The sequence below is a fragment of the Solanum verrucosum genome, unplaced genomic scaffold, assembly GCF_900185275.1.
Source record: "Solanum verrucosum unplaced genomic scaffold, falcon-dt-bn FXZP01000079.1, whole genome shotgun sequence".
Classification (NCBI taxonomy): Eukaryota; Viridiplantae; Streptophyta; class Magnoliopsida; order Solanales; family Solanaceae; genus Solanum; species Solanum verrucosum.
In genome coordinates, this window is record NW_026020368.1 from 2,977,216 (window position 1) to 3,085,329 (window position 108,114).

The 108,114-nt window shown below is 33.5% G+C and overlaps 7 protein-coding genes and 2 long non-coding RNA genes across 10 annotated transcripts; 4 read left to right on the forward strand and 5 right to left on the reverse strand.

Moving 5' to 3' along the window:
* The first annotated feature begins 1,385 nt into the window (after positions 1 to 1,385).
* On the forward strand, positions 1,386 to 4,705 carry LOC125838215 (IAA-amino acid hydrolase ILR1-like 3). Its single transcript, XM_049517290.1, has 5 exons — positions 1,386 to 1,961; positions 3,211 to 3,336; positions 3,428 to 3,742; positions 3,851 to 3,976; positions 4,220 to 4,705. The coding sequence occupies exons 1-5, from the start codon at positions 1,590 to 1,592 to the stop codon at positions 4,592 to 4,594; spliced, it is 1,314 nt and encodes a 437-aa protein (XP_049373247.1). The 5' UTR covers positions 1,386 to 1,589; the 3' UTR covers positions 4,595 to 4,705.
* Positions 4,706 to 5,442: 737 nt separating this feature from the next.
* LOC125838259 (eukaryotic translation initiation factor 5B-like) lies at positions 5,443 to 13,842 on the reverse strand. Its single transcript, XM_049517342.1, is given in 14 exon segments — positions 5,443 to 6,006; positions 6,125 to 6,244; positions 6,427 to 6,546; positions 7,045 to 7,602; positions 8,606 to 8,665; positions 9,806 to 9,871; positions 9,969 to 10,079; positions 10,162 to 10,252; positions 10,343 to 10,446; positions 10,533 to 10,640; positions 10,728 to 11,531; positions 11,534 to 11,928; positions 11,931 to 13,419; positions 13,741 to 13,842. Coding segments are annotated over 13 exon segments (4,014 nt in total). The 5' UTR covers positions 13,342 to 13,419; positions 13,741 to 13,842; the 3' UTR covers positions 5,443 to 5,940.
* Positions 13,843 to 26,493: 12,651 nt separating this feature from the next.
* Positions 26,494 to 30,819, reverse strand: LOC125838209 (DUF21 domain-containing protein At4g14240-like). The gene is made up of 12 exons (XM_049517285.1): positions 30,570 to 30,819; positions 30,268 to 30,428; positions 30,066 to 30,179; positions 29,664 to 29,747; positions 29,491 to 29,562; positions 29,043 to 29,110; positions 27,982 to 28,069; positions 27,828 to 27,901; positions 27,373 to 27,739; positions 27,241 to 27,287; positions 27,073 to 27,154; positions 26,494 to 26,738 (listed from the first exon to the last, which is right to left on the reverse strand). The coding sequence occupies exons 1-12, from the start codon at positions 30,817 to 30,819 to the stop codon at positions 26,628 to 26,630; spliced, it is 1,518 nt and encodes a 505-aa protein (XP_049373242.1). The 3' UTR covers positions 26,494 to 26,627.
* Positions 30,820 to 32,068: 1,249 nt separating this feature from the next.
* Positions 32,069 to 34,378, reverse strand: LOC125838248 (uncharacterized). 2 transcript variants are annotated; one of them, XM_049517330.1, is made up of 4 exons: positions 34,050 to 34,378; positions 32,784 to 32,852; positions 32,463 to 32,569; positions 32,069 to 32,386 (listed from the first exon to the last, which is right to left on the reverse strand). In XM_049517330.1, the coding sequence occupies exons 1-4, from the start codon at positions 34,291 to 34,293 to the stop codon at positions 32,300 to 32,302; spliced, it is 507 nt and encodes a 168-aa protein (XP_049373287.1). In that variant the 5' UTR covers positions 34,294 to 34,378; the 3' UTR covers positions 32,069 to 32,299. The 2 variants fall into 2 exon arrangements, with proteins under 2 accessions (XP_049373287.1, XP_049373286.1); XM_049517329.1 differs by having other exon boundaries at positions 32,088 to 32,379; positions 34,050 to 34,293.
* A 15,635-nt stretch (positions 34,379 to 50,013) lies between these two features.
* On the forward strand, positions 50,014 to 55,066 carry LOC125838265 (uncharacterized). The gene is made up of 3 exons (XR_007443553.1): positions 50,014 to 50,119; positions 52,067 to 52,140; positions 54,506 to 55,066. It is a non-coding gene; the product is annotated as an uncharacterized LOC125838265 (long non-coding RNA).
* A 2,164-nt stretch (positions 55,067 to 57,230) lies between these two features.
* LOC125838225 (3-dehydrosphinganine reductase TSC10A-like) lies at positions 57,231 to 65,802 on the forward strand. The gene is made up of 3 exons (XM_049517300.1): positions 57,231 to 57,814; positions 64,119 to 64,266; positions 65,295 to 65,802. Exons 1-3 carry the CDS (start codon positions 57,278 to 57,280, stop codon positions 65,585 to 65,587), a joined length of 978 nt encoding a protein of 325 aa, XP_049373257.1. The 5' UTR covers positions 57,231 to 57,277; the 3' UTR covers positions 65,588 to 65,802.
* A 106-nt stretch (positions 65,803 to 65,908) lies between these two features.
* LOC125838246 (dirigent protein 22-like) lies at positions 65,909 to 66,640 on the reverse strand. Its single transcript, XM_049517327.1, has one exon. The coding sequence runs from the start codon at positions 66,617 to 66,619 to the stop codon at positions 66,056 to 66,058; it is 564 nt and encodes a 187-aa protein (XP_049373284.1). The 5' UTR covers positions 66,620 to 66,640; the 3' UTR covers positions 65,909 to 66,055.
* Positions 66,641 to 73,453: 6,813 nt separating this feature from the next.
* LOC125838266 (uncharacterized) lies at positions 73,454 to 92,903 on the forward strand. Its single transcript, XR_007443554.1, has 3 exons — positions 73,454 to 73,507; positions 75,092 to 75,173; positions 92,773 to 92,903. It is a non-coding gene; the product is annotated as an uncharacterized LOC125838266 (long non-coding RNA).
* A 7,517-nt stretch (positions 92,904 to 100,420) lies between these two features.
* On the reverse strand, positions 100,421 to 101,296 carry LOC125838232 (protein FANTASTIC FOUR 3-like). Its single transcript, XM_049517308.1, has one exon. It carries the CDS (start codon positions 101,294 to 101,296, stop codon positions 100,454 to 100,456), a length of 843 nt encoding a protein of 280 aa, XP_049373265.1. The 3' UTR covers positions 100,421 to 100,453.
* Between the last annotated feature and the right edge of the window lie 6,818 nt (positions 101,297 to 108,114).

The window sequence follows — 108,114 nt, forward strand, 5'->3', positions numbered from 1 at the left end:
CATTATACATTAATTACGCGGGCTGACTTCGAGTTTGTATAATTAGTCATGTTTGTATATGTATAATTCGTCAGAATATACAAATACATATGCATAATATACAATTATCTAACCTATATACATATACAATTCACCTCTCTCCCACTCTCTGCCCTCTCTCACTCGCCTCTCTCCTCTCTCTTCCAATCTCGCTCGCCTCTCTCCTTCCTCTCCCAATCTCGCTTGCTTTATATACAATTGCATATGTATAATACAATTATCTAACATATATACATATACAATTCACCTCCCTCCCCCTCTCTTCCCTCTCTCTCTCGCCTCTCTCCTCCCTCTCCCAATCTTTCTTGCCATATATACAAATATATATGTATAATATACAATTATCTAACCTATATACATATACAATTCACCTTTCTCCACTCTTTGCCCCCTCTCTCTCCCAGTCTCGCTCGCCTCTCTCCTCCATATAACATGTAACTACGAATTGTAATTATCAAACTATAGCTATGGAGAGTAATTAGACTATTTTTGAGTGGCTATATGTGAAAGTTCCCCTAAAAAATTGATTATAGAAGTATGTGGTCGTCTTTTAGTTCTCCAATTCAACTTAGAATTGATTTAAGAGTTCTCAAAAACTCAATCCTAGTTTAACTTGATTTACTTCTTTCTTTACGTATCTCGCTTCATCTTTCTCCTTATTTTCAAGCTATGTGCATAATTTATAGATTTTTCTTTGTCTTGATCTCCGGTTCATCCTAGAATCGAATTAAGGTCTATTACAATTCTCTAAAGTTTTTTCTAGTGCATATGTGAAATATCTTCTTCAAATTGTCTACAAAGTTCTTTGTTGCTAATTTCTTCGCTTTTTTTCTAGAGATCTGTTAAGGACTTGATTCTTGAATATAATATTTTATTTTTTCTTATACATAAATTATCACTGGTACAATATTTGCCAATTATCAAAACACCATATAATCTTAAAATATAGATTTAGAAATCAAAACATCTCAACAAATACTCTCTTTTTTTTTCGGGTCAGACATCTCAACAATTACATCAAACTTGAAATATAAACAAAGGGAAATAAAATAAAAATTAAGAATCTAGAATACAAACAATTGCAAATCCAACAATTATTGAAGTTGTGGGGACCTGTTATATCCGGTAAGATTATTTTTTTAATACAGTATGTCATGCCAAAGTTCCATCAGAATACAACAGCTTTTATTATCACTCCTTTTTAAAAAATTATTGAAATCCCACCACAAAAACATGGTTGGGTTTGTTCTATAAAACTGAAAATCACAATAATTGTAAACATGTTTAACTGAAAATCATAACTACAATAAAAAATCGCAACAACTGCAGCAAAACAAATATTGAAACAAATTTAAATTAAATCGACATCCCATGAAAAAAAATCATTGAGAGAAAAAGATACTGTCCGACAGTATCAAAATTAAAGTTCTTTTTTTAAAAAAAAATTGTAAAAATTCGATTTCGAAAGTGTGAGTTTTGAAGCCAAAATCTGATAAAAGAAGGAGAAGAAGAGCAATAAGCCTGATTACTTCATCCTCTTGTTTACAGATATGGGTTGGTTTTGCATAAACTTGACACTCATATTGGCTTTGCTATCCACTAGTTTTCCGTACAATTCATGGGCTGTAGATGTAGATACTAATTTGGGATCTGAAACTGAGTTACTAACTCGGGAGCTTATGGAATCGGCGAGGCAACCCGAGTTCTTGGATTGGTTGAGAAGGACAAGAAGGAGAATCCATGAGTACCCGGAATTGTCTTTTCAAGAATACCAAACGAGTCAATTTATCCGAAATGAGCTGGATTCACTTGGGATCAAGTATTTGTGGCCAGTGGCTAAAACTGGTGTGGTGGGAACTATTGGGTCTGGTGCTCAGCCTTGGTTTGGTTTGAGAGCTGACATGGATGCTCTCCCCATTCAGGTTTATTTCTTGCTTCTTCATAATTTATTCTTGCTTTTTGCCTCCATTAGCTAAAACTTAGGCTTATTGTTAGGTTGGGGGTGATAACTATTATGTAAATCATATTTGTAATGCTAGGAAAAGTTAAAAACTTATAGTTGAAGTGTGTTTGTGTTTCGATAAACATTTTGTGATAGTTCATGTAGGAAACTTACATCCCTGGTAGTTCAAGTATGAAACTCAAAAATTGAGATACTTTTCACTTGTCAGTCTTATAGTTATGTTGAAACTCAAAAACAATGAAATGATTACCATATTGTGCATTTCTGGCTGTCAAATCACTATCCAACAACAACATACCAGTATAATCTCACATGTGGGCTTTGCGAAGGGTAGGATGTATGCAGACCTTACTTTTACCTTTGTGGTGTATGTGAGCGAGATTTTCAGTTTTCTGTAGTTAGAATTTGGAATGTCTAGCTATTTACGAACTCTACTTAAAATTCTAAGGTTAAACTGTTTGAAAATGTTATGTGCTACATGACTCGAAGAACAGATCGAGTCCACCCCTAAAAGTTAAACCTGGTCTTCCTTAAAGAAGGTTACACTTATTCTTCATGGTGGAGACCAAAAACTTCAAGTATGTGTCTGATACTGTATACCTTCTATTGCTTGAATTACCATTAGTTTATCGTTTTGACTTCACTTGCTAACTTATTGATATGTTTTGTTGTCCTCACCTCCCTCATTTTGAAGCCAATTCCCCAGTCTAGAGCTGCTATGATGTTGACATTGTGGATCTTGTCTTGTTAAAATTGCAATTGAGGAAATTTTAGGACATCTGTATGATGACCTAGCTTCCATTGGAAAATTCCACCACAAATACACTATATATCAGTTATTTAATACTTATGTGTGAGGATAATAGGACATATCAGTGATATTAGGTTACAATCAAATCATAGATTTCTTTCACTAGCGGGTAACCAGAGATAGATTCAGATGAGAGGTTGATCGAAGAACTGCAAATTTGAGAGTTGAGAATATGTTTCTAAATTTAACTGTCATAGTTTGGTGAGCATAACTCGAAGTCACACTATTCTCTCCTATGACCCCCACCATCATTGGTGGGAGAATGGAAAAAGAATTGACCATAAAAGTCGCTCTTATTTTCATATTTGCTCAATCAATGCTTCGTCAACTGTCTGTGCTAAAAACAAGAGTTCCTGTACAATGAGCAGACTAGCTGATTCGAAGTGTGACTTTGAAGGAATTGGTAGATTGGGAGTGCAAAAGCAAGATTGATGGAAAAATGCATGCTTGTGGCCACGATGCTCATGTTACCATGTTACTTGGAGCGGCTAGACTGATTCAGAACAGAAGGGACAAGTTAAAGGTAGGGAAATATTATTATTTCTGATATATTAAACATGATATCTTAAATTCTCAATAAACTGATTCGGGTAATACTTCACTCTGAACTGAAGGGCACAATTAAGCTTGTCTTCCAACCTGCAGAAGAAGGATATGCTGGTGCCTCGTATATGTTAGAAGAAGGAGCTTTAGATGGGTTTCAAGCAATGTTTGGCTTGCATGTCTGGCCATTTATGCCCGTTGGCACTATTGGTTCAAAACCTGGTCCTATTATGGCTGGCTCTAGCAGGTTTACTGTAATAATGCAAGGGAAAGGGGGCCATGCAGCAACACCACAAAACACAAGGGACCCAATATTGGCTGTTTCTATGGCAGTTCTTGCACTCCAGCAACTTGTTTCTCGAGAAACTGATCCTTTAGAGCCTAGGGTAGTTGTCATTTTTCCAAACAGTTAAAATATGATTTTCTTTTTTGTTCAGAATCCTAAATTCAAGTAGCAGGATCTAAAGATTTCTGTTGATTTGTAATAAATGCAGGTGCTCACTGTTGCATTTGTAGATGGTCAAGCCGGTAATGTAATCCCTGAAAGTGTAAGGTTTGGTGGCACCTTCCGGTTCATGACATTAGAAGGATATTCCTATCTTAAGCAGAGGATCAAAGAGGTACTGTCAAAATTTTGTCTAGGGACTATGTCCCTCCTCAAGTTCTGGAGCTTCTCTAACTGCAGCTTTGATAATTTCATCTGAAATATCAGGCATAGAAGAGTCAACATATATATGTAAAACTAGTGCTTTACTTTTTCAGAATTTTCCACATTGTATACCATATACCAGTTTTCTAGTATTGTTTGCTATAATTAAACGTTATTGTCAACGAGTAACACCAGAAATGCTTCTTACTAACAGATCATCGAGACTCAAGCAGGCGTACATCACTGTTCTGCCACTGTCAGTTTCATGGAGGAAATGAGACCATATCCGCCAACTATAAATGATCCCAAGATCTATGATCATAGTAAAAGAGTTGGAGAAATCTTGCTTGGCAATAATAACGTGCAGCATTCCCCAGCTTTGATGGCTGCAGAGGACTTTGGGTTCTATTCCCAGAGGATGGCAACTGCATTCTTTTTCATTGGGACACAAAATAAAACAACCTCATCTTCTGTTAAAGGTTTGCACTCCCCGTACTTCACCATTGATGAAGAAGTTCTTCCAATAGGAGCAGCCCTCCATGCTGCTGTTGCCATATCTTACTTAGATACACATTTTAAGTCAGAGTAACACAAAAAAACATTGGTGATTATTATTGTTTGGCAATTGAACAATCATCCTGCTCATAAATGTTGAGATTTGACTTTATTTATAAGCAGACAAATCTGTATTATTTTTAATAAAGAGGGGTTACCCTCAGATGGTAAGCACCCTCCACATTCAATCTCTCAGCTCTCAGTGAGGGTAAATATGTGATCTTGAAAACCGCTAGGAATCGTATTAAAAGAATTCCACTCTCTACGACAATGAAAAAGCTTTAATCCCTAAATGATTTTTATCTTTTTGAATAATCCTAAAAACAGAAATCATGTTGCAATTTGGTGGAACTTATAAACGTGCTTTTCGTAATGGAAAAAATCGATTAGGAGTGGTGGCAAATGGGCCGGTTGGCAGGTCAAATTAGCATGAATCAATAGATGGATCTAGGGGTGCGCATCGGTCGGTTCGGTTCGGTTTTAGGTGTTATTGGTTCGGTTTATCGGTTTTCAGTTTGTAAATACTTCAAACCGATAACCAAACCAATAACATATTTCTTAGCGGTTTTTGGTTAATCGGTTTATGGTACCCAATAAAAGTGTGAAAGTAACAATCGTTTAACCATTAACAATAAGACTAGTAAATTTAGTATAGTCTTATTGGGTTATCGGTTTAACCATTAACAAAAATTATAAAACCGGAAACCAAACCAATAACCCAATAAAAAAATTTGCAAAACCATTTAAAACCCGTTAGCCCAATAACCCAATATCAATAAACCAATAGTGTTTTTTTTCGGTTCAGTTTATTGGTTAAATCGGTTTTTGCACACCCCTAGATGGATCTCCGGCCCAAGTACTGTTGAGTGGCTAACTATGAAATGCTTGTAATTTGAACTAGTAAAATTGCCATTTAATGGCTTTCATAGTCACTTTTTCCTGGGTGCTGCGATACACTTGTAATAGGACTAGTGATACAATTCTGAGAAAATTAAAAGAAATTTATTCAGAAAGCAATAGCAGGCCATTAACTCGCAGTTCTTTGACATACTCAGAAGCACAACAAAAAGAATTGTACGTAATATTCCGCCCCTATACAACACACTCACCTCTGAGATTGGCCTACAGTCCAACACTATAAAAATTCTCAGTGCTATGCTCTTTTTACCACTTCACTACTAAAAGAGCTGTACACAGAACCAACTGAAGGAAGGAAATTGCAACTGCCACCGATGCATACAGCCTTTCTAAGCATTTCCATCCTTTATGATTATGAGTCCCAACAAAAACACTGTTTTTTGCCACGATGAACTGTTGAGCACCAACGCAGGGCCACAAAATGCCAAGGCAGTAGCTACTTGAAAGGTTTGCAACAAAGTCTCACTGTATCTTGAATAAGTCCCTCAATGTTTTAACTAGCTTCCAATCTTCAATAGACAAGTCATTCTGTAGAATTTCATAGACTCATCAAGTAAATCTGAACATTAGCCCCAAAGAAAGGGGAGCAAGGTTCTAAGGTGCCTGTGTGAAAGGGAGGTTCACCATATAGCTATTTTTTACATACCCGGAAATTGGCCTTGAGAATGTCAATGGATCTTCTCGAGACTTTGCTAACAAGCTCATCTTCGATTTCAAAATGCCTGCCAAACATCTTTTGTTTCTCCTCAGAGTTAGACCCAACTATCTGCAATTTAAGGGACAAGGTGAGTGGTCATATGCATAGAAGAAAATATCCAAGTCAATTTGCTTAGAACTCCTGATGCTAGCAACCAACAAAACTACAAGTATCTCAAACAATACCACATTGTACAAACAAGGGTCATGACAGATGAAAATGCAGATAGATATCATCAACCAGCTTCATACCTTAATGGACACCCTCTGACCTTTCTTGGCAGAGTCAACAGGCCTATGGTTGTTCTCGATGGACGCAATCCGACCAATATCAATGAATTCCCTCTGTGGAATACATATTGGAGTCCCGACCTATTCAAATTAAGCTTATCACAACATGGACTAGAACATTAAGAAGCATCTACAAATGAAGATTGATCAAAGAGCACTACTACCGCCAACAAAGAAATGAAATACAGATGTGTGTGGGAGAACAGTATTGCATACTATTAAGAGGGGTGGAGGGGGAGAGAGGGAATTAAGAAAATGGCAACATTAGCACCAGTATTCAAAAGCACTAGCAACATAGAAGAAAATCTGGCAGTCCCCTCAAAATTAAAGTTCTCTTAGCCAAAATAAAGTGAACCATGGGTTTTGACATACAAAATAAAGGTATAAAAGGACCATTAGGATGTGCTCAAAACATTTTGAAAGAGAACACCATAACAATAAGAATAGATTATATTCACATAATTACCACATTTAATAGAAAAGGTAATTTTCCCAAATGCAATTTCAGAGAATGTGTTTTTTTGTGTGTTTGGTGAACAGATTCCATGAATCACGACATAAAGAAGCAATAGTTAATACCCTGGCAATGCCCTCAAGAACATCAACTCCTACGACAATTGGATCCTTCGTGTTGTACACATGATTAGGTACAATCTTAAGAGAACAGGGGAAGACTGCTTCTTCAGCAACTTCCTTCTTTTTTTCTTCCTTGAGATTATCAATATAGGCCTTAAACTGATTGAATAGGTGATAAATAATATCAGCAATAAAAATTTTGACACCAGCCTCATCTGCAAGTTCTCGAGCTTCTTGTGTCACTTTCACGTCAAAGGCCAAGATTGTTGCATACTCTTTCTTCTTCTCAAGCATGACACTAGCTTTCATGACATCTTTTTTGTGCACAGGGCCTATGCCAATTCCACTGACAGGTATTCTTACTTCGTCAGTCTTCAAGAACTCCAGCAAAGCTTCCAATGATCCAAGCGTAGAAGCTTGAACATAAACTCCCTCCCCACTTCTATCAATCCTGCTCATCACCGACCTCATATCTTCCATAGCTGCTTCTTTGATGTTCTCCACATCATCATCAGGCCCCACAACATATAAACTAGTGCCAGCAATTGCATGCTCAAGCCCCTGTACAAAATGAAACAACCAAGGGGCAGAAGGGGGTTATTCCTTCACCACGCAACTTCTAGGATAATGTACAGCAATAACAAAGTACCATGGTGGAAAATGATGGCATCATGCATCAAGACAAGAACTTATCAAAACACAACAAGAAGGCGGAAAAACAAAAGCAACAAGAATTCCTATTTAGTGGCACTAGTTGGTCTTCAATGTCAAATTTCACCTGACTAACATATCAGACACAAGAAACTGTCAGGAAATTAGTATATCATCATTTCAAGTACACTCTGATAATAATTTATCAGACATATTTCAAAAAATCCAACATAGAAAAAATGAACATCCAGGACAATAACGAAAAATAAAGGCAATCTCTGCCCTAACCAGGATAACTTTTTCATGGAAAAAAGAAACCCAACAGAAAGGAAAGAGGCTCCATCCATGATCCACCTACCAATTTAGTGCAATTTACAAAGCATGCTATGAATCCCTGTAAAGTTGCCTCAAAAGTAAGCAAGAATGTAAGATTGTGACAAATATCCAGAACAATCCCCTTACCTCCCTGATTGGATCCAAAGTGCCCTCAAACTCAAGTAAAAAATCATATTGGGGAACCTAGGTGTCCATGACGAGATTATGGACAAAAGAACTCCAAGATAAGCTGCCTGGACTACAATAGACAATCAAGAAATGCTTTCTTCCTAAGGATGAATTGAATGGAAATGTCGCACAAATAATTCAATGTACTCGTCACAGTCATTGAAGATGAGTTGGATGTTAAGGAAAGTGGATCTCTCAAATTGAAGGCAGAAGTAATGATGAGCGAGTAAACAGTACATATTCAGTTCCAAAATCACAGACATCGTTTAATGCAGCAAATCAGTCAACGTGCATGCCCCTGGACCAGTTTTCAACCCCCCCCCCCAAAAAAAAACCTTTCAAGGGTCTAAGCGTGACAAAAATGTGCATACCGTAAAACAGAAAGAAATGAAGAACACACAGACATTACCTGAGCATTAATCTTTATCCCCTGTGCAGCCTTGATTTCTTTATGATGCACATATGATCCCTGAATAAAGATATTACCAGAAAATAAAATCATTCATCACTTCATATGAAAATTAAACATCATGAGAATAACTTCATTCTTTAGAATTTTTTATGTTCTGTGCACTACAAAGTCATAAGTGCTGAAAAATAGCAATTCTGAAAGTTCAAACAAAATAAGTGGATCTGACAATTGAGGACAAAGAAGGGTAACAGGGGCAGTTGGAGTTGGGGAAATAAATCTGACACCGTAGGGAAGCTTTTGTCTACCCATTTTTTATGAGAAACTTTAAAGCGGCAACTCCAAGTTCTGAAAATATGGCAGCAATTTTGAGGCACTTTAGCTCAAACAACCAAACTCATGAAAGCATCCAGATGTATGAACACATTTCTACAACTCAAAATCAACAGACCGATAACCAGTACTTCGCAAGCCCTTCCACCACTTGGGGAGTAGAGAAAAAACAAGACTCGTTGAACTTTTTAATGATTAAAAGTTAAAACAGCGACTATGAAGTCAACATGCCAGACAGCCATATCTCTTACTTGAGCTAAACCATCTGCAAGTCAACTTTCTACTTTTCATTTGCCATATTTAGCAATAGAGGGTCATAATTAGTTTGGCACCAAGAAGATCTTGAGATACAAAGTCAAGATATTACTAGCATGAACTCTATATCAGGTATACCAAACAAAGAGACAAGCCGTGATGGAAATATCTATAGTTTTAAATATCTTCAAACCAATTTTCACAATTAAAGTACAAAATTCCCACCACCATTAACTATGTGGACGGAACACAATCTATAGTTTTAAACATCTTCAAACCAATTTTCACAATTAAAGCACAAAACTCCCACCACCATTACTATGTGGACGGAACACATAGGTCAAGCAAAACAAATAAAAAAATCATGTTGCTTAGAAAAGGGAAGGACCTGACTGTCTCCATCAAAAAAACCAGATCCCGATATTTTTTAAAACCCCCGTCCCCCAACTGCCACCATCCATTTTTTTCTCCCCTTTCTTTTAATAGTTAAAACATGACAAACTGCTTAATCATCTATTGATTGCATTATATAACGAGTTGAACTCTGGTAAAGAGGATCTTTACTCACAAGGTAATCAAATGAGAATGCATCAAGAACACATAGTTTCGTACCTTTATTCGAAGTTCCTTCATTGGGTGAGGCGTCAATAACGCACGGATTGACGTGACAATAGGGTCCTACACACAAAACAGGATAGAGAAAGAAAAAGTTGAACATCAGACATTCACATTACCCTAGGAACCTTACCACACCATAAGAATAATAAAAGCTTGCCTGCATGCCACAAACTATTATTTGGTCACCTTCATGGAGCATACCATTGATCAATACCACATCAATGGTTGTCCCATGACCTTCAATAGCCTTAACCTCCAACACAGTACACTGCCAGAGAGTAACAACAGTTAATCATAACATATTCCCCATCTACATGTAAGTAAAGTGACTATGGTATGTGAAATCATACTTGGACTTCACTGCTGTAGGTAAGTCTCTCAACCATTGTCTTTTGAGTCCATTGGACCAGTAATAGCAATAAATCAGGAATACCTTCACCGCTGTCAGAGTACACAGTAACGCTTAGCTAAAATAACTGCAGTAGAGCATAACCCAGCAAAAGAAAAATCGCAGAAAGAATACACACACACCTGATTGCACTAGTTGGTATAATGCTAGAAGTATCCTTCCCCATTTCTTTGTTTCTATAGTATAATTCTGTATTTATACCCTGCTCCTTGAACTGGGTCACGATCTGCAACAAATGAATAAACGATTGATGATATGAGGATGCACAAAGAGAGGAAATGCTAAATTGAGACATCAGAGGTTATAAGTGACCTGAGTAAGCCTGGTATTAAATTCAAACTGAACATCTTTGGACTGTTGCTTCATTGCCTTCACAATAGGTGCATTGCGGCACACTTTCCATCCATAAAGCCTATCTATCTGCATCAGGAAAAACAAAATAAGAACTATAAAGAAACGAATATAATCAAAGATCAAAATAAAATATCAAACCCTAATAAATCTCACCTTGTTCAAAGCAACAATAAATTCCGTATTCCTCATCTTTAGAAGATTAAGTGACTCGATAGTCTGCGGTTCTAACCCATGCATAATGTCCACAACTAAAATTGCAATATCACATAAACCTGAACCCCGAGAACGCAAATTAGTGAATGATTCATGTCCAGGTGTGTCAATGACCAACAATCCAGGCACCTTCAGCTTGGCATCAGCTTTTAGTTCCTTAGTTCTCTCCCTTATATTCTCAGCTGGAAAATAAGTTGCACCTATCTGCTGTGTAATCCCTCCAGCTTCACCTTCTTGAACATTAGTGCCTCGTATGCAGTCAAGAAGCTTGGTTTTACCAGTATCAACATGCCCCATGATACAGCAAATAGGAGACCGGAGGTTGACTTCACTCTTGCTTGAAGAAGCACCATGTTTTTCTATTCCTTGCCCTGAAACCACAACCACAGGCTCCCTCTTCTTACTTCCATCATTCTTAGTGACATCTGGTACACTTGCAACCGCTTTTTGAGTAGGAATTACAGACTTGGCAGCAACAGGCAGTGGCCCTGTATCACTCACAACGGACCTTGCAGCTTTCGTAATGATAGGTTGGGGATCTGAATCTAGCTCTTCATTTTCAAACGCACTCTTTCTTGGCAATTTAAGATCGGCATCATCCCAACTTCTCGCATCCCACTCCTCATCTTCCTCTTCTTCAACTCTGTTTTCTTCAGCATCAGCTACTTCTGACTTCTCCTCTACACTTACCAAATCGATATCCTCAGCCTTCTCAGTTTCCATGGAATCAACCTCAGAGACAATTCCTGCTGATTTTCTTGCACTTCTGTGCTTTCAACAGATTCTTCCTGGACTTTGCCATTAGCCCAAGCTTGTGCCTTTGATTTCTTTGATTGGTAAATAGGTCGTTTAGTTGCATCTTTTTTACTCTCCCCAGTTGAAAGTGGCAAAGCCCCGCCACTAGCAAGAAATTGCTTTCTCATTGCTTCTAATCTTCGAGCTTCTTCCTTTTGCTTTCCAGTAAGCAATTTCCCTTCTAGTTTCTTCTTCAAGAGCTTTTCCTTCTCCCTCTCTTTTTTCAAGTGTTTTTTCTCCTCTGCAAGTCTTTCTAGTTCTTCCAGTCGAAGGTGTTCTTCTTCTTCCTTTCTTAATCTTTCCTCTTCTTCCTTCTTCTTGCTTTCTTTAGCTTCCTTCATTTTTTAAGTCTCTCTTGCATCTCCCTAACCTGCTTCGACTGCTTTTTATCTGCCAATTTTGCTCTGGTATCATTCTTTGTTCCTTTCTGTTTTTCCTCCATCTCAGAGACAGCTGCTGCCGCTGCAGCTGCCTTTTTCTCTTTCTCCTTCTCCTTCTTTTTCTTCTTCTTTGCAGCAGCAGACTTCACAGCTTCCTCAACTGCTTCTCTTTCCCATGTATCATCTCCTAATTGAGACTGCTGTTGACTTTTCTCCTCTTGTGGAAGAGAAGCATGAGCAGGTTGAGCAGGAGTAGTGATTGTTGACCCTTCACCAAGATCTGCCAGAATCTTTGAAGCATGCCCACTCTTTTTTTTCTTGGTTTTGTTCTTTGAAGTTTCTAACACATCTGTTGTCTGCTTTTTGCCTCTATTATCATCAGCATCTTCCCGATTAACCCCTAGGCTACAATGGTCTTGATCAGCAACATTGGTTGAGTCATTTCTGAATGCAGTGTCTATTGTGCTAGATGCACTTTTGTTCTTTTTCTTAGATGACTTCTTTTTACCTGAAAAAATAATTCCTGGTGCATCATCTTCTTCAATTGCCTCTGTCTCCAATTTAAGAGAGGTATTTGCATCATTTTCTTCGTCAAGAAGGGCAGCACTAAAAGAAATGCCACTACTCCTACCTGTAAAGGCAACTGTGGACTCTTCATCTTCCTCAGATAGCTGCCCAGTTTCGTTATCCTGATCATCAATGGAGTGAAACGCAGATGTAACAGACAAACTTGCACTGCTCTTCCCCAGTCTTAAGTTCTTCGTTTTTCCAGTAACGGATGCAACACTTTCAGCCTCTCGATCACTATCACCAACCACTCCATCCCTATCCCTTGACAAACCTGACACGTCTTCATCGTCATCATCCTGTCCAAGACTTCCATAATCAGACGTACTCACCCCACCCTTCTTACCCTTTTTACTTTTTTTCTTGTCAAACGCCACTGCTGGTGCTAATTCCTCCTCCTGCGTCTCAGCAAATATTTCAGTCCCGATAGAGTACTCATCATCGTCAATGGCCACATTCTTCTTCTTTGACTTCCCTCCTCCACCAACCTGCTTAGCAAGATTCTTTTCACCGCCTCCCAACTTCTTTTTCTCATCATCCTCCTCTTTCCTAACAAGTTTGTCCTCTGTTTCTTCAATGTCCTCATCTCGAGCCCCGGACTTCTTACCCTTCTTACCTCTCTTCTTACTAATCTCTGGCACTAACTCAGCTTTGTCTTCCAGAACCACTGTATCTTCAGACAATTCTGTCCCAACAGAGTAATCATCATCATCTATCACCCAATTTTTCTTCTTCGACTTTCCTCCACCACCGCCACCCTGCTTGGAAGATTCAAGACTCTCGTTTTCGCGCACAGGCTTCTTTCTCCCCATTGAATTCTACTTGTAGTTTCAACTTATGTACTATCCAAGAACAATTCAAACAAGAACAAACCTCCAAATTCCTGATTCCTAATTAACAAAAAAATATATCCAACAACAGTTCATCAGAAGACTAGCCAATTTTACACCAATAATTACACCAAACAAAGTAGTTAAGTAGCAAATTATAAAATAAACTCCCCAATTGTAACAGACCAATATATCAACTCAATCAATAAACCTCCATTCCAACGATTGAGTTCAACACATCACAAAAACACATGATTATACATCAAATAAACATATATAATTATACACACATATAGCAAAATTTTCCAATAAAACCATAGAAAAATTGGAAAAAATATTTTTTTTTCTTAAAATAACAGCAACAAAAGCATATTGATTTACCTAAAATCGAGCGAATGGTGATAAAATACTGATATGAATATGTGTTTCAGTGATAGTTGTATGTGCATATTGAGATTATATTAAAACTGTGAAGATATTCGGCGAATTTGGTTCGTTTGGTTGAATTTCGGTAGAGAAGTAAGAGGAATACAGAACCAAAATTTGGATATATAGAAAGGAAAATTGATGGCGTTCTTGTGGGTGTTACAGCTCTTTACTGCACGTAATTTTCAGATCTAGCCTATTTTTGCACACTATTTTAATATTTTTGGAAAATAGCCGTTTCGAAACTCGTGAAAAAAGGGCTAAATTTTATTGCTCGAAAATACTTTCTTCTCATTTTTACTTATAACTTATTTCTATAAATAGATTTTCGTTTTTACTTGTTACTTTTAATATACCAAGAAAAAGTCAATTACTTATTTTCATATTTTAGCCTTAGCATTAAATATTTATTCTCTAGATCATTTTCTAAGACCTAATATTAAACATCATTTAATAGGAATAATATTGTAAAGTATTTGTAATCATTTAAAATTTATTAAATATAAATTTATAAAATGATTGGAATTATATTAAATTCATTAATATATTAGTCCAAATAAATATTATGGATTAATATAATTGAGTTAATTATTTAAATTCAATAAATATGAATTTAATTAAGGCCCGCTCCATAAAGCCCATATGCCATGTCACTTAAATCTAATTGGCCGAAAGGAGACCTCTTCTAATCACAAATCCTCTATTTTAAAACTATAAATAGGGGTCTTCATAAATCAGAAACGGGGACAGAAAATTCTAAACAAGAAGCTAAAGAAAATCCGTGGTACAAACGCCATAAAATTCTCTATAAAGCTACAAGTTTAAGAATTCAAGCATTTAAGTTCAAGAACGATCAAGATCAAGACTATCAGGTTCAAGAACAAGCTCGAAGCCCTTGAATTCAAGCAAAAGTCAAGATCAAGATAAAGTTCAAAGTTCAAATTCATCAAAGATTCAAGATCAAGCTTTAAAGCCCTTGAATCATATTTGAAAAGGCGAATTCAGAGGAATCATAGAGATTGTAACACTCGCACTTTGAAATAATAAATACGATTGTTGCTATAATTTTCCTTTCTTGATTATTGTTTTCTCGACGCGAATTTTATTGTCTACAAATTCTGGCACGCCCAGTGGGACAATCTCTACCTCTCATCTCAACTTTTCAAGCATCAAACAACATCGAGATGACTTCCATGAAGAACAACTCTCGATCAACTGCCTCTAAGGCCACTAGCTCCAAGTTCTCTACTGAAGTTGAAGGCATTCTTGATGTTACCTTTGGAAGTTTCGGAGTTGTTACGAGAAACAAAGCTGCTACGCTAGGACAACAAACACTACAAGTGTCGTTCGCATCAACTCCTGTTTTTGGGTCTTCAACTCCGAAAAGAAAGAGTTCCTCCACAAATGTTTTAGAAGGAGGAAATAGTATTGCTGAAAAGATCAAGAAGACATTGGCTTTACTTGAGCAATCTGGTTCCAAGAATTCTACCACAAGGGAGAACAATGATTCAACTAACGAATCACCTCCACGTGCATCGCATAATGTGAGTCCGCTGAAGATCAACTTACGCGACAATCCATGCTACTCTCCTACATCTCCAATGATCATGCAAACAATAGTGGCTGCTGCTTCTTCCTCTGAGGAACAACTCGCAAATCTGACGAAGTTAGTTGAAGGATTGACAAAACATGTGCAAAATCAAGAGTCTAGAATCGATAAATTGATGGATCGAATGGAAGGACTTTTAGATGGAGAAGCGAGTCATGCACCCGGAAAATGTGTTGAAGTTCAAGAGATCGGAGATCCTGCAAAGAAAACACCGATTGTTAATGAGATGCCAGTTTCTTCTGAAGGGATGATCCCACTCGATCGCTTGAAGGAGTTCATTGAAGGCACTATCAAAGATAAGTATGAAGTCTCCACCAAGTCTTCTCATATGTATGCCAAGCTAAACACTGCAAGAATTGATAACTTAAAAATGCCTGCTGGTTATTAACCTCCCAAATTTCAACAATTTGAGGGTAGAGGAAATCCGAAGCAACATGTTGCACACTTTGTGGAGACATGTAATAATGTTGGAACATATGGAGACTATCTTGTCAAGCAGTTTGTCCGGTCTCTAAAAGGAAATGCCTTTGATTGGTACACAGATCTTGAGCCCAATTCTATTGATAGTTGGGAGCAACTAGAGCACGAGTTTCTCAATCGATTCTATAGCACGAGGCGTACTGTGAGCATGGTAGAACTCACAAATACTCGCCAAAGGAAGGATGAACCGGTTATAGATTTCATAAATCGATGGAGGAACGCGAGCCTAAATTGCAAGGATAGGCTTAGTGAAGCTTCTGCAATTGAAATGTGTATTCAAGGAATGCACTGGGAGCTTCTTTACATCTTACAAGGAATAAAACCAAAATCCTTTGAAGATCTAGCTACTCGCGCTCATGATATGGAGTTAAGCATGTCCTCTGCTGGAAAAGATATGACTTATATCCGAGACCCTCACAAAGGAAGCGACAAGCAGGAACCCAAGAGATGGAGTAAATTTGTGCCTAGAAATGACAATAAAGAATCCATGAATGTTAATGTGTCGCCTGCGAAGATCACTACGAATGAGGGCATGAAGCAAAATGTGAGAACGGCTTTCCAAGCACGTTCAAATCAAAAGTCGACACTAAGGGAGATGCAAGGAAAAAAATATCTCTTCTTGGATTCTGACGTTTCTGAGATTTTTGATGAATTGCTCGAGTTAAAACTCATTGACTTGCCAGAGATGAAGCGACCTGATGAGGCGGGAAAAGCTGATGACTCAAATTATTGCAAGTATCATAGACTTGTAAGTCATCCTCTTGAAAATTATTTTGTCTTCAAGGATAGAGTGATGCGATTGGTTAACGAAAAGAAAATTGTCCTTGATGATGAGAAGGTTAGTTCTAACCAAATCTCTATCACATTTGGCTCGCTCGATCCAATCCAAATATATATCTCTGAAAAACATAAAGAAGAGTTATTGGAGCAAGATAAATCTCAAGATGATATAGATAGTGATGAAGGCTGGATTCTTGTGACTAGGCGAAGACGCAACAAGTCAAGCTTACGAAAAGAATCGTCCGAGCAACCAATTAGAGGGAAAATGGTGAAGATATTGGAGAAGCAGAAATCAATCCAACGCCCAAAGAGGGCAAAGGTAGAAGTGCATCACTACCAAAAACCCCGACGTCCTGTGACTCTAGAGGAATTCTTACCAAGTTCGTTCGACATAAAGTCTACTCAAGACAATGTCGAGGCATCATGTTTCAATGCTGATAAAGCAGAAACAACGAAGGTGCCTTCTACTGACAGAGAGGGAACAACGAGTGAATCCTCACCAAAAGTGTCTCCTAGTGATGATGAAAAGGCAACAAGGGAAATCTCGTCAATGATGACTCTCTCATCTTCTGAAAAATCTATTGAACCTTTTTCCCATGAAGTACATGCATGTGATACAAAAATCACATTTACAGATAATGATCTCCTGTTTGATGAAACACTACACAATCGTCCTTTGTATATGGTGGGTCATGTGCTAGAGAAGAAGATAAATAGAATCTTAATGGATGAAGGATCTGGAGTCAACATTTTGCCTATTCACACATTGAAGGAACTTGGCATCACGACTGGAGAACTTAGTGAAAGTCGTCTGTTGATACAAGGATTTAATCAAGGGGGGCAGAGGTCCATAGGCTCTATTAAATTAGAGATCCACATGGAAGATTTGCGATCAAGCGCATGGATGCATGTGATCGACCCAAAGACGTCGTACAATATATTACTTGGCAGGCCTTGGGTACATGAGAATAGAATTGTCTCATCTTCTTACTATCAATGTTTGAAATATCTTGAAGGCAGAATTGAAAGGAAGATAGTTGCAGATGATAACCCTTTCACCGAAGTTGAGACACACTTTGCCGATGCGAAATTCTATTTGAAAAGTTATGTTGTTAAAAGGTCCAAGTCTAATGATGTAAAACCAATCATGTCCGATAAGGTCATAAGCAAAAGAATCGATGTAGCTGTTGAAAAGGTAAAAATTGACCCTAAAGAACCTTGTCCCAATCTTAATGAAGGGAACATCATGTCTTCGAAGAAAAAGCTGACTTCTGGACTTCGCTATGTTCCAAAAGTAAAGAAAGAAGAAGATCAATCATCTAACCTTCAAGAAAATGCATTGAGAGGGTTAACTCTTCCTATAAGACGGATCGATGCAATAAACTTGCCTCCGAAGCTGCAAGGAAAGTCAATCGCTCAAAATCAAGTGCGAGATATGACACTCCCCACAATTCGCACAAGAGAAGGTTTTGATCTCAATGCTTACAAGTTATTTGTGAAGGCTGGGTACAACCCTAATGAGCCATCAATGTTAGGGAAACTTCCATCAGAAGATACAACTAGGCAAGCACGTGAAGGCCTAGGCTATAGCCAACCGCCGCCAATTCGCATTTCCATAAGAAGGGCAAGCAATAACCATATAACTTTTGAAGATGATGTCGCTACTCCCAACAAAAAGCCTTCCGTCTTTGATCGACTTGGAGAATCGCCTGCAAGAACCTCTGTGTTTGAGAGGTTAGGTCCATTGAAGAAAAACAAAAATATGAGAAGTTACTTAAAAGTTACAACGCCTGCTTCACATTTGATTCGAAAGGATTTCAAAAGTTTGATTCCTTCTAGAATGAGGCGGCGGGTGGAACTTGTGGTTTCGTGTAAAGAAGAGCTCAAGGCAAAGGCTCGCACTGTGGTTTACACCAAGGAGCGCGAGGAAGATGAAGAAAGTGTAGGCTCCTCAAATCATGTTACAATCCAGAATGAGTACGATTCTTTGCCTCAAATGAAGATTAATGAAAAGTTAGAAGATGTTGTCTGGTGTTGTCATATATCTGTCAATGACAATGATCCGTTAGAAGAGGAAGATGCTAGAGATGCTCCACCGGAACTTGAAGAAGGAGTAAAGACCACAATAGATCCTTTGAAAGAAGTTAACCTTGGCACTGATGAAGACCCAAGGCCGACTTACTTGAGTGCCTTTCTAGAAGTTGATGAAGAAGCCGCTTATATGAATATACTCAAAGAATACATGGATGTCTTCGCTTGGAGTTATAAAGAAATGCCTGGATTGAATCCTAAAGTAGCGGTCCATCAGTTGGCAGTCAAAAATGGTTCTCGTCCTGTTAAGCAAGCTCAAAGACGCTTTAGGCCAGACTTGGTTCCATTGATAGAAAATGAAGTTAACAAACTTTTTGAGGCAGGCTTTATTCGTGAGGTCAAATATCCTACATGGATTTCAAGTATTGTTCATGTGAGGAAGAAGAATGGTTAAATTCGAGTATGTGTTGACTTTAGAGATCTTAATAATGATGCCCTAAAGATGAGTTTCCTCTTCCCATTCCGGAGCTGATGATTGATGCCACCACTGGTTATTTGGCGATGTCGTTCATGGACGGTTCTTCTGGCTATAACCAAATCTGCATGGCTCCAAAGGATGAAGAACTCACCGCATTTCGCACACCTAAGGATATTTATTGCTACAAAGTGATGCCATTTGGTTTAAAGAATGCTGGTGCCACATATCAAAGGGCTATGCAAAATATATTTGATGACTTACTCCATAAAAATGTTGAATGTTATGTTGATGACTTGGTGGTGAAGTCGAGAAGGAGGGGTGATAATTTGAAAGACTTAAGAATGGTGTTTGAGTTGCTCCGAAGATATCAACTAAGGATGAATCCATTGAAATGTGCCTTCGGAGTTACTTCTGGCAAGTTTCTTGGCTTTATTGTGAGACATCGAGGAATTGAAATTGATCAAGCCAAAGTTGATGCAATATCGAAGATGTCTAAGCCTCGAAATATTCATGAGTTAAAAAGTCTCCAAGGAAAGTTAGCCTACTTGAGGAGATTCATCTCAAATCTAGCAGGAAGATGCCAACCATTCGGTCATCTCATGAAGAAAGGTGCTCCTTTTAATTGGGATCAAACATGTAGCGATGCCTTTAAAAGTATCAAATCGTATCTAGCGAAACCTCCAGTTTTGGCAGCCCCTATACCTGGAAAGCCATTGATACTCTACATTGCGGCACAAGAAAGGTCTGTAGGAGCCTTACTAGCTCAAGAGAATAGTGAAGGTAAGGAAAATGCTCTTTATTACTTAAGTAGAACGATGACACCGAATGAGTTGAACTATTCGCCAATTGAAAAGTTGTGCTTGGCACTTGTCTTCTCAATTCAAAAGATGAAACATTATTTTCAAGCGCATGTTGTCCGCCTCATTTCTAGAGCAAATCCCATCAAGTTTGTTATGTCAAAACCTGTCCTTAGTGACCGACTAGCAAGATGGTACCTCCAATTCCAACAGTTTGAGATTGTGTACATCCCTCAGAAAGCTATGAAGGGACAACATTAGCGGATTTCTTGGCAGACCATCTGATACCCGATGATTGGGAGTTAACTGATGATCTTCCTGATGAAGATGCGATGTCTATTGAAATTCAACCTCCTTGGAAAATGTACTTTGATGGGGCTGCACATCGTGGCGGAGCTGGCGCTGGCGTAGTGTTCATCACATCGCAAGAAGAGATTCTACCATTCTCCTTTACTTTGAAGCAATGTTGCTCTAATAATGTCGCTGAATACCAAGCATTGATACTTGGACTTGAGATGGCCGTCGATATGAAGCAATTACACTTACAAGTCTTTGGTGACTCTCAATTGGTGATAAACCAACTCTTGGGGAGTTATGAGGTGAAGAAGCCCGAATTGCGTCCTTATCATGGCTATGCCCAAAAGTTGATAGGATGGCTTGGAGATGTAACCCTTCAACATGTGCGTAGAACGGAAAATAAGAAAGCTGATGCATTGGCTGCCCTGACTTCAACTCTAACCCTTCCTGATCAAACAAAAGTTACTATATGTCAAAGATGGATAGTACCACCGCCAAATGAGGAAGAATATATAGAAAATGAGCTTGAGCATCTCGTTGCTGTTTCTGAAGCCGTAAAGGAAGATTGGAGACAACCCATTATTGACTACATGTGTTATGGGATACTTCCAGAAAATCCAAGGAGAAGGACTGATATTCGTCGTCGTGCACCTCGTTTCCTTTACTACAAGGACACATTATATAGAAGATCATTTGAGGGTGTACTATTACGATGTTTGGGAGAGGAAGAGGCAATCCAAGCTCTGCAAGAAGCACACTCAGGAGTATGTGGATCACACCAATCTGGACCGAAACTCCACTTTCACATAAAAAGGATGGGGTATTATTGGCCAACCATGGTGAAGGATTGCTTAGATTATGCTAGGAGGTGCGATGCTTGTCAATTTCATGCAAATTTCATACATCAACCGCCTGAAGTATTGCACCCAACTATCGCATCTTGGCTATTTGACGCTTGGGGATTGGATGTTGTGGGACCACTACCAAAATCTTCTGGTGGACACTTGTACATCTTGGCTGCAACAGATTACTTCTCAAAATGGGCTGAAGCTGTCGCTCTTAAAGAATTGAAGAAAGAGAATGTTGCAAATTTTATCCGAGTGAATATCATCTATCGCTTTGGCATCCCTCGCTACATAATAACAGACAATGGCAAGCCATTTGATAACAAGTTAATGAACAAAATTTGTGATCTCTTTGGTTTCAAGCAGCGTAAATCTTCTATGTATCATGCTGCCGCCAATGGTCTTGCTGAAACGTTCAATAAGACTCTATGCAACCTCCTGAAGAAAGTTGTCTCCAAGTCCAAAAGGGATTGGCATGAAAGAATGGAAGAAGCTTTGTGGGCATATAGGACAACATATCGCACACCAACTCAAGCAACACCATATTCACTTGCTTTCGGAGTTGAAGCAGTCCTGCCACTCGAGCGTCAAATACCTTCTTTAAGACTTGCTATTCAAGAAGGGCTCACTGAAGAAGAAAATGCTCGACTGCGTCTTGCTGAGTTAGAAGCACTTGACGAAAAGAGGCTAGAAGCCCAACAAAACCTTGAATGTTATCAAGCTCGTCTATCTCGTTCTTTCGATAAGAAAGTTCGCTTGAGGTGTTTCCAAGTTGGAGACCAAGTTCTTGCTGTAAGAAGACCCATCATTACTTCGCACAAGTCTGGGGTCAAATTTACCTCAAAATAAGATGGACCGTATGTTGTACAAGAAGCATATTCACATGGTGCTTACAAGCTTGTTGATGCAGATGGCGTAAGGATTGGTCCTATTAATGCAAAATTCCTAAAGAGGTACTACCCTTGAAGTAAGATGATGCTCCTTAAGGTACGAGCTTAAACTGCATATCACTCCTGGCCCGCAAGAGTATAAACTGTGTACGGCACAAAAATAAGATAAAAAAATTCTCTCAATCCCCCAGAACTACGTTGTGACTTGATCCTCTTCACTGAGGTACGTAGGCGCTTAGAATATATCCTAAGTTCAGTTGCATGAGTGTCAAAAAACCACATGTTCCCACTTGATCTGTAACATGACAATCAAAGTGGTAAGTATTTTGTTTTATCTTTTGTCCCATCAAACCTTAGACTTGTACGAAGTATTCATTGGTCAATAGATGGGGGCAAACCTTTAAAAAAAAATGAGTTCGGTTAACAACATGCTTGAAGTTTCTTTAAAATTGAAGTCTTTAAGTCTTCTAAGTATGCAAGTTGAAGTCTTCAAATCCTCCAAGTATACAGGCTGAAGATCTTCAAGTCTTCCAAGTATGCAAGTTGAAGTCTTCAAATCTTCCAAGTATACAGGCTGAAGGTCTTCAAGTCTTCCAAGTATGCAAGTAGAAGTCTTCAAATCCTCTAAGTATACAGGCTGAAGGTCTTCAAGTCTTCCAAGTATTCAAGTTAAAGTCTTCAAATTCTTCAAAGTCTGCAAGTTGATGTCTTCAAATTCTTCAAGTCTGCAAGTTGATGTCTTCAAAGTCTTCTAAGTATGCAAGTTGAAGTCTTCAAATCCTCCAAGTATACAGGCTGAAGGTCTTCAAGTCTTCCAAGTATGCAAGTTGAAGTCTTCAAATTCTTCAAAGTCTGCAAGTTGATGTCTTCAAATTCTTCAAGTCTGCAAGTTGAGGTCTTCAAATTCTTTAAGTCTGCAAGTTGAGGTCTTCAAATTCTTTAAGTCTGCAAGTTGAAGTCTTCAAATTATTTGAAGTTTGAAAGTTGAAGTTTTCAAGTCTTGACCTTTAGATTACCTTTCTTAGGGCGGGGATGCGTATTCATCCTCTTTTCGCCTTAAAGAATACATTTAGATTACCTTTCTTAGGGTGGGGATGAGTATCCATCCTCTTTTCACCTTAAAGAATACATTTAGATTACCTTTCTTAGGGTGGGGATGAGTATCCATCCTCTTTTCACCTTAAAGAATACATTTAGATTACCTTTCTTAGGGCGGGGATGCGTATCCATCCTCTTTTCGCCTTAAAGAATACCTTTAGACTACCTTTCTTAGGGTGGGGATGAGTATCCATCCTCTTTTCACCTTAAAGAATACATTTAAGATTACCTTTCTTAGGGCGGGGATGCGTATCCATTCTCTTTTCGCCTTAAAGAATACCTTTAAATTACCTTTCTTAGGGCGGGGATGTGATCCATCCTCTTTTCGCCTTAAAGAACACCTTTAGGGCGGGGATGCGTATCCATCCTCTTTTCGCCTTAAAGAATACATTTAGATTACCTTTCTTAGGGCGGGGATGCGTATCTATCCTCTTTCGCCTTGAGAATATCAGCTGCATGACAGAATTTAAAGTTAACTTCAACAAATCACCTAGAAAAATTCTGAAGGTATTAAGCCCTGAATTTCGGATATGTTGTAGACCTTTGTGTATAGATTCTAAATAATCAAGCGGCTTGTGATTTCGTCGTTCCTACATCAAGACACAAGAGTTTTAGTAAAGCCACACAAGTCTGCAATTTTCAGCATGACAGAATTTAAAGCTAACTTCAAAAAATCATCTAGAAATATTCTGAAGGTATTAAATTCCGAATTCTGGATATGTTAGAGATCGAGAAGTCTAGTTTCTGGAAAATCAAACCGTTCTTGATTTCGATTTTTCTACAATGAGATATGAATTTTCTACGACAAACATGTCAAGCTGTAAAAAGGGTGACGAAAATCAGAAAAAGGGAAGAAAACTACCTTGAATTATGCCCCTTCGTCACAGGCTCGTAGCTCACAATCTGTAATTGAAGACAAAATTGTGGATATAATGTGTCTGTTTATAGATGTCATGTGGTGGGAATAAAATTATTCTCCTAGTTCAATTACAATTCCTTTTTGGCTAGGACAATAGAAAGGATATATGAATATGAAATTGAGTGGGATTACAATTCCTAGTTTAATTACAATTCATTTTCGTCTAAAACAATAGAAAAGATATATGAATATGAAATTGAGTGGAATTACAATTCCTAATTCAATTACAAATCCTTTTCGGCTAAGACAATAAAACATATATATGAATATGAAATTGAGTAGAATTACAATTCATTTTTAAGGCGATTGGTCACTTCGACTAAAACAAGGAACGGTTTGTGGCGTTGAAATAATTTGTAGCCTAATCCTTGACAAATTTGGAGACATGAAACGGTGGCAGTACAATGTGGGCCCTTAAATTAGCTTCCTCCGTTCAAAAGACCATCTGAAGTATATACTTTATGTTGGAAATTTTGAAAGTATATGTATAATATTGATCTTCCAAGTAATTGATGAAATGTTAAATAAATAAATTGCGTTGATTAGTTTATTTTATTTGACTCAAGATCAATTTAGTAACTGGTTAATGCTTCAAGCCTAGTCTTTAAAAGATAAAATATCTCGACAAGACTTGAAGCAGGGGGCATTTGTAATCATTTAAAATTTATTAAATATAAATTTATAAAATGATTGGAATTATATTAAATTCATTAATATATTAGTCCAAATAAATATTATGGATTAATATAATTGAGTTAATTATTTAAATTCAATAAATATGAATTTAATTAAGGCCCGCTCCATAAAGCCCATATGCCATGTCACTTAAATCTAATTGGCCGAAAGGAGACCTCTTCTAATCACAAATCCTCTATTTTAAAACTATAAATAAGGGTCTTCATAAATCAGAAACGGGGACAGAAAATTCTAAACAAGAAGCTAAAGAAAATCCGTGGTACAAACGCCATAAAATTCTCTATAAAGCTACAAGTTTAAGAATTCAAGCATTTAAGTTCAAGAACGATCAAGATCAAGACTATCAGGTTCAAGAACAAGCTCGAAGCCCTTGAATTCAAGCAAAAGTCAAGATCAAGATAAAGTTCAAAGTTCAAATTCATCAAAGATTCAAAATCAAGCTTTAAAGCCCTTGAATCATATTTGAAAAGGCGAATTCAGAGGAATCATAGAGATTGTAACACTCGCACTTTGAAATAATAAATACGATTGTTGCTATAATTTTCCGTTCTTGATTATTGTTTTCTCGACGCGAATTTTATTGTCTACAGTATTTATATTAATAATTAATTTTTTAATGGATTTGTCAAAATAGTGACAAGTAAAAATGAAATCATTAAAGCTATCTGGGACAAAAAAAAACATCTTGTATTTCAGTTTTTCTAGCATAAGAGCCATCAAACTCTTTGTGATTTTGAAATTCAGAAATATTTGCTACTTCCTCCGCCCATATTACTTGATTATTTTTCTAAAAATAGTTGTCTCACATTAGTTTTTTATTTTACTAAATCAAGAAAGCATTAATTAATTATTTCCTATATTACCCATACAATTAATTGTTTTTGAAAGTGTTCATATTTGTTTGTAAAATTCCCAAGAAGTTCTTTAAAGTGCGAATTCAGTAAAATTATTTTTTTAGTATAATTTCTTAACATGCGTGTAAAAAGAAAAATGATCAGCTAATATGGGACAAACGGAGTAATTTTCCCCGTTGAAAATTCCTGAAATTCACTGAATTTTTTCCTTCCTGAAAAAAAAGAAGTTAAAGATTTCAAAAGCATCCAAAAATCAGACAATATTTCAAAAGCATTGCATAAACACAGGGTATAATTAAGTCATTATTGTACTTAATTATCAAACACATTATTCACAAACACATTGAGCAATACCAGATTCACTGTTCTGATTCTCTCTCATCTGTCAATTGGTGTTTGAAATAATACCTTAATCACTAAACAATATATCCAACTCTGATCTATATTTTATTCTACCAAAATGTTATGATTGAAAATGATTCATTACTATTCTGATGATTTATAGTACCATAGTAAAGTAATGTTTTGGGGTCTTTCTCTATATTCACTAAATTCTCTAAAATATTTTAGTTCTCTCCATTAGAACTAGAAAGCACCGTGGGCGGACATTATATCAAGATACGGAACTAGAACTTAACTCAACCCCGAAAGCTATCTAACTTGGAGGATTGCTCAAGTTCATGTAAACAGAACAGACACTCACTTCATTCCTCAATTAATGTAGGACTCTAACCTTCTCTAACACCCCTTCATTCCCAGGTCCAACTAAGCGTGTACCAGGAGTCCAAGTAAGAATGAATCTACGTTACTGAACAGGGTATTTTAGGAGAATTACAATGATATGAATACAAGTAAAGAGAAGGGTAACTAAGCTAACTAGATATCTAAATCTCTAGGTACAAGAAAATGTATCAACTTTATGATTCTCTAAAAACAAGAGGTCAAAAGTTTTACACAGAAGAATATGTTGTATATGCACTAACAAAACTATACATCAGGTTGCAGTAAGACTTGTTATTTTCACTCTCAACATCACTGAGACTCTGAGATTACCAAACTACCAACTCTTTATCTCTTCTTCCCAAGAAGAGGCTCTCCGAGATTCCCTTGAGTTCTCCTTGAGATGGAAGTATCCTTGCCTGACTTCTTCGGGTTTTCTCCTTCCTTGCTTTGCACTCCCTGTGGAATCCAATTAGAAACATCAGTAATTTGTTCTGTAGCAGCTTTTAGTGAACAACGAATCAGAAAACTCAACTCATTAATGCAGCAAAAAAAATAAAAAACTCTCCTCTCCCATCTCCATTTTAGTACAATCACAATGTAATGATCTAATCTAACTAGGCACTTGAAATCACTAAGTATACCGTTAACTATCAGATGATGCCACACAACAGATCTATTTTCTTGCAACTATGTGTATAGAAATTATTATATTGACATTTTCAAAAATATTTCATTATATATCAATGAATACAGTATAAAACTATAAATTGTGTACACAATGTGCACTTACTGTTCCCTTTTGGGCTGTTAACCTCCGGATTGATGGAGCACGTGCCACTGATGAAGCTGCTGCTGCCGCAGCCACACATATCCTGTAAATATTTGAAGTTACAATCTGCTCTTCAACAATAGTTACTATATTGAGTGGGTGAAATTAAGTTGTCCAGCTCTCACCCACCTCTTATGTACATCAACATACTCATCAGTTTCATCTACTATTTCCTCCTGCACCAATGATGGTAATTTCCATCTGTTATAGTCAGATGTGTAAAAGAGGTAACAATAAACTAGAAGAACCCCCAAAGATCACCTGTAAAAGTTCTTCAAAAACATCTTCCAAAGTAATAATACCTATTACTTCAGCATCCTCAATATCATCTGACGACTCAAGAACTCCATTTGTCACTGCATCAGCAGATGTTGGAGGTGTTACTGCCGGTACTGTAGCCTTCTCAATGTCAACAACGACACACTCTGTCTTTTCACCCTTTGTCATCAAATGATGGGTAGTTACATGAGGATTTCCACCATCAACTGTACTATCATCTGATTTCTCTTCCTCAAGTACCAAGGGAGGTTTTTGGTTTTTCCCTTTAAGCTTCACTACTGCAGCCATATGACTGCTACCCTTTTGGAACTCGTTTAGTATATCATATAGTGGCATATCAGCTGGAACTCTTAAAAGTTTCATGGAAAACAAGATTTAGAGCTTACTGATCGACACATGCATAGAAGGAAGGAAGTAGAGTAGTAAAAAGTTAATACCGTGGAATTCTGCGGATAGAAACAGCACTCACTGGTGTCTCAGTTTCCGGACGCACGGTAAGAAGACTTTTTACCTAAAATCAAATTGAAACTATCACAATTTCACCGGAGTAGCAAGATTACAAGTGCTCTGAAGGTGAGATCCAAAACTCACCAGTAGAAGTCCAATAATATTCTTTGGACTACCTGAGTAGACTGGAACTCGGCTATGACCCCGAGCAATAATTTTACCCATTGCCTCCCTATAATAGGGGCACAGAAGATCAGTTAGTCAACAACTAAAATTCATCTGGAGAATATTTCCAAGGTTAATATCCAAGAAATAGAGCTTCTTTCAGTTTACATGCATGGTCCATAGAGAAATTGAGAAGCAAAAGAAATTAGAACTAATTATACTAATCAATTATTCATGTATAGTGAGGTAAGCCTTGCCAGGAATCTCACGAATAATAAATGACGGCACAAATATTTGTACTGTATAAGTTCTGTACAGCTCATTTGAAAGAGTTATTTTCTCTCTCTTTTTTCCTCTTTTTTGTTGGAAAGAGAATTAAAAAATGGTAGTCGTAGACCATAGGTCACGCCTAAGGTTCAATTGGAAAGAGCTAGCCTTTAATTCAAATTTCTTGCAGCCCCATCCAAAGGAACGGGAAAGTCAGGGAAAACATGAAGAGGAAAAGTTAGCCTTGTTAAATATGGTGCAATACATATTAACCATAACATCACAATGCCTGTGGGCTGTCACCATTCAATTTGAGCCATATCACCAACCTGATTCAAACGTGATTATGTGACTGTTCAAAAATTTCATGCGGGACTCTGACAGAATAGTTGTGCCAGCTGAAATATAATTTACCTACAGCTATAGAACTAATAAAAGTCTTTTTACAAGAAATTAGCTGTCAGCTGAACTTTGGCAACCTAGCAAAAAAAATAACATAACTTTTTCATTGATAGGTCAAAGTTAGTACTGAACTACTGATCAATCGCTAGATCATCATAAGTTGCAGTCACATTAGAAAAGAAATAAAACAGTTAAAACACTTGTTAGTCCAATACTGTAAGTTAAGTAAAGATGGTGTGCAGATATTTGATAACAGAATCATGCCTCGGAACTAATGACTTCAGGATCAAAGAAGCTTTGCAGGACTTGAAGAACAGAAGACTGGGTTTGAATAATACAAAAGCTTGGAATAATAATGGTACCACACTCACCAGTCCAGCTTTGAATTGACATCCAAAGAAAACGTCGACTCAATGGGTGTCATGGCCTCCTCAGCAGTCTATCAACATCCCAAAAGCCAAACAAAAGAGAGCACAGTCATCACTCTAACATCTCAAGTTTATCAAATTCAAAAAAGAAAAAGATAAGGAGAAAAGAGTCAATTAGTTCTTATCGAGTCAACTTATCCCACAAAAAAAAGGGCCAAGAGTAAGTACAATAGATAGGTCTGCCTTGAACCAAGAATTTCAGGATACTGATAATTCAGGCAAACAATTCTAAATGACAAAAAAAAACTTATCTTCTCATGATCTGGTCAATTTTCACATCTACAAAGAATTCAACAAGGAACAACGAATGTTTAAAAACCTAAGCATTATAATTGATAAACCTGGGGTCTGGAGAAGCATGGCAATGATAAGACTGCTTCAGTGTCCGTACCTTCTCAGTTAAATCTAATGCTCCACTTATGATTGTTGTTTCATCATGTGTAAGTTCACCTCCCTTGCCAGCCTGCAGAACTTTCCCATTAAAAGAAGCTAAAGGAATTAGAAGTAATAAACTACTGGCTCTACAGTCTTATCAGTACTGAAAATTAAGGATACAACACTGACCTCTTGACTATGGATAGAAACAAGAGCTTTTAACTGAGCTCGTCTAAATAGTACTTCATGATGTCCTAATACGCAGTCTAGGATCTGAAATGCAGACCATCACAACACAATTTTGTAAGAGCTTAAAAAGAACTTCACCATTAGTCAAGAGATGCACAAAAACGAGAAGAACAAAGCTTCTTGGGTTACATAATTATTGATAAACAGATTTCAATTCTTATCAGCTAAGAGTATTCTAAGGCTTCAACAAGAACTCAGAATCCATGATGCTTAAATAACAGCACTCCTTTAAGTGAACAATGCATATGTTTAGCATCATTATTGACTTAGCTATCTTTATTTTTGGTACTTAGCATACATGTCCTGCTTTGTCTTTGATTACTTCAAAACTGCAATGATTACCTTCCCTATGGGGTACGCAATTGGGTAGCATATGATCATTAGAACACGAACAAGCCAAACAAAGTTTGCACCCACCGCAAGTCCATACCTGGTACATATTGCTTGAGGAATAACCTGCAAAACCAAAATAGGAGGAAGATAAGATCATTACACAAGGTCTTAAATGTGGAGATCTTAATTGAAGTCAAGTGGTTCAATTTACCTCACCAAATGCCAATACAAAAGTTACAGATAGTATAACTGCCACATACTGATTGAACATTTTGTCCAGGTATAAGGGTAGGGCCTCCATTGCAGCAGCATTACATAGAAGTAAGGTCACAAGAAGCTGGTGTTGCTTCTGAACAACGGGAAGTATTACAGCTGAAAAGGTGAAAATTCCATTAAAAGTAGAAGTCATGCTTTGCTACAGATTCTCCCAAAAAAGAAACACACAAATTACTGAAAGCTATTTCTACTTAAGATTCCAGAAACTAATTCACACAAACTGAGCAAAGTGCAAACCTGCTTGCTTTTTCTCATCAGGTGTTCCACTTTGCTGAAGGATCTCAAGCTCGACGAGGCCCAAAGACATGAGACCCAATGTCAATCCGGACATAATTCCGGCGAAGAGTACCAAAAAACATGAGAATCCGGCATAGATGAACCATGTTACTGTCCCAAATGCTACTTCTGCTCCAATTGAATTATTATTATTGGGGTCTCTCATTGCCATTCGAACTACTGCCACTGCATTCATCACATGCGGCATCATTTTGTGTTTTTTTGCTACTGATTCTTCTGGTTCAAACTAGAACCTTCTTCTTCTTTTTTTAAGTAATGAAAAAGAAAAACCGGTCCTTTTTCTTGGACTTGCTTTATTTTATTTTTTGGATTTGAGTTGCTATTTTGGTACAGTACGGTGGTTCTTCTCCCTACGGAAGGGAAGGCATGTGATTACCCAAAACGGAAAATTTTATACCTCTTTCAATTGTCATGATTTATTTTTTTTAATAGTTAAATTATAAAAAAATTGATAACATTTTCATCATATTGATATGTAAAATATTGTAATTTATAGTAATTTTTGTATAGTTTTTAATTTTTTTGTTTAAAATATCAAAAATTCAATTTAACTTTGAAAATTAATCAAATTAACTTTCGAAAAACACAACATGACAATTAAAAGTGAACAGAAGAAGTATTTTCCTTCCATTTCAATTTGTTTGACCCTCTCCTCTAGAATTTAAAATCACAAGATAAAATAACAATTTTATGCTTGACATATTTTTAATTTAAAATTATAAAATTCAAAAAAAGTTAAAAGATAATATAAGTTGAAGTGAATAATTTTTTAAAGATAGTGAAATGAGACAGTGGACAAATAATATGATTGGGTGGAATTTTAATCAAACCAAATGTTTTTCTTTTATATAGTTACCACTTTAGCATTGATATGTTGGGTAGTTTTGCCGTATGACAGAAGTAAACGTCTAATATTTTTAAAACAAATTAATGGATGATAAAAAATAATAATAACCGTATTAATCATCGAGGTGCAATATCAGATAATCCTAACACCCTAGATTATCATAAAATATAATTAAAGTTTCTATGAACCGACTCAAACACGTCAATTATCCTTAAAAAAAAAAACAAATGTAACTTATTAAGTCTTTATAATTGTGTCAACCTCCTAAACTCAAATCTTTTTCACTTCTTTTAATGGCCACCTAGTAGATGTGATGTAAATCACCCTTTGAAAGTTTGACAATCTTCTAAAGTTTAAAAATAATTGCTTAACTTGTAAGCGCGGATGGCTATGCATTCAGCCACACCACAATGACCCCGAAGCGATCTTTATTGACTTTGCTTCTGCTAAAAGATGATGTGCAAGAAGTCTCCTTGACTCTTAAATCGTGATCTAACCTTGGACTAGCTTTTATGATCCACTTGTTAACTCCTACAGATAGTTAAAATACAACAGTACATCAGAAGTTCTGAACTGTTTTTTTTGCTTTTTTGTGTTCAAAATCGGCGGCCCTTATAAATTGTCAAAAGATACAGAAGTTAAAGCGTATACATATGCACAACATAAACTGAAGTCTACATAGCAATCATAGCCTAGTTCAGCTATAGCATCGAATAGCTCCTTTTGATTGTCAACAAGGTTTGCTTGAGTGCTGCTGAATCATGGATCCTTTGTTGATGTTACATGGTCTGCTAATGCGAGCCAGAAGCTAGATCAGGGTTGACTAAAACTTGTAAGGCGTTGTCTTGACGTTTGGCTTGCAAGATCCAGGCTTTGCCATTTGAACCTGTATAAACCTGCCATCTAAGAACTTGACAGCAAAGAGATTATCAGATGTGGATGTAGCGGTAGATCCAAACCAGGAGATATACGTATAGAAATGCTACCTTTCCATTCATCTCTTGGACAGCAGATTGTGCAGATTCATTATCAGGAAACCAGATATATGCAAACCCCAACGACTCCTTACTTTTCTTATCAGTTATGATCTTGACTGCAACACATGGAGGGGAAAAAGTGCGACTTTAGCATAAATGATGCATACTCCAACGGTTGCTGAGTTTCTTACAATTATGATTTGATTGCAACAAAGGGAGGAAAGAAATCGTTGGAATCAACAGGAGTTCTTATAACATAAAATGATTTTCAATCAAGAAAATGGCAAAGACAAAAATGTACATAGAAATTTCTTGATAAAGAATATGCACCTCGACTGACATCTCCAAATTGTGAAAACACCACCTTCAATCTTCCCTCCGGTGTTGACTTTGCTAGTCCTGCATCAATTAAATTCTGGAATGTAATACCCAAACAAGGAGGAGAATCATCGTCTAAGGCTTGGAAAATCACAAAAATTGTCAAAAGTTCCTGCTCCGTTTGCTGTTCACTGCTCGGACCAAGCTTTAAGCTAAAGGAGAAGACTAATAAACCACATAATTGATACATCATGATAGTATCTCTCTTATTTTCTTTCAATCAAAGAGAAATTGGAGGTTCAGACTTGAGATAAAAAAATAATATAACAACCTTCATCAAACATAATGATCTCTTCAATACCCTTTTATTTGCATAAAACCTTTGTGCAGCTCAACAGAACATCCTTTTATAAAGCTCCATTGCCACACAAATCCACCAAAAATAAAGGGGGTTCGTAGTATGACAGAAAAATTTTCTGAAAACATTTTCCAGAAGAAACTTAGTGTCACTATCCAACACTCTAAAATTTAGAAACTATTCCAAACAGATTATCAGGGAAAAACACAAGCTAAGAAAGTTGATTTTTTCCCTTTTAGTAATTTTTTGGTGTTTAGTTGCCAGAAAAAATGGCGTTCTCTGAAAAATATTTTCCTTCGTACTAAATACCCCCTAAATGTAAATCGCCATAGCATCATAGACATTCTAAAGACATGCCTGACCAAGTCTTCTCTCCTTTTATGAGCTGCCATTAATCGGCTCCAAAAACAACTGAAGGGTGTATTTCACATGCCATGTACCATTATAATTATAGAATTGGAAATGATAGCACTGACTATACAAAATATTCAAGCATTCATTCACTATATCCACAATTACATAGTGCTTTCACCTCTTCAATAGCTGATTACAAACATGCATACATAAAAAGAAAAGGGAAGACAGCAAATTTTCCCGACTACTGGAAAATCTAAGGTTTAAGGGTGTGTTCAGTACAGAGAAATACATTTTTCCTATGTTCGTTGGTCAAATTTCCGGTAGGAAAATAAGTTCGAGAAAAATGATTTTTTTAATGAATGCATATAAAACAAGTTCCACAAGCGGCATTTCCCGGAAAATAAAACATTTTCCTTCGCATCAAACACACCTAAGTCTTCCTTATAATATTACTTTTAACTATTCTTTCTGCAATCGACATAATATACCTTTAATCATCCCCTCATTGCACAAAGTTATAGAAATCGAACAGAAAATCGATTGTAGGGACTATCTCACTGTACCTTTGAGGAATATAATTGTAGTATAATTATCATCATCATTATGTTGCTCAACTGATGAACCCGAGCACTTGGGGAAGTAAGGTTTCTTCTGAGACAGGTCAGTTAAATTACTCTGCTTAAAACTAAAAATGGATAGAGAAGGAAATTGGGTTTTGAAAGTGGAGACATGTCGAATTGCAGATGATGTAAACGATAGGGAAGATGAAATTAAGGAATTATTACAAGGTGAGCAAAACAGAGCCATTGCAAAACCCTAAATCAGATTTGGGGGTTCCTAAGGAAGGCAAACACAGTGGTAAAAGGGCTGATCCGATTGAATATGGGTGGGTAAAAAGTAAGTCCGATTCATATTTAACATTAATAAAAAATGAGTTACTCATTCAAAAATATGTTCTATCGGGTAAGAATAAGATTTACGTATACTATGCATATTATATAATATCATTTTTTAAAAAAATTATTTATAAAATTATACTAACATTTTTTTAATATATATATAAATATATTTTTTTATGATATTTTTAAATTTTGAATTCTTTTTCTATCATCCATAAAGAACCTTTCGTTTATTATGCCAATAAAAGTTAAGTGTATAACTTTCATCCTTTTGTAATAATTTTTTATCAATTTTTTTAGCTTGGTGTTCTAATAGACATGTTAAAAGAATATTGATCTTAAATGTTTTTATAATGTTTTCAAAGATGGCTTGGTAAAAATAATTATAACTTGAGCATGTGATTTTTGAACACGAATTTAATTTTCTTTTTAAATCTTTCTTTAATTTGTCGACATTTTGTGTCTTTTTTATGAGACTCATATTTTTTTTATTTTTCACATTTACACCACAGTTTGATCAGGTGTCTCTTTATTACAATATATATTCAATCAATAATTATTAGGTATTTATTTGCAATACAAATATTGAATAAGTGTTTTTGTTGACAATCGTCACCTAAATCTCTTGGTCGTGTAATTTTTTTAATTCAAGTTCAACTCTTCCCTTCAATTTTTCTATTGATAACATGTGTTTCTTTGATGAGAGCCACATATTTTTGTTATGTATTTTCTTGAAAATTATGTTTTGTTGGAAAAAATATAATATCTCAAAAATATAACTATATCTTTAGTAAGAGTGATTTAAACTTAATTCTTGAATAGCCTTAATGGCCAATTATTAGGAAATATTCCAACATTAGTTTTGAAAGGCAATTAAAACAATTCTTCATAACCATTAAATCTGAAATTTACTAACCTTTTTATGAAATTATAATGGTTGACCCACCTATAAACTTTCTGATACCTCTATATACATCTCTTTTCCTATTGCAGTGAAGTACTTTTAAATCTTCACAATATACATTAGAGTATATAATTATAATTTCTTCTCTTTGTTATGTTGTTAGGTTAAGAGCTTACCTTGAGTGATACACTTATATTAGGTGAAATATCCTAAAAGACAATACCTTCGAACACGTTTCAAGCTGTAAAAAATCCCTATATCATGAATTCATGATAAAGTATTTTCCGTAAATTTTTCAACATGCCTAAGTTCAACTTGATGCTCATGATTTTATTAATTTGCCGTAAATACAAAATATTTACGTCCCTCTTATGTTTACGAATAAATCCAACATTCACCTTCCACAAAAATACAATTGAATGCAGTAAATGACCAAAATGTCCTCAACCATCTCCTATTATAAATTCGTTACACCTTGTCTTTCTTCTTCCCATTCCTCAAAACATGACTTAGACTGTAAATATTTACTCTTTTTTTCTCTTCTAGTTTTGGAAATGTTGGGTGTTTAATTTTAGCAGCTCCATTCTGTCACCACCAAAAGAGCTGGTGGCAGCAGGAAGCCGAACCCCGTCACCTAAGTTAATTAGTATTGTATAATTAACTTACAAATTGTCTTGCTAACCATTGATTCTTTAGTGTTGATGTTAGGCAAGTTAGTCGTAAAGCAACTTGTATGTACCTTGGCTTTCATATAATTTCGGCCACTTTTAGGAGTTTTGCCTATGAAAAATTGAAATTAACGCATACGAATTAGATAAAATTCACTAATTTTTAATTCAGATCTTATAATTAAAAGATTTACCTAATATATATAACAGTAAGAATTTTTTTTAATAAATAACATATTTAAGAGTTGTTATTACTAGTTCTACTAGAAATTCTTAATTTTCTATATATAACATTAGATTTCTCATAATATCTAATTTAGAACTCAACCGCTAATAAACGAAGTATTATAATTCATGATCATAAACTTGAAATTTTGGATCTGTCTCTGAATAATATGGCTATCGTTGCGAAAATGTCAGGTCATTTGCTGTTAAGGATGAAATATTTTACTTAATTGAGGGATGTCTTGACAACTTACGGAGTTTAAGGCAAGAATATGGGCTGGCCAAGACTGCAAATGAGGTGAATATGATGATTGAATCATACAAAGCTCTTCGTGATCGAGCACCTTACCCTTCAAGCCATGTTATTAGAGCCTGTTTATATGGACTTTTAAGCTGGTCAAACCGACTTAAAAGTCAGTTTTTGACTTATTAGAGTGTTTGGTAATTATCAAAGTGACTTATTTTAAGTAAAAAATGACTTACTTTAAGCCAAAAGTTAAAAGTTAATGATGCCAATTTGCTTAAAGGTGCTTGTGGCAAGTCACTTGCTTCTTTCCCATTCACAAATTAAATTAAATCTTGTGCTTCATATTTATTTGGTCCATCAGGTGAGATTACACACTGAGCTTGATATTTATTTTATTCTTAGAGTCGTCATGCCCAATTGAACATGTCACTAAATTAATTCCGACTCTGCCTCTATTTTGAAGGTCATAGCAGTACATGAGTTTTCAATAATTTTACCTATGTGGGACATGTTTTAATTTGACAAAGACATGTGAAGTATTAATATTCAGTAACGTGACAAAGAGATGGATCACGGGAGCTTGGTTCAAATTTTGTACTTCGTATCGTATAATTTGTAGTTTATGAAAGTTACCGATGCGTGTTGTTGGTTGAGATGGATATGATTGTTTTATTTTCTTAAATCAAAGATTTTGGGTTTGAGCGCTAGAAATTAATGGAAGGATTTGTGATGAGGGAGTACTATTCTCTTCAAATGAGTCTTACATCAATTTAAATTAATCAGGACCTCGCTACAGGTACCAAAAATCGAATGAGAAAATCAGAAAATATATAATATATGAAATTTAAAAGGACTTACTTAAATTTTATTTATATATCAAAAATAATTTTATTTATATACCGAAAATAAGTCTCGTAAAAATTTTATATTCTGTAATTTAATCTTTAGTAGATCGATTAGTTGGCTACTTGAACTTTTGATGAGAACAATTAAATATAATTGGCGTTAAGCAAGTTATCCTTAAAAAAATCAGGAAAGAAAGAGACTGAACAATTGAGATCTTGAGTGAGTTTGGAGACAGATAGAAGAATATTTTTGAACTTTGGTATGACTAATACATTGTCAACATTGTCATGTTCTGTGATATTGCAAGACCCTGTATGAGTAACAATAGATGTGTCTCCATTAGGTAAATAGACTTGATTACAGTTGTTAAGAGGTATGGACTTCTTTTGTACTAACATATCAGACTTATAGGTCATATGGTTGGTGGCTCCAGAGTCTACAATCCAATCATGTGTTCCTACTGTGAGTTTGAAACTATTATCTGCAGTGTTGGAGCTTTGTATTGAGTTAACACTGCCATTGATTGGGCGCTGTGTGCTAGTACCCATATCTTGTGTTCCCTGCATATTAGTTTTTCCAAGCATATGCAAGATTTGATTGTATTGTTCATGTATAACCTACATACCTTTGTTATAGTCCACATTTCTTGAGAAGTGATTGGCCTGTTCTTGAGTCTTCACAGGACTATTTACCACATTATTAGATGCAGTATATGTATTACCTCCTCTCTCAGAATAATAATTCCCTTTATCTGAGTTGTTGACCTGATTCTCTCTTCTCCTCCTCTCAAAATCAGGAGGATAGCCCACCAAACGAAAACAAATAGCCTTAGAGTGACCCTTACGTTTGCAGTGATCACAAGTAACGTTTGGATCATAACTATAAGGAGAATAAGGTCTCTTATGCTTATTCACAAGATTTGTACCAGATCTAATCGACACTAAAGCATCCATATCAAGTTGACCCCCAGATTTGTGAGTTTGAGAGATGGACCTTTGACTCTCTCGTTTAATTAACATAGAGTAAGCTTTGTTTAATGAAGGCAAAGGAATCATCATAAGAATTTGACCTCTTGCCTGTTCATGTCTCATTAAGCCCAATAAGAAATTGCAGTAACTTCTGATTTTGAACAAACAGAATGAAATCTCTTGATTTCTCATAAGTACAACTAGGTACAAGAGTAATACTATCAAATTCAAACCAGAGATCTCTCAATCGAGCAAAGTAAATTGAAATTGAGTTTGTACCTTGACTGATTGACGCAATTTCTTTGTGGAGCTGAAATATTCGTGAACCATCAACTTTATCATATCTCTCATTGAGATACTCCAAACAGCAGCTGCGTTTGCTGAGTATACAATTCCTCCAAGAAGTTCCTTAGATACACAGTTCATGATCCAAGAAAGTACAATTGCATTGCACCGTTCCCATAAAGCTGTTAGATTAGGGCCAAAACCTTCCTTCAGGCAAGTGTCGTCTATGAATCCAAGCTTATTTCGACCTAGAATCACGATTCTCATTGCACGACTCCAAACAGAAAAGTTTTCTGCCCCTGTCTGTTGATTCGAGATCAACATCGCACCAGAATTATCAATGGTGCTAAGAAACAGAGGATGATTATGACTAAGCTTCTCTGGCAACTCATTATCGACGGTTGCCATGGCTAATTCGATCACTCAATTCAAAGATCTATAGCTCTGATACCATGATAGATTTCACCATTGAAGGATATTTCTATTCAAGCTAAGAGAGAAAAAGATGAAGATTATTAAGCACAATTTTCATTCAACCTGAACTACCTTTAGCTATCACCATACATGTGTTTATATACACTATTCCGTAACTAACTTTCTAACAATTTCTACAACTTACAAATTAATACATCTAACTTTCATTAATTACAACTTAATCCCAATATTAGCTAAGTCACCCTTTCTCTAATATTTTGACATGACAAATTATTTAATTTTCACACCACAAATTATTCATATATCATACCATTCAACAGTGTCCTGAAGTTGAATAATATAGACCACATTTCAAACTTCTTTTTTACACAGAAATTTTATTGTACTAATTATTGTACCAAATCAATTTATAAATCTCATTTTAAATGATTATTTATATAAAATACTAAGAAGCAATAGAACAAAATAAGTTCATATACATATTCTTCGAAACCATAAATTATACCTAACTCTTTATACGTAAATGATTTTTATGGTAAAATACATACAAAAACCATAGCGATAAGTATTAAATATTAATTAATAGTCAAAAAACTAAATACACATATTCTAATAAAATATAAAGATCGAAAAAAAAATTCAATTGTTTGTCAAAAACAACTAAATGGAACAAGTATAAATCCGTCAACATAATAAATTAAGCTCGTACAGAATATTTAGCACATGTCTTCTTACTGTGCGGCATGTAATCAACATATATACCTGTTTTCATACAAAATTTTTAATGTCAGGACGGTAGAAAACATTGCAAAAATCAACAAACTTATTTAAAAACCCATAAAAATAACTGATTCAATAGTAAACAAAATACATATTATCAAAAAATTAAAAGAATTCTCCTTCAATTTGGAAGAACATATTAATGATTTAAAAAAAAATAGAACTGAAAATCTATATCTAAGTTTCAGAAAACATATCAATGGAACAAGCAGTAAGAAGAATCCGTTTTCATTGATAAAAAAAATCAACATCCATTACAAAAAGAAGAATTAACAAACAAAAAAACAGTAAATCGCTACTCAAAATTCATTTAGTTGTCGCTTTACTTCCAAAAAAAAATTAAAATATCCGTGTTGAATCAAATAATGAATGCACATGCATTACCTTTCATGATCTAATGAACAAAAAATAAAAGAATGAAGCAAATAGCAAAAAAAAAAAAAAAAGATTGAGAGGTAATTAAGGGATTCATATATTGTGACAGTTACAAAAAGCTATATTTATGAAATGAATATTTTCTCTTTTAATTTCGATATTTATTTAGTATATTATATTTTTCCAATTATACAATTTTTTTAGAAACCAGTATGAAACTATCCTTTATAGAGAAACCATTTTTTATACATAAATGAAACCATCTTCGAAAAATGACATTAGTAGTTAAATCATTCTTCCCACTTTATAAAAACAAATAGTATGTAAATAAAAAGGAAACTGCGCAAAAAACACGAAATCGACATATCCCTTTAAAATCTATAAAAATGATTTTGTATAAAAAACGAAAATGTACTGAACACCTATCAATATAAAACGAAACTAAGCAGTATTAAAAAAGATTCAAACCTGTTGAATCCCAACGTTTAAACATCATCAAACGTGAAAATAATAGAAAATACAAACCTTTTGAATCTCAACAACCTCCGTGTTGAATCAAAATTGAGCACAAACCACTTTCCATGTTGCTTGAAATTTTTTTTGCAACAAATCGCAAAAAGTAAATAAGAAAAAAATACAAAGAATGAAGTATTATTAAAGAATCTTTAAACCAATTGGAGAAATTTAAGCGTCCCATTTTCAGAATCAGTTATAATCCCTTAAAATATGGAAAACAGTATCGTAAATATCAATTACCTGATTATATATTAATTAGTTTTTTATTTAATATTAAATACATATTTTAATAGTTGTTAATTGTGGTTAGAATTATACATATTGAAATCTAGAAACTCCTGTTATAACTAATAATAAGTAATCTTAAATATGTCATTTATTAATTTTTTCCAAAACAATATATGGTAGGTAGAGAGTAATTTAGATGGTCTGGCCACTTTTTATTGCATCTAATTGGTGCCCTAATATCGAGGTCTTTGTTGCTTGACTGTGTGAACCAAATTAGGTCTTGTTTTTAACATTTTCGTTGTTAACATCCCATCGAGTTTGCTAGTTAAGGGTGAAAGGGATTTAGGAATGAATAGAAGGCAAAGTCCTTACGAAGAATTCCAGGTAACTTTCTGTATTACTTAAGGTTACAGATGACGCTTTGTTGTGGCATTTTAATGTTATTATATCTTTTAATATTATTATACTTTGCAAATGCCATTTGCTTTCTGCCTAATAACACATTAGTTGCGTTACTACCGTTTGGCAGTTGATGACATTTGATGTCATCTTTATTATCATGTGTCAAATGTATAGTGAATGTGTAATGGTACTTGTCCGTTGGGTTTCTTGGCAGAATGAGTAGTGGTCAACTATGACCATTACTTCTCCATTATCTCACTCTTTATTCCTCCATTATTCTTTGTAACCTATGTAACATATGTAACCTCTAGGTCATTTATCTTCACTATTTACTATACCATTATCTTCCTATTCATTGCTAGGAATACTTCTTCTAGTATAAATAGTGGTGGTCTTCATTTGGTTTGATACACACAATATACAACACACAAGAAAAATATAGAGTGAAAGAGTTAGTCAAAAAAGAGAGTTCTTATTAGTTGAAGGGAGGTGTTCTTTTTTGTGGAGCTTTGGACTCAACTCTTGTCCAGAGTTGTTGAGTCATATTTTGTGGTTAGGCTGTTGTATCCTGGAGGGGACAAGTCAAGAAGGACTACTGTTGGACCGGTGAAAACATTTGTTGCAGTGGGCTTGAATCTCCTTAAAGAGAGCGAAATATCCGCGCCTCAGCCTGAAGAGATTTATGACCAGAAGACGGCATTCTAAGGCTATATAGAGCTATCCAGCCCTATATTATTCTTAAGACTTTGTTGGACTTTTCGCTAAGAAAGCAAAACAGGAAGCGGCGATAGCAAACATTACCCTCACTCAGAACAATATGCTCTTATTTTCAATTGTAATCTTGTATTTTTGTTATCTTGTAAGTTTTTCACTAACAATTTTAAGGAGATTCAAAAATGGCTACAATTGAAAAAACCGCGGATGTCAAGATGGGAGACCTTAACAAGCCATTTCGGTTCAATGGTAACCATTTCAAAAGATGGAAGGGTAAAGTACTTTTATACTTAAGTCTTCTCAATGTCTCTTATGTGTTAACTGAGAAGAATCCTAATAAATTTGATGATACTTCTATGGATGATGATGAACTTATTTCTCATCATGAGAAAGTGGAAAAGTACGATGGTGATTCCTATAAGTGTCGGTATTATCTTCTTAATTGTCTATCTGATAATTTTTATGATTATTATGATAGAACTTACTCTAGTGCAAAGAAAATTTGGAAAGCATTGCAGAGTAAGTATAATACCGAAGAGGCGGGAGCGAAAAAATATGCGGCTAGTAGATTTTTTCGTTTCCAAATGGTGGACAACAAATCAGTGGTAGACCAAGCTCAAGACTTTATAATGATTGTTGGAGAGCTAAGGTCCGAGGAGGTAAAAATTGGAGATAACCTTATTGTTTGTGGCATAGTAGATAAACTTCCACCTTCTTGGAAGGAATTTCAAAAAACTATGCGCCACAAACAAAAGGAAACCTCCCTTGAAACCTTGATAATGAAAATCCGCATGGAAGAAGAGGCTAGGGGCCAAAATGCACTTTTACAAACAGAAGAGAGAAACATCACAACGAAGGTAAGTTTAATTACTTCAAATAATGCTACTCTTGAAACTCACAAAAATACTTCTTTGAAGCCTAAGAAGAAAAATTCAAGAAAAATAATGGTAAACCTCCCAAGAAAAATATTGGTGAAAATATCCAAGCACAAAATCAACAAGTTCAAGACAAGGGACCATGCTTTGTTTGTGACAAGAGTGGGCATATTGCTCGATTTTGCAGATTTCGAAAACGTGGTCCTAACCCTCAGGCAAACGTTACTGAAGAACCTTTTGTGGCGGTGATTACCGACTTAAACATGGTTGAGAATGTTGATGGATGGTGGGATGATTCTGGTGCAAACCGTCATGTCTGTTATGACAAAGACTGGTTTAAGAAATATACTCATTTTGAGGAGCCCAAAACCATCATGCTTGGTGATGCTCACACTACTCAAGTGCTTGGAAAGGGAGATGTCGAATTGTGTTTTACTTCTGGAAGGGTATTAACTTTGAAAGATGTACTCTATACTCCTTCCATGAGAAAAAAATTGATGTCTAGTTTTCTTCTTAATAAAGCAGGTTTTAAACAGATTATTGAATCTAATCAATATGTAATAGTGAAGAAGGGTATTTTTGTGGGGAAGGGGTATGCTTGTGATGCAATGTTTAAACTGAATGTTGAAATGAATAAAGTTTCTACTTCTGTTTATATGCTTTCTTCTACCAATTTTTGGCATGCTCGTTTGTGTCATATTAATGATCGTTATGTTGGAATCATGAGTAGTTTAGGATTAATTCCAATGATTAAAAAGAATTTTGAAAAGTGTGAGGCTTGTAGTAAAGCCAAAATCACTAAAAGGCCTCATTTTCAAGTTGAAATAAAAACTGATTTGTTAGAATTAGTTCATACTGATATTTGTGAACTTGGTGGAATTTTAACTCGTAGAGGTAATAGATATTTTATCACTTTCATTGATGATTTTTCTAAGTTTACATGTGTTTACTTGATGAAAAATAAAAGTGATGCTTTTGAAAATTTCAAAACTTATCTCCATAAGTTTGAAAATCAGTTTGGAAGAAAAATAAAAAGAATTAGAAGTGATAGAGGCCGTGAATATGAGTCAAATGAGTTTAATTATTTTGTTAGATCATTGGGAATAATTCATGAAACTACTCCTCCTTACTCTCCTTCATCTAATGGAGTAGCAGAAAGGAAAAATAGAACTTTGGTTGAATTGACTAATGTCATGCTTATTGAGTCACATGCACCTTTAAATTTTTGGGGTGAACCTATTTTAATTGCTTGTTATGTGTTGAATTGAGTGCCTCATAAAAAATCTAAATTGACACCTTTTGAATTATGGAAAGGTTACAAGCCAAGTTTGGGATATCTAAGAGTTTGGAGTTGTCTAGCCTTTGTGAGGCTAATGGATCCCAAGATTACAAAATTGGGTAAGAAAGTTACTACTTGTGCTTTTCTTGGTTATGCTTCAAATAGTGCAGCCTATAGATTTTTTAATCTTGAAGATAATATTGTGATAGAATCAGGTAATGCTATTTTTCATGAAAATAAGTTTCCTTTTGATTCTAAAAATAGTGGGGGTCAAAAGATTGAACAAAATACTTTGTCACTACCTAGTTCTTCTACTTCTACTTTAAAAAATAAAGAAATTGATGATTTTGAGTTAAGAAGAAGTAAAAGAACTAGAGTAGAAAAAGATTTTGGTCCTGATTTTTTATGTGTTTAATGTTGGAGATGACCCTCTCACTTTGAAAGAAGCATTATCTTCACATGATTCTATATTTTGGAAAGAGGCTGTAAATGATGAAATGGAATCACTGATTTCTAATAAAACTTGGAAGTTAGTTGATTTACCACCGGGTTGTAAAACTATTGGTTGCAAATGGGTCTTAAGAAAAAAGTTAAAACCGGATGGATCTATTGATAATTACAAGGCTAGGCTAGTTTCAAAAGGTTTTAAACAACTAGAAGGCCTAGAATTTTTTGATTCTTTTTCACCGGTAACAAGAATTACATCCATAAGACTTTTAATTGTTATGGCTGCAATTTTTGATTTGCAAATTCATCAAATGGATGTAAAAACTGTTTTTTTAAATGGAGACCTAAATGAGGAAATTTATATGGATCAACCCGAGTCTTTTGTTGAAGCAGACCAAGAAAGCAAAGTATGTAAACTTACTAAATCCCTATATGGCTTGAAACATGCACCTAAGCAATGGCATGAAAAGTTTGATTCTTGCATGATTGAAAATGGTTTTAAAACAAATGAGTGTGATAAGTGTATATATCATAAGTCTTGGAATAATTCACATGTGATTATTTGCCTATATGTTGATGATTTATTGATTTTTGGCTCTAACATGAATGTTATTGATGAAGCTAAAGATATTCTTAGAAGCCATTTTGATATGAAAGATCTTGGTGAGGCAAATTTTATTCTTGGAATAAAAATAACAAGAACATGTGATGGAATTTTCCTTGACCAGTCACATTATGTTGAGAAAATTTTGAAAAAATATAACTTTCTTGATTGCAAGCATGTTGCTACTCCTTTTGATTCAAGTGTTCACTTATTTCCTGCTGAAAGTGAAAATGATGTAATACATCAAAAGGAATATGCTAGCATAATCAGAAGTTTGAGATATGTGACTGATTGTACTAGGCCTGATATTGCATATGCAGTAGGAATACTTTGCAGGTTTACAAGCAAGCTAGGTAATGAACATTGGCATGCTGTAACAAGAGTTATGAGATATTTAATTGAAACGAAAAATTGTGGTTTGTTCTATAAAAAATATCATGTTGTACTTGAAGGCTTTTGTGATGCAGATTGGAACACTTTATCAGGTGATTCATGTTCTACCACTGGTTATGTCTTTACTTTAGGTGGTGGTGCTGTTTGTTGGAGATCAAGAAAGCAAACTATAATTGCTAACTCTACCATAGAGACTGAACTAATTGCTTTAGCTTCAGCTAGTGAGGAAGCGAATTGGTTAAGAGATTTATTATTTCAAATATCTTATTTTAAAAAACCAATTCCTCCTATTTTAATTCATTGTGATAGCACCGCTGCGATTGATAGAGTTCAAAACCGTTACTACAACGGTAAATCCAGACCTATAAGGAGGAAACACAGTAATGTAAGATCATATTTGACAAATGGTACCATTAATGTTGATTATGTCAAATCTTGTGATAATCTTGCAGATCCTCTTACTAAGGCCTTAACAAGAGAAAAGGTCTGGAGCACATCGAGGGGGATGGGATTGAATCCTATAAATCATTGAGTCATATATGAGGAAACCCAACCTGGGGACTAGAGATCCTATAACCAGGTTCAAAGGGAAAAACTGATCATATGATGACTTGTTGTGAAAAATGCACTATCTTTTTATTCCCTCCCTATGATGTGAGTGCATTGTTTCCTGTAGTGATTTGTGAAGGTTGAGTTGACAAAACTCTTAATGAATATCTGTAGCCCGTATGGGTGGAGTGTTAAGCTTACAGGAGCACTCTCGACAGATTTCACCTATGTGATGTGTGGAAGTAGGTCGCTTCCTATGAGAGTTTTGCTTATTCTCAAAAGCACTCATGAAACCGGGATAGCACATGGCCATAACATGCTGGCTTTAAAGCTCATGTCAACACCATGATTATTATGTGTGAGCAGTGATGTTTTATTTCCCTTAAGCAATCATAGTTCAAGTCTGAGACCACTACGACACTGGAGTAAAAGTTACTGTTTCACTAAGTGGAGGTTCAATGCTGAGCATACCTTCATTATGCATAGTAGTCTTCCTTCAGCTGATAGACTCTCTTCTGTAATATTAAAATGAGTGGGGGATTGTTGTGGCATTTTAATATTATTATATCTTTTAATATTATTATACTTTGCAAATGCCATTTGCTTTCTGCCTAATAACACATTAGTTGCGTTACTACCGTTTGGCAGTTGATGACATTTGATGTCATCTTTATTATCATGTGTCAAACGTATAGTGAATGTGTAATGGTACTTGTCCGTTGGGTTTCTTGGCAGAATGAGTAGTGGTCAAGAAACCCAACGGATAAGTACCATTACACATTCACTATACGTTTGACACATGATAATAAAGATGACATCAAATGTCATCAACTGCCAAACGGTAGTAACGCAACTAATGTGTTATTAGGCAGAAAACAAATGGCATTTGCAAAGTATAATAATATTAAAAGATATAATAATATTAAAATGCCACAACACGCTTACTTACTGCGGTAGCCCCTTGGACCTTAGCCTTTGACAACTCAAACATATTAGTGGTCTAAACTCTAAAGTCAAAATCAAATAAAAATGTTATTCCTCTAGTATTTTTTAAAAATACAAAGTTGTTAATAACTTTTTTATAATAAATTTTTTTCAATCGATAATATAACCAATTCATTTTTATCTTTTTTTTGAAATATATATATATATTTTTGTCTTTGACATCTCTAATAACAAAGATAAGTGGTTTCACTAATTAATTTGGGGTGCAATGACAAATATTTAATGGGCTAATCTAAGTTTGATTCTCACTTTCCCCCATTCTAATTTTTTGACAATTTATTTTAGTAGTTACAACTCAATTATTATTTTTTGGTTGATTATTGTCTTTTTAAATTTTTAGAGAGTTTTACTTCAAACTTTGTAGTTTGTATGTAGTAAATAATTCATGATATACCAACATAGATTGTGGTGCACTGGTGGGAGTGTTTCACCCTCAACCAGAGGTCTTGGGTTCGAGCCCTGGGTATGGAGAAAATCCTGTTGAGAGCGCCACCCCCGAATGGGGCCTGCAGTGCGTGATTCGAATTTAGTCGGAGCTCCAATGTGGGCTCCGAACATCAGGTGGGAAACCAAAAAAAAAATTAAAAAAATTAAAAAAATTCATGATATGCTTATGTTATTTGAAGAAAAAAATTAATATATTTATATTAAAAATAGTAATACTTTCGCCACTTTTAATTTCCGACTCTACCTCTATTTTGAAGGTCATAGTAGTACATGAGTTTTCAATAATTTTACCTATGTGGGACATGTTTTAATTTGACAAAGACATGTGAAATATTAATATTCAGTAACGTGACAAAGAGATGGATCACGGGAGCTTGGTTCAAATTTTGTACTTCGTATCGAATAATTTGTAGTTTATGAAAGTTACCGATGAGTGTTGTGGTTGCGATGGATATGATTATTTTATTTTCTTAAATCAAAGATTTTGGGTTTGAGCGCTAGAAATTAATGGAAAGATTTGTGATGAGGGAGTACTATTCTCTTCAAATGAGTCTTATCCGGCATGAATTTAAATGAAATACCAAAAATCGAATGAGAAAATCAGAAAATATATAATATATGAAATTTAAAAGGACTTACTTAAATTTTATTTATATACTCAAAATAAGTCTCGCAAAATTTTTATATTCTGTAATTTAATCTTTAGTAGATCGATTAGTTGGCTACTTGAACTTTTGATGAGAACAATTAAAATTGGCGTTAAGCAAGTTATCCTTTGAAAAATCATTGGCGTTTTAATCTTACGTTTTTCTCTTTTACTTTTTTCTAGGATCGACCCGCCCTCCATGTTCAAATTAAATCTCATTTATGTCTATTATTTTTCCTTTTATCAGAATTGGGTCCATCTATAAGAAATAGACAAGTCATGTATCCCCTCTTGCGTTTTGATTTAGTACTTTTTATTTCTTTAATTCTTTCGAAATTTCCAAGGTTGACACCTTGAAATCCATATACTCCTTCTTTTATCGTCGTTAAATTTTATATAATTAAATTGGATGTCTATCGTAGCAAGGGAGAATGCAGCATATATAATCAATGAGTTATATGAAAATACTGATCTCAATATTTTCGATATACAATATGTACATATGTGAAAAGTGGGAGTGGAGCAATTGTTTTTTTATTTAACTTTGTTTTGATATGAAATTGCATATAACAAAAAATGATGCACGTAAGTTAATATCAAATAATCAGATAGCTTGCCAACATTGCATGATAATTGTTGGATATTATTTACATATATTTTTGGGGAAAAATATTCACTCATGGATATTATATGAAGTGATACATATCTTTGTATTCATTGCCACATTTTCAAAAGACAATTGCACATGAATCTGAATTATATACATCTTGACATGATCTATTTGTATTCAAGAAATTGTAGCATTGTAGGTCAAATTAGTTGTCATATTTTGCTTATAAAAAATTAAATTAGTTATTATGTACTTAGGAAATTATACCATATTTCATATTATATTAAAAAATGTCACATAGATGGAGGAACGAAAATATCAAGAATAAAATAGAAATTACAAGAATAATTAAGAGGGAAAACTGATTATATTTCAAAATTGGAGGGTGAGGTTGATTTTTAAATCAAAGTTATGGAATGTAAATAATTTTCACCCAAAAAAGAGAGAGAGTAGTAAAGTGATTAGGGGGAAGAAGAGAATTATTGTCATCTCTAAAACGCTGCCAAATATTTTACACCTTGTTTGAATGGTTGTTACTCGTTGTATTGTATTATATTGTTAGTTTAGATACAATGGTTGTTTTGCTTGTTACTTAGATTTTATTGTATCGTATCGTTTTAAATTTATATTTGGGTAATGACGAAAAGATCCATTATGTGTAACGACCGATTTGGTTTGATTACGTTGATACTTTAATATTTTTTTTCTCATTTTACTTTTACTTATTATTTAATAATTTTATTTTATCCTTTACCTTGTCTTTACATGATAGTTCTACCTTGTATCCTAATATTTTTTAAGGTTTATCATTCAAATTATAGATGTGTGACATTATATAGCAACGGAGAACGATAGTATTCCTTTCATTAAAACAATACAATACATTATGCATATAACAACTATCCAACAAAGTTTAAAGATTATGAAAAGAATAATATCTCAAATATCTTTCCCTTCTACCACCGAGGGAATTTGTGAAAAAAAGAAATTCTTCCATTTTCAATTTTCATCTGTTGGACAATTTTTTTATACCTTTAATATATTTCAACAATATTATTATTATTATTATTATTATTATTATTATTATGTATGTAAATGTAAATATTTTTTATTTTTTTTGCTGAACATGTACGTAAACATTTCATTAAAAGATATGCTATCATATTCTCGCTTCATTACGCGTGGCATCCACCCGCTCCATCTCAGTGCTCTCATCTAAGCATTGAAGAAGGGGAAGATAAAAGTTTCTGCCCTGCATCTTCTCTGAGTACAACTTCGATTTTCAGGTAATTTGCTAGGTCTCTCTTCAATTTTTGGCTTCGATTTCTTAATTTGCCATCCTCACTTGCTTTCTCCTTGATTGTGTTTTGGTTTCAATTTTTCATCTGATTTTTTTTAGATTTAGTTTTTTATATATATGGGCTGATGAAGTCGGAATGTCACTTGAATTGAAATTAGGGAAAAAATGGCAGTATGAATATTGACAGAACCACGAAAAAGTAAATAAATTCATGTGTCTTATCCGGTGTTTCCGATTCCTTAAGATAAATTTGGGAAGAAAGTTTGAAAACTGAGCATGAGCCCTAAACATACCGTAAAGATGAATTGTATTAGTCCTAAAGAGAATCAAAATCAAAACTATTCCAAACACAGTTATCAATGCTAGAGATACTAAACGCCTAAAAACTGCATCTTTTATTCTTCCTTTTTTACATGAAGCCATAACTAAACTATCTCTATAACACACACACACACTAAAACAAACAACTCTAGCAAGAACAGCAAATGAATCCAACTTGTTAAAAGTTAAAACCTTATACAGTTATTACCAAAGAACTGACATTAAAACAATAGCTACGGATCAAAAAGGATCAAGAACCTCAAAGTTGGATTTTTTAGCACACCCAAATGAAGAGATTTACAACCCCAACAGTACTAAACTTTTAGAATTTCAGATGTAGTGGTCAAAATAGACAAAACCCACTACCACCTTTTACGCTTTGCAAACCTTCATATAAATTACTGTGTGAAATCTGTTTTTGATTCCATTGTATTCTCCATCTTTTTTCTGTTTGCTTTTGATGTTTTCTTTGTACAAAATTGTTTATAGTTAGTGGCTTTATATGAAGAAATATACGACTCTGCGTGTGATATCTCCAGCGTAATCACTCCTCCAATCTCTCACTATGTTCTTTTCTCCAAAATATACTTCCACTGATCTTCATCACTTTCACATTCAAGAGGAGACAACACACGGATTTCCTCAATGTTGCATCTTCTCAAGCTTCTCCAACTACCGATTTTCATCACTTTCACATTCTTCCACCGATTTTCATCTTCAATTTCTCCAAGTAGTGTTGCAGTTTTAAGGCAATCTTTTGTCCTCTCAAAATTGTTGTTGTATTCTTGAACTATTTTTTGTGGAGGGTTGTTATTTACACGTGGTAAGACAACTCATTAGTAAGTTCATAAGAGCTTTTACACTTTGTTAATTGTTAATAAGAGACTTGGAGTGTTAATCTTGGCAAGTTTTTATAGTTCGTTTTACTAGCTGGCGTTTATGCATATTCCTAAATAGTAAGTCTATTTTCGATTTTAATGTATTTCTGGGTACAAGTATTCACAAGCTATTGATCTATACACACAAGCGACTGAATTGGACAGTGAGAATATTGTATTATGGGCTAATTGTGGCTTTCTCACACCAAATTGGAGTAATATGGCAGCACAAAACAGGACGGAACAAATAGCTATTGAAATTGGCTCTACATTTTCTTAAGTTAGTTTCGAATTGTGAAAATATTGCCAAAGACTTGTGCTTTCATTGTTATTTTAGGTGTTTATGCTACTGTGTGCTTAATCGTTTACAATTTAGAAGTCAAATACGCACTCAAGGATTTTCAACTGGTTGGTATTATTTTTTTGTAACTTCAGCAATATCAACTGCATATTGCTTGTCTATTATCAAATTATTCTTATGTTTTATTTTCAAAAATAATTGAGAAAGGGGATATGTACAGCATGACGCCGGTCGAAATTGGACGGAGTTGAATATAAACTTGAACCACTAGATCCTGAGCTTTGCAGCATGCTAACTGAATATGAAATTCACTTATTCATGTTTCTGTCGATTGCTTTATGCTATTTTCTTAGTCACGTTGCAACTGCACAATTTGCTTTCTGTTTTTACTTAATCTGTAATTAATCCAACTCATAATTATTGAATCCTGCAGGCTGCAATAGTATCACCATCAAATGAGAAGAAGGTGTGGCGCTACTTATTGCACTTGCACGAACTGAGGTTCAGGTAAATCTTTGTGCAATGGAACTTCTAAATGATATATAGAAATGTCTTTCTGTGCCTGCTTGGTTGTTGCTCTTTTTCAGCTTTCCACAAATCGTGAAGGCTTAATTAATTAATTTTAGTTTCTACTGTTGAACTATCTCATCTTCCTCAACTTGTAATTGAATTGGATCCTTGTATATTTTAAATTCATGCGTAACTTAGCTATATTTATTTTGTCTCGGAACAGATTGTAAATTTTGAATACAGTTTTGGGAGCTAAAAAGCTTATCCAGGGAGATTGGACTTGTGGATCTCAGTTGTCATTACCTAGCAATTATGTTACTACTAATTGCAGCACCTCAACATGATCTGCTGAAAACATGGGGCACCTACCAAAACTTCTTAGGGATATTAACATATGTGACTTTATGTTGTTTAAAAGAAAACTAGATCACTGTACCATTAATTAGTGAACTCTTATTCCATTTTCCTCTGGAAACTTGAGATGAAGTTAGTCAATTCTTCAAACTTAAATGGAAGAACTAATCGGCCTGTCCAATGATGGTAAGGCTTTGATAGAAATATATCATTTTCTGAGTAGTATAGTTTGAAAGTAAATTTAGGATTATCTTTTTAACCTCTTGAGTTTGTTCTAGGCTTAAACCCATCCATAATATGCTTCATCACAATAAATAAATAATAGTTTCTTCCATGGCATGTTGGCTACCGAAGCTTTCACTAATTTCACCTTAAAAGTTCTAAACCACCGAGTCACAAAATCTGCAAGTAGGTAGTAGTTTTAATAAAAATCTTCAACATAATTTCTGGGTCATTCACGTAATCTCTGAATATATTGTCTTGTTAATCTGCCATATTTAGATGTAGCCTCTGTTTGACATTTGTTTATGTACCTGGAAGTAGTTATTCCTGGCAGTGCAATGTTAATGATGCCTTATGTATTTATACAGAGAAAATTATACATATTATCCTTTTTCTGGAACATAAAACTAATATGTGAATCCATAGTTCTGTCGATTGACATGTAATGACAAATGCATGGTACTTGAATCATATAAGTTTTCATGCCTTCTGAAATATGAGTGGAATTATTTCTGAGAAGTATGGGTATGATTATGCTCATGTTATTATTCATTTATAATGTCTGGCTGCATTGAACAAGATTACACATACTAAGAAATTCTTTAGCTCTTTTCAGGAAAGCCTCTAAAGGAACTACCACCTATTTTTAGAGGCTACGATCTTCAATAAGTGCTTTTACCAAAATATAACAAGTAATAAATTAGATCAAATCTAAGTTGAGCTTACTGTTTTGAGGACTACTATGTGAATACATATGCTTCAAAGGGCAGAATATAACACTAAGGGACAATACTTGTGGCCAGAGAATCTAACGGAAGAAGATCAGAAATGTTAAAAATTGCATCTACTGGAAGTAATCTAGGATGTATAGGTAGTTGTACTTTTTCTTGAATATTTTTTGCTGATGGCCTTTGAAGGTCTGATTAGTGTGTTTGTAAAATGCATACAGTCCAAAGATGTTATCTTTGGTGTCATTGAAGTAATCGCTACTTTCTGCTACTAATTTGTGTATATGCATTTCAGTTGTAACATATTCAGCTAGGTGCAGTGCAATAGTTTGCTCTTATGAAATCTATTAAGCCAGATTGGTTTCCTGCCCCCAAAAAAATGTATCCAAATTGTTGGGCCCGTGCGCAGCACGGGCAATGAATCATCTAGTCATACTTAATAAGTATGGGTTTCTTCAGATGACCAAAAGGGTAAATCGGTAATTTACTCCTTCCAGTTTCTTCTTCTTTTGCCCACGTGTGTTTTTGGATTCACAGAAAAGATCCACATCTTCAATCTTCCACATTAGCTGATTCTAAAGATCTTTTCTTTATGCTCTATGAAATTTCATTTCAGCTGCACAATGATTTGCTCCTCCAAACAAAAAGGTGTAACCTCCTTTCTCTAATTCCTTTATTTTGTATGTTTTCCGTTTCCCATTCATCAATTTTTATGGGTTTTTCTTTCAATCGGAAATCTTGCTTCTTGGATCTGCAAATAAAATAAAATTCTCTTACCGTAGATGCACCTTTTGGCTTGGTTTGCTGGATTTATGTCTTCTTCAATGTTCTCTTTGCTAATTAATCTAAATTGTTAGATTCCCTTTAAACTTAATTTGTTTCGTTTGTAGAATCGGAAAAACGCTTTGATTTTCTTTTGATTTACTGGGTTTGCTTCTTCTTCGTTATTCTACTTGGTAACATCAAAGGTTGAGTTGCTTTTACTTTGAAGCATCTGCGTCTCTTCATTTTGCTTACAATTGGTTATCTCAAATTTTCTCTGATTTTCCCTTTTCTAGGGTAACATCTGCTGAAATAGGACTCTGCTTGCTGGATGTGTTTGCAACAACGCGAGTTGCTATTTGTTGGAAATTTTGAGGGGAAAAAACTACAACTGCTATTCTAAAATCTAATTTTATACTCTGAAAAAGTTTGATTTTGTGGACAAATCCAAAAGAAAACGATTTTCCATCCGAAAGACGAAGGGTTCTCTGCAAATTTAGCAGACCACCAAAGCTCTAACTTGAGTAGCTATGATACTGCTTCGTGGTTCTAACTAAAGTATTATTGATTCACAAGAACTTTGAAAAGGTACGCCTTTACGCCTCCCACTTCTCATGTTTAGTGCAAGTTATATGATATAGTTGATGGCACTGAGGTTTTTGATATAAAGTTATGTATATACAGTTGTTTCAGAAATAGAATATAAGCTCTTGATTTGCCAAAATTTACCATGCTCATTATGTGTTTGACAATATGTTCAAAAGAATGAGTACAATATGTTTAACTAAGAACAAAGAATGAGTCTTTCGCTATTCAGGGGTATTCCTGATATTCTAAATTTTACAAAATTTGACGTATTTGACCATCATTTTCAGTTCTTTCCTATTTTGTGTTGAGACTTGGGAGCACAAGCGTGTGCGGACAATTGGTGTGTTGTTAGAAGTTACTATAATGTTTATTAATGTGTATTGTGGGAATATAAAGTACAAAAAACAGAATATAACTAAATAACCACCCATTTAACATATTACTCAGTCAACCTCTTCTTTTTTCTTGATCCCATAGCAGTCATAGCAGTACTCAAAAGGAATTTCGCCATCAGGTTGATACGCGGCCTTTTTGCTTCAGAATCGAACTGCAAAAGAAGCAAATTATTCAGTGTTAAAATACAAAGAACACACTCCATCGATAACTCATACAATTAGTTTCTCACTCACGTTTTCTGTAATGACTTTGTAAACTGGGTCGTTCAAGTATGTGAATGAAGTGCTAGAGTCGAAAATGGCTGTGAGATCAAAATCAGTGGTCTTGCTTCCTACTGTTATTCCTGTCAGGCTGATGTTATAAGTTGGGCTGCATTCAGAGAGAGAACGAGTAAATACATATTCAGTTGAATTCTCACTTCCCTTAACTTTAAAACCAGAAAATCAAAGTGACAGCTTACTATGGTTGATCAAGATCTCTTTGCCGACTTTCTTTGTTCTTCCAACGCTCAAGCTCTCTGGTTTCTCATACTCCATAGTCCTACGTTATCACAGTTGAGCTTTTCGTAGGTTCATGAATGGAAAGCTATATTGTTGTTTGTTTAAAATTCTTACCTACTTTCCCCACCCACTCATTCCTTGTAAGACAAAAGGATACATAGCTTCCTTGAAATGAAAAAGAAACACGTTGTTTGGTGGATTGGAGAGTTTATCTCCCAAGTCAGCTTCTTTTAACACATTCTTGAATGATTATTGGTAAAGGTCATTCTTGCTTACTTTATAGCTTACTAAAATTTCTTTGTTGCATCTTTATATTCTCCTTATATTTTATCAAATTAAACGGCATAAACAAACAATAATGTCGACCACAATTCCAGTATTGTTTAAATGTATATAATACAAAAATAAGAATTGTATGTATACAATGTAATGCAAGCAACTAAAAAAATTATTATACATTCTATTTAAATATGTGTAATACATGGGTAATCATATATACCTTTGAAATAGAAAATACATAAGCATCGCTAACTAAATTTATAATATATCCAAATAATGATTTAATAGAAAGAATTTTGCCAATATAAAAAGACAAAGACATCAGATAAAGGAAAGGACAAATTTTTTTTTTTGCTAATACACAAAAAAAAAAGAAAAAGAAATAAAAGAAACAAAGTGATTAGGGGAAAAAAGAGAATCTTTATGTGACCACCATTATTAACATTTTTTGAGGAAAAAAGAATATTAGTTATGTAGGAGAGGGTAATGTTCTTTGAGGATGAGAAAAAAGTGGGATTTATTTTGGCTACTAAACTGATATATTAATAATATTTATGCTAAAAATATGTAATTATTTTTTAACACAAAACGAGAAAAATGTAAAAATAAATAAATAGATTAGGAGCGGAGGTTAAATAGGATGGGTAGAATTTTTATTTTTTTAAAATAAAATAATATCAATTTTTTTTTTGGGGAATGAGTGGGTGGTTTGGGGGGGGGGTGAAGTATGAATAATATATTATAAAAGAAATTTAAAAAAAAATAAAAGGATGGGGATTGTGGGGGTGGGGTCGTGGGGTGTGGTGGGGGAGGGGGTACGGGGAGGAGGTGGTGAAGTGGGGTAAGATTTTTTTTTTTTTTGGGATAGTAATACTTTAATCTTTAGTTTTTAATTAATATTAATAGTTTATTATTTAATTTTTGTCTGGGTGGAATATTTTATCCATGTGAAATGCCATGCGTCAATGTTTTTTCAAATAAAAGATAGAGATGTGTGTTTCTCATACTTTAGGTATGAACTCACATTCTCAATATTTTAGGTATGGAACTAAAAAAAAAAATATAGTTTAAGTGTGTTTTGACACTTATCTCAAATAAAAATTTAATAGTTAAAACTTTAATTATTTTTTAAAGTTCTAAATCAAAAATTTAATACTTAAAATTTTTGCAATGGTGAAATCCCAAATCGTTGATCTGAATTCATTGAAATCAGATTTGAAATTCCAAAGCTCATAACCCGAATCGCGCTGATCTTCGTATTGCAGGTACAAAGGCAACCTAAGATTTTTCTGCAACTATTCGTCTATGGCGGACTTGAGCATTGCTTTTTTCTCTCTCCTCCTCCTTTTCTTCTCTCTATCCCTCCTTGTTTTCCTCGCCTTCATCGTCCGACCACGCCCCGTCAAAGTTCCAATTAAAAATCGCCATGTCTTCATCACTGGCGGCTCAAGCGGTATTGGCTTAGCTCTAGCTCAACAGGCTGCTTCAGAAGGTGCAAAAGTCTCAATACTTGCTCGTAACACTGGTAGACTCGAAGATGCGAAGGAGTCAATTCGGCTTTCTACTGGCCGTGACGTGGCCATTTTCAGCGCTGATGTGAGAGACTATGAGGCTGTCAAGAAGGCTGTAGAAGAGGCAGGACCAATCGATGTGTTGGTGTGCAATCAGGGAGTTTTTGTCCCTCAGGAATTGGAGACCCAAGATATTGAGGAGATCAAGTTCATGATTGATGTCAATTTGACTGGGACTTTTCACCTGATTAAAGCTGCTTTGCCTGGAATGAAGAATAGGGCTGATCGTGGACCTGGGTCCATCGCTATCATGTCTTCACAAGCTGGCCAGGTATGTTCTACCTTCTGTTCAAGTCTTAATTTCAATGGTCTAGCAAAGATATAACCTTATAGATGTCTGATTTAAAGGTTAAACTTACTTTTGAAGTGGTTAGAAATGGAGGAAAAAGTTTTCCTTAAAATACAATTCCATAATGAACTATCCTTCTCAGCAGCAATGTTAAGTGGCCTCCATGTTGCAGATGTTTTCTGCTGCAACATCTGCTCTACAGTGTCTGCAGAGTAAACAAACTTTCTTCATGAAGTGTGCTGAAAATGAAATAAAAACAAATGGGAAATTAAACTAGGAAAAGAAAGGGGCATAGATACTAAGTTCCGTATCAGTCAGTTTCCCATATTGGTGGAAGTATTTGGGAGAATTATAATTTTGTAAGGTAACCAAAAACCAAAAGAGGATTTCTTCAAACATTTTCTGTTGTAATGAAACAAATAGTAAAGTAATCTAGCATTGCCGCCAAGTGGGTAGACCGGTGGACTTAAGGACATTAGGGGCTAATGTATTCTGGTGTGTAGTTTGCACTAAATCAAGAGCATGTTTGGCGGTAATTTATGAACATGCTTGATTGCATTATACTCTTTTGGTTAACTTGAATACATCTCTTCAACCACTTCCACTATCTGCCATGTAAGAATTTAGGTTGAGGTTAGATGTTAGTCAAAGAAAAATGCTTAGTAACAGCTATATGAAGCAGGAGAAGGAGTAACTAGTTTTGAGATAAGGACATGAAGGCTAAACTGCTCCAGAGTATATTTCTGTTGGGAGCTTAACCTATCTTATTATAATAAAGATTGGCCTCTGGTATGTCTATCACAATACGTTGAGCTGAGAGCGTATTCGGAACAAAATATGGTTTGAACTTGATAACAATGTAGATGACGTCGTACTGATCACTGTTTATATTTGTGGTTAATTTTCGAAGATCTTACCCCAGTTTTCTGGTATAAATAGATTGAGAAATGAAGGTAGAATTAGTGTCATACAGTCTGAGATGATTAAAGAATTACAAAGCATTATAAAGTCTGTCTCAATCTCTAAAATTCACCAGATTTAGTCAAGATACGATTTGTGCTATTGGTTCTTAAATCCGGATTTCGGAGTCTGGAAAATGTTGGATGGTTTTCTATTTTCTACTTTACCCATTTGCTTACGTCCACCAAGGATATTGAAGTTTTCTTTAATTAAATATCCTATTAATAGTTTCAGTTTTAGCATCACAAGTTTATTTACCATCTAATACTGTAAAATTCCAAACTAGAAGCACACGGAGTAGTTGCAAGCTATAATACTGTTACAAAAGTATCTGAACTCGTAACTACTATGGTATCAACATTTGCAGATAAGCACTTCATGTAAACTTTTTCATGCTAAAGTTACTAGCAAAAATGCATTTCAAGTAGTGTCTTTCGTCTCTTTATTCACTTAAAGTTTGGAACTCATTATTCTTTGAGGATGGTATTTTGGGAAAGTGTGGGCAATCTAATGATTTTGTAGTACTCTCGTTAGTACACAATTCATGAAGATTTTTTGCAAGGAGACACTTTCAGCAGGAGCTTTTTTCATCTTCTGTTCTGATTGATATCTAATCTCTATTGCAATTTTATTTTTTATCTCATCTAGGAGTTTTTGGGGAAACAATGAAAATAAGTTAAGAGTTGATCATCACAATTGCCCAATTTATTTTAATTTTGTTTCCCTCTATGCAGTCACATTTACGTGTATTCATCATAAAAAATTTAACCGAAAGACCCACCATGGAAAATGCTTCCTTAAAGAAATTTAATGTGATTCATATATGACCATCTTTACTTTGGGTGTCCTGTGACTAGGGCCTTATGGAGTAGATTATTGTTGTGGATGATCAAATGTATTATCACATTAAATTTCTTGCACCTTGGGTGATATTTGAAGTCTTTATTGAGTCTCAGCATGCTCAGTTCCCTTTGAAGATATTCTATAGCCAATACAAATAGGTAAGGGGACATAGGATCCCCTTGTCCAATTCCACTTTCCCCTCTGAATTGTTTAGATAGACCCCCATTTATCACTAGAGAATAAGGGACTGTGGATATACACTCCATCATCCAAGATGTGAACTTAAAGGGAAAGCCCAATTTAGCAAGCAATCTCCTTATGAACTCCCATTCAATGGAATCATAAGTTTTTCGTAAGTCCACGTTCATTCGCACATCTAGGGGATAGTCCCTTCATAGAATATCATTTCAGTACCTCATGACAGAATAGAATATCATCAATGATACTTCTCCTCTCTATAAATGCATACTGAGAGGACTAACAATAGAACCTATAATAGGCTTGATTCTGTTGGTCAAGATCTTTGTGATGATCTTGTAGCAAGCAATAGGTCTGTAGTCTGCTACTTGTGTAGGGGTAGCCTTCTTAGGCACAAGGGTAATGGCAGTAAGGCTAACCTCTTTCAGCAGCTTCCCAGTAGTAAATAATTTTCTGACAGCACATAATACATCTTCTTTAACAGTGGTCCAATGCTTAGTAAAGAATTCCACAGGGAATCCATCAATATCTGGGGTCTTATCTAGGGCCATCCCTTCCATTGCTGTCACAATATCCTCATCAGTGATTGTAATTATAAGCAAGCATCTCTGTTGGTATGATAAACAGGGGCCATTACTTATAACATACACATTCGGGCATGGCAAATCCACCACAGCTGTTCCCATCAATTTAGTGAAGCTTGAAATAAACTCTTCCTTCACAAGCTTAGGGTCCTGCAGTTTAATCCCATTAGATATAAACAGAAGTAATGGTGTTCTTACTACTTCTAATCTTCATTTGAGCATGGAAGAACTTGGTATTTGCATCTCCAATGGCAATCCAATTAACTCTAGATTTCTGTTTGAGAACCTGCTCCTCCACTAAGCTCCATTTCCTGATATCATTCAAAAGGACTGATTCTTGCTCTATTAACACACTGTTGAGAGGTTGAGTTACAATCTGACTTTGTACTATTTCCAAACTCTGTCTAGCTGTTTGTAGCTTCTGGCGGTAAGAAGCCAAATAAGTATTCAGGTCCTTCAGTCCTATTTTTAATGCTTTAAGTTTGCTCCATAGTTGACTCATTCTAGTACCAATGTATCTTTTGTTCCACACAGTTGTCAAAATCCCTTCAAACTCAGGATGCTCAAGGACTGTTTTGAATAATATGAAGGGTTTTGGTCCAGAAGTGGGTCTTGTGCTCACTTGAATAACAACTGGTGAATGATCAGATACTCGTGGATTCCAAAACTCAGCCTCCACATGCCCATAGTCACTGTCTGTTGAAAGTTTCCAAAAGCCCAATCTATGTTGGAGTATACTCTACTCCCATCTTGCTGCCTATTGCAAAATGTGAAGTGTCTCCCTGATTGTCTTAGAGCTGTCAGTTGCAATGTGTCAATGCATCCTTGAAAAGCTCGTGTCTCTCCTGGTAAAGCAGGGGAGCCAATTCTGTCTTCAGTAGTTAGAACATTGTTAAAGTCCCCACATAGCAACCAAGCCTCCTGGATTCCTCTCCCAATTTGAACTAGGTCCCTCCACATCTCCTCTCTATTCTGGCTTTCATTCCTGGCATAAACAACTGTGAGATAAGCTGAGAAGTTTCCATTTGCATCTGAGACTTTACAATGAATATATTGTTCATGGGATACCAATACTTGTACCTGTATATGAGCCCTCCATAGTAGCCTTACCCTACCATTATAGGCCAAAGGGTAATTGAGCGATGGTTCCAATCAGGCACTACCTTTCTTAGTATATTCCCAGATGTATGCATTTGTGTTCTAGTTTCAATGACACCCATAACATTTATCTTATTCTTTTGCAGAAAGAGCTTCAACTCTTTCTGTTTCAAGGTCTGGTTTAGCCCTTGTATGTTCCAGGTAGAGATAATCATCAAGGGATAAGAGTCCCTCTAGGGTCTCCATTCTGAGTGACTTCCTCTTCCGGGAGAGCTGCATAACTATTCACAACCTTTACTTGTGCCTCTGTTTGCAAACCTTCAATTGACTGAGTTGAGTTTGTGATATTAGCTGGCGCATCCATCCTCCGTTTATCCACTACTACTCTGCTAGTAATTGGCATATCCTGCTGAATTACACCCTTTGCTTTCCTGTTCCTTCTCCTTCTCTTGTTCTTAACTTCTTGGAACTTAGGTTCTTCATGTACAGCCATTTCAGCATTCCAGCATGCTTCAGCTTTGTGCCCAAATTTCATACACTCTGCAAAATTTTGGTCTCCAATCATACTCAATTTGCTGCTGAATTGAGCCTGTTGGTGTCACTATGTCAATAGAATCCAGAAGTGGTTGTGAGACATCAGCTTCAACTAGTACTCTAGTATATGAAATTTGTGTCATTGATGCTGTGAAGCTGTCAGTGTAGAGTGGTTTCCCTATGGCACTTTTCCCCTTGCTTAATTCCTCACTAGACCAATAGCCCACTGGAAGCCCTGGTAGCGTTATCCAGAGGGGGATTGTGGTGATTCAAGCGATTGAGCGCCCCCATTCTTCGCAATTAAATGATGATGATGTTATCTAAGTGATGCAGCAATATCCCTCCCTAAACTACTAGTGCTTGTTGGCTGCAAAAACAAAAAAGAAACATGACTAATCAGGTTATTGCTTTCTGGTTGCAAGTTAGAGAACTTCTGATTAGGCACTTTATAGTTTAGCAGAAATGAACCAAATAGACATCCTTTTGTCTCTTCAGTGAAGTTGGCAGACAATGAACTTTGTAGAAAGTTTTATCAGTAACTAAGCATTCCCAAGATCAACACAACAACCTACACTATTGACTACTAACATATATGTTCTGTTTGTCTTTCTAACCTATGAGGCAATTGGCATGGTATAACAGAAAATGGTCATGGCGAATTCAGCATCTAGAGTCAGTGAGTCAGTGCACATTAATTGTGCAAAAAGCAATAATTTTCACAGAACTCCTATTTATATATAATAAAAAATACAATATGCAGTTTGGACTTAAAAAAAAAAAAAAAAGTTTTTTGTACTTGATCTGCTGTGGTGGGCTATCAGGTGGGGCAGCTGTTTGGCTGTGAAGCTTAGATTTGTCTTTGTGATTTTGAGGTAGAGGGCCAATCTTGCTCATCTTGACAACCTTTCTCACTTGTGGTTGAAATTCCCAGAGATTGGCACCAACTTTTCTGACAGATAGTGAAGCAGAATTGGAAGAAAAGGGAAAATCTTGAAGCAGAGAACCATCAGATTGTGCCAAACCAATTTTCCATGTAGGTGATGGAGTAGTACCAGTACCCCCTCTTTTCCCTACGAAAACACCTTGTTTCAACTTAACTACCAACAATTCTTCTTCCTCTTGTTGCTTTTTCTTTTCCTCTCTCTCCATCTTGGTGGTTGTCTTACTCAAAAGTCTTCTTTTTCTACAAAAAAAAATTCAAACTGTTTGATGCTGTCCACTTACTTTAGACTAGTACTACTTTTTTACCTCTCTCAGACACGCGGGACAAAGGTAAATTGTTGATGTTCTTGTGAGCTCAACCATTTCTGTTTCTTCTTTCTTACTTACATACATACAGTATGTCCCAATTTAAAATCTTTTGTCTGCTTTATGTCATATCTCTCAGCTTCTGAATTCTCCTTTTCGTCAACTTTAATGTTTAATTGCGGAGTTTAGAGAGTCAACTAACTAAGCTACTACAATTCTTCGTAATATATAGCTTAGGCTTTTAATCATGAGAATTATTGGTGAGTGTGACACGTACAAGTTACAGTCATCACTAGCAAAGCACCAAGAATCTGACACAGACACATGCAAAGCAGCAGCTACTCTGCTAGGCAAGTTTGTCAATAGTTTAGAAACCTACGTACAATAATTTCTTGCAATCTATAGCTAATACCATCCTTCGGCATAATCAATTCCTTCTCCAATTGTGTCTCCTTACCAGAAATTGATTATTGTTTGGGCTTGGGACTTCCATGTTGGAGGTCTCAAGTTCGAAACCCCTTGCCAGCGAAAGCAAGGGGTTTGCTTCTGGGTTGAGCTCGTTGCACCGGGCTTGCCTAATGCGGGTTACTTCTCCTATGTGGTTTGTGAGATATTGCATAGGAGCGGGGTTTTTACCCTGTGCGCACCCAAAGGGTAGCGACTGCGGGTTTCCCTTGTCATAAAAAAAAAAAAGTGCTGACAGTTCACATTAGCAAACCTCGCTAAAATGGACTGAGAACATCTTTTCTCTTTATATATTTGTATATAACCATTTTTATTCTTATCTGATTTGGTTTATTTGGTATTTTGTTTTGTCTTAGGTTGGGATATATGGTTATACAGCTTATTCAGCCAGTAAGTTTGGCCTCAAAGGACTGGCAGAAGCACTGCAGCAGGAAGTAATTGGTGAAAATATTCACGTATCACTAATATTTCCCCCGGACACTGAAACTCCTGGATTTGCTGAAGGTTGGACCTGAACAATTCCTACTCTGTTTCTTGTTGTTATCACTGCATGTCACAATGCACGAATTAGATGCTATGCTACATGTTGGGGTTGGGTGGGGGGCAACAAACACACTGCTTTCTTCTTGCATCATGTTTATCTATGTACTATTGCTAAATGCTACGATCTACCTCTGATTCTAAGTCGATATGTTAGTTATACATCCTTTCCCTTAATCCCTTATTTTTTATCTTCCTTCAGAGAACACAAATGTCTGGATCAAGCAAATTGACAATAAATATGATGATAGCACTGGTCTTTTAACCAATTATTGAGAACTGTTAGTTGTAAGCATGGGATAGCACAAAATGTTTAGCCAATTTGTTCTTCATGATTGGAGGAACAGAGCCAGAAAATATTTGTTCGTTGATTAGCTCATGATGTACTGCACATATTAGCTAACCTTTATGGTAACTCAATGGGTTATGTAAAATCTTGAAACATGATGATTCTGTAGAACCTGACAGGATGTTAAATGCTGTATTTCAGTGTCTTAAGATCTATTTAGATAATACAGGTCTAGAACAGTTTGAAGCTTAATGTGTATGGCCTCTGCTTCGTTTTACTATAAAAGAATGTGGTCAAGGGGTTGACATGCTTATGCAAGTTATAGAGTTCCTTTGCTATGATACTTAGGCTGTGATATTGTTTTCTGTTTTATTTTGTATATTTTAGTTTCTCAGTTTTTTCTCTATATTCTATTTAATCCTGACTACATGTAGCTGCATTTTTTTGTGCGAACCTGCTTAGTGCTCTTTCTATCTTAGTTAATAGTGCATTATTTACCAATCCAAAAAAAAAGAACTGTGATGAATGCACATGTCGATATGTATGCACTAATATTGAACCTTGGGAGACATCAACATCATTGTGTGTGTTGTACCCCCAATAATTCATGTGCACAATGTCGAATGTACCCGATAGGTCCTTGAACTTACCTGATTGATAATCAGTTTACATTTGCAATAATTTAAGTTTAATCCTTTTGCAGAGAACAAGAGGAGGCCACAGTTGACTAGTATACTAGCAGCTTCTTCTGGTTCCATGAAAGCTGATGAAGTTGCAAAGAAAGCTTTGAATGGCCTTAAATCAGGAAACTTCATTGTCCCCTGCAACTTTGAGGGATTCTTTCTTTCCATCGCAACTGCTGGTCTATCTCCTCAGAGATCATTCCTGATGGCATTTATCGAAGTGATAGCTGCTGGAATATTACGTGTTGTTGGTCTATGTTTCCAGTGGAATTGGTATGGTAGCATTGACAAATTCCTTGAAGAAAGGAAATAGAGAGTAACTACTAAACAGATTCTAACAAATAATTTCATCAAGAATTGATGTTTGATCGAACAAATGGATTTCGACGTGAAATCGAACTTTTTTCATGATGTCTTATGTACCCCTAGGCTGTCCACTTTTCATCTACTTCTTTGCAAGTGAACTAAAAAAAACTATGTAGTTTTGGTTCCTTTTTGATTTTATACATTACCAAGAGTTTGTGGATACTTTGTCGTTTGTCCACTAATTGAGAAGTTTTTCTATCTACTGTGCTTGGAGTTGATAGATTTCTTGGTGAATTGATAAAACATTAGCAGCAAAACTCTTTGATATAAATAAGACATCACTTCAGAACATTCAGAAAAAGTAAAAAAAAAGAGAGAAGAAATTAAACAAGCTTGCTAAAGATGGAATAATTAAGAAAAAGTAAAGTCATTGTGCCTGTGACTACTAACTACTTTATAAGCACAAATTCTCACTTCAATAATGTTGAACAAACACATTATATTCCACAATAGCATCTCCAGTGTTGGCATCAAACCAAAAAGTATGAGCCAATGCATAGCCTCTAGCAAACCTAAAGAGTGCAGTGCCTCCAACAATAGGCATCTCTCTAACATCTCTCATAAATGGATTTCTCCCAAGAATACTTATGCTGCTCCCATTATATTTGCCTTGTGTGAACTCAAAACTCATTGTCATAAGCAACGCAGATTCGCTCTGTGAAGCCATCGCGTAAATCCCTTGAGCCCTTCCTACAACCTCAGTTGATGCATTAGGCCCTATGGTTAATGCATCATCACATATGAAAGTGTTGCCAAAACCATATATTCCTCCGCCACCCGGTGAAATGATTTTGATTGCTGAAGGATTTTTTCCACTTAGGATATCATGGAAGTAGAAATGGAGGTGACTTGTTTTTTGACTTCTTGAATTCATGGCTAGAATATCAGACATTTCTTCATGAAAAACTCCATTGGAAAAAGGGGACAAGAGGATTAATGAAAATATTATGGAAAGAGTGTACATATGAAAAGAAGCCATTTTTTGATGTAGGAAGTAAATTTGGTTAGTAAAAAGAGCAAGAGAGGGAGATTTATATAGGGGGATTAGTAAAGCATGGTGATTATTACTATTTCTTGGTGAAGATGTTGATGTTTTTTGTATCTCTCATTATTGTTCTTTACATAGTGGAGTACATGTGGACCTTTGAAAATTAAATAAAGTTTGCTTGATGTGAAAGAAGATAATATTCCTTCTCAATGTTTGATTTGGTACCCTCTTAAGAAAAATAGTAATAAAATGATAATGTTATTATATCGTCCCAAATTAGTACTTGATAAGAAGGTAAAATAATTACAAAATGGTAAATTATTTTTTGTTTTTTTCAAATTAAATAAATAAAAGTGAATATTTATTTTTAATATAGTGGACAAATAAAATGAAATTTTATTGTGAGATGAAGTAAATTCTACTCTTAGCCAGGCGTGCCTGTGGCTTTCGCTACCAATAATTATAAATTAATAATGCATGTGTTTCGCCCTGGCAACAATTTCTGTTCTAATGCTAACTCTTGAAAGTTCATGTTCCTGTCATCATTGATGTTGCACTGATCCAGAGTTCAAACTTTTGGGGCAAGGAAAGGGAAATGTGGGAGGACACTACAATGTGGAGAATTGCTCAGTGTTGTTATATGGTAATAGTGGTGATTATCGTAAATAATGACTAGTGATGGTGACAATTGACAACTGATCGTGGTGATTGACGAATGACGATGTGGTGGTTATCATATGTTATGATTGAATATGATAATTGATAATAATGAGCAGTAATGCCAGTTAGTACGCGATAAAAATTGATGAAGGTGTGTTAAACGGACAATCTTTCTAAAAATTCTTAAATAAACATCTTAATTATATTAAAATATTAGTATGTGCTAATCATTCAAACTAATTAAGTACTTATAAAATAAATAAATACACTTAATAAATAAGACCAAAATAGATTGTAAGAATTCATTTAAGTGTAAACAAATGAGGCAACTAGACTAATTAGGGCCCGTTTGGCCATGCGATATGGTATCATGATATGGAATCATGAGATAAAATTGAAGGTTTGTTTGGACATACGCTATGAAATTTTTGTGTTGTATATTTTCTCATAAACATAAAAATCCCGTAAGTTGTAAAACTATTAAAATAGCCCCAATTGTTTATTCAATCTTATCAAATAAACAAAAAATTATACAATCGCATAATAAATTATTACAAAGTTATTTGTTCTCCACTCAAGTAATTGTTTCATCTAACTTTAATTTAATAAAAAAAATTGAACATAAATTGTACTTGATATGCTCATATCTCTCAACTACTCTTACAAATAACCTATAAAGTAGAAAAAAAAACATACATTAGTGAGTAAATATTAACTTAGAAGTTAAATACACTAAGATAAAAATTAACAAACATCACTGACTTCTAACTATTTACAAGAAAAATCAATAGTTAAATATTATAGAATAACGAAATTTTAAAAAGTTACCACAAGTTTGAGTCAAAAACACTTCTAATAAAATTTAATCAAAAAAATTATAACTAGTCCACTTGACTAAATATTAATAACTAATTGATCAAACTTTTCCCAAGTCTTCAATCCATTGGACTTGGTATTCTTCAATCATGTGAACGAACATTTTGCGAATACTAAGATTAAGAAAGTGCGGCACCGCCAATGAAAATTGTCTTTTATCAATACTATGCTTAGTCATAAGATTAAGACCTTTTTTTTTATAATGAAAAATCAAAAAAATATTACTCCGTTCTTATTTATATTCACCAAATGAATTTCTACTTTATCATTTATATTCACCAAATTTAAAGTAATAATAAATTTTATATTGGTGAGAATAATACATTTTAAAAAGTAATGATGTGATTATAAATTTTATTTACATATGAAACAAATGGTTAGTAGATATAAATGTGGGGTTGTTTTAACAAAATATAAACTCATGGATCAATTATTGTATTAAAATATCTCAAATCATGATATGGAATCACCATATAATTCCATATCATGGTTTTTGGAGAATATGGTATCACCTCTCATGATATGGAATCATGAGATGGAATCAGCGTAAAATCGCATGTCCAAACGCTGATCCATCTCACAACGCCATATCGTGATATGGTATCGCATGGCCAAACGCCTACTAAGATATAAGGATTAAGAAGTGATTCCAAAAATGACTCAAAAATATTATCTTTTACCTATTGTATCAAAAGCTGTTTCTCATATTTCTTTTCAGGCTTCAAAATTGCCTCTTCATTAATAACACAATTTTATTTAATTAATTTTTAATCTAACATGTGATTTTTTTTATTGGTCTACGTAAAATTTTGATCTGACTTATCCATAAATTAATATAAAAAATGTTTTAAATTAATATGATTAGGTGATAAAATTATTTTTTTCATATCTCGTATTCAATTTTAATTTTTACATCAATAAAGAAAGAAAAGAGTGATCAACAAATTAAGATGAAGTGAGTATTCTGCTGTATAATTCTTCTTCCGCTCCCAAAGTTGTAGGTACATACAATACAAGCTCTATGGATTTTTTGGTAGCATAGGCAAGGGTGGATCTAGAGGAGATAAGTGTATTCACCCGAACCTCTCGACAATAAATTATACAATGTATATAAGATAATATTTTAAAAGAACTTTATATATATATATATATGACTATATCTATCTATCTATCTATATCTTTCTATATCTTCTATACCACCTTAAAAGCATGAACTCTCAAACTTGAATGTTGAATTACTATAATACCCTAATTAAAAATACTTAATTTGTTTTATTTATTGATTTAATTAATTGTATTATATTAAAAGTAGATATCTTTTCACATTAAAGGGTTGTGACTTTTCAGAAGGATTGAGAATTTTTTAGACGGGTTGTGACATTTCTGATGAGTTGTGACTTTTTCGAATTATTGTCATTTCTTCAAAGGGTTGTGTCATTCCCGATGAGTTGTGATTTTTCGGTGAGCAGTGACTTTTTTCAAGGGTTGTAACTTTTCTGATATGGCACAATTAGCACCTATTCATGCTACTATTTGTTAGCTATAAATAGAAGGGGTTCCTCTCACTTTTAAACTACGATCTTTGTAAGTTTTCTACTCTTCTTCTTCTTAAAAAGTCTCAAGTATTATTTGCAACAATTGATTAAGTTCGAAATTCAACGAAATTCGAGGTACCACATAAGAAAGAATTGGTGAACAAATTGTAGCAAATCATGCATCAATTGTTTCTTCTTTGTTTTTTCATCAATAATAAATAAATACATAAAAGGACACATGATTGAGGTAAAATATTTTCTTTATTTTTTCATTCTTTATTTGTTTACCGTCAAGTGAAGGAGTTTGTTCCTAATCTTTCTAAAACAACGGGCATAAACGTAGTCCATTAAATTATTAGTTTTGATGTTAAGTCCACCAATTCAAAAATAGATTTTCATTTTTACTTATAATATGATAACATAGTCATGATAATAATTATTTGTAAGAAATATGTAAGTAAAAATGAACAGAGAAAGTAAAGTATTGGTGGCAAGAGATTTCAATCAAATAGAATACTAGAGAGAATATAACATGAACATATATTTTTCACTACCTTCTTCATTGGCTATGAATTGTCCATATATTTTTTCATTTTTATATTTATATTGAGTTTAAATAATTTTAGGTATGAATTTACTTTTATTTTGTGTTTATTTTAATCTTAAAAAAATGTTATTTCACAAGATACACTTCGTGCTAGCTATATAAAAATAGATTTAAAAAAATTCCGATTGATCATAAAATGATCTTAAATCAAATTAAAGATTCTATAAATAATACTTTAAATTTTATTCATCTATTAATTTTTTTATTGAAAAAGTATAATATTTTATATCACGATACAACTTATATAAGATACTAGATACTTTCATTAGACAACAACTATATGATATGTATGCGGTAGAAAAAAGGAGAAGACTACAATTCCACAGAGATAAAGTAGAAATTTAAAGAAATAAAATATTTTTCACCATAGGTGATGTTGTTCATATATTAACATTAAATTATGGTAGTGAAATATATAGATCTAAAACAAAGAGTTGGTCAAACTAAATATATGACATACACTCAAACCTCTATGTAACTATAATTCATTATACCAAATTTTCAGTGTAACAACCTAATTTTCTTTAGAACAATTTTTTAATGTTATATTTTTTGTCTCTATAACATTCTATTTATAAGAGTGTTGACATTCATTATACAAGTACAATTTTAAATAAAATTTCCTCTCTATAATTGCCTTACTCAAATATTAATTGAGTAATTACATTTTGTAATGATATACTACGTGTAAAGATAAAATATTAAAATATTTATGGTAATCATTATTAGTGTCATGCACATACCAATTTTTAAGTATGAATATTTAAGAGAAAAATTGTAATTACTGGTGTCCATCATTCATGGTCATTACCTCAAGAGAAAAAGTTATTGGTGATCTTTTTTATATTGATATTTCTTTTTCTATTTCGTTGGTTAATTTTGTTTATAAAATTGAATGAGGTAAAAGACAATACTACTAAAGAAATGACACTTTTTCCCCACATTTAAACTTTGAATGTATTTTGAAATGTTTTAATGATATCTGCTCATTTTGATCTAAAAAAACAAGTAACTCTCTGACAATCTGTATTAATCATTTAAAAAGCACTTTTCTTATGTTCTTCCAAGCTTTAATATAGTAATATTAATTCCATTTTACTACATCACATACTATATTATACAATACACCGTGAAATATATATATATATATATATATATATATATATATACTAGTTTTTTGACACGTGCGTTGCATGTGAATACCAATTCAAAAATATATGTTGTAGTAAATAGTATTGCTTATTTAAGCAAAAAATTGAATAATAAGCTTAGCAAAAAATAATATTACACATTCTTTTGTGAATGTTCAATGTGGATCGTCATATATATATCTCTTATTCACGCAAACCTCTTATGCCACTAATATTACCTTATGGCAATATTTACTTTGTATTTTTGTTGTCATCTAACCAGATGTGCTTTGCATGTGTATTTCACATTAAATTGTTTAGATGTCATATGAACATGTGAAGTGAACAACTACATTTTATATATTCACATATTTTCACATTTGTTAAAAACTCGAAACATTTTAAAATAATATATTTTGAAGTTAGATTATCTTGTTAACTTGATAATACATTTGTGACATATATAATACTTTAATTTAAATACAAATACCTACCCAAATATAAATATATATTTGCATTAATGAAAATATTTATCTCATAAAATTAACTATTAAATAAATAATAAAAATTACTAATACAAACTTCAACCGGCGTTATTACAAGTCATATGAACTTTTCCTCGTTAAAATACTGAAATATTAAGAATTAGTAAATAAGTAAAACAAAAGGACAATGTTTATATAGTAATAATTATTTTGAAGAAAAAATCCTGAGAGTCTAAATCACATAAGTAGCATTGATAAATAAAGTCATTCATTTGTCTTGAGCATAAAAAACAACTTGTGACAGTTCTCTAAATTTTGGAAAAGATATTCAGAAGCATATATTTATATCACAAGAGAAATTGCTAACAAAAATAAATGAATTTAGACTACATCATTTGGAATGTTACATACTAATGTATCTATTAAGCAAAAAATAATTATTATATCATCAAAATTATTTTTCTCAAGTACTCGAGGTTATGGAATATACCCTCTTAGGATAGAACGACTTACTTCATCAGAATAGTGGTACCTCATATTCCGCTAAATTTCGAACTCACTCAACGACAATAAATCACACAAAAAATTTTAAAATGCAAGAAGAAGAGTAGAATATTAAAAAAATTTGTGGTTGAAAACTGAGAGGAAACCCCTTATTTATAGTCAACAAATGATAGTATAAACAAATGTTTTTTGTGTCTTATCTAAAATGTCATGACCTTTTCGAGAAGTCACAACTCTTTCGAAAAGTAACAACTTATTGAAAAAGTCACAACTTATTGACAAATCACAACCCTTCGAAAAAAGTCACAACTTATCGGAAAAGTCACAACTCATTAAAAAAGTTACAATCTAAATTAGGGATACTATAGTAATTTAACATTTAGGAATTCATGTTTTTAAAGTAATATAGATAGATAGAATATATATATATATATATATATATATATATATATATATATATATATATATATATTATTTTCTTTTGAATTCCTAAACTTGAGATTTAAGAATTTGTGCAGTAATCAAAATTACGGTTCCAAGTACTCCCTCCGTCCCTATTTACTTGTCCATATTTCCTCTTTTAGATGTTCCTATTTACTTGTCCATTTTGACAAATTAAGAAAGGACAAAAATTTTTTTCCTATTATACCCTCATTTAAACTTCTCGAAAATTTAAACTTCCCCTAACATTAATTAGTTATCTTGAATAAATTTATTTTGGAATCATAATTAATAAGGGCAAAATTGTAACCTCACTATGCTAATCATTGTTGCCTTAATATGTGTGTCATTTTTAAAGTGGACAACTAAATAGGGACGGAGGGAGTAGGTATTTGTGTTTTTGTTAGGCACATTTCAGACACCTTGTCTCTGCCATCTCTTCCACTCCTCAAAGTTTTAGTTGTCTGCTCCCAATTCTGTCGCAAAATGCAGAGAATTGGAAAATGAGAGTCCTTTGGAGGCGAAGATTGGTTCCGAAATCAAGTATGGACTTTTGTCAAAGACTCGAATATGTGCTCTTCCGCCAATTATATGGGGGATGAATGTTGATTCCAGAGAGTTACTCACTCGCATGGTCGGAGGTAAAATTTCCGCTTTAACTGCTTCTCTGTCAACTTTTTTTTTTACGTTATCACGGTTGGAAAAGGAAATATGTGTTTATGCTGCTGAAATTTGGGATTTTCCAAAATGAATGTTTCTTTTGCTGCTAATGGTGCTTCAATGGGAAGTAAGAGATTTTGATTGACCTAATAGCTTAATGTTGTTCCTTATCCCTTTAGATAGGGTGAGGGGACAAAATTGAGTTAAATTGTTGCATAAATATTAAACTAGTTAATTATGGATTGCGTTTGATAAAATTGAGAATGATTTGTAAGAGAATGTTTTTATAGATGAAATCAATTTCTAGTGTTTCGTTGCATAGAATTGTTATATTTTTCACTAAAGGTGATTGATTTCCATCACATATGAATGAAATTTTTTTGCCTTTCAAATTGTGGTTTAGTTCAGTTAACAATTGGATGTTGTTCACAATTTTTCACATCAAAAGTATCACCAAATATTCTCCTCATACTCTAAATTCCACCTTGTACAATCTTCATATTCACTTGCTATTTTACCCAACAAAGTATGGGAAATGATCCAAAAATGATTTCTTAAGACAAAATTTAAAGAAGAAATTTCCCAATGCCAAGTACATTAGTTACTTTTTCCCTGATAAATGACTTTGTGAGTTCTACGTCAAGGATCCTGGCTTCTTGCTTTAAGAAATCTCAATGGGTGCAACCTGAGAAATTGACAATTTTAAGAGTCTAACTCATGTTTGGGGAGCTTGAAGAAGAACTGGATATTTTTAAGCTATGTTGCTCGGACTCTTCCAAAATGTCGACGGGTGCGTGTCGGATCCTCCAAAAATAGTGTAACTTTTGAAGGATCCGACACGGGTTCGGCATCATTTTCGGAGAGTCCGAGCAACTTAGTTTTTAAGAATCTCTCCCATTCCAACATAATCATTAGCATGGTTCTATATTGTCTCAAGTTAGGGTGTGATGAGGATTGTTTTACTGTTCTATTGCTTTTTGCTTCTCAGAGATCTCGTTATTTCTTTTTCGACTTGCTTTGAAATGTTTTTCCTTGTGTCGAGGGTCTACCGGAAGCAACCTCTCTGCCTGGGGGGTAAGGTCTGCATACATTCTACCCTTTTTGGAAACAACTTTTGGGATTACACTGGGTATGTTGTTGTTGCAGTATTGTTCTCAGGCATATCTGAGAACTGCAAGAAAGGCATGATCATTAAATAAATTGCTGGAATTTGTTCCTGGGGATTCAATCTTGTCATTTTTTGGGAAAATTTGGATCTTTCCCTGAATCTATAAGTGCTTGCTACTATTCTCGCTAAATGAAATAAGGGACGTTAAACACCTTGTTTTGTTTCCTTTTTCTTACTTATTTAATAATAAACTTATTCTTGTGGGTTGTTTGGCTGATAAATTAGTGAACATCAACACCTTTCTGTGGTCTTTTGCTTTCCATCTGTACCATTAGTTGTTTATTTCCATATGCCTTAACATGATGCAATTGGAACTAGAACATATGCTTATTGGAACACAATGTTGCCTTTTAAATTTCTGAAATCTTCTTGCTCCATCTTTTGTTTGGCAAATCAGGTTATAAGAATGTATACCATGCAATTATTATTAAGGACTAGACTACTTGCACGAGAATGGAATTATGCACAGAGATATTAAGGTAATTCTTTCATTCAGTATGTTAGTTATTGGATATTCTAACTTGCTTTACTCCATTCACGAATCTCCATTTCATACTGAATCCAATGAGATGTGTGTTTTAATTCATCTAGGGAGTAAACATACCAGTTTACATTAAAGGCTGCATCAAACTATCTTTGAATTTGGTGTATGAAAGAAGGTTGTTGAATTGGTACGGGCATTTCAGGCTTCGCTGCCTTATTCATTTTGTTTTTGCTTCTTGAGATATTTATTGACAACTGAATTGTCAAACTGTTTTAGGCTTGCTATTATGACCGTTACAAAGTCAATGAAGGGTACGCCATACTGTGGATGGCTCCTGAAGCTATTCTGCAGACTGGCCATAGCTTGTCAATTGAAGTACAATTATCAACTTATGTTTTCTTATCACCTAAAGCCATGAATGTTCATATCTATTGACAGTCTAGTGTAAATGCCCTTGCTAGTAGTGGTTTTTTGTTTGGGGATGGGGGGTGAGGTTGTACATCATATTACCCTTTATAAGAATGGAGGCCTGCTTTTGTGAGTCAAACCCCTGACCCATATTTCACAATTAGGTGGTCTACATTTCTTTGCTAATCTTCCACCCTCATGTTTCAATGCCTGGAACACATATGTCACTGAGGTTTTATTTAACAGCTTGAACTCCAAATATGATTCCCATAGGCATCACAGTTAATAGTAGAATTGCATCATATTCAGAGGCATTGCACTGCTAGTTATCAACTATTAGGTTCTAAATCTTCATAATTATAAAAGAATGCAGGGCATAAATAACTAGTTTATCAACAAAACTTGTCTGGTCCAAACTCCCAAGTGATAGAAAGTACAACATGTTTGACGTTTCTTGTATTTTTCTGAAGTTTGATTAAACTAGGAAGTACTAGGACAGTTGGGCATAAGCTTACACTTTTCTTCATTGGTAACCATATTTCAAAAGAATTTTAGAACTTTGAAGGAAAATTTTGACTATTCACTTCTTGTTCTTGTTTTTGGTTTTCTTTTCCCATTCAAATGAAAAGGTGCAAGGCCATTTAATAAGTCTGAATAATTCTGAATGATTAAGATTTATGACAAAATGAACTCATATGTTTTTATTAAGATTAAAATGTATGAATCTAAATATCAAGATGTACATTAGGATATAGATATATGATTCCTAATACATATCTAAATACTGACATATGAATACTAAATAATTTAAATTGTTTGTCTTCTCAACATCTGAATGTATAGAAGTTGTCTTTTATTTAAAAATTATCCTCTCAGTCCCAATTTATGTACTCAGTTTGAACTTCGAGACCCAGTTTTGAATTTTGATCGTTGATTCGTACATGCAATCTTTAAGTTTTTATAAATAAAATTTACATTTTTGAGAACTATGTAAAAAGTACTACAAATCACAATAAGTGACAATTCAAAATATTTTCTAGGTGTATGAAAAAAGTTGTGGTCCAAAAATAGCTCATTTGACTTTCGAAATCCAAAAAGTGTCACATGCATTAGGATAGATAGAATAATAAATGTAAAATTCATATAAAAAACTAAATAAATGTAATACTACAAAAATAGTTTTAAAAAATTGTATAATGGTTGGTGGTGCTGATGGATAGCGATAGTGGTTGTGGGTGCCGATTAAGAATGGTGTTGACTGATGGTGGTGGTTGTAGGTAGTAGCTAGAGATGACAGTCGACTTGTAGTAGTGGTTAACGATGGTTGTTAATTGGGGTAGTTGATAATTGTGGTGGATGATAGTGATAGCTTATGCTAGTGGTGAATGATGATGTTGGTTGGTTATATATAGTGACGACTGATGGTCACCCAAGGGTGTGGTCTAGTGATCAATGAAGTGGTTGAGAGTCATGAGGTCTCAGGTTCAAATCCCACCAAAGACAAAAATATTAGGTGACTCTTCACATCTGTTCTAGCCTTGGTGAGACAGAGTTACCTGGTACCTATTGAGAAAATATATAGTGGTGACTGATGGTGGTTATTGTTGTCGATAGTGATTGGTGGCTATTATATGGTAATGATAGTTGATGGTGATGACTATAACTGGTGGCTAGTGGTTATGACAGTTGGCTGTGGTACACATAGTAAAAAAGCTACCACATCATTGGAAAAGTTGACTAAGGAAGCAAACAAAGCTGAACAAACAACTAAGGCTCTTGATTTTGTACCTTCGGATATTGTGGTGCCTTTAAGTAATGAGCAATTAGTTGGTGAAAAAGAAACACATGAGAGTAGCGGTGAACAGTCGGGCAAAGAAGAAAAAAAATGGTGAGAGTGCAACTGAGCAGTTGTGTGAAGAAGAAGATAAAGACAGATGATTGATGATTTGAAGAAAACTTGATCATAGTACAAGTGAGCATTCATCTAAAGGAGAAGAAGAAAGAAATGAGAGCACATCAGCAAAACATTTGGTTGAGGATGCAGCGGCAGCTACATTAGAAAGAACAGAAAATAGATAAAAACAACATGATTAAAAAAAGATGCCCAATTAGCAGCTGTTGCTAGGTCAAATAATGATGTTGGTGGCTATGATAATTTTAAAGGTACTGAATATGAGGCTCTTTCGGTTCCAGTAATGTATCAAGACTATTGACGTGAAAAGTATGGATTTTAAGACCCACTTGAATGTGTCATGCCTTATTATTCATGGGTCACTGTGAGTGTCAACTTTGGAACTCAATTTGTTGAGTTTAAAAATGTTTTGATCAGTGAGGGTATTTTGAAGGATATTATAAAAAACTTGTTTTGGTTGCTTTTTAACCTTGAACAAAGATATGGAGCTACAACTCCCTCTGAAGCTGATGCGTCGCCTTCTTCTTTCCGGAGTCTTTTGTGAAAAGAAATACTCCCTCCGTCCCATTTTATGTGAGGTAGTTTGACTCGGCACGGAGTTTAAGAAAGTAGGGAAGACTTTCAAAACTTGTGGTCCAAAATGAATGATAGAAATTTGTGTGGCTGTAAATTATTTTATTAAGAGTAAAATAGACATTTTATAGTTAAATTATTACTTAATATAGAAATGTGCCATTCTTTTTGGGACTGACTAAAAAGGAAAGTAAGTCGCATAAATTGGAACAGAGGGAGTAGTAGATTTGGTGTGGTTACAGTGACTTGCGTATTTGTTTTGGGATCAATGTATTCGTTATAATGATTGGACTCTTATGTCATTCTCTAACCCCCCCCTCCCTCCTTCAGTTAGCAATTAACAAAGATTGGGAAAAAAAAGATGTGAATTTGGTTGATATAGTGGAGAAGTCTATTGAGCTCATTTAGAATAGAAATGATCCAAAGCTGACAAAAAAGTAAACGATGACAGTGTGTGGTTTGGTTCCTGCATAATATATTATGTGCAAAAGATACAAAAAAAGATAGACACCAACCTGTAAAAGATGGCTATTTTTATTCGATTCATATTCATGGGAATCAAATAATCTTCAATCTTACTATTGAATATCTTTTAAAAGAATTGATTTTAACTATTTTTCTTCTTAGATCTTCATCTAAGTATAGCTACTAAGGTTTCTTTTTCTATATACCAGAAAGATTTTACTAAAGTAAAATTTATATCCATTATTTTTGTTTAGTACTTGGCTCTGATACCATTTTTTGCGGCTGTTTTTAAAACAGGGTTGTGGATAATTTAGCATGAATAGTTCTTATGCAGTGAACACTATATAATTTTTTAAGATTGATAGAGCATTTTTATATTCAAAATACTCTTGTATTCTATACATTTTCATTTCATGTATTGAAAATATTATTGCATCATATGCATGACTAGAATGCAAATATACTTGTTCCATTTCATAAATTGCTTTATCCATATGTAATAAAGCCTTTTTATGCTTCCAAGCTCTTTTTCTTATGCTATGCAAAGATTGTTGAATATTTTTCATTAGGCCAGTAGCATGAATATAAAATTATACTTCGTAGCATGATATGTAAGCATGATTAACATGAGATATTCAATGTTATTTTAATTCCCTATAGGTATTAAGCATTTCTTTCTATGTTTGAGTATTTATATAACATGATAGTGTAATTCTAAAAATTAATAACATGAAATTAAAAGTTTACGTGTATACCTTTCTTCTCTTTCGTCGATGAACAATCCTTATCACTTCCGCAGAAGTTCTCCCTTTAGGCTATGAACAGTTTTTCACCCTAACGACCTCAGTCTTTGGTTACTTTTCTACTGTTCCTCCCTAAGGTTGAAGATCGCAACCTTCACTTAAGACTATTAATGGAGTTATAAGAAGAGAGGTGTACAAACCAACTTTTATTTCATATCATAATTTTTACATCCATTAGTTTGCAAGGGATTCAATGCCGATTTTGATGGAGATCAAATGGCTGTTCATGTACCTTTATCCTTGGAGGCTCAAGTAGAGGCCCGTTTACTTATGTTTTCTCATATGAATCTTTTGTCTCCGGCTATTGGGGATCCCATTTCCGTACCAACGCAAGATATGCTTATTGGACTCTATGTATTAACGAGCGGAAATCATCGAGGTATTTGTGTAAATAGATATAATCCATGTAATCGCAGAAACTATCAAAATCAAAAAAGAAGTGACAATAGTTACTATAAGTATACGAAAGGCAATACACTTACATATATATATATATATACTCACAACATATTTAGAAATACTTTTCCCTGGCGGGAGAAGTTACTACTCACTAAAACTCATACTCTCGAAGGTACCTAACATTTTTCTTAGATGGGTGCTCTCTCAGAAAATGTAGTCTGCCCTCTAAGTATGAAGTTCCTCTCCATTTATAGATGGAAGGAGGGACTTATTACAAAGGGAAATTATTTCAGGGACTTCCCTAAAATATTACATAATTATCTTCGAGTCCTTTTGCTTTTCTGAGTGCCGTAAGGCTGAAGATTCCTTTGTGATAAGATAATGGACGCTCCATTGTCTTCTTTTGAATAATTGGCCGACCTGATGTGACCCTTCTTTTTGATTTTTACAAAAGGAAAGATTCCTTTCTTTTGTAATTATCTCCATGACGTAAGTGCTTACGTCTTTCTTCTTTGTCTTCTCTGCTACATTATGGATGGTCATGATCTAGCATTTTACATGCTAGTTTTCATGTCTCTTCGGTCGCTCCTAAGTGATGAAGCTCTATGTCCAGAATTCTTTCTTTTAGTTCTTTTGACTTTGATTTACCTTAATAGCGATAAATCAAAATTTATGTCAAATAGACTCCCAACATGAGATATTGGAACTCAATTCCTAGATCTCGATTGTAAAAGGGATCCAGAAAATAGTCTAGACCTATGGTCTCAAAATATGCTTCTCTATTTCCTACTAGGAAAAGGAAATTATACAGATGAAGAAAAATATATCATTATGATAAATACATTTATAGGAAAAGTAAATGATTGGTTTCTGGATTAACAGAAGATTCAGAAAAAATAATAAAAAATGATACCATAGAAGGATTAAAAAGATCCTTACAAGAAGGTATTACAAATCTAAAGCAATACGTTGCTAATGAATTCTTTGGTGGACAAGGAAGTCCCCCAGCTAACAGAGAAAAAATAAGAATAATTGCTAAAGAGCAATTAGAAAAATTACAAATTTGTAAAATGAGTTATATTCAAGAATACACTTGTGAATTCGAAGAATATTGTTACAAATCTTTGATAGTGGTAAAGAAATGGTACCATATCTAGAAAAATACTATCAAAAATTACCAGGCTTTTAGGCAAAATACTTCAGAGTATGAAAAAGAAAATAAAATAGGAGACACTTTAGGTCAAAGAATTAGTTTCCTAAAAAATAGACTTGGTCAACTATGTATGTCCCATAACATACAGAAAAACGCTAAAAGAATTAACACACAGATTTATTGTCTGGATACAAATGCAGCCTCCCAATGGGGATGTAATGATAAACCTTGTAAGAAAAGAAAACTTAAAAAGAGTTTAGTAAAAAGAAAGAATTTTTCTAGAAAAGATTCCGTACCTAGGAAAAAATATTACAAAAAGAAAAAAGAATTTACAAAACCTGCAGATAAATGCAAATGTTACAATTGTGGCGAAGAAGGTCATAAAAGTTACGAATGTAACAAAAGAAGAGTAAAAATCTCAAAAATTGATAGAATAGAAATTGATTCGGATCTCGAATCAATAAAATCAATTAATAGTGAAGATTTCTATGATGAAATTTATGAAGAATACTCAACTAGTTCAGAAGACTCTAACTAAATGAGTAAAGAAATTCAAGAAAGAGAAGATTCAGTTCAAATTTTAGAAACTGAAGAAGATCACAGAGGATATGCCTTAAAAGCAACCTTTGATGGAGAAACATTTAGAAAAATCCAAGGATTAAAACTAAATCTTAAAACAGAGGATAATTTATTAAACAGAATGCAGAGAATGTTTGCAAGAGACAAAATTTCCTATCATGAATATCAGGAAATAGAAAAGGTAATAGAAATCACCCAAACAACAGGAAAACATAAACTAGAATATCAATATACGAAGGAAAGCATTACACTTATAAAACCTTCGAAGGAAATAGCTTTAGTGGTAAAAATATGGTAGATTTACCCATACAACTAGATACAATAAGAGTAACAGTCCCTTGTTATATTACAAATCATGCAAGTGATCAAGATTTAATCTTAGGAAATCTTTTCCTAAATAAATTAGAGGATTATAGCATATGAAAAAATGGAATAGAAATGCTATATAAAGGAGAAACCTGTTTCATACCAAAAATATAAAATGCCAAAGGAAACAATTTTTAAAGTATCAGTTTTCATAGAAATAACATTCTATGATACAAAATTAACAACCTGTTGTCAAATAGACAATGGATCCGAAGCAAGCCTAGCAAAATCTTTTTTAATAAAAGATTGGGACATAAATAAAAATAACATCTCAATGATTGGAATCACAGGAGATAAAGAAAAGCTTTCAAAACCAAAGGAAAAGGTAGAAATAATCCTAGGATCAAAGATTGTTTCTATACATAAATTATTTGCTTATGATAAACTGGAAACAGATTTATTATTAAGAAATGATTTTATACAACAGTTTCAGGATTATCATCAAACATTATATATGATAAGCCTAAAAACTCCTTGTGGATATTTTATAAAAGTCCCAAGAAAACAAAATTCATATAATCTTGAAAAAGATAATGGAAATTTTAAAAGAAAATACTTAGAAAATCTAAGAAAAATTACTTGTAAATGCCTTAATCTAGAAAAGATTAAAGAAAATTTGCAAAAATCTTATGGAGAAAATCCATTAGAAAAATGGGAACAAAATCATGAAAGGGCAACTTTAACTCTAAAAGACCCCAGTATAATCATCAGAGTTAGACCCATGCTCTACAATGAAGATGATAAGATTGAATTTAAAATTCAAATTAAAGAATTACTCAACTTAAAATTAATAAGAATGAGTAAAGTCCTCATAGTAGCCCAGCATTTATGGTAAGAAACCATGCTGAAATAAAAAGAGGAAAAGCCCGTATGGTAATAAACTATAAAGAGCTAAATAAAAACTGTTTATTTGATGGATATTTTATCCCAAATAAAAATAATTTGATTAACCTTGCAAAAGGAAAAACGTATTTCTCAAAATTTGACTGTAAGAGCGGATTTTGGCAAATAAAATTAGCAGAAAACTCTATTCAGTTAACTGCTTTCAGCACTCCAAATGGACATTATGAGTGGTTAGTCATGCCTTTTGGGTTAAAAAATCCACCACAAATATTCCAAAGAAAAATGGATAAAATATTCTCAGAAAAGGAATTTTTAATTGTTTATATAGATGACATTTTAATATGTTCTAAAACATATGAAGGACATTTAAGACATCTGAAAGAATTTTCAGAAATTTGTTTAAAAAATGGAATTCTGTTAAGTCAGAAAAAGGCTGACATCAACAAAAATGAAATAGAATTCTTAGAAATGATTATTTCAAAAAATGGAATTGAACTCCAATCACACATTTCAAGGAAAATTATAGAATTTCCTGATAAATTAACAACAAAACAAGAAATTCAAAGATTTCTCGGTTGTTTAAACTACACAGGAGAATTTATTCCGAATTTAGCTAAAAAACGGAATATACTGCAAAAACTGATAAGAAAATCCAATAGACTCGGTTGGACAGAAGAACACACACAGTGTGTAAAAAGTTTAAAAGAAGAATGTGTCAAGTTACCAAAACTAAGATTACTAGAAGAAAATGATAATCTAGTTTTACAAACAGACGCATCTGACTATCATTGGGGAGCATTATTGCAAACCGATTTAAATGAAATTTGCAGGTACACAAGTGGTACTTTTAATGATGCAGAAACAAGATATTCCACAAATGAGAAGGAATTACTAGCCATTGTTAGAGGAATTAGAAAATTTTCAACCTTTGTTTTACCAAAACAATTTGTTATTAGAACTGATAATACGCAGGTGTCAGGACTAATATTTAACAAGCTTCCTTCTGAACCACAGTACAGAAGATTACATCGATGGCAGGTGTTATTATCCTTCTATTCATTTACAATAGAATATATTAAAGAAAGTGACAATTTTCTTGCAAATTTCATTTCCAGAAACGTCCAATATGGACAATCAGACGAAAATCCTGGTAAACAGGATATATGAAAAAATGAAAACAGTGGATGAATCCATAGATGACAAAAGCCAAAAGCTTTTCAAAATCAAAGATGAATTATCAAAATTATCTGAACAATCTCGGATGTTACAATCTGAAATCAATCAACTCAGTACTTCACAGGCTGAAAACATGAGAGAATTTCTACTCTTATGCAAATATTTGGATACTCATCCAATACAGAATTCAAATCTGAAAGGGAATATCAATCCCAACAAAGTGGCAGGAGATATCCCACTAGCACCTAGTGCCAAAAACATCTTGATGGTAAGCACGGATATGCCAACTTCTACATCAAAAGATGGAGAAAAAAGCCGAGCAATAATTCAAGACGCTACTTCGAAAGAAGCAAGCTCATCCTCAGTAAAAGCTGAAAGAATTATATCTGGGAAACCAGAAAGCAAAACTAACCAAGTTCCATCTGGAACAAAAGTATTTTCTTCTTTTCAGGTAGAAAAACAGCATCCTAAAGAAGAAGAATATATTGCATTTACAAGATATGTATACGATCTTCCAGAAGAAAATGGAGAAACAATTGGTGTTTTACGAACAACAAGCTTGTTTCCAAGAATATCAATTTTTCCCAATGGGATGCCAAATTTCACAGCTCAATTATTTGAGTTTGGATATTTAGATCGTGTCTATGCCAAATCAGATCTAAAAGAACTGTCTCAGTTACCAACAAAACTGTTTAACACAGTTAACAATAAACCCCTTCTCCTTGAGCGTAATTTTTAACTGTGTTAAACTAATAGTTGTTCTTAAATACTATAAATATTTCAATAGAGTATAAATTATGAGGGTAAAATAATTTTAAAAAGTCCTCAAAATTAATTATTTTTAAGAAGCATGTAAAAGAAAAATACTACAAATAATTTGAATTCGAAGGAGTAAGTAATTATTTGAGTATGTTTCATGAATGAATCAACTTTTTGGAGACAAATATACATTTATATAAATGTTTGGAAAAAGCCGTTGATGTAGGTCGAAAATAATTGTATAATGACAAATATGGTTTTCATTAATTAGTCGTTTATTTTATGGTTTCACCTTTCAGATGGTTAAGAGATTTCTTGTATTTGGGTTTTGTTTGTTGACATCATTTCCCCCTAAGAATACCTTCTTTATTGGTCCACAAAAGAAATACAAATAAGTGGTGTGTCACGACCTAAACTTATGGCATGTGTTGTCTCCGTTGGCTCGACTGATATTATGAATTTGTTTGTTGGTTATCAAGCCTAAAGAGTACGTATATTATGTGAACTTGTGATGTATATACCGTATAAGGCCTCTTAAAAACTTAGCATTCTCGTTGAGATTTCTACTTGTACTAAGAAGGTCCAACTCTAATACCATACATGTCACTATCCAATTTAGTTTATAGCACGTATACAGCCCAACTAACTCACAAATTTGTCCCTCGAACTTAATTGGTCATCTTCGAACTCAAAAGCATATGTACCCAGGAGCGGCTCAACGTAATTGGGGGCCTAAAACAAAATTTTAATTGAGGCCTATAAGCAACAAGTTGACAAACTTTAAGCAAAAATGAGTTTAAAAAAATAAATAATGTGAATGTTAGAAAAGAAATATAATATATATATACACTTTTTATTATAAATAGTTAATTTTTTTAATAAAAAAATAACACATAATTTGTTCTTGATATAAATTTGAGGCCTTCCAAAATTGGGTGCCTAAGGCACATGCCTTAACTTTTATAAGGCAGAGCCACCCCTGTATGTACCATGTGAACTTTGTATCATGTCTTGTAAAGTCCTTCACATTCTCTCTTCTATTTCAATGTAGGATTCCTCTAAGGTATCATGTTCATCAATTCTTCAAAAGCTTCCTCATCTTAACAAAAAATGGATCCAAACCAGGAGAGCATTAGGAATAAAAGCATTATATTTTATTCTTAAGCGATTCTATAATGAAGACTGTAAAGTCATTGATCAAGACCAAGATTGGGTCTTAATTACCAAAGGTAAATAAAAGTCAAAGGAACTAAAAGAAAGAATTCTGGACATAGAGCTTCATCGCTTAGAAGCAACCGAAGAGGCATGGAAACTAGCATGTAAAATGCTAGATCATGACCATCCATAATGTAGCAGAGAAGACAAAGAAGAAAGACGTAAGCACTTACGTCATGAAGATAATTACAAAAGAAAGGAATCTTTCCTTTTGTAAAAATCAAAAAGAAGGGTCACATCAGGTCGGCCAATTATTCAAAAGAAGACAATGGAGCGTCCATTATCTTATCACAAAGGAATCTTCAGCCTTCGGCACTCAGAAAAGCAAAAGGACTCGAAGATAATTATGTAATATTTTAGGAAAGTCCCTGAAATTATTCGTAAATTGCTTTATCCATATGTAATAAAGCCTTTTTATGCTTCCAAGCTCTTTCTCTTATGCTATGCAAAGATTGTTGAATATTTTTCATTATGCCAGTAGCATGAATATAAAATTATACTTCGTAGCATGATATGTAAACATGATTAACATGAGATATTCAATGTTATTTTAATTCTCTATAGGTACTAAGCATTTCTTTCTATGTTTGAGTATTTATATAACATGATAGTGTAGTACTAAAAATTAATAACATGAAATTAAAAGATTACGTGTATACCATTCTTCTTTTTCGTCGATGAACAGTCCTTATCACTTCCGCAGAAGTTCTCCCTTTAGGCTATGAACAGTTTTTCACCCTAACGACCTCAGTCTTTGGTTACTTTTCTACTGTTCCTCCCTAAGGCTGAAGATCGCAACCTTCACTTAAGACTATTAATGGAGTTATAAGAAGAGAGGTGTACAAACCAACTTTTATTTCATATCATAATTTTTACAATACACTTACATATATATATATATACTCACAACATATTTAGAAATACTTTTCCCTGGCGGGAGAAGTTACTACTCACTAAAATTCATACTCTCGAAGGTACCTAACATTTTTCTTAGATGGGTGCTCTCTCAGAAAATGTAGTCTGCCCTCTAAGTATGAAGTTCCTCTCCTTTTATAGATGGAAGGAGGGACTTATTACAAAAGGAAATTATTTCAGGGACTTCCTTATAATATTACATAATTATCTTCGAGTCCTTTTGCTTTTCTGAGTGCCGAAGGCTGAAGATTCCTTTGTGATAAGATAATGGACGCTCCATTGTCTTCTTTTGAATAATTGGCCGACCTGATGTGACCCTTCTTTTTGATTTTTACAAAAGGAAAGATTCATTTCTTTTGTAATTATCTCCATGACGTAAGTGCTTACGTCTTTCTTCTTTGTCTTCTCTGCTACATTATGGATGGTCATGATCTAGCATTTTACATGCTAGTTTCCATGTCTCTTCGGTTGCTCCTAAGCGATGAAGCTCTATGTCTAGAATTCTTTCTTTTAGTTCCTTTGACTTTGATTTACTTTTGGTAATTAAGACCCAATCTTGATCTTGATCAATGACTTTACAGTCTTCATTATAGAATCGCTTAAGAATAAAATATAATGTTTTTATTCCTAATGCTCTCCTGGTTTGGATCCATTTTTTGTTAAGATAAGGAAGCTTTTTGTCTACTCCTGTAGCCTTAACATTAAAATCTTTAATTTTTTCAACTGTAATATAGTTAAACGTTGGATAATATGCTTGCAGGTCTCTGCATTCCATTGCAATACTGTAGAATCTGCAATAAACCCCTTTTCCTTGAGCGTAATTTTTAACTGTGTTAAACAGTTTTGTTGGTAACTGAGACAGTTCTTTTAGATCTGATTTGGCATAGACACGATCTAAATATCCAAACTCAAATAATTGAGCTGTGAAATTTGGCATCCCATTGGGAAAAATTGATATTCTTGGAAACAAGCTTGTTGTTCGTAAAACACCAATTGTTTCTCCATTTTTTTCTGGAAGATTGTATACATATCTTGTAAATGCAATATATTCTTCTTCTTTAGGATGCTGTTTTCCTACCTGAAAAGAAGAAAATACTTTTGTTCCAGATGGAACTTGGTTAGTTTTGCTTTCTGGTTTCCCAGATATAATTCTTTCAGCTTTTACTGAGGATGAGCTTGCTTCTTTCGAAGTAGCGTCTTGAATTATTGCTCGGCTTTTTTCTCCATCTTTTGATGTAGAAGTTGGCATATCCGTGCTTACCATCGAGATGTTTTTGGCACTAGGTGCTAGTGGGACATCTCCTGCCACTTTGTTGGGATTGATATTCCCTTTCAGATTTGAATTTTGTATTGGATGTGTATCCAAATGTTCGCATAAGAGTAGAAATTCTCTCATGTTTTCAGCCTGTGAAGTACTGAGTTGATTGATTTCAGATTGTAACATCCGAGATTGTTCAGATAATTTTGATAATTCATCTTTGATTTTGAAAAGCTTTTGGCTTTTGTCATCTATGGATTCATCCACTGTTTTCATTTTTTCATATATCCTGTTTACCAGGATTTTCGTCTGATTGTCCATATTGGACGTTTCTGGAAATGAAATCTGCAAGAAAATTGTCACTTCCTTTAATATATTCTATTGTAAATGAATAGAAGGATAATAACACCTGCCATCGATGTAATCTTCTGTACTGTGGTTCAGAAGGAAGCTTGTTAAATATTAGTCCTGACACCTGCGTATTATCAGTTCTAATAACAAATTGTTTTGGTAAAACGAAGGTTGAAAATTTTCTAATTCCTCTAACAATGGCTAGTAATTCCTTCTCATTTGTGGAATATCTTGTTTCTGCATCATTAAAAGTACCACTTGTGTACTTGCAAATTTCATTTAAATCGGTTTGCAATAATGCTCCCCAATGATAGTCAGATGCGTCTGTTTGTAAAACTAGATTATCATTTTCTTCTAGTAATCTTAGTTTTGGTAACTTGACACATTCTTCTTTTAAACTTTTTACACACTGTGTGTGTTCTTCTGTCCAACCGAGTCTATTGGATTTTCTTATCAGTTTTTGCAGTATATTCCATTTTTTAGCTAAATTCGGAATAAATTCTCCTGTGTAGTTTAAACAACCGAGAAATCTTTGAATTTCTTGTTTTGTTGTTAATTTATCAGGAAATTCTATAATTTTCCTTGAAATGTGTGATTGGAGTTCAATTCCATTTTTTGAAATAATCATTCCTAAGAATTCTATTTCATTTTTGTTGATGTCAGCCTTTTTCTGACTTAACATAATTCCATTTTTTAAACAAATTTCTGAAAATTCTTTCAGATGTCTTAAATGTCCTTCATATGTTTTAGAACATATTAAAATGTCATCTATATAAACAATTAAAAATTCCTTTTCTGAGAATATTTTATCCATTTTTCTTTGGAATATTTGTGGTGGATTTTTTAACCCAAAAGGCATGACTAACCACTCATAATGTCCATTTGGAGTGCTGAAAGCAGTTAACTGAATAGAGTTTTCTGCTAATTTTATTTGCCAAAATCCGCTCTTACAGTCAAATTTTGAGAAATACGTTTTTCCTTTTGCAAGGTTAATCAAATTATTTTTATTTGGGATAAAATATCCATCAAATAAACAGTTTTTATTTAGCTCTTTATAGTTTATTACCATACGGGCTTTTCCTCTTTTTATTTCAGCATGGTTTCTTACCATAAATGCTGGGCTACTATGAGGACTTTACTCATTCTTATTAATTTTAAGTTGAGTAATTCTTTAATTTGAATTTTAAATTCAATCTTATCATCTTCATTGTAGAGCATGGGTCTAACTCTGATGATTATACTGGGGTCTTTTAGAGTTAAAGTTGCCCTTTCATGATTTTGTTCCCATTTTTCTAATGGATTTTCTCCATAAGATTTTTGCAAATTTTCTTTGATGATTACCCTTAGAATTCTTTTTGTTCTTCAGCTGACTCCTCACTTGTTCTATGCTCAATGCTTTCCTCTCTAACTTTGATTACCACCTATGTCATCTGTTTTCATCTTCTTCTTCACCTGACCACTCAGTTGCAAATCCACCACTTTTTTTTCTTCACCTGATTGCTCATTACTACTCTCATGTGTTTCTTTTTCACCAATCAACTGTTCATTTCTTAAAGGCATCACAATTTCCCAAGGTACATGACCAAGAGCCTTAGTTCCTTGTTCATCTCTGTTTGCTTTCTTAGCTAGCTTTTCAATGCAAAAGACCTAGGGATCACTATTATTTACATTTGCTCAAGTCCTGTTTTACATTATAATGATGTGATATTTTCTTGCAAAGAACCTTGTTTTAAAGAAAGCCCGGGATTGAGCCAAAATATTTTTTTAAACTACAATTATACACACAGGTCCAAGTTCTGATCATTCAATAGAATATAATAAAAATCATATAATGCACAAACTAAGATATAGCAGTTAAGTACAGGCCAAAACTCAATTATAACAAAAATCAAATAATGTGACCAACAAAAGTATGAAAACATGGAGCACAAAGGACAGTTTTCAGGACCTCGCAAGCATTTACTTTTCCTTTGTATGGATATTTCGAGGTCTTTTTCTTTAGTCATCTCCTATTTTACTTAATAGAAAATCTAAAGATGTGCTTATGCTGTAGAATCAATCCTGACGCGAGAGCTGCCAAAGCTGGTTTGAAAGATGTTTGCAAGTTTAGTAGTGAGAGGTGCTCTAGTGCGTAATCGGAGAACTTTTTGAGGTAAGAGTAACTTTGGAATCAACCAATCTCAAAAAAAAAAGAGGAAATCATGGCAATTTTGATAATGAAAAGTGTCAGTAGATGATGATATTATGTTTTGATGCACCTGTAAATTTTGGTTCATATTTTCTTTCCTGTGATGGTATTACTATATATATAGTTTCCCTTTTTCTCTGTAAAGTATATGTTTGTGTGAATGACTAAGTAAACTAAAGTTGTATCTGCATATTTTCTTGAACGTAGAGTTTTAACCCTATCTGTAAACCTGGTGATGATTGGTCCTGCAGATGTGATGAATGTTTGAGTTGACAAGAAGTTGAGCAAACATTCTTTTATAGTTCCACATGTCAGACAAAAAGGATAGATGCACTCACTGTTTCATGCGACTTATCAGCAGCTGAGGATGATGATTTAACAGAGTCCAAGGTATATCTTTTTTATCAGAGGTTGAATCGATCATCAGAAGAAGAATTAGGCCAAAAATTAGGATACATTCTGGGAAAATCAAACTTCCATCGAAGAGAAGCAAATGAAAGGCTTTCATAAAAATTCTCATAGAATCGAGAATGAAGTTTTCATTCTGTACATGCCAGATCATGAATTAGTAACTGCTTCCAATTTCCAAAAAAAAATACCAATTGTGTCGAACTTTCCGTTTTTGGAATAGTTACGGAATCTCCATGAATAGGATCAAACCTTATTCCATGGTATTTACATGAGGTTCCTCTTTAAGAAAGTCCCCGAGAGGGCTTAGTTGATCCATGATTTATGTTTCATCTTTCGTTTCCTTTTCGTTTGTTTCGAGAAATCTATCGATCAATTCCGATTCTTTCTTTTTCTCTTGATTCTTTTCCGATTGAGATGTATAGATCCTGTTCATGGATTAACAAAAATGTGAAAAAGCTCTATTTTCCTATGCCATTCTATGAGTCTCTTCCTTTTTGCGTATGGCATCGCCACTCCCTTTGGCAGCATCCACTAATTCGGAACTTAATTTGAAAGCCATATTTCGACCCGGACGTTTTCGGGATGCCGCTAATAACCAACGAATGGTAAGTGCTTTTCCTTGTGTGGATCCTATTTCAATGGGAACTTGATAAGTCGATCCACCTACACGTCTTGCTTTTACTGTTATATCGGGAGTTACTCCACGTATTGCTTGATGTAAAATGGATAGTGGATTTGTTTCTGTCTTTTGTTGAATCTTTTTCACGGCTCGATAGATAATTTGATAAGCCAATGATTTTTTTCTGTGTTTCAGAATACGGTTAACCAACATGTTAACTAATTGATTACGATAAATTGGATTGGATTTTGCTGTTTTTTTTTCTGCAGTACCTCGACGTGACATGAGCGTGAAAGGGGTTCAAGAATCAGTAGTTAGAGCATTCCTGGGTGTGAAAAGGTAGTTGTTTCCGTCAATGTATATTATCTATTAATAATTTCACCAGCAACGAAACTCAAATGACTTGGACTTTCAGACCTATGGTTCTTCTATAAGGGAAATGCTGTTGCTTATCTAGTGTTTCACATTGCTGAACTTCTCTTGGCGGTGGACCTGAAGAAGTTAAAAGCACCATTATGTGGAGAATTCTACATTAATTGAATGCCTCAACCAGTAAGTCTACCAACAATAGCTAAACCTTCATCCTAATTACTTTGGTATTGCTTATGTGAATCCTCTACTTACATTGTGTTCTATTCTTTTGCTAAATCACATGAATTCAAGAGATTATAGGTCTATTTAGATAACATTCCAACATGTATCTTAGGTTGTGCGTAATGCAAGTTATTTACCCAGAATACAACTCCATTAGCATCTAACATCAACTTGAAAGATCCCAAGACTCAACATTATGTGCAATGACGTAGATAGCTCAGAGCCACCGACTGAACTTTAATCTGTTTCTTACCATCTAATCTCAGTCTTTACTTTCTTCTATTCTTGCATAATGATTTCATGAAGGGTGCTAGTGTTCATCAGAGTTCTTATTAATTTTAATTAGTTCTCATAATCTTATCTTATCCTGTAATATGGTTGATAATGATTGCAAGGAGTGATTAGAATTGTACTTACAACTGTCATGTATAATCGGTTGTATCTTGTGATCAGTGATTTTCTGTGTTTGGTATAAAAGTGTGATATTTGCTGATTGCACTCATTTCTTTGACCTTTTATTCATGTGCTATCATAAAGTGACTGATTGAATTTAAATTCTTATCCATCCTGTTAGCTCCTTCCCTGAGATTTCATTTGCATTTTGCAGAAGCAACTTCCTTGATGAGAACTGTTTGATGGAGAAAGAAACTCCCTTCTTTCATCAACTGAACAGGATTGACAAACATTATCCTCGTCTTAGCAAGTTATTACTGATGATGACTCTTTTTTAATCGAGATATTCCATCAACCTAACAATTTTGGCAGATGCCATTCTTGCATTTTGCTTTCTTGGATGTCACTCTATTGTTCTCATTTTCCCTGAAAACTTCTCCAACCATATGCTCCCGCACTCACATTGTGACGACATTCACTTTTGACGTATGACGTTTCTAAGGTTCAAGATTTCATATTACAGAGATCATGCGTCAGGCAGTGAACCTCCAGAGGATCCAGTTTTAAATTGATGCAGAAATAGATCAAGGTTTGCATCTCCGGGAGATAAATGTATGTACGCACTTGTGTATTATTTTAGTCTTGTAGCATGAGTATAATGTTCTGATGTTTCTCTCATTTTTCGATATGAGATTAGCCTAAAATGTCATGCATATTTGAAAGTTTACCACCCTAGAAGCCTGCAAGTTCTTATCCGTAACCAACTCTTGTCACCCTCTTATATTTCCCCAAGTGTTACATTACATAAATCCCGTTTAGGGACTCAACCTCTTCATTGAGGTTTGCCTCACTATTACACTGTTGGAGTCCGTTTTTGATAACATATTGTCACATCCCAAGAAGACAGTACATATTATTTGCTTTGGCCCCTATTTGTCTATGCACTTTGTGTTTTATATAATGTATTTACTTTTCTCTGTTGAATTTGTTTAAAGCATCTTTCACACTCCTTATTCAAAAAATGCATCAACTTAAAAATGTGTTAGTCTTCCATTTTTGAGCAGCCATCCGTCCGGGGGGGGGGGGGGGTGGAGTAAAATATCCATATAAAGTTGCACAATAGACAAGTATGAATAAGACAGAGCACGCATTAGGCCTTTTTGAGAAAAAGTATTTTGTTCATATAGAAATAGGGGTATGTAAATTAAGGTTCAAGAAAAAAAAAGAAGGTATGATATACTTTTGAGTTTTCCAGAAAGTATAATTATAGGTTTGAATTGCTTTTAAAAACTTGAAACCAAAGTGAACTCATAAAAGCGAAATCTAACTAAATGTCTTTTAGATCATAATCTAAAGTTGGAGTAACTGGTAAAGTTGTTGTTATGTGATTAGGAGGTCAAGGGTAAAAGCTTTGGAAACAGCCTCTAGCAGAAATGCGAGGGTAAACACTATGTACAACTAGGCCCTCCTGTCCCGAACCTTGTGCATAGCGGGAGCTTTAGTGCACTGGGATGATTTTTTTTTTAAGTCATAATTTCTAAAAGTATTAGATTGAGATGAAATTTTTTTCACATGTTATCTGAGCCAAATTTAAGTAGCTCACTTTCTCTTATGATGTTCTATGTCTTTGGCTTCTTTTTCTTTTAAGAAAAGGGAAAAGGGGTACCCTATAACATCTTATTACGATTGGCTTTCTCAGATATCTTCCTTTATGCAATTAGAAAATAGATGATAAAATTTGTCCACCTCTTTTTAGGGTTGTTGACAAAGTCTTAGGAAGTATGCTATACACATAAGCTTTGTCAAAAACCACCACCAAGAAAAAGAGAGGAAAAAGAAAATATATATATTTAAATCTACTTTTGATGTCCAAAATAAGTGGGAATAGTAGATCTAAACTCATAATTTTAGAAATATGACAAGTTTGATATTAATAACAATAAATTTTGAATCAACCTTTGTTTAAAAAGATGAAGATGAAATTAAAAAAAGTAGTTTGAATCATATATGTAATAGTTTCTAGAGAACTAAAAGGAGCGAAGCAATATTTCATAAAGTTTAACTTTTAAAAGTAGAAAAAGTTGTTGTTCAAAGATCTTCCCCTTTTTTTAATGAAGGAAATATTAGAGGATTATTAATTATCCTCTTTTTTATATTTATTTTAAAGTAATTCAACAATATAGAGATGTGACGATTTCATAATAGACTTGTTTTTTCAGTGGAGCACTTATTTCACATGCTAGTATTTGCTATTCCAAATTTCAGCTTTATTTTAAAGCGATTTTAAATTAACACATTGTTACAAGAAGAGGTTGTTCAGATGATAATTATCCTCCACCTTTAATTTTAAGATTGTGGGTTTGGTTACCAAGAGATGATCTTTCGAAAGAGTAAAAACGAGGCAAGGTCAAAGGAGATATTTTAGTATGAGGTTACAAGAATCTCTAGTCATATTATTACTTTAATTTAGAAATCACTCGTGATAATAAAGGGAGGCAATCACTAATTGTCCATTTAACCAAAAATTCCAGTTACACCCCAAATTTTCCTGTTATTTGTTTGAAATTTTGAACCTATAAATACGTCACAATTCACAACAAAAGTTGTGTTTTACATCCTACTTTTATTCCCTTTTTGAATCCTGTCTTGTTGGATTCTATAACTTGTCTCTGTCAACTTCTATCGTATTCTAAAGAGTGAGTGTCATAAACATATTTTTCCTTTAAACTATTCCAATTATTTTTTAATATCTGAATTATTAGGTTTGTGAGTTTTCTATTTGAATTATCATTAAATGTTTATCAAGACACAACTCAACTATCAATTGTTCACTTTTCCTAGTTGAACAATGATGATATTTCAAATAGGAAAAGTAAACAACGGATAGTTATAGTGTGTTTCTAAAAATATTTTATGATAGTTCAGATATTAATTCACACACATGATAGTTTGATATGAAACTAAAAAACAAATGTTCACACACTTAATTCATTATATGATTTTTATGGTTTATGACTAAGTGTTTGATATCCCCTATTGACCCAACTAATCCGATTTGATTTGCATAAAGCCTTATTTTTTTCAGACAAATTAAATTCACTGATATGTATAAGATTGCAGATTACTTGCAGATCCCCTTTTTTTAAAAAATATTTTTTATTCCTAATACGTGAGAGAGAAAGATATTCAAAGAGACTGATACAATAGTGATGAAGAAGTTTGTCAATGGTTACTCATCCGGAAATTGATTGCAAAGAAAAATCCAGAGGATCCAAATTAATTTTATCGAAAATTATTTTTCATTCCTAATACGTGATAGAGAAAGATATTCGAAGAGTCGGTACAAGAGTGATGAAGAAAGGAAGTTTGTCAATGGTTAATCATCTTGAAATCAATTGCAAGGAGAAATCAAGAGGACCTAAATTAATTTTATCGAATTATTTGATATTGTTTTTAAGTTTAGTGGGTTTATAATTTAATTTGAATGGTGATATTTATTCAAAGGTGACCGAAAATGGAGATGGAACCTCGATTTACTTTTTTCATCCCAATGTTTAAAAATCTTCTTTCGTTATTTTTCTTGCAAATTCAGTTACTCGATTCAGTTTTTTTTTTTTTTTATGAATATTGAAAAGAAATAGAAAAGAAAAAAAAAATGGAGATTCTTTAGTTGTCCTTGAAAATTTGAATTTGGGGAAGAAGATGACTTGAAGGGGGTAGGGGTGCTTTTTCTTTTTTGGATTAAGAATTATTATTTTTAAAAATATTAAAAAATTATCTTAATTTATTTTAATGCCAAGTGTCAATTAAAGAAGAAAAAGTGTAAGTTTTTTTGGAAAAAATAAAAATAAAACAAAATTCCAAAAATTTTCACTTCTTTTGCTATATCAGTATTTTGTGTTTAATAGGTAATTTTTTGAACAATTTAAGTGTTCAATAGGTAATAGTCCTAATTAAGGTGTCTAAATAAAATATGCGGACAACTTTAAGTGGATGACTTAAAGCCAAAATTAAATGTTCACACTTGTAAGTTTTCTGTCTTGATATTTTCATGCTACATGCTATAATATTCTTTTTGATATTTTCATGCTACATACATGCTATAATATTCTTTAGTCTTTATATTAGATTTTTTAAGATCTAATGTTTTGCCATGTAGGGTGGTAATGTCCTACTTCAAACTTTGATGGCGCCTAATAATGCTCCCAATTTTAGCATCATTTACGTTCTTTTGGTCCAACATTGAAGGTAGAAAATTCATCCAAGAATAATGCAGCAACAATGACGTTTAACAGACAATAGTACGGATAATATATAATTTCCTTAGTTTTGGATCGTGTCACACTCCAAAATAACCATGGATAAAGTCCTTTACGGATTTCGAGTCGGAAATAGAGTTGTGGTTTATTCGATGCTATATCACAATGTATTTTCGGGCATAGCTGTTCACGAAAAGTGGCATGGGACATTTCACATTTGTCAGGGCGGGAGTATTACATCGGAGCGAGAGGTTAGACGAAAGTTGAAAATAATTACTCTACTGCATATAAGTTAGCCTATTTGGCCAAAAAAAAACATATCCAATAAAATCTCACTAAGTGGATCTGGGAGGGTAGAGTGCTACTAGACCTTACCATTATCTTGTGGAGGTGGTGAGTCTGTTTCCGAAAGACCCTCGGTTCTAGTGAGTCAAACTCAAGTAATAGAAGAAGAAAACGATGAAAGAATGCATAGCTGTGAAATAAAAAAAGCGATATACAGTCGACAAAAGAAGCAATAATTGTAACAAAATATTATGATAATCGAAACTCAATAAACAACATAAACAATAGACACCAAAGCAAGAACTATACAAATATAAGATTAGTACTATGACAGGTACTAACAAGCCTAAACCTTCGCAGGTAAGACACTCTATCTCTATTAACCTTCTACCCTAAAACGTGATCTCCACTCCTTCCTATCTATTTTGGCCTAGGTCGCAAAGACTAAAAGTGACCAAAATTAAGTGCTAATTCTTTTTATTATTATTTTTTTTTTTAAAAAAAACACATTAATTAATAGAATGAAGGTGTTTAAATTTTTGTTAAGAAATAAGTGCTTTTAATAGTAGTGGAGATTATATTTCAACTTATCACGATACAAAATCACTCAAGTTGTGATGACAATTGACACCTACACCCAGTGGCGTTGCCTGACATTGTACGAAGGGTGTCCATAAATTTCATAGCTAATATAAATAATTTAATGAATGAGTGCATTTAAATTTTATAAATTAAACTACGTAATATTAATGATTAATTTTTTTAATTTAAAAATATATCAAAAATTTTAAAATCAAACTATATAATATTTAGCTTTAATGTTTCATGTTTATTTGATAGGAAGTGAATATGCAAAGAAAAAAGAGAGAGACAAAATTCAGTTTAGAGTGAAATAACTTTTATGCTTCAAGATTTCACGAACCTCTAATGACTAATAACGAGAAATGAAAAATAAAGATTAGAATCAAATGTGATATTAAAAGAAATTATATATGAAATCTTTTCACTTTTAGTAGCTTTACGGAATAAATAAATAAATAAATAGGATTTGCATATTAACTTTAATTAAATAATTACTTTTAAATTTTATTTAAATTTTTAATGAAAAGAAAAAAAAATCAAAAGTCAAAATAACATATTTATTAACTATGATTAAGAAATTAATTAGGAGCTCTTTTGAAAATGTAAAAAAAGCTCAGTTAGGAGATTCGAACACACATGAAATCACTGAGCTAAGAAACTTTATTATTTTTCAAAAGTGTCCAGAATGTGTTATTTAACCATTTAAAGTATCATTTTCTTATAAATACGATGTAATTTTCCAACAAAGGATAGGATGTCCGATTGGACACCCTAAACTAAGGATAGCTACTCTCCTGCCTACACCTCAATCTTGTAGGCGTATCAATTTAAAGTTTTAGCTTATTAAAAGACATGAAGTGAACATTTAAAAGCAATTACAAGTCATAAAATGTGTACATTTCTAAGAAATCGTAAACACGAAAGTAACACATAAAATTTCTAAATCTGACAAAATGATTCCAGAGCTCTAAAAAAGTAGGAAATCCAAATATGAAAATATCAAATAAATACATATAGAAATGTGAAGTCCAAATGCAGCAGGTCAACCAAGTAGCTTATGACCCGGAATCTGTGTATATACCAAGCTCTCTAAAACACGTGCAACAAGTGTAATATGAGTACAAAAAACAACGTATACTCAATCCCAAAAAGATAGTGGCAAAAGTGGAGCTTAAAAATACTTGTTTCACCCTATACAATTCATATGATATCAATAGATCATAAAAAAGGAAATAACAGTGCAAGTAATCAATCCATCAACTTAGCAATTAAGCATAGATGCAACATATGGAATGATATGCACAAATAACCGTAAATTGATCAACTATGCAACATAGACTTTATGCCACAACTCAACACTGTATATTACTAACACAACTTGTCGCACACCGACTCAATTGGCTTGTTGCAACCTTCGCATTTCCTGCTGAGATCTCAAGTCTCCAATAATAATTAGTCACCCACGACCTTGTTTTTTAAAAAAAAATAAGCTCGCTTTTATAATTTAACACTTAAAAGTAGTATTTTAAAAAAATATTGATCAAATACAAAGTACTAACGAAAGAACCCTTCTTAAATAATCATATAACTCAATTCAAACTCCCAGTCTATACTTTTTAAAAAGCACTTGTAATTAAAATATACTGTGAAGTCTGAATACTCATCTTTTTACCTTTCAAGGTAACTATTAGTAATACCAAAATTCCAAAATCAGTGAGAATATATATGTAAATGTTAAAACTGGGCATGTTCATGTCATGTGCACCTATTGTTCAAAATCCTTAAGCTAGGCCCTGCTAAATTATTGCACTTAACGTGATTCTGGTCCCATATTTGCTCTCTTTGGGTTACTCATACCTTTATATAAACTAACTGTAATAACAGTCACTAGCTCGTAGGTCTTTCGGCTAAAACTAACCCGTATATATTTTCTAAAATTGATTTAATATTATTTGATGATATTCATGTTTAAATATTTCAAAATTACTTTGGGCCAAAGTAAGAATAATATGTAGGGTGGTGAAGTCAGAGATTTCATTAAGGATGTCTAAGATTTATTATATATGTATGAAAAAATAATTTTTGATTCTATATATTTCGTATTATTTTTATATGCATAATATAATTTTTGTATAATTTACATAAATTTCATAGTGTTGAGAGCTAATTACATTATTATCCTACTTTTTTTCAAATTACAAAAGTCCCTTAAAATTTATGAATTTTGGATACATCACTAGACTTTCCAATACATTATTACTAGACTACCAAACACATCACTCGGACTTCTAGATTCATAGGCGAGAGGGGATAGGACATCCGAATACATAGATGAGAGATGTATCAGAGAGGGGATATGATCAGGAAAGGAATGTATCCTAGAGGTGAGAAATTTTTTCGAAAGGATAGAAAGGTATCAGCGAGAGGGAAGTTATGTATCCAAGAGGGGAGTTTTGAGGATTTTTTAAATGGTAAGAAAATTTAGAGATTATGAATTTGGATAATTTTTCAGCAAATAGTGCCTGATTGCCCTAAACTATATATTGCTACCCATTGGGCCCGCTAAGTACATATGATCGATTCTAGCTTAGCACTTTCTTTGATCTATTTTTTTTTTTTTAATGTTAAATCTGTGTTATAGACATCTTAGATCCACGTGAGTATAATGATGCAAGTAGAAGATATATAACATAATACTAATATAAAGAGAGAGACATAAAGGATTAAAAAAAAAAAAATAGAAAATGATGTGTTCCAAAGACAAAAACTTTAGGAAGTAGCCACCCATAAAGGGTTCCTCCAATCACAAAATGTCTTTTTCCCTTGCCTTCCTTCCTTGCACCTACTTACCCTTTGACAATTCACTATTCCAATTTCAGCCTCAATATCATAATTATTTCCATCCATGTCCCTTTTCATGTACTGGCCATTTTCTTCTTCCTCCTCTTCCTCTTCCTCTTCCTCTTCCTCTTCCTCTCCTCGTTCTTCGTCATCGTTAATTTTACGTTCAAATACGTCATTTTCAGCTTCCAATTCTCCGTCCTCTTCATCGATCGTCGTTGGAACAGATTTTTCATCATTCAGAAAACAGAGCCTAAGTCTGCCATTACTTCTTTCAGCATGAAAATAGGTACGTATTTGCGGGGTCTCAACTGCTTTAATGACTAATCTACCCCCTTCTCTGTATGGTCGACATTGAAGAGAGTTCGATCCTCTTAACGTTGTTAAAAGAGGTGGAAGTTTTCGAGAGGTTTGAGTATTTTTATAACTCATCACCTTATTGTAATTTGATTGCTCTGTTTTGAACTCTCGCGATGAAAATGAGAAAATGTTGTTGTCAATGGCTTGATCAGTTCCTGTTTCACTTCCCAAATTTTCAGTACATAATGAAAGGCTATGTTCATTAAGCCTGTGTATGTAAGAGTTTTCCATTTCCTTCGAATAATTGATGGATGAGAGATTTTGAACAGAACTCCAGCATTTTTCGTTACTAGTATTGATATTTTCTACTATAGTAGTTGGGGGGGTTGGTACTTTGAGCTTCAGTGTAGTTGTTTCAATGATATTCGAGTCAGAATATGACTGGAAATCTTGATAAACTATAGTTGACATTTTGTGGAATTCTAAAAGATTTTTTTTAAGTATGAATTTTTTTCTTCTTCTTTGTTTTTGTGAAGGACAAACAAAGAATGAAAGAAAATGAGGGGTTTGGTCTTGAATTTGTAGTGCTCAAAAGTTGTCCATGGGTGTGTGCTGTGGGGGTGTTTGGGGGTGGGGGACATGGGGAGGTGGAGTGGGGGGGTAGTGCCTTCTTTTTTGCACCACTTGAATTGTACAACTGTTAATTGATGCCATACACTTAAAAAAAAATAAGAATAATTTTCAAATGAATGAAAAATATTCAAGTGTACTATTTCATTCAATTGATTTATATTCCCTCCGTCCATTTTCGTTGGTTGATTATACTAAAAATAGTTACTTGTCCGATTTATAAGTTAATAGATAAGTTATTACTTAAGTTTTTAATTTATCCTTATTATCACAAATTTATTACTCTCTCTTTTTTTTAACTCGTTCGTTATTGATATGACACACTCAAAGAAATAACTAAAATGAAAATGTTATTATATCACCTTTTTAATATAATAAATTAATGCTCTAGTAATAACTATAATTAATAATAAGTAATAAATTATCTTTTAATATTTAAAACTGGATAAATAAAAATAAACATCCATTTTTAGTGGTGAACAAGTAAAAATGAATATCAAAGAAGAAAAAAGAAATAGAAATTGAGTACTTTTCTGCCGGCAATGTTATTATTTTTTTCGATCAATCAAATGTGGAGAGAGATGTTCTTTATGAGAATAGCCAAATGAGTCATATGTTTTTTTGTATTACACTATTACTGATAAGGATGCGTGAATGTTGACATTTACTCCCAAATTAAGCCACTTTTTATTTATATATCTACTATTTTACCAAATTAAATACTTACTAAATATCCAGAAGAAGAAAAAAATAAAGATTCTTCCACATAGTTTTATACAGATAAACAACTCTTCAACAACTTTTGGTTTTAAGTTAAATAAAGTAATACATTAAATAAGAAAAAAAGATCATTCCTTCATGCATGATTCAGACTTGTTCATAGTCAACATAGGTGTTTCATGTCTATGTATCACCAAACACCACAGACCACGCTGTTTGAAATTTCTTGGAAACACCACCAAGGAGCCCGATGCGGAATCAATATTTGAAATTAATGAATTTCTGATTTTAATTTATTTAAATTAATAATAAGTACATATTCATAAATTCTTGGGATAAATATAAATTTGAACCAAAATTACTGGTACTGAGTTTGACCAAACTCATTGCCGATACTCTCACCCTTCGCCATCGTAAGGTGCTAATGATAATGAGATCTTTTTAGTTTTAATTATAAGTCTCAAACGAGCCTTAAGAGTGAAGAAGTACATCCTATTTTAACGAATCATATATATCTACTAGGCTCTCTCGATGCACGTTAGCTTACAATATGCCAACCATTGGTAGGAGGGCTAAATCTACGATTCCAACTTCATTGCCAGTGCAAAATTATACGGAGAAAACATGGACGGGAGGAAACAACATAAAATTAGAGGGTTCAATAGCTGGGAAGACTACATTGATCAATGATAATAGTATAATTGGTGGATCCGGCTCCTCTCCATTTCTCTTCTCTCCATTTTCCCCAAGTTCCTATTTGGATTAGTGACACATGGCATAGGTTAAAATAAATGGTTAAGATTTAGTTTTCCAAACTAAACCTCTAACCATGATTTAATTAATAAATACATTATATATTAAGTATTAAAATTATTATAATCTTACAATCTTAGCAACATATTATCTTGTCCATAAATATAGGAAAAAAAAGTTCTCTTCCTATTTTTTTTTTACGTAGGATTTTTTTAATTTTCTTTTAGATAATCTTTTTATCGTAATCTTTTATTAAAGGCATCTTGATCAGTGATTAATTAATTACCTAGAGATAATCAAACCATTTTAACAAACTAATTTTAATTTCATAATAAGATTAAGGGTACGGTGATACCAGGATGTACGGTAGGTTAATTATAGTTTCTATACTTCTATTCAGTTAATTATTCTTATAATTAGATAAAAAGATTATTTAAAATAAAATTAAAAATAATAATCTTACGTACAAAAAAAAGTATTTAGGAAGAGAACTTTTTTTTCCTATATTTATGGACAAGATAATATGTTGCTAAGATTGTGAGATTATAATAATTTTTAATACTTAATATATAATGTATTTATTAATTAAATCATGATTAGAGATTTACTTTGGGAAATTAAATCTTAACCATTTATTTTAACCTATGCCATGTGTCACTAATCCAAATAGGAACTTGGGGAAAATGGAGAGAAGAGAAATGGAGACGAGTCGGATCCATAATTGGTGCTCTTTAAGTTTATTGAATTGTTTGATGGTACGATACTATTTCACAGTTATTATAAAAAGAAATTAAAATAAAGTAATTATCAAATATTTAGTAAAAGAGAAAAAAAATTCTTGCAAGTGAAGTAATTAAGTCCAAGTAGAATTCATTTCATTCTTTCCTCCGCACTTGTGCCTATTGACGAAACAAATCCACATAGTTTCCATGATTTGACTTTTGAGCCTGATCAATTTAAAGTATTATACACGTCGGAATTTTATGGAACTTTATAAAATGAATTTAATTTCAATTTAGAGTTCTTGAAAGTTATTCTACCCTAAATCCTACCTAAAACATATATAAAAGGTAGTATATTCTTTTGAAAAGACATTTTAAAAGTTTCATAAATTCATGAAATATTTATAAGAAGATCCACAAAATTATTTTATAAAGATCAAATAAATTTCAAGAAAATCCAAAGCATATCCTATGTTTGAGATATACATTATCAGTAGTCCTCAAATTATGAAAGAAAATTCGATGCAATTATAATTTATTTTCTATTATTTTAAAATTTGTTGGAGACAATATGAAACCTTTTAGCCAAAATGACAATAGTATATTAGTATTACTAGCAAGATTATTCACGTCGGTGGACAAAGTCAAACCATATTGTTGGATTTATTTTGTGTTTGTTTTAGGGTTTAAAAAGCATATGATAATTTTCTTTAGGAGTGGAGGGCGTACTGTGTCTCCTACGCAAAAAACACGAGTAAAAGCTAGTCAATTATTGGATTGAAATTAATTAATGATCATAAGAGTTAAAGTGATGAAAACATTCAAATTTCTTAAAAACGTTATACATCTTGTGTAGTATTTTAACCGAAAATATTAATTTAGAAGACTTTGAGAGTTTCTCCTTAGCATAAGTGGATCTGCAAAAATCACAAGTTATTTTATCGAACATAAAAAATAATAATTTACAACCTAAAATGTCTTTGAAGAGCGCTTTTTATTAATAACTAACTCTAGCCATCATATATATATATATATGGTAGAAAAAAACTTCTATTTTCGACACCAACATTGATATATTTATATATTTATATTATAAGCTAGGGTTTAGAAGGAGGACAAACTAATTAATAAGGTAACGTGTTTTCCATTGAAAATAAGTTGTGAACGTAAAATAGTATTGCCTGTAAGGTAGAAGTTCAAGATATTTTAAGAGAGTGAACTTGTTCAATTGATTACAAGTTATGTCTTATAGACAAAAGTTAGAACTTAGATATGTATATGTTGTCCATTGTGCATAAGTTTTAACTTTTGTCTACAGGTCACACGTTTAAGATATTTCAAGATAGTAAATATCTTCAATTAATCACAATTATGTCTCGTAGGCAAAAATTAAAACTTATTTTAATTTTTCCTAAATCGAATTAGCCTTAAGGTTTTTCTTAGTCGAAGCGTTCATGTTTCTACTTCGTTTCCTATGATAATATGAATTTAATTATTATATAAGAGATCTTCTTAAATTAAAAGTTCTCTTAATTTCTTCTTGTTATTTCCTTGTTCATTTTATTCTTAGCTCCAATTAAGCATCTCAAACAAGATTTAAACATCTTTACCATGCTATTGTCCTTTCTTTTCTATGGAAACTTTTTATCTTATATGGGTTGTCCTAATATATTGGTCCAATTCTTCTCTCAATATCTACAATCTACTGACTCGATTATTTAAATTTGTGTTAGTAAGATCCATTAAAGAACAAAGCACTTTTTATCGTGATTTTTTCATCCTTAAAACTTAAACGTATGACCTCGAATTAAGGGTAAAAGAAAACTAATCCTATATCAACCTGTGATTATAAATGGGATAATTGAATTGTTATGGTCCAGGTTTTTATTATTTTATTCATAAATTTAAAGGATTATATTTATTCCCTTCGTTCAACAATAATTGTCCACTATACTACAAATAGTTATCCGACAATACTTGTCCAATTTAAAAAATCAAGAGATAATTTACCTTTTGTGTCTATTTTACCCTTGCTATTAAATATTATTTATCAATAAACATATTTTTCAAAACATTAAATTAATAAAGTCAAAGGATAATATAGTACTATCAAGTCAATAGTGGACAACTATTGTTGGAGAGTATTTTTTTAGAAAATAATTTAGTGAATGTTAAATTTGAATCGTTAAGTTTGAGCAAAAGAAGGGTTATGAAATTATTTTCTTGCATAATATGCATTATAGGTTGATAAGTTTGGGACACGTATTACTACTTCCCATATTGAATGATGAACACTTATAATAAACCATTTTTCATAAAGGTTAACTATAGCTGATTTGTTCATGTGATATAATAGACCTTAATTGCTTTAACGATATGGTCCAAAAAGAAGAAATAATAGGTGTAACGATATTACACTTTGAAGTTGTATTATGTCAAATTGGAGATTCGTGGCAAATGCTACAAAATCCAAATAAGCATTACTTTATTCGTAGAGTATACGTAGTAAGTAAAAGTTAAATATTGACATCAAGGAATAGCATTTTAATTCAATCAACATTAAATTGACATCATAATGATAGTGTTTCTTGTTATAGTACTTGTCGGTTAATTAGGAAAGTTTTTCCTTTTTTAAAAAAAAAAAATTAGTTAGGTGTTTGGAGTTTGTATTGAAGCTCCGATTAAATTCAAATCACGCATTACAGGGCTCATTCGGGGGTGACTCACCCAATATGATTTTCTCTATACTCGGGACTCAAACTCGAGGCCTTTGATTAAGAGTGAAATATTTCATTTGGTGCACCACAACTCATATTGTTAATTAGGCAAGGTTACCACTGTGCGGATCGTGAACTCCAGTTCGAATTTTTAGAATTAAAAAAATCATAATAATGAGCATTTATCGTGACCTCAAAAATATCGAATTTCAAGAGTAGGGGCGGAGTGCACATTGATTCAAGGGGTTCATTCAAATTTCGCTTGGCACAAAAAATATTTTATCAATTTTAACTTGTTTTTCTTATTTTCATTTTTAGTTCGTTTAAAAAAGAATGTCTTTCTACTTTTATGATGACTCTTTAATTTCAACTTTCCACGATTTGATATATTTAAGACCACAACATTAATTAAAAAATATTTTGATACATTTGACATATCTTTAATTTAAGACCACAAGATTCAAAAGTATTTATTTACTTTCTTAAACTATATCAAATACAAACAAAACAAACAAATTGAAACAGAGAAAGCACTACTTCTCTAGTTCATATTAAGTGAATTGTTATATCGTTTTTCATAGTTCAAAATAAGTGAATTATTCAAAATTAAAAAAAATAATTATTTAGACTTTTTTCCATATGTCCTTCATTTAATGAGGTTTAACTACTTTATATATTTTTAGGAGAATAGTTCGAAAATAATTAAAAGGATAATAGTAGAAAATATCATTTAATTTAAATCCATAAACATTTTTTTCATAAGAGGTATATTATATTCTTAACAATTCACTTAATATAGATTAGAGGAAGTATATATATATAAATTTATTTAACAAAAAATTTGATTCTTCCACTTTAAGACACGAGACCAAAGAAAACAAACAGGCAGGTACCACGCTAGCTAGCTAATAGTACGGACGCTTATGCAAAGATATATTGCAAAAAAAAGGTGTTTTATTTCCTTTTCAACAAATAAAAAATAATAATAATTGGTATTAGTACATTCAAGATCTTCAAAAAGAAAGATGAAATCATCTTCCACTTAGCCATGCATCCCTTTTTTTGCTTGTCGACTGTGTGTTTACCAATCATCATTCATATATTGTACCTTTTCTCTTTTACTTTTTTTCCTTATTAATTGCTTTCTCCGTTTAAAATAGAATGAGTTTATTTTTTTTTTAGTTTGTTATTTTAAAAAATGATCTTAATTTTCTACGTAGTATGTTTAAGATTAAAAAATCAAAAATTATTTGATATATTTGACATAACTTTAATTTAAAATTATAAAATTAAAAATTTCTATTTATTTTCTTAGATTTAGTGTCAAGTCAAACTAAATCATTCTTTTTTAAACGCCGGAGTAACTTAAGTTTGCTGGTTTGTGAATCATCCACTCTCAACCCCTAAGCTCCATGCCATGTGATATATGAGTAGACATTTCAGCAGTGATGACCTACCCAATAATACTTCTTGATCCGTTATAAAATGTTTTTCGATTTTGATTTGGCTCGAAATTTAAAAAGATAAAGAAATTTTTTAAATATTGTGATATTAAATTAAAAATATATTTAAATGTATTAAAATGTCTTTTATTTTTGTGATCTTTAAACATGACATGCACGTGGAAAGAAAGAGATCTTTTTTAAATGGACTAAAAAATAAATTAAAATAAAACAAACAAATTTAAATGGGATAGATAATTGTTCTGAAAGAAGATCCTCTTATTAGTGAACAAATCAGGATTTTC

Excerpts from the sequence above, each read along its gene's own strand:
- LOC125838215 (XM_049517290.1), top strand. The coding sequence starts at position 1,590 with ATGGGTTGGTTTTGCATAAACTTGACACTCATATTGGCTTTGCTATCC. Across the intron at positions 3,337-3,427 it reads ACAGAAGGGACAAGTTAAAG|GGCACAATTAAGCTTGTCTT; the intron begins GTAGGGAAATAT and ends TCTGAACTGAAG. Across the intron at positions 3,977-4,219 it reads TTAAGCAGAGGATCAAAGAG|ATCATCGAGACTCAAGCAGG; the intron begins GTACTGTCAAAA and ends TCTTACTAACAG.
- LOC125838209 (XM_049517285.1), bottom strand. The coding sequence starts at position 30,819 with ATGATGCCGCATGTGATGAATGCAGTGGCAGTAGTTCGAATGGCAATG. Across the intron at positions 29,748-30,065 it reads TTGCGTACCCCATAGGGAAG|ATCCTAGACTGCGTATTAGG; the intron begins GTAATCATTGCA and ends TCTGCATTTCAG. Across the intron at positions 27,155-27,240 it reads TATGTTGATGTACATAAGAG|GATATGTGTGGCTGCGGCAG; the intron begins GTGGGTGAGAGC and ends AAATATTTACAG.
- LOC125838248 (XM_049517329.1), bottom strand. The coding sequence starts at position 34,293 with ATGGCTCTGTTTTGCTCACCTTGTAATAATTCCTTAATTTCATCTTCC. Across the intron at positions 32,853-34,049 it reads TACAATTATATTCCTCAAAG|GACTAGCAAAGTCAACACCG; the intron begins GTACAGTGAGAT and ends TAATTGATGCAG. Across the intron at positions 32,380-32,462 it reads TCCAAGAGATGAATGGAAAG|ATGGCAGGTTTATACAGGTT; the intron begins GTAGCATTTCTA and ends TCAAGTTCTTAG.
- LOC125838225 (XM_049517300.1), top strand. The coding sequence starts at position 57,278 with ATGGCGGACTTGAGCATTGCTTTTTTCTCTCTCCTCCTCCTTTTCTTC. Across the intron at positions 57,815-64,118 it reads TGTCTTCACAAGCTGGCCAG|GTTGGGATATATGGTTATAC; the intron begins GTATGTTCTACC and ends GTTTTGTCTTAG. Across the intron at positions 64,267-65,294 it reads AACTCCTGGATTTGCTGAAG|AGAACAAGAGGAGGCCACAG; the intron begins GTTGGACCTGAA and ends ATCCTTTTGCAG.
- LOC125838246 (XM_049517327.1), bottom strand. The coding sequence starts at position 66,619 with ATGGCTTCTTTTCATATGTACACTCTTTCCATAATATTTTCATTAATC.
- LOC125838232 (XM_049517308.1), bottom strand. The coding sequence starts at position 101,296 with ATGTCAACTATAGTTTATCAAGATTTCCAGTCATATTCTGACTCGAAT.